Source organism: Colius striatus, chromosome 8, assembly GCF_028858725.1.
Source record: "Colius striatus isolate bColStr4 chromosome 8, bColStr4.1.hap1, whole genome shotgun sequence".
NCBI lineage: Eukaryota > Metazoa > Chordata > Aves > Coliiformes > Coliidae > Colius > Colius striatus.
In genome coordinates this window covers 38,563,023-38,670,498 of record NC_084766.1, presented here as the reverse complement: position 1 = coordinate 38,670,498, position 107,476 = coordinate 38,563,023, and the positions used below count along the sequence as shown (strand labels likewise).

Genomic DNA, 107,476 nt, shown 5'->3' with positions numbered 1-107,476 from the left:
TTGGACATGCTCTCTTTTCCCGAGGAGGTTTATCTGAGACTGCTAATGACCTGCTTCTGCCGGGGGTTGGACTGGATGATCTCTAAAGGTCCCTTCCAGCCCTATCACTCTATGATTCTATAATTCTAGGATCTTGTCTATCAGAACAACTTCTGCAGAGGTCTGACTGCCGCAAGCCTTTCAGATTAATGTTATGCATATAAAAACCCACCTGTGTAGATATGCAGAGTACGTGTACACAAACATATTAATTTACAACTAAATGCATCCTTTAAAAAAGTTGACTTTATAAGAGATTTCCCAGCTAATTAATTCTTCAGGCTAATACTGTGCTTGGTATGTTACAAAAACACACGTCCTTACTATTTACAGGAGCTCAGCAAGAGTCAAATTAGGGGGAAGAACACTTCGGACTTAACGACAGCTGAATCTGCTGTGCCAGGAGAGGTTTGGAAAATGAATGATTAAATGAACCATTATCTAAAAGCAGGCCTGTGGACAAGGCTGCCAGCCTCAGTTCTGTACCGAGTGATGCTGAATGAGTGATTACAAGTCCTGATTGGCTGGGTTTACCTAGGAAAAGCCCTGCTCTGCTGATCAGACACTGGCATGGCGCAAACAGGCACTGCGGAGCATGTGCGGTGCATGAGCCGTGCCTGGGGACCGTCGGGTCACCGAGCAAGGCCTTGGTGGGCAATGTTCACACTCGAGGCTCTGCTGGGAGCATGTCTGTGGCTTGCTTTCTGAGGGAGCAATGTGGGATGGAAGCTGCTGAGGCAGTGAGGGGGAAGCAGGCATGGCACAGAACTGCTGCTGCCCTGCACAAATGTGCAGGATATTTACACGCCGAGAAAGCTCTTTGCTACCTCTCACAGATACAAGAACACTCGTGTGAATTATGCTGTAGATCAGACACCCCTGCAACAAACCAGGGATGTGGGCTTCCTGATGAAGAGAGGAGACAGGAAAGGGCTCTCCCAGGTACTGCCCTTTCTCAACCTGTCCAGGAAGCACGAGAAGTCACTGCTGTAATAAAGCAGATGCTCTACTTAGAAGGAAAATCCCAGCAGGCTTGCTGCCTGTGGTTTTACTGTGGGACTCAGCAAAACAGTAAACAGCAGCCTCTGTACAGAGACCTCTCCCCAAGGAAGGTGCTCTCCCAGATGTGCCGCAGAGCTGCCTGTGCTGACGCTTGCCTTGAGTGATGCCATTACTCCTGCCTGAGGACCTCCAGCTCAGCTCAGCTCATCTTATCTTGACTACAAATTCAGACTGACATTGTCATTTCTATGCAGCTCAGTGTGTAACAAACAACCCCTGAAACATTAAACCAGAAGCACTCTGCAAGGAGACACCTTGTGCTGTTATAGAAATGGACGACTATTAATCAGCCAGAAATCACTCTGTTATAACTGAGCCAAATTCTGCTCTTTGCTGAGATCAAGAAAGCTACAAGAGACTTACAGTGCAGTGAAAATTAGCAGCCCTTGAGTTATTTCCTCTCTGTCTTCCCAGGAATGCCATTTGCTCAACTGGAGTCTTCCTGATGGCTTTAATTTCCCTTACCCCGTTCATCTTAAATAAAGACGTTTGGGGTTGCCCTGCACAGCAAAGGCTTGCCAATTAGTATTCCAAGAGTGTAGCTCATTAGCCTTATCTCCTACCCCTGTGAAGAAAGCCATTTATGAGCCCTTTCAAAATGCATGACTATGTATCTGCAGACAGCTGCTGATAGGATGTTACAGGAGAATTTAAGCTCCAGTAGCTCGTCGTCTCCCCTGCGGATCGCTTCTGTAAAACGTACAGCTGACCTCAGAAACACCCAATCTCTTCTGACAGCCAAAGCACACCGGCGAGAAAGAACTGTGTCACCATGGAATCCAGATACAAAGTCAGTTCAAGGGAAGTAATTGTCCACAAAACACAGAGTTTCCCACGGGCAGATCCAGCAGTGGTGCAGAGAAGTGACCTCCCCTCGGGAGCTGCACAGGCCCCTGTGGGGAAATGCTGCATCCCCGTGGACAGCCCACGTTGTGTCCCCCCTTCCTGCTGCACGGGTGGCCACGGGAGCCTTGGGGACCACGAGGGGCCCCCTGAGAGACTGTGAGAATGGCACAGGCAGCAGCCACCTCCCGTGGGGTGGTGGAAGTGATGGGGCCAGGGACCACAGCGGTGTCACATGTCCCTGGGGTGAGGGAAGTTGAACAGGAAACCTGTAAACAGCAAAAAACTCACAGGGCAAGGGGGAAAATTATCTTCTGAAACCCAATAGCATCATGTCTTGACCAATTCCAACTTCAGGGACAGGTCTCCTCCTGATGGGATGCAGGGTCTTCAGGGTTTGCACCTGAAGCCAGAAAGCCTTTTGTCCAGATACATGGAACATGCCAGAGGGGTTGTGGAGGCTCCTTCCTTGGAGGTGACCCTGCTTCTGCAGGGGGGTTGGACTGGATGATCTCTAAAGGTCCCTTCCAACCCTTACCATTCTGTGATTCTGTGAGTCTAATACTAGGGTGTAACTCCCAACATAAATCTCAGATTTGACTGATGTATGCTCAGGTACATGCTGCTGAATTCCTAAAGTACATGTGCTGGAGAACAAGCTTGTGCACCTAGGACAGATTTTCCCCATGCAAACCCAGGCTTCTGCATGTTCCTTTGTTTGAATAAACAAACATCACACAGTTACAACAAATATTTTTAAGAATTAAACTAAGATCATTGTGAGAAAAGTTAACAATTTGCCTCTTCTACAAATGTAAAAGTTAATATTAAGAAAAAATTCTCTTAGTTCAGCTGACAACTTATCTATTTGGAAATACAGGAGCGGTACCTGTCCCAGGGAGCCTCCAGCAAGACTTAAGATCTCTGCATAAACAACTGCTGACACCAACAGAGCAGCCCTCGGGCTGCGGGTGCTCGCCCTGCAGCAGCAGGGTTTCCAGCTTCCCCGTGCCCACAGCCCCGTCCAGCGGCTGCTCCCCATGGCCAGGGTTCTCTGTCAGACCCCGGCCGGGCTCTCCGCAGTTTGCCCTTGGAGTGAGATCTGAAGGTGGCACGTGGCACACGGAAAGCGTTTTCATAAAGCACTTGGAAGTGCACATTTCCCTCTGCTGGCACCACATACACAGATTCATTCACTCACACTCACAGGAAATGTTGTTAAGCTGGGCAGTCACACAGCCGGGAAATCCATGCCAAGGCCGCCCGCCGCCGCTGCCCTGCGTGGCTCCCGCCCCTGACCCCCCTCAGCACTTCTCCCCTCCTTTCTGCTCCATTTACAGGGTTGTGGTTTTTTAAAGCAGCACAACTGCTTGCTGATCATACACATTTGACAGTGTATCTCATTACCTCCCTAGCAGTTACTTGTTAAGAGTGACCAGTGATGCAAAATCATCTGTGGTTATACCATACTGAAACTCAGTACCTAAAGTACTCAGGTAAATCAGAGACAGGCAAATAAATAAAGGTTACATAAAGACTTTGCTAACTTCATTTTTTTCTCTATGTCCTTATCAGAAGCACTGTAACCTGAGCAAGAGAGACTGACAGGCAGGTAAAGGAAGCTACACAGTACACACAGTAAGGTAACTGAAGGGTTTCCACCCCATCAGTACATCTTACCTGTCAGGAGCTCTGGCTCTTCTGCATTTTCCCTCCTTTGCCTTTTTCTTCCAGCGGATCCATTTTCCTCCCCAGGTCCTGCACCAGCCTCCCGGGCTCAGCCCTGCTGTGCTTGTGCTCCCTTGCTTCAGGGGGATCAAACCTTCTGTTCCCTCTTGCCGCCTCATGGATAACGTGTTTTGTGTTCACTCCTTTCCAGGTTGGATGTCTTTGCTGGGACAACGTTAAGCCTTTTGTCATCACTCAGGGACAGCAAATTATGAACTATTGTGCCATTTTTCTCACTGTGCTGTGGGCTGTGGTCTACTGAAAACTCAAAACCCCTTACATCTTGATTTCCTGGACACAGCTTCATGTTATTCCCCAAAACTGGGCTTGTGGGATATTCAACACCCCTCTGGACACACTCTGTGTGATGCAGGAGTACCTTGGAACCACACACTTCACCTTCATTCACATTTATCTTCTCTTGAGTTACTCCTCAGGAACTCTTCCTAAAATCTTCTTTCCAGGCAGATTTTTAAACCACTGTGAATAATAAATACAAATGTGTGACACATAAAACAGGACACTGTCACTTCTACAGAGAAGCAATTTACCACCTGCTTGGCAGGGAACCAAAACGTATTCAGTTTATCTGAATTAGGATATCGCTCCTTACGTAAAGCTGAGAGCTATTCCAAGCAGCAGAGCCAGGACTTCCACTGAAAGTTAGTTCAAGCAGCAGAGCCAGGACTCCGGGAAGGAGCCTGTGGCTGTAGGAGAGGGAGGGGGGTTTTGGCTTTCTTCTTTGTCAGCTTAGTTCTCGCTTGTCAGAATGCTCAGTCAGAGATTTCACTGGTGCAGAGATCATCTGTGCTGAAATTTCCCTGTATTCCAGTCCAGCCTCAGTCCAAAAGGGTCAGAGAGATTGCACCTTCCCCCCCAGCAGTAAAACAGGAGAGAGAGTTGGGGTTTTTGAAATGGCAATGTCTCTTTTTCTGTCTTGGTGACCAATGCTGTCTTCCTGTTAATAATAGTATAGGCAACTGTAGTTTCCTCAGTAGGCTGAAACAAGAGAAGAGATAAAACCATGGATCAGAGAACAGTGTATATGGGCAAAAATAACATGCATGAAATTCCTCTAGGCGTTGTATTTATGTGCACAAGGATTCGTGTGAAATCCTATTGATGCTGTAGACGAGTAAGGAATGTTCCCCTCAATGCTATCCATGGTATGCTGAGTCTGCCATCTCTGGAAGAACAACCAGATTGGCAATTTAACTCCAGGGGGGGTTTAGGCAGGATCTAGGGACCTATGCTTGCAGAAACACTGTTATAAATGACATCTTTCCCCACAACCATTCTTCTTGTTTAGCCTGAGGGCAGGACAAGCTGGTGCAACGGGCTCAGTGTGGCTGGGAGTGTGCCAGAGACCCCAGCCACCTGGGGAGAAGGGCAGGGGGTTTCCATGGATTTCCAGCGAGAGCCCCAGATGCAGTCCAAGGAATAAGCACAGGCTGGGCCTTTACCCTGGCTTGCTAGCAGCTTCCTTGCTTCTGAGCCTGCTGTGTTTTCTCTTTCCTTGAACTTCCCTCAGAAGAAGGAAATTGACAAGTTTCCTGCCCTCTGGTGCCCGGGTTTCACATTTTATTAAAGGCTTCTGAGATTTCCATTTTCAGGTTACAGGGGGTGCCAGGAGACCTCCCCCAGCAGTGCCAGAGCAGCCTGAGCAGCGAGGAGAAGGCTCTGCTGCTTTACAAGACGAGGGGAGACCAGAGGTGGCTGAGGGCTTACCTTTTGCATGTGGCCTGGAGGACTATGACCAAAGAATGAAAGCTAAAGAGAAAAATAAAAACAAAAATAAAAACTGAAAAGGGGAGGGAAGAGAGGAGAAAATGGAAGAGAAGAAAGAGAACAAGAGTTTACAGTGTGTTTAGCTGAGAAATAAGCTGTGGTTACAGACAGACTGCAACAAAACGCTCGGTCGAAAAGAAATATAAAGTGTGAGGTGTGACCTGAGAGCTCAGCTTGGCTCAGCCACAGCCCCCATGTCCCTCAGACTGATGAGAGTCACCTCCTGCCCCAGCAGAGCCCATCCCAGTCACAGCCCAGGGCTCAGGGAGACCGGGGAGGAAAAAAGATAGCTGAATTCTTCTGGTACCTCAGAAAAACCCCAAACCAACACTGCTAAGGTTTGGGTTTAGTTTCAGGTGAAAGCCCAGCTCAGCCCCTGCTCCTGAGCAAGTTGTCCCATGGCAATTTTATGAGAATAGATGGTTTCAGATGAGTGTAATTTTAGGGTAAAATTCAAGTTATGGCTTGACCGGAGAAAGGTCCATGATGTTAACCACAGTGACACTGAGTGCTGTGGCTGCAGGCGAGGAGAGGAGGGGAGAGGAGAGGAGGGGAGGGGAGGGGAGGAGAGGGGAGGGGAGAGGAGAGGAGAGGAGCCTCCTCATCCTCTGGGGCAGGCAGGTCAGTACAGCTGCACGTGCCAGTGATAGAGATGGGTGAGAGGGAGAACAGATCCCTGTCTCCTTCCCTAGAGCACCCCCCACCTCATCCCTCTGTGTCCAGCAGCTCTCTTGTCACTCCCTGCCCAGGGCAGATGGATCCCCCCATCCCTGCCAGGGCCTCTGTTTCAGACTTTACTGAAGCATAAGAGAAGGAAAGACTGAGTTAACCTGGTAACCTTTCCTTTTCAGAGGGACTAGTGCAAATGCAGAATGGTTTCCTGGAGCCCTCTCACGTTAGCTGGCTGCACTAACAAACACAAACTTTTTATGAGCTTGTTTTCTTAGCCAAGGTGAAAGGAATACATGGTCATGTGCACACACAATGAGTGTTTCAGCTGCATTACCTTACCTTTTCCTCTAACTCTTTTATCTGTCTTTTTTGGCCTTCAATTCTTTCTTCTAGCTCTTTAATTCTCTGTCAGATTTCAAATAAAAGAATATTGATTTATTAACCGAGCAGGTGCAGGTGTCCCCAGAAGATGCATTAGTTTTGGAGATATAAACTGTATGTGCTGTGCTTCTAACAGAAAAAAAGAACCTGGGTTTTAAGCTACAGCTGAGCCCTCCATTACTGTCACAATGTGTGACAACCTCGTGGAAATCGAAATGCCCTCTCTGTAGGATTATCCGAGGCAAATCCGGGTCTGGTGCCAGGACCAGCCCCTTCTGGAGCAGCTCTGTGAGGAGAGGCTGGTGCTCAGCAGTCCGTGCCTCTCCCCCCGCCGCCCAGGAGCAGTGCCCGGCCCCCACCTGCTGTGCGTGCTGGATGAGCTCCATCCTCTCCCGCAGGATCTGGGCGTCCCTCTCCCGCAGCTCACTCATCACCTGCCGCTTCCACTGCTCCACCGCGCTCTTCAGCTTCTCCTTCTCCTCTTCTGAAAGAAGGTCGGAAATTTTGGCTCCAGCTTCTTGCTGCAGGGCATCATAGAGCATGGCTTCTAATTCCAGAATTTGCTAATCAAAAACAACATGAGGCTGTCAGCTTGACCTTGTCTCTGGTCCGATGAGGATTCTGTGAGTGCAAATCCTCCCGCGGTGAGGCCACGGGAGCGGCGGGGGGCTGCGTGCTGAGCTCAGACCAGGGGCAAAATCCTTCAGGCTGTGGGGCTCTGAGCAGCACTGGAACTGGGATGGGCCCTGGGACCAGCCCAGGCTGCCTCCCAGAAAACATACAGGTGTCAACTTCATCTTCCTGGAAATGGGGAAATGGCCCCAGGGTGGGGAGAAAGGCAAAAAGAAAGGAAAGGAAAGGGAGAAGAGGGCAGGAGGGACAAGAAAGGAGAAGGGAAACTGGGAAGGTTCCTAAGACTCATGTTGTGAGTTACAGATACTTTTCAAATGCAGTGCTCAGACTGTCAGTTCACCTTTCCCAGCCAGCCTGTTCGCAGCAGCAGGGGACACGGCAGCACTGGGACATACTCCCGCCAGAAAGGAATGACTCCAACAGGCTTTATGCTCAACAAAACCAGATCTGGCAGCTGGGCTCTGTTCCTGCAAGTCTCAGGCTGCAGAGCCTTTACTTCACTGCATCAGAAAGTGACCCTCCACGTTATGGAGATCTAGAAGTGTGTATGAAATGGACTGGCAATGTTTCTCCAGGGTCACTGAGCCTGGGACCCTCCCTGAGCAGGTGACCTTGCCAGAGCCCAAGATAAATGTTATCCCTGCATGGAAGCCAGAAGCAAGCTGAAATCGTTCCCAGCAAGTCTGATAGAGAGCAAGAGACAAAGCAGCAAATGGTGCCACCTTTGCACACCCTCTCCAAAGCTGGTGGTGTCTTGCAGAGCTCCCTGTGGCTTCAGAAGGGGACTGCTCCAGGCGGGCTGTTAGAAAATGCCACTGATGTCTGCTGTGATAATTAATTCAAAACAGACATTTTTTTCCACCTGAGGCTGCTGGTGGTGTTTTCTTACTGTGTCTTAGCTGAGGTAGGGCAGAAGAACACACGCACTTACTAGAATAAGAACGTCACGGCAGCAGTTACAGACACTGATGACAACTGAAAGCCCTAAATCACGGTATCTTAAGGGGAGATCAGATCAGATCTCAGAAGAAGGTTCTGCTTTCACTTGTAAAATAACACCAATATCCTTGCAACTGTAACACTTTCAGCAAAACGCTGTTATTTGAAACATGGATTTCTGTTGGGCCCTAAACCTCTGTTATCCCTCTCTGATTATATTGGCTTGTGAAGAAAGAAGACCGTGGGGAAATTCATGGTCTCTGGAGCAGCAGCAGAGTCAGGAGTGTCTGTGAGTCAAATGCCCCTCCAAGCAAAACGCCCTGCCAGCAACCACAGGGAGTGAAAACCACGCAACACGCTTAGTGGTTACAGCCGCTAATCTCGTTAGCTACAGTGAGCTGGGGCAAGATTAGCAGCTCCTCATCTTCAAGGGGCACAAAGGAAACATGGAAGTGAAGCAAATTATAGAAATCAAAAGAGCTTTTACCAGTTGGATTTCCAGGCTTTGCCTGGGGACACTCGTGTGGTGCAGCCAAAGAGCACAGGGAGGTGTAAATAACCCTCAGCTACTGCTGCGTGGGCTGTAACACCTGCCTTCTGCTTGTGCCCTCTCGGCAAGCAGCACAGCCAAGGAATAGCTCGTTGTTGAGCCTTTGACAAACTCAGATGCAGCTCAGGGAGAGGAGAGGCTGTCTGTGAGCCACGGGGACGCTGACTATCGCTGGCATCGGGGCTGCAGCCCCAGGCCGAACCGTCCTGCGACACTGACACTGCCAGGACTATCAGGCAATGCCAGGTAATTCTTCCTACTCTGCTGCAAGTTTCCACATGCTCAGATTTATGTATCTGTTTCAGAATTTGCCTGTGACCCAGAGGATCACCTCTCCAGGCTTTATCTTGGAAGAAGAATCCTAGGGGCTCAGCCTGTGGCTGTACAAAACTGGTTCTCAGAACAACTCAAGGCTGCAGGAGAGCAGGAGATAATCTGGCATTAGAGCTGAGACCATAGGTAAGCGGAGCCTCGTGTGGTTTCCAGGGTTTCCACTGTGCATAGATACTGGTTCCAGACATAGCTCAGCATTTGGCAAAGTCAGTCTTGCAAATCAGCCTTACAGGACATAAAATGCACTGAGTAAAAGCTCCCCCAAATGGTCTGAGATACAAATAGATTGTAGGTATCCAAAAAAAGAGGCATAAATACTCATTGCTTCTCAGAAAGTGTAACTGTGCTTAAGATGTAAATGGAATTGAAAGAACGAGAGACATCAATATGCAAATGTGTGCATTTATGTCTTTCATATGTCAAGTATGTATTGGGCTTTTCTCTAAGTGAAGGAAACGAGAGCTGACGATTGAAGAGATGATTGAAATGGGTTAGGATCAGCTAATGATGAACTTGACCTGAAAGCAGTTTCTTTTCAAAGCTACAGAGTCACATAGCATCCCCAGCTGTTTTGGTTACAGAGGCTGTAATGCAAGATCTACAGAAATGTCTTGGCTAAAATCTCTGTTTTAGGAGGAAAAGAGAAGTTACTGAAAACATCATTTTCCTATCAGTCATTTTGCTGAAACCTCTGCTAAATTTAAACTTGTGTTTAGTAAGTTAATCTTCAGGTCCTAACCAAGGACCATCCTAACACAAGGGACTCTGTCCACCAGGGCCTTGTGGTTAGCACAGAGCACACAGCACTTAACAGCCAGCCTACCCAGTCCCTGGGTCACTCCACAAACAGGACTGTGCAAAGCACAGAGCTTTGCTGTAGAGAACAGACAACACGTATTACAGAAGGTCAGTTAATCAAGGTGGTGGAATTCAGTCAAGATTGGCTCTCCTCACCTTGTGAGCTTGGTCCAAGGACTGTTTCCTGAAGTCAAGCTCATCATCCAGGTAGCCCTTTTGCTTGCTGAACAGCTCCTGGGGACACAAGGCAGAGACAGTCAGTGCAAAGGCCATGCCCCAGCCCCTCTCCTGCACCTTCCCTCCCTTGGCCTCTGGCACCTTCTCATTCTCCAGGTCCAGCATCTTCTGCTGCAGCGCAGACTCCGTCACCTCAATCTGCTGGAGCCACTGTGCACACAACAGAGAGTGGGTGTTAGGCCTGGCAGAGGCAGCACAGAGGCAGCACCCCTGTGTGCTCAGCTCTCACTGCCTTAGAGCTGTGGGCACACACGGGGAGTACTGACTGAAATTCACTACATAAAAGACAACAAATTAGCTACATTATTAATGTTTTGCTTTTCTATATATTGGTGATGGAAAAAGCATTATTCCAAAGCCCAGCCATTTACCCTCTCACACCATTTTGCTAATTAAGCTACACTTTAAGCAATGTCTGTTTGTATTGTTTCCTTTACTTTGGCAAAAGCCAGTGTCAGTGCAATTCCACACAGGGAACCAGGGCACTTTGTGGTGCAGCCATCATTTACATCACCCAGGCCTCCAAGTCAGCTATTCTGAGAGGGTCAGATGCTTTCAGGAGATGGGTTTACCGACAAGTGATGCAGTTGTTATTACCTTTTCAGCCAACGTGAGGACTGTCCTTGCTTGTATGACAACTACTTGCTCTTCATTGGTCAGGTTCTGCACCAAAAGCAGAATACAATTACAACAAATCCCAGTGTTTTGTTACTAATTCACCACTTGGGCCATAAATATGAAATTAAATATGTTTGAGGAACAATAAACTAAGGCAAAGAAAATTACTGCTGTGATGTACCACTGTTGTATAAAAACAATGTTAACTGTTCACTCCAAATTCTTATCACACGTACAGTTAATTCCTCTAAAGTGCTCCCATTTACCACGGTGGATCTATATTTACCCAACAGGAAATAAACACAGTTACACAAGACAATATCAAGCTTAGCATGGTGTGCCACTGAAAGAAGAGATGCAGTCTTAAGCCCTGGAGCTCATGCCATGCACAGCAGGTTAGTACACAGCCCTTATCTCATGCAGCCAAGCTGTGCTTTTCAAAAACATTAGTTAAGGTGCTCACTGTTCAATCCCTGTTTTGTGGCTTTTTAAAGAAATGCAAATACTGAAACTCTATTTTGCCTTTCATCCCAAACTTCAGCGTGGACAGGGAAGATGGCTGGGGACAATGGAAGTGCATTGGGGATGGGAGGAGATTTTTCCTGAGGACCCCTGAAAATCGTCACTTCCATAAATAGGATATTTATAAACCCACGTTATGTTACACTGAACATGAAGCCGTCCACAGAGCACATCAACAGGGTTCTTGCCTGGTTTGTGAGCCATTTTCTGACCTGACTCCCTGCCTGTGGAGAAGAGGAAGGCATCAGTGTTCCTCAACCCCTTTCTCTGTGCCTCTCCCCAGTGACCTGAAGGCTGCAGGGGATGTTTTGCACCTCTGACTGTTGCTTCAGCCCTGCTCCCAGAAGTACTCCCAAGCATCTGCCTTGCTCAAAGCGGTATTTAACTCCTGACAGCTCAGGGGGAAGCATCCAGAAGCTGCCAGGGAGGCTTTACAGAAACACAGTGAGAAAGTGCACAGAAAGGATGGAATCACTTGCACAGAGGTGGGACATGGCTTTGCTTTCCCAGGCTCCCTAAGAGCCAGACAGCCACGGGCAGCCATGGGACAGAGGTGGCTGACTCTGTGATGTTAAACACGTGAAAGCAGAAGGAAAACAACTGCTAACAGTTGGCTTCAAGCTATCTGAGGTGAGAACTGGGAACTCCCACTTGTGTCCCTGGAATTTGGCTATTGGATGTAACAGGGAAAGAAATTAAATCAGGAGGAAGGAACATTATAGAGATCATTAATGTAAATCAGCAGGGAACGAAGGGAAACAGAAAACACGTAAAGCTATCACTCTCTCTGTTCCTGTTTGTCTCCAAGGTGGCTGTTTGAGACACTGTCCCAAAGCAGTCTTCCTGGGTCTATCTGGCATTAATAATGCCATTGAAGACAACATTAGCATAGGCATTAGCAGATTAATGAGTATTATCTTTCTACACATCAGTGGGGTCAGTCTTAGCTGGTTGGTGATTAAGCTTATCTGTGTCTTTTTTACATTCTTTGCACACAAGAGATTTTAGGATTCCGTGATATTTCTGCCAGTGTCAATATCATTAATTGCAGCAGTGGTGAAGATTATTACTTGCTTTCATGTGTTTCTGGTCCTCCACCACCTCCTGGCTTGATTTTGTGATGCAGAGCATGTAGAGATCTGAGACTGGGGACAGCAGAGACACCATGACCGACCAGTTTAATCAGAGAGGAGGATGAGAGGTACTTCCAGGCTGCCCTCACAGCCCTGGGAGCGTTTGCTGCTCACTTCCAAACAGCAGAGAGGCACAGGGGAGAGCTGGGGCAGCTCAGTGAGAAGCTGTGAGAATGGGGGGACCTTTCTGCAGACCCTGTGTCAGCAGTGGGGTGTCCCAGAAAGGAGCCCTGCAGTGGACAAGGGCTCTGCAGGGCCCTGGGCTAGAGAGGGGCTCTGCTCTCCTCTGCCCCTCACAGCTGTGGGGGCTCTGTGGCTCTGCTGATGGAGGAGAGTACAGGGAAAACACATACAAGGGCATATATGTCTTCTACATACATAACTGTATGTGTCATTATTCCCTTCCATTTGCTAAAGGAGAAACACTTCCAAATTCCTTATGCCTTGCTGCATCTTTTCATGCTGCTGTTGTAACGTTTTGTGTAACATCCTGGTTACTACCAAAGGCTCCTGGGTTTCAGACAAAGCTAAAACACACAGCTCGTGAGGTGCAAAGGCAAAGCAAATGCACAGTAAGCAAATAAAGAAACCATGTGTGAACAGTGGCCAGAAAAAAACAAGCACCAAAGTGAAAAGTATTCCAAGTCATTGGAAAATGAAAAGCAATATTGTGACAAGAAGATCCTGCACGGCACTCATCGAGAGGCCACGAACGAAACCAGCCAGAAAGGAGCCGGGAAGTGCTCTGCTCGTGGCCCAGTGCTTTGACCACAAGCAGGACAGGCTGTGCAGTAGCAAACCAAGAAGGCTCTGCTAAGCCAACACGAGGACAAATATTTACCAAAGCATGCACAATTTATTAAAGGAACATACACTTACGGCGTTATCCCCTAAAATGTCCAATTTTTTCATCAGCTCTGCTACTACTATGTCCTAACAAGAGAGAAATGGAAAACCTGGAGTCAGAACAGGGTGTCTGATTTTACTTAGGGGAAGGAGACTAGGAAACGAGGGCTCCTTACTGTTACACCTTCAGCCTCGCAGTACACCTGGAGAGGGCTCTTCCCCTCTGTGAAAGGGCCGTGGTGGAAGTTGATGGCAGGCGATCGCCTCTCTCTCTCCTGAAATGACAATTATTGCTGGGTTACCCATGGTGGTGTGTCACAAGTGGCACCTTCCCCGTGGAGAACTTGGGAAATGCAGAGTGAAAAAGGCCCATGGCTTCTGAACACATGGTGGCAAACCCCCACCACCGCAGAGCAGCTTTACTGCAGGTGCAGAGAGCACAGAAGCCATTCCTCCTGCACCCTGTGCCTCTTGTCACTGACAGCCAGGAGCAAGAGCTGTTTCTCTGGCCAGACCACATGCTTTTGAGGTGGTACTGAGGGCAGGCAGGGAAGGCCTCCCCCTCTCCTCGCTGCAAAGCAGGGCAGATGTCTGTATTAACAGCATAAGGATTCTCCCACCGTGCTGCTTCTCTGGCCACCCATCGTGATTACTTATCTAGTATTTTGACTTCATCATGTATTTGAGCAAAACTATACACTTATATCTAGTATAACTTGGATAGCACTTAATCTTTTTTTGTGGCTGATTTGTTAATCTCTCCTTGGAGAATTTAAAAACCAGTTTGCAAGAGCTGACAGGTTCTGTTTATGCAGGTAATGGTGTAGAAAATGACGGCTCAGTGGAGCAACCACAGTGGTCTCTAGGCCACATGATGCTTTTTCTGCAGGTTTAGCAAGAGGTGAAACACAGCACTGATTTTTGGCAATGAAAAGAAGTTCCTTATCCTTTCCCATGCATGATCTGTTATGGCCTTCAGAACAGATGGAGTATAGTAAAATGTGTATCTACATCATGAGCCAATCTTCTGCATCTTACAATTACTTTAGCTCTAAGACTGCCAGAACAACCTCTCAGGAATGCCAGTATTGATCCCTGGGTGCCTGGGGTTTTTCTCTTTATCAATGCTCAGTACCAAACCCTCTGGCCTGGTTCAGGGCATTGTGTCTCTTTCCAGTGAAGGTGGGTGAGTTCTCCGGGCCATGGTGCCCAGGGCAGGTGGGCAGGACCGTGGCTGCAACATGTGCTCACTTCAAGCTCCAAGATCCTGAACTCCAGGAGCTCGTTCTGATCCTTAACGTCCTGGACATCATGTTTTAAACGAGCTTCCTCTGCTTCCATTTGTTTTATCTGCAAAACAAAGCAACACGTTGTCAGTGCTGTTTGCAGCCTCACTGGAGAGATGCCCTGTGCTGAACACACGGAGGCACTGCTGGGGCCAGCGTGAGCCACGGGGGCTGAGCCCAGCCCTGGGGCTGGAGTGAGCAGGGACCTGCAGCACCAGTGTCCAGGGAATGCAGGGCTTTGCCCCAAAGCCACTGTCCTCACACAACCCTGCTCCAGGACGCCCTGTGGGGCAATAGGGAATGCTGGAAAACCACTTTCTGTGGCAGGTTTATAAGGATCTTGTTATTACAGGTGAATTACTTCCAATAGAGTTGTTTGATACAGATTAAAATGTTGCCTTTTCTGCATTCCTCAAGATATACCTTGTTTAAGTAATAGAAATAGAAACATTAAACACCTTCTCTACCAGTTCTTGGTTTCTTCTATACAACGCTTGCTTCTCCTCAATCCACTTCATGTCCTGGAAAAAGAAATGGCCAGTGTTGTAGGTGAAGCTGCCCATGTTTAGCACAATGCAAGTACTTCATTAAATCATGCATGCAGAGAAGAGGCACAGAAAAACACTGCAAATTAAACTGTAGTTCCACTATTTTCCACAATAACTTCCTAAGCTCAACTTTTCCATCTGCTTTTATCAGTCTGTAGTATACTGAAGCAAGAGAAACACCCCAATGATTAAAAGACTCTTCCAGATAAACATTTGGTTTGCATGAGAAGGGATACTTCTGTGTATTTACTATTAGATTTCTACTTCAGTGAGTACCACTTGTGTATTTTTGAACACTGTGCAAAATAAACCTTATTTTGAAACTAACTTCTCAGTTCACTGAATATATAAAACTGACAAAGGACAGGACATAACTTATCAGTCAGGGTAACAGCGACAAGAGGAGCAGCCTGTGGAGCAGCGGGCACGGGCTGCACTCATTACCTGCCCCTGCTCTGCCAGTGCCTTCTCCAGGTCTGCTATCTGAGCCTGAGAGCGGTGCACTTCTGCCTGGAGCTGCTCACGTGTCTGTAGGATACGAGGGAAAAAGAAAGACAATCATGAATCAAGCTTTCCCTAAAAGGCAAAAGCTAACACAGGCAGAGAAAACACTTAAAGCACCAAATACTTTGAAGAGATAGTTTTTGAGTGCTTTGGCAGAGTAAGTTTGCAGCTAAAGCAAACAGCACTAGTCATTTACCATAAAAAATCTGTAAGGGAGGGTAATAATTTTGAGACTTAAGATTAACACAAACAACATCCCATTAGGTAGATAGTGGGACAGCAAAAGATAAATGGCTTCTTACAGCTGGGCATGACAGTCTGCAGTTGGCAGCCTTCCCTGTCCTAGAACAAGGCTTTTGAAAGAGCCAGTGCCACGCAAAGTGTCATTTCTCCATGGCAACGGCTGGAAAGGCGTGTCCCGCCAGTCTGGGCACGCCTGCTTCCTTTACATTTTTGGCCAGTTAAAAAGCCCGGATCAGACCCTACATATGTGACATTACTGTGCTGCTCTTCATGCATGTAGTACCCTCTCTTATGGTCTGGCTGTGCTGTGTGTCATTGTTTCCTACACTTGCAGCTTCATGCTTATTTAATATACTCCACCTCCCACCGGTTTTCTGGAGGATAAATGTAATTATTACCAGCTATTTTAGTCCTTACATCTTGTTTGATACAACATTTTCTTTCCTAAACCCATTTATCTGATACTTATCTTGTTATTTACAGTGCAAATGATCTAATCCATTTGCACTACCTGCACTGCTCTCTTTTTGTCTCACTACGGAAAAAAGTAAATTCAAGTCGCTTCTCACATTGGCCATCTCTCATTTCATCACAATGTTTTTGGCACGTGCAATCCCTGACACTTAGAGCAGGGAGCATGCTTCTGGGAACTATTGTTTGAAGGCAATTGGGGCATTCAGAGAGAGTGAGGTGATCTCTGACTGCCAGACAAGGAGGTCACTGGGAGACAGGGAAGCTGCTAAAGCTGGGTGGCTGAGAGGCAGTGCCAGCAGGCAGCGGTGAACTCAGCAGTTCACTCTTTGAGTTGTTCTGTGGAACAAAACCAGGCTAGTTATATAGCTAGGAAAGCTAGGAAAGCCATCTACTACTGTAGAGATGGAACTCAGCTAGAGGAATCCGGTCATTTGCTGTGTGTCTGCTTCGGGAAGCGGCAGCGGGCGGTGTGTGGCGTGGTGTCCCTGCAGAGGCCATCTCCCAGCACCACCTCACCTTGGCCTACCCTGAGTGTTCCTGGATGACACATCCACACAACAGATACACAGCCAATGCTGGTACATTTCTCCTATTAAGCTTCAAGCTGTCAGCTCGGAACAGGATTTGTCCCATGCATTCACCCTTGCATCCTGTGCAGAGTCCTGTCGGCTCCTCGTAGCACGGAGCCCACTGGAGATACACGGCAGGCTCAGTGCCAGGGGTCTGCAGCCACACAGGTCGTGTGAGGCAGATGGGCACAACAGCACAGCACACTTTGCAATTCAATTAAGGAAAAGAATCTGAGCTAAAAGCCTTTCTAAACATGTTATGAGGAATCATGTAATCTCACAGAATCCAGAAGGCATTAAATACCAGGCATTATGTACTTAAGGCTATCTGCCCTAGATTTTTATAGGGAAAAACACAGCTTAACTTGAAGCATTTCCTTATAAAAACATATCTCTGAATTTTTCTTTAACTGAAGAGAGGTGAAAAGACTAAACCATAGTGATGGTGGTTCTCCAGCCAACCAGTACCTCACAGGTCAATGCCCCAGAGCCCACTTTGGCAGCCAAGCCTGCCTGGGCCCCTTGCCCTGCAGCCCCCCAGCAGTGTGTCAGGGGAGCAGCTGACCCCTGTTCAGCTTGAGAACAACCTCAGCAAGTACAACTGGAAACCCCCATACAATCCCAATCCTTTATTTTCATGTAATATAAGCCATTTAGACCTTAACTTCTCGTTCTGCATCCAATGTTCCTCCAACCTGTTCCTGCAACAGGGCGTACGCTCGCTGCAGCGCCTGGTACTCCATCGTCAGCTGCCGAAACCGCAGCTCGGTCTCCTCCTTGGCCATGCCCTGGGAATGAAAACGAACATGGACTGCAGCAGTTGCTTTTTCTCTTTCTGCAGTGAAAGTGGAAAACACTGTAAGAGTGAATTATGTTTGCTTTCCGAATGCAATTTGGGAAGGACAGCACTAAGGCTCTTGCCTCTGTGCCCTCAGACTGTTTGTCTTTTCGCTTTAAGCATCTCTTGCATACACTGACTTCAAGAAAGTGCAATATAGAAAAGAAAAAGAATCCCTCTCCTTTTGGAAAGATAAAAACTTGGTGTGCATGTAACACACTAACAACTGAACTGCCTTTATTCCTGTACCAGGCCAAGTCATCACATTTAAAGGTGAAAATACAACTTTCTTGAAACAACAAAAGGTTTCCAACCTAGAGAGTAAGCCATGTCTGACAGTCTCACTCCATTATTAAATCAGTAATCACGAGTTAATGCTTGTAGAAATGGTGACATCAACATGAAAAGAGCCCTTCATCTTCTCCACTCTCCTTGCAACACCCAGCACTGAACGCTTTCATGTCAGGTTGCTTGGAATATTTAATTTGACATGCAATGAAATGGTACTGCTGGCTGCATGCATAACTTTGTACTGTCTGAACAGGGGGGAAAAAGTCAATACAGGAATGACAATCAAACAGGCTTATACATACATCCTGATTTCCCGCAGTGCAGCACACACCTGGTAACCAGGGCTGCATCTTTAAGATGGAGACAGGAATCCTTTGTGTTCCCTTCTAACAGATCTCATTACAAGCCACGAAACAGGCAAAATGGCAGATGAGGACTGCAGCCAGCACACCACACAAAAGGCTGCAAGTCACTGCTAGGGGTTTTTGATTTACGACAAGACTCTGGTTACAGCCAGGGACAGGGAATGGTACAGTGATCTGACACACACGAAGGGATTTGTAGGGAACCCCTGCAAAGCACCAGGAATAATCACTGTATTTGTACTACCAGCTACCTCTGTGTACTCTGCATTCAGAGCCTCCAGAAAAGTCATGACCTCAATATACTGGTGAGGAGACAGCCTTTCCTCTGGAGACTGCTGCTTTACGTGACCGCTGACTTCTCCCAGTAACAAACCTTATTGCTTAAGGCTGCACACTGTGCTGAGGTCAAAATGACAACTAGAAGGACCTCAACTAAGCTACATGTGCGCAAACCTGCAGTAAATCTCTGTGTGGATGGGCCTTCACAGTGTTGTCTGACTTCCCTTTAGACTTCCCACCTATAAACCCATTGGAAATCTGATATTCCCAGGGCATGACATTTCCATCTTGGCTGAAACTTGTGAAATTACTTAAGACTTGAGATCCAGAGATATTAACCCAGAGGCACCGTATAAACCTAACGTAAATGCTTAATTTTCTGGCCAGAGGTGACAGGTGAATGATACAACAGAGCAGGAATTCCACTACGAAGTAGCAGCGAGGTTTCCAAGCAAAGCAACACAAATGTTTGTGAGTAATACCTCTTCCAAGTCATCTTCAGGCGTGCAAGGGGTTTGATCCGTCCGGTCAGTTTGGTATGAGATGGAGGAACCGTCTGACTCCAAGGAAGCTTCTTCATCGTAGCCGAAGAAAGTCTCCACCACGGGCTTCTGGCAGAGAGGGGCGTGAGGGCGCAGCCGTGCCGCAGCCCCGCCGGGCTCAGCCTCCGGCACGGGCAGCTGCCGGCTCGCGCTCCACTGCTCTTTGAAAAGCTGGACCAGCTCTTTACACGAGTATACATTAAAAGCTTCCCCCCATGATAGTGCTCTAACAATGGCTAAAACTATCCCAATGGCTGCATTGCTGTATCTGTGATCGGGTATCACAGTGTGTGACCTCAAAGCCCCTGCCTGCTCTTCAGGTGCTTTCCTCCCAACGTCTCCAGCACCCTTGTGACTCCTCTGTGTTCATCTCGCCACGAGGTGGGAGCTGTGCATTGAAATGTGTTTGTTAATCCATTGCCATCACCAAAAGGTTCCTCCTGTGGCTACCACAGCGTCTCCTGAAATGTTAGATCTGCAGTAAAGGTTCTACTTGAAGATCTGCAGTTGATGGGCACAAGAATGTTTTTACAGTTTGAAGAAATCCATTTGTCCACTCAAAGCTCCTTTTTGTTTAAAAGATTGGTGGCAAAGGAAGATTTACTCCTACATGCAGGAAAGCCAAAGACATTTCAAATACAGCTCCGACGTATTTTTAGTTACTGACTTAAAACAAATGGCTAGATTCTTGCCTTTTGATTTAATTTGCAGTAGATAACTTTCAAAGGAGACAAAACCCAACTCTCTTTCAAAGGCCTGGTTACCATTTACAGGGCAAGGGGAGTTAAGGAGTTATCTCACATGGACTGCAGTCTGTTATTTATAGACTCACTAGCTCCAGCACCATCTCAAATTTTTCGCAGGTAGAACACAGCTTGCTCTCAGGTCCCTGACATCACACCTTACGGTGCCATTACAGTGTCACTATTTATATTAACATCCTGCCAATTATTCATTACCGAATGTTTTCTTTTTCCCTGAGCTCCAACCACTGCTTCTCCTAACCAGCAATCTTTGCATGTTACTAAACTCCATAATGAATTATTTACAACCTACACATGTTTCCAGGCAGCGCCATTAAGAGATCATTTTGAGCTGTGCTAATTCATAAAATCTGTCTCATCTTAAACAATCACACACTAGTGAAGTCCCACGGGGCATCTCAGGGGAAAAGCAGAGCGTGCCAATGCTCGCCACGTGCATGGCAAATGCTGCCTGCCTTCCCAGACCTCGTCTGAACATCCCAACACAGTCTATGCATGTCCTCAACCTGTGTGACCCAAATGTAGGACGAGGACCCGCTTGCAGACCCGCAAGGAGAACGTTCCCCCAGTGGCTCTGGGCTCGGAGCACCCCAGGGAGCCAGCACGCCCACCAGCACGGCACAACACAAACCTGGGCTTTTTACCTTAGGGATTCTTGCCATTTTTTTCCTTTGCTTCCTAAACCTTAAGAGCTTATCACGTTCCTGAAAGAACCAGATAGGTATGTTAGCTGCTTTCAGAGAGCTGTTATTTAAATTACCCGTGTCAGTACTAGCAGTCATTGGGCAACCAAAGAAATAGCCATGTCAATGCTGGCCACTGCCTCGGAATGGAACAACCACACTTTCACCAGCCAAACGCTCGTTTCAGCCCAACATCTTCCAAGTTTGCCATATACAAGGAGCAACTGCTCTTTATATTCATTAAAATCAAAACAGCCAAAGAAAGCTGCTTATAACCAATACAACACATTGGCAGCTCGGCTGTCACTCCAGAGCTGCTCTGTGAGCCAGCACGAGCACTGAAGGCCGTGCTACAGCTCTGCTCTGGGAGATGGGCTCTGTCCCGGCATGAGGAGCAAAGGCTGGCTCCTGCCCGTGGCTACTGCTGCTCTCTGGAAGGTGCACGCAGGTCACAGCCCCACTGCACAAGATTCAGAGGCTGAACTCAGCCCTTTCAGTCTCAGCTGACTTCTCTAAGGAGCTGCAGGTTCCCAGTGCCTCTGAAAAAAGGTGTGAGTGTTTACTGCTGTCAGAGGTTGGTTTGTTCCGTGGCAGTTACGACACTCTCACAGAGTCGTGTCAGGTTTTATGGTACTGAAAAGTGTTCTATATTTTGGAAATACAGGCAAACCCCCAGACTGTAGTGAGTAAAGTTCTAAAGAGAACCCTCCTATACCCTTTCACTCAAAAGGCTTTCCCCTCGCACCAGAGCTTTTCTCTCCACTATCACCTCATTTTTCTATGGTGAACAACTTCTGCTGATACAGCCTTTGACAACATCTATGCTGAAAAAAAACACTGAGTTACCTTGCTACCTGAATGGAAACGTAAGTGATGGCAAATACTGTTATACCCTGCATGCTTTTCATGAACAGTGACTTAAAGCATACAAAGATGGGGAGAAGTTAACAATGTCCTTACCATGACACTCTTCACATAGCCAGCAGTCTCCAAAGTCTGACAAAAGATAATAATATCAGTAAGTGCACAGACTTAAAAAGAAACAAAAGAGGCACTTTCATGTGGACTATTATCATTCCAGTATTTTCTTGTTCCAAAGACTGAGAATATGTCAACAAAGCAGCAAAACCTCAAATCCAACATTGCAGAACACCCCCCTTGTAACAGCAATCTTCAGCCCCGATGCTGTCCCCAGCTAAAGGAGCTCTGGCACTTTGTCCTGCAGGTGCAGGGCCAAGCCATCAGCACAGCTACTGAAGTGCTGCAAGGGGTCTGTCCTGCAAGTACCATGTAGGTTGAAAGAATTTTTTCCCAATACTATGCTGTAGAGAACTTAAATTCAACTTGATTACTGCTCATCACAGCAATGGCTGCCATGCTCCACTGAGGCAAGCCATGCCCATTGGCTCACAGAAGCCCAAGGACTCCTTGCTTAGGCTCCCTGTTCTTCTGCTAGAGCCTTAACTGACCTCAGATGAGAGCAGCACTATTATATCTTACCTTGGACAGTTCATCAATGATGTTTTGCTGTTCAATAACTTGTAGTCTCAGGAAATCTACTTCTCTTTCTTCCTGGCTGTGGTCTAGGTCATTTAAAGAGCTTGGTCTCCTTATTGTTCCAGCTCTCTGCCTCTAAAAGAAACCCACAGGGAACAATCAGAAGGCCTTCCCTTTACTCATAGTGGTGCATCTGATCTAATGGCTGCTCTGGCAGCTATCCTGCTTTGCTTTTGCTGAGCTGTTCCAGCTCCTCAGGTGCCTGCTTGAAGCTCAGGGTCAACTGGGGAGGACAGCAGCCATGGGGGGCAGCATATCAAAGGCAGGGGCCAGCAGCAGCTCAGCTGCACGTGCTCCTCAGCTCTGCCAGGAGCTGCATGGCATTCTCCTGCAGGACAAGTGATTCAGAGAGCTGGGACCAGTGTCACTTCTCCCTGGGTTGCTCTCATTCATTTTGATCTGCAGCAGTCTCAGAGCTTCAGCACCCACAGGCACGGCCTCAGCCCTGCTGCATTCAGGCATGGCACAGCCATTTGACACCAGCTATCACCCACGAATAACAGTCAGTTAACACAAGGGAAGAGTGAAAAGTGCAGGAAGAGTGCAGGAAAAGGTCCCAGGCAGTTGAAGCTGAGCAGACAGTGACTGCTCAGCCACCTGATCAAAGTGTGCAGAGCTCATGCACTCTCTTTTCTTCAGAGCTGTTTGTTCTGAAAGCTGAAATAAAACCCTTTAGCTAAAATGTTGTAGCAGCAACCACCCAGTAGTGCACCGCAGAACGTCCCAGCGAGGCCTGGGAAGGGCAAAGTTTCAATGCCCAACTGCCACAGCCCTGTGAGCACTGACTCTCTCTGGGGCACACACACACTTACCATTGCTATATTTTCTTGTGTTACAAACTTCAGTTTATTTTCCATTCGACGTAAGGCATGTGACAATTCTTCATTCTTCCTACTAAGGCGTTTATTTTTGTCCAGAATAGGCTTATACTGACTTTCAGCTTCTCTAAGACGTTTCAACTGAAAGATTAAGAGAGAATTAACACCTCTGGAGCTGTTATTTTTCATCAAATACACCTACATTTTTAACTATCAGGCTGTGAGTATTTTCTCCTACTGCAAAGCAGAATGATCAAGAACTCCTGTTATTTTTGGTTGGGAAGCAGGCTGTTCCTCCTTCATGAGGTGCTCAATCTGTACAACCAGTGACCATATGGGCAATGTATTTATTTTCAAAAACAAATAAATATCATTCCAGCTAATGCCAACTTAAGAACTCACTGCTATATAAGCAAAGCTGAGTGTGCTGTGGCACACCACCAAACACAGGGGGTGGTTTAAGGGGGAGGCAGCTCCTCTGGCAATGATTTCCAAACAGCACAGAGGAACACATCTGGCTCTCGCAGGGGCAAGGCAGGGCTCTGGCAGCCCCCAGGGAGGAGCAGCCACGGCCGTGCTGCACTCACCAGCTCGTTCCTCTCCTCGGAGAGCAGCGCGTTGCGATCCTCCAGCTTCCTGATGATGGCACTCAGCTCGGCGATTTTCAGTTGGAAACGACGGGCGTCTTTTTCATCCAACTGCTGTTCCTAAAACAAAGATCAACTGCAAATAACTGTCCATAAGGCTACATGCAACAACAACATTTTTCCAAGCTCAAACTTTTTCTTATCCCAAATGCAAACATTCCCAAACATGACATGGCAGAGTGTAACCCACGTAGCCTAAGTGACCACTGAAAGCTGCAGGATGGGACCAACGGAAAGTTCAGGGTGAAAATGTAACAAAGTATGCAAATGCAGAAGTATGTGTATGCAAATACAAAGTCATGGATGGTGAACTTGGAAACAGAAAAGATCAAGGTGATGCTTCCAATGTATGCCACTGTTGAACTGAGTGCTTCAGACACATCACCCGCTCTGAGGACTTTGTTAGAAGGAAAGGATATTAAAAATACTGAAGTACAAATGGGGGAAATCCATGCAATTAAACCATTGCATAAGCTCTTCTTCCAAAGCTGTGTCCCTTATTGGGTTCTAAAGGGTCACTCGTAAAGCCAAAGGGGCAGCACTTTATCTGAATGAGAATGCTTACATTATAAATGAGTAGAAACACAGGGAGACGTGTTCTCATTCAGAATTAAAGAAAAGTTACATCTATTTACAAATGTGACAGACTTTTCCCCCTCCTCTAGGACTTGCAAATTAGTGTCTGCAGTGCTGGCAGCACTTCTGGGCAGTCTAGGGTTCCTCATTCAACAGGTGCAGGAGAGGCTTGGGGCAAAGAACAAAATAGACTGCTTTGCTCAGGTGTGAGCATTTACACTTCTACCGAGAAAATTAAGGGTGTTGCAAAAGAAATCTTGATGAGAATCAGCAATGAAGGAAATCTGCACGTGCTGGATATCTGAGGTCAGTTAACAGAGGGTTTTCTCATGTCAACAAATTGAGGCAAAAGCAGGAAAGAGCCACAGTTACATTAAAAAAAGCCATTGTCAAAGAATGACTCAAATTCAGTGTTCTGGATATTCATTGCAGAAAAGAGACAGGAGAGAACAGGTTAGTGAAATTCCCTTTCTGGTGCCCGAAAGCGAGAGCACCGAGCAGCACGAGCAGCCGAGCCAGCGGCGTGTCTCAGGGCACTGCCGGTGCCCAGTGCCTTCCCCCCACATCCCTCTGTAAACTGGCCTCGTCAGCTGCTCACTAAACCCACTGTTAGCAGTCCCAGACGCCAGCACACATACATTACTTGGTGAGAAATGCATTTGCATCGTTTGTTGGCAGAATTGTGTCAAGCTGTCAAAGGAAGGCAGGTGGCAGAAGCATGGTAGAGTGAGGAAAATGAAGAGAAAAGGAACAGAAAAATGTCACCCTGCTAACAAAACCAAACCAAACAAGCCAGAAAACAGAACGACAGAAAAGCAAAAGCTCTCCCATAACCAGGTTTGCATTTAAATCCGAAAGGTTTGGCTAATAAAGGAGAGCAAGGAGTCATGCCGGGGGTCTCCCCTGCAGGGCTATGGGAAAGCTGTTGCTCGAGGGTGCACTCATCAAGATTCTGTCACTTTGTGCCATTTTGTCACTCTGTCTGCTCGTTCCTTTAGGTGAAACCACGTGAAAGTGCTTACGGGGCTTCCCGATTGATCTGAAGCGTCTCCTGCACCACTTGCATAAGGAAGTTCCCGCTTGGGGCTGCTCAGATGCCGATCAGACTCTTTGATCTGGGAAAGTTGTTCATCTAAAGCCTCCTTTTGGAGCTGCAGTCTCTGAGCATGCCCGGCTTGAACCCCTAACTCTCTCTCCAGCACGTAGACTGCTCTGTCTTTAAACTTAATCTCCTCCATCTACAAGGAGAACAGAACACAATCACACAGGCAGGCAGCGGCTCGGCACAACAGAGCATCTTACGGCCCCAAACGGGGCCAGAGGACAGTTGCACAGAGCCAACACCCCTCAACATGGAAAATACAGCAACGCCCTCTCAGAAATAGAACAGCAACAGATATTTGACAGCAAACAGGCGAATGGAATCGCGTGACCCATTCTGGAACGTCGTGCTGCTCCTGGGGGGCACCCAGAAGGAAATCTCTCTTTCGGCAGGAATTTTCTCATGAAAGTGTTTGGGAAATAACCCATGTTCTTTGTATCACTTCAGGATACCTTAACAAAACCCCAAATCTAATATCCACGTCCCAGTTTGGATTAGTGCACACGAACATGTCAATGGTGTTGCAGAATTTTGCCTGGACATCACCCTTTGAAACTGTGGGTTCAAATTCGAAAGGAAGAGCACTAAGAGCTGAGCATCCTTTTAATCCTCAAAACATAGAAGGAATGGGAAATTTAAAATCCTTTTTGCAAGGTCTTCCATGTGAGCAATTTGTTTAATGATCCCCTCTGCATGAAAGGTTTGGCTTATGCATAATAAACATCACGCAAAATCATTGAGTGCTTGAATGGCAAATGCCCAGCTATCCCTTCTAACCAACCTCTTGGTCCCTCCGTGCCTGCGCTGCCCTGAGTGCAGAGCTCTGAGTGCAGAGCTGTGCTCATGGCTCTTGGACTGGGTGTGTTGAATTTGTAGGTGCTGCAGGAATATTTTGTGGACATTTTTCCCCAAATGCTAATGTGGAATTAGAGACTCCCCCTCTCCCTCCCTGGGGATCTGGGCCACATCCACCAGCTCGGCTGCGCCGGCGCTGCAGGACTCTGCACGTGCCACAGCTCATGCCAGGATCAGACCCTGCACTCCGGATAGAGTCAGATGAGGGTGGTCTGTGCACTGCCCGAAAACAAACAGCACTGTGTGCAGCCCAACACCTTCTTCTGTGCCTGCCATGACGTACAGCACTGCAACGGTCTCGGGCTCTTCCTGGCTGGACTGAACACGCGTCCATAACACATTAATAACATCGTATTAATTACACTCACACGCCCCAGGGCTGCCAAGCGTGCTTACAGCTACTGAGTCTTTGGAAAGAAAGAAATCAGATACATGCCTTTAACATGTCTGTTGAACTGGTTTCTGACACTGTGCACACATAAGATTTTTGGCCCAAGTTTTTGAGGCTTTACACGTTTAATTTAAGTGATTGATTTTTAAAACATGGCCTGTTTGAAATAAGCACATTTTGCCTGGTGAGAACTGCTTTGATACTTTCATCTTTCTGTAAACCTGGAAAAAACAACATTGTGAAGTAACAGATGACTCGGAGCACTTTGGTTTCAGTGGCTGCACAAACGGCCCATCCAGGGAAAGATCAAGCGATGGCCATTTACACACACCCAGCAATGGTACTGGGAAACTCCTTCCATCTGGTGTGCTTGGGTGGAGGGGCCGATCTCAGCTTACGGCTGTGAAATACAGCACACAGCAGAGGACACGGCAGGCCTGGGCACAACGTCCCTGCGTCACACGGCGTGGCCGGAGCCCGCCCATCGCCCTCTCGCACAGCCACGTCCGCGGGGCCGGCTCCAGCTGCCGGCGAGGCCACGGCCCCCAGCTGCGCTGCCTGTCGGTAGCCACGGCAAGGCAGAGCCACGCTGCAAGCCCAGAGAGAGCCCGCGTGGTCCCTGGGGGAAGGGACAGCCTTCCCCAAAAGCCAACTCATCGATACCTGCATAGAAACTGTCACTCAGAGTTAAGCAAAATGTATGTTCTTTTAGTAAAATGGAGCAAATCGAATGTACTTTGGCTGCTGTTCTATTAAACAATTCTCATTAAGCCAGCAGTCATTAAGCCAATGGTCATTAATGGTCAAGTTTCATTAAGCCAACTTTGAATGAAACAAAGATGCCGACTGAGGCCCCTCTGCTAAATACCTGATCAGGTAGGAATATAAATGCATGTATAAATAAAAAGGTAACACATCATCAAACGATTGTTTGTCTAAAACAAGCAGAATATTGGGTAGCTGATCCCTATCTGTGTGAAAACACAGACCCGGTGCAACACAGACCCGGTGCAACACAGACCACACTTAAAGTTAGGAGGAACAAAGAGACTGGAGAAAACACAAAACATTTCACAGTATTGCAGTAATGGTTTGTTTTCCAGAAAAACCCCAAACACACACCTCATCAGCAACAAAGGAACCACCAGCATCCACATTGCCTCTCAAACAGGGACATTCACGCTCGCGGAACACACGAGTGACGCTTGCAGCCCGTTATTCAACAGTAATTTGGTAGAAACAGTACAAATTGGAGGAAGCATTTCACTGCAAGAGATTATCTAGCCCACATCTTCCCAGCATCAGTATCGCTAAGGAAACATAAAGACAAGAAACAAGGCGGGACTCACCGGCAGCGGCGCCGGTGTCCAGGCACGGCCCGGGAGGCTGCGGCACACGCGGCCCCATCCTCCCCGTGGGGCTGGCGGCTCCCGTGCTGCGGCGCAGGGGAGGGCGGGGGAAGCAGCACCCAACCACCTGCGAGGACGCGCCGCGCATCGCTGCGGATGGGCTCCCTCCAGCTGCCTCCACGGGGGATGAATATTTATGTGGGAGCGCTAATTAATAACCAGCCCGTGAGCACAGCTGATGCCAATTATGCAAACATTATCCCATGCAAAGTTGAATTTGTTCTTCCCTCCTCTTGCTACCCAGTGCCATGCCCAGCGCCGTCTGACACGCAGCTGGGTTTAAGCCATGTGGGTCTTTTCAAATGCAGTGTTTGCATCACGATTGTAAAACGAACACGAAGGTTCTCTGGCTGGGAGAGTTCTCTGCGTAGCGTTCCAGAGGCCTCTGCAGCTCTGCAAATCCCCAGCCACCGTCAGGAGCACAGCCACGTGCCCCAGACATCGCCTCTGAAGCTCATCCGTGGCGATGAAAGCCGCTCATCCATAGGCAGCAGCTTCGAATGCAAACGAGGAGCCTCTGGCCAGCCGGAGCCCAGACGCGTCTCCCCACAGGCAAGTGTCAGAGCCAGCAATTAGAAGGGGTGAGGAGAGCTGCCCCGAGCCTCAGCCCCGGGGAGCAGAGGGGGCTGGCAGCAGGAGGCCCAGGGAGAAGGAGAGCGGTGTTCCTCCAGCATGCCCACCCCGAGGGTCGCAGTCACGTGCAGCGGCTGCCCCATGTGCAGTCCTGCCCACGCTCGCCTGCCCTCGCCACTCTCCCAGCCTTTCCCTTGCGGCTCTCAAGGAAAGGAATGCAACTGCTCTTTGTCCTGGTGACGTGCCCCTCACCAGCAAGAGCTGGCTAGATCCAGTGAACCGTCTTTTGCCAAGCACTCTACAGGAACAACTGACGCCGGTGTTCTGATCCTGCACGCTTGGATCAACTGCTAGGACCTGTTTCACAGCCAGCTTGGGGCCGGCAGTAGCAGACCTGCAGAGTGCTACTGCTGACTTGTTCATGCTTATAGCTCAAGGCACCTACACACCACTAACACGCTTACAGAGCTAAGTCTGGCTGTCAGACAACGCTGCAGCACTGAATCTGCACTGATTCCCACCACTGTAAAGGGTGGGACCACAGCTGAGACCATGCAGGAGCAAGCTGGGAACTGATCTTTTCTAAGGAAATTCTCTTTCAGAACAGATGAAAACTGCCAAGTTTGGTCACCTCTCATGCTATTGTTACGTCCCGTTACAACAGATACTGCAAGAATAAGCTGCACACCACAGGATGTGTTTTCAGAAGAGCAGAATGCTCCTTGTAGCTCCTGGTGTCGTTCCCACACCCACACTGATGGGGAGACTAGGTTTAGTTGGAATAAATACTGTTGTAAATGAGCTTCAAACCACAAACGGTGAAAGACAAGATACATTTGCAAGAAGGAATTATTCACCTTGAATAATTTGTCTGCCTTTCAGTATAGGATGACTGCTGAGGTACCTTTATGAGACCAAATATGGCAGTTTTTCACCACATAAGCAATAAAAAGGAAACGATAAAGGCTACATCAATCACCAACAGAATTAATAATTGAAAAGTCAGATCCCTACACGTTTCATCTGATGTCATCCTTTAAATCAGACACCTTCACTAATTTACTACCTGCCTAGCAGAAATCTTAGGGAAGCGCCTGTCAACGCAGAGGTTCAGAGCAACACCAAAAAGACTGAACTCTGCTTTGTCTGTGCTGTTCTTCTGTCATAAAGAAGCCATGAAGGTCTCAACATACAGTGGTCTTATGTGAGGCATTACAGTCAGTTATTAAACCTCTTGGAAATCATCATCAACTGAAGATTATCCAAAATTGAATACAAATGCTTTCCAATCTCACTTCTTCAGTTTTTCCAATGTCTTTCAGTCCCCTCGTACACCAGATAGGAGGAAGGGAGGCCACCGTGGCCATTGCTGGCCAGCACTTCTCCTTTCTGGCCGATCTGCATTTCAGTGACATGTCAATGCTCTTTACCACATTGAATTTTAGTCCCCATTGAGCCAAATTCGAGGCCAGTTAATCTCAGAGAATGTCCTGACTGAAGGGCTGCCTCCCCAGGACGTGCACACACTGGCACGAGGTGTGCTCTTATTAGCAGGAGGCCATATGAACGGAATCAAATACACTCCTGGAGCATTTTGAGCTGGTTTAAAATGCACAGATTAATGTTTTTTTGTTTACTAAAATTAGTAATTCTTTAGCAGAGAAGTTGTTGCCATACTTACTTGTTACCATCTGCAAGGGACTTTCATCTTTAGCATTCTTTAAGCTTCCGAGCCAGGAATAGCTTAAGTGGGTTAGTTGTACTGCTCTGGAGAGCATCACGCAGGCTCGGCACAAGCAGCACAAGTCGTACGTGCAAACAGAAAACACGAGGCTGCAATCATTTGAACACACACTTTTGCAAAACACGTCTTTTCCTTTCCTAATGCCCTTCACAGAACTGAAAGACACTCAGCCCTGTGGCATGGGATCAGTCCAAAGCCATCGGAGTAACAGTTGCCCTGGAGCATGAAAAAGAGCTAGAATAAATAGCTACAAGTTGTATTTAGTAAATACTGATCGGGAACTGTTTCTGAAGAGGGATTACACCTTGTTAACTGTCACAATCCACGAGCCTCTGCGTGCCCACAGTGCAAGCCACTAAAATAACCACCTATGGGCATCACCCCTCTCCCGTAACAGCCTGTTCGCTGTGTATGTAGGGTGTGCTGTAAACACGTCCTGGCACAGAAGTTGAAGCTGGGGAGGTTACTTTCCTCCTTGATTAAAACGACTAAATAATGCACTGTGCATGAACTACAGAGCTTTTGAAATCCTGATGTGACTCCACTGCCAGTCTGGGGCTGGGTGCCTGCCACAGGCGGTGCAGGGGGTGCAATCCCACCGCTCTGCTGCACGGACAGACCTGCTCACGCTGCTCTGCGCTTCTCTGTTGCACTGCAACTCCGGTGACTCAATGAACACACTTTATTGATGGCCCCTATCTTACAAAGGGGAAAAAGCACTGGTTTTCAGTAGCAGCCTGTTTTGAGAACTGCCTCAGTTTTGTGGAGAGGACAGCTTTTATCATCCAACACGGCAGGGCACTCCCCTGCAACGTGCCCGGAGCCAACAGCTCCTATTGAAATCAATTATGGTTGAGTCAATGGAGCTGAGAGTACTTAAAGTCATTCAGGAAGCACTCAGGGCTTGGTAAAGTGATGGCATCACCTAATTTAATTAGTACTCTTAGATAATCTGATTCTTTCAAGAAAGAATGTTTAAAAGTTTGATTTTCAAGGGCAATTTGGAAAACGGAACATCAAACCACTCTGCTCCTGATAACTAAGGACATATTTATTTTATAGCTTCTACATTAGAGGCCATTAGCATGGACTTTTTATGTAACACAGCAAGTTTGTTTAGGATGTTCATTAGCCACCCTGTCATGCTGGTGTATTAAATCAATGCATCTAGTAATGCATGTTTAGAGAAGAAAGTACTTACACTGCAGGATATTTGAACAGTATCAACAGATCAGTTGGTTATAAATTATCCTCTTCATAAAAAAAATCTATGAGGGGGGAAAAAGCCTTTAACAGGCTGAAGTCTGAGAGAGTGAGTGGCTAAACAAAGGGTATGTAACCCCTTGCTGACTGACAGTGGCTGTAGGTGCCCCAGGGCCCCGGCAATGCTATGCCACGACTTGGGGCCAATCTGCAACATGACTCTGCATTTAACGTTTTCTTTTTTAGGATTTCTATAACGGTCAAGGGCTACTGACTTAGAAGAGACATGAGTGAGTTTATACTGAGACACTGAATGCTATAAAAAAACGTGGGGAAGACAGAAAGACAGTGACTTCAAATAAATACCGAGACAAGACCCAAAAAAATGCATCATGAGAGTGTGGCTGTTGCATTTGTTCCTGTTTCCTTGGGAAGGCAGCAGCAGCAATGGGATACAGTCCTGCAAGTCAGCCATGTGCTCACAAGACACCCCAGGCATGTGTCTGAGGTGGCAGTACAGAAGAAATCATCCTAAAACCCAGAAAGTACTGGTGGCCTGTCAGGCTCTCATGCAAAGACTTCCCTCTTGGAAGGACCTGCCTCCCACAGGCAGTCCTCTCCTCTTCCAAGCAACATGATCCAATTCAATCCCTGCAAATCGTCCAGACACACTGGAGGAATACTCTGAAGCCATAAGCAAGCAGCTACTGCCTTTGAGACCTGAGACTCAAACGGCTTCTCTAGGTGATTGAAGGCTGATCAGGACACACAAAGACCCAGTGAGGATCAGATGAGCTATGATGGGGGAGGAATCCCATGGTGGGGGGGCACTAAAGGAGAGGCAGCAGCCCTTGTCCTGGGGGAAAGCCACCGAGATGGGTCACGGAGAGAAAACCCCTCCTTAACACCTTGCAGAGTGAAGAGGGTCATTGCCTACAGGGGATAGGGCTCACCATGGGATGCAGAAGAACGAGAATTGTGGGATTGTGTAAAGCTCATTCTGGGATGTTTACAGGCACTATCAAAGGCAGGCAATGGGAGGGACCAAAGTGGATCGGCAAGGGACAAACCGTGGGGAAACAGAGGCACGGGCCAAGGAACATATCTGTTTTGTACAATTCCCTGTACCACCTAGTAACCCAAAGCCTCTTCTTGATACCTGAAATGTAAACAATATTAGCAGGCACTGATGTGGTTTAGAAAAGTTCCTTACAAAACATCCTGATAGTTTTTAAAAAACATTTTGACCTCTCTGCTAGTAAAACAGATTTGAGGCAAGCTCCAGAAATCGGAATGCCTCCCTTATCCATTCATCCGGGCCCAGCACGGGACTTTCTTTTACTGTCAATTACATAAGTGTTAGCAAAAGCATAGATGCAGAGAGCAACACATACCAGTCTACGAATTTCTCTCTCACACTCCCTCTTAATTCTGCTGATTTCCTCTTGATGCAGGTGATAGACACTCCTTATCTCCGCTGCTTTAATTTTGTCGGCCTGGATGACCATGGTTAAAGCCTCTTCCACTTGTTTCTTAGCCCCCTTCAGCTCTGAAATTTCTTGCTGCATTTTTATTTTCTCAACCTCAAACCCTTTCTTGGCCTCCTCCTTCGCCTCTGTGAGCAGCACCGTTTTCACCTTGTCAGGAGCCCCATCACGTACAGCATTGAGAAGGGTCTGCAGTCTCTGGATTTCATTATCTTTGATTTTTATTACTCTAAGTAGTTCAGCTTCGTGTTGTCTCAAAAGTGCTTCTCGAACAGCTTGGAGCTCCTTCATTTTCTCTTCATGAAGTTTGACTTTGAGCTCTGTTACCACCACTGTACTTTTATGCTGTTCGTGTTCTTTGATCTGCTTAACTTCCTGATTTTTCTCTCTTTCCAACTTGCCAACCTATAAGGAAAATCAATAAAGTCTTTTTAATAAACAGAATGATGAATACAAATGATGACATTATCTAAACCTGCCACGGGTCACTTTACAACAGCAGACCTTAACGCTGTAGGTCTGTGCCTTAGAGCGAAAGCACAGTCAGTATTCCCTCATGCAGAACAACATATCTGGCATTTTGTTCATTCTTTATGACCACATCCTTTATTACACCTTCATTTTAAAGAGGTTCCAGATAAAACTGTGAGCTCTGCTGCACAGTCTTTATGCTGTAGACCTACAAGACAGAAATTTCCTCCCTGGAAGCATTTCACATGAAGGAAACACACGTTACAAAGCCCCGGGAAACATTTTCACAGCAAAAAGAATTCTTTTCAATTTACGGCAAATACTTTCCACGCACTGTCACAGCTGTTGCTGGACTCGAGGTCTGGCAGGTAGCCGTGGGGATCCCTTAAGACACAGCCTGTCCTCTGGGCAGCTGTGGCCATGAACTTGATGAGGCACTACAAGGCAGGAGTGACCATACAGCCCTGCCCGGGAGGTTACGTGTGCTCAGACACACCAGAAGAACCAGCAGAGTTGGGTCATCAGTGGTTTTCTGATGTCATGTGTCTTAGGCAAAAATATGACCCGGCCCAGACTTTTAGTGACGTGGTTGCTGCCTAACGGCAGGCACTGCACTACAAGGCATTCCCAGAGCGTATCTGCAGTGGCATCTGTGGTGTTTGCACAGCTGACCCTCTCCTTTGGGCAGATTTATTCAGAGGCAGGGAGTGCACGTCTGTTTGCCTGGTGTTTCTGCTCTGTAACGTTTATCAGCACAGACTGTGCACATACTTAAATGGTAAAGTTAAGGAGTGGATATCGACTACGCTGTACTGAAGTGCTTATTGGGGAAAATGTTCCGGTCAGCTCTGTGCAGGGAAGATGCATTTTTCTTCTTCAGTTGACACAATAAGGTTTCCTTGCTAAGAATATGCCTAGGGCTGCCTCACAAATGAGAACACTGTAGAATCAAACTGTGCAGGTGTAAAGAAAAAGGTTGTGACATTACAGAGGGTTTTGAGAATTCTTCTAAGGAAAAAGCAACTTCTGAAAGTAAGAAAAAGAACCCTGACAAATGTGTAGAAAAGACCTTTCTTTCACTGGGAACCAGCATAAGCAGAAACATCTGCAGACTTATAAAAGGAAACAAAAATGTATCTGTGATTTTGCAAATGATTGAGGATTACAGTCTAGGCAGCAATCTGACTGTAACATCATATTCCATTTTTGTAATTAAATAATAATCCCTGCACAGTCCAGTGCCTTAAAGAACATGAGTTTACACAACATAAATAAGCATAATAAATTTATGCAAGAAGCACAAGATCCAGGTGAACTGACCATCCACACCCAAACACTGCAGGAAGCATATGCTCAGGAACCAGGCTAATCTGTGAGTAACAGGCACTGGAAACAGACTCATGTTTAAGACAATACACGTCTAGGAAGTAGCCAGTGTCTTGTGGAGCAAGCCTGAGTCCTCAGCTTATTTTTCAGCTGGGTATCTGCAGGAGCTGTCACACCACATCCCCAAAAGAACAGGTGAGGAATCCGATGCTGAGCCGCTCCTTTGGCACACTCAGGCACAGGGATCCCAGCTGCACTGTGCAGCTCTCTGTGACCTACTGTGAAGCCCCAAACAATTGCATTTTATGAGATGCTTTTTAAGCAGTGAATTATTCAATACAAATAACTACCTGTATCTGGCCACAGAAGGGTCAAGTGACATCTCAATTCAAAACCATACCATAAACTCAAAAGAAGCCATGATGAGAAGTGTCGGGGGAGGACAGAGAGAAGGAAAACAGGGTCCTCAGTCTTAAAACTCCAAGTGCTGCTTCACAACAAGAGGATTAACAGATGTGCTTCCAATATATGTATATACTCAAAAAACCCTCCCAAAGTTTATCAGTAGAAACTAATTTGGGGTATTAGGGAAAAGCAGATAAATTTTTCATGCCCTCACTGAGAAGTGGCTGAAAGCTCTTAAAGCTGAGACTGAACCTCCATCAGCTGCTGCTCTCTCAAAGGCTCAGGGTGAAACTGTGGCTCCTTAAACTCTTCGGCAACCAGAGGAGGTGGCAGAGCTGAGGCCTGTTCCAGTATATCTGGAAATGGCAAGCAGCCCATCTGAAGGATTTCGAACATCAAATCCAAATGAAATTGGTGTAAATGTGAAAGAGAAGAATCAGCAAAGAGAACTTCTGACTAACACAATATTGGATTCCAAACCCTCAGTGTAGCCATCCTCGTAAACAGGGAAGTATTTACTAGAGACGGTTGTAGTGAGAGAAACTAAGGACGTGGACAGCTTTCAGCCCACCACTATGGTTATGCCATCTGTTTTGAGCAGGTGGGTTATTTTCCAGATCTTTCACTGGCATTTGGCTATGCAATGTTTCAACTTCATTTCTTGCTGGCTGGCAGGAGCAGCCGAGTCCTGTCTGCTCAGGGTCAGGCCATCCCCACTGCTCAGCGCTCCCACCCCACTTCCAGAGGTCACTTGGAAAATAGGTGTTATAAATGCCAGGAGAACAGTTCACAAGTCTGCCACGGAGAGGCTGCCTCTCATTTCCCACAGAAGGCTAGCTCCACAGCTCCAGGGGCACGCACTCCGGTTTATTGCCAAAGCCACGTGCAAGTCAGCTCCGAGAGGGGAACAGCAGTCAGAAACACAGACTGCCTTTACTGCAGTTAGCGCGGGAAGGAAAGCAAAAGACGCACACCTTACTCTTTTCTTGCTGCAGCTCTATCTGGATGTCGGTGAGCTTGGCCCTGAGCTCTTCATTGGCAGCCTGCAAGGCGGCCAGGGCGTCGGGCTTCTCCCCCCGAGCTCGGCCGCTGGCCCCCTTCCTGGACATGGTGAGGCGGCGTGGCAGGGAGGGCAGGCCCGCCCGGAGGCCCTCGCCCAGCGCTCGCTCCGGCCTTCTCGCCCTTGCCTCCGGCCCACTACATTTTCTTGCTTGCCTGGAAGAAGGGAAGTCACTCAGGTGATGCAAGAAGCGGAAACACCAGCAGCAAAGAGAAGGATCAAAGCAACAGAGAACCGGGCGATCCCAAAGACCGCAGTGGGAGGAGGTGTGACAGCCAGCGGCGCCAAGGCTCTGCCTTTCAACCGAGTTCTCAGACGAGACTTGGGCCAACTTCCATCCGAGGACGAGGACAACACGGTTTCATTGTTTTGGAGCAAACAGCAGAACAGATCAGGCATTTTACAACATGTAAACATACAAAAGAATGTAAAATCTGATGAAAAAAAGTGTTGCACTGGAAGACTTTGACTTGCTTAGCTAAAACTAGATCCTGAACAACATTACACACGTTCCTCAGTTCAGAAACTGGGACTCATTTGTAACTGTCACTACATTGCTAGTTTTGAAGACCTGCTTAAGTTACACTATAAAATACACAAAAAAGCTCAAGTTTGGGAGACCATTTCCAGCTTTGTGAATACTAACCTTATCAACGTGGATGGCAATCTTTTTGGTCGATAGCCTTCAATGCATTGATTTATTCATTCTGACTCATGGCCAGAACCACAACAGAGCTGCACTATTCCCTGTCCAGGCACGAGCAGAGAGCTTTAACAGTTCAGGGCAGCTGTAATAATAAAATAACAATTAATAATAATAGTAAAACAACAAGACTAATAATAGTAGTAGTAATAATACAGTGTGGTTTGAATTGCAAGAGTAAAAACTTGCATCCATCGGGGGGAAAAGCGCAGAGGGAGGCAGCTGCCTCGGGGGATACGTAAATGGAATAAGAAGCTGGGAGAAAGCTGAGAGCATTAGTGAGATCAGTGGCTGGAGTTTGTGGGTAACTGGGCAAAGCTGCTGAGAGCCAGGGAAATCAAGTAGGACAGTCACTACAAATGTACACTGAGTCAGAGAAAGAGCAGTGAGACTAAGATGCAGAGAAAAAAAACGGAAAAAGGGGGGAAAGAAAACTCCTGACATTAGTTGCCCAAACGAAGGTAGCACAAACAGTCTTAATTCTGTTGTTTCTCAGTCACGCCTGTCTTTGTAGTTTCTATGAAAAGAAATGTGTTTTCATGGTCAAAAGAAGATCAATAAATGCCATTTTGGAGAGATTTCCTGAAAAGCATATAAACAGGAGCAGATGTTCTTAGCATTTAAAATCCTTGCTTCTGTGTGTAAGAAGGTGCAGTGCATTAGTGATTGTTCTACAACGGCAGTCTCAAAAAATCCTCTTTCATTACAGAAAAAAACGGGGCAGTCTATAGCCACAGGCAGGGAATTCTACCAGCTGTGATAAATGAAGCATTTGTGCATATTACTATTATTTTCTTAGATGATACATGCAGTAGGTGGAGTCAGGATATTTCATGACCCGAGGAAATGAGAATCATAGAATCATTTTGGTAGGAAAAGACATTTAAGCTCATTGAGTCCAACCATTCCCTGAGCCGCTCCCCACCACACTTGTGCTCCAGCCCCTTCCCCAGCTCTGGTGCCTGGCTCTGGCCCAACACTGAACACAGCACTTGAGCTGCAGCCTCATCTCTCAGAGAATGAAAACGCTGCCAAGAATGGGCACAGACCAGAGAGAAGGGAATCCTGTCTCTTTCTCCCACCCAGAGATGCAGTTCAGGTACACTTGACGCAGCCATGGGCTGCAGCAGACGGCGTCGGGAAATAACTGCAGAAGCATTTTGGGCCAGAGCTCCTGACCAAAACGTCTCAAACGTCCAGGTTGCTGTAGAGATTGAAAGGGAAAACCTGAAAGCAGTGGGTTTATTTTCAATAGCTGATGATGCACACACAGGCTTGTCCTGCCAGCCACAGAGGGATTGACAATTTGGAGTCACTGGTCCATTTGGTGTGTGCTGGGTTGTTATTCCTAGGGATAATAATGGGAAATCAGACTGGACAGAGTAAGACAGCTTTCTAGTGACAACCATGAGTGTCTGTGTATGCAGTGGGACAAATCCCATTGTTGGGAACTATGAAAGTAGTTACTTGTAGTATAAAAGTGCCAGTCTTGTGATACAGAGACAGCGGTGTCTGCTGGTGCGTGCCTGTGCATGGAAAAGACATCTCGGTCTGCTGGACAAATGCCAGGCTTGAAAGACGATTCTCCCAAATATCCAGACAAAAAATGTCCACAAAAATACTTCCAAGAGGTAGTTTCTCATGCCAGGGAGGGAATGCAAACTACTGTGGCCAGGTTGCATGGCTCAGGCTGTGCCGTGAGCCCGGGGCCAGTGCCCCCACCCGAGCACAATCCCCCTGAGAGAGGCACGTCCCTGCAGCTGCCAAAGCAGCCCAGAGGACCCTGCTCCAGCCTGCTGGGCAGCACCAGACACAGAAGCTGTTTCTTACAAAAGCAGGTCCCTTGCCTTTGTAGTTCTGCTCCTTTCTTTCTGTTCTGTTTTTTTCTTTTCAATGCGTTCTGTAGAGAGGAGCATCATCCTAGCAAAACACAAAGGTCTGCATAGTTTTGATTCTGGGAGAATATATTATGCATAGGATTCCTGGCATGTTTGATATTGAAAATAGCATTAATAATGCATCATAAGCTGCCTTTAGCAGGGCACATCATTCCTTTTGCCTCCTGACTTGCAATTCAGCCATCAAGGCTAATTGGGAAATATGTTTTCTAGACAGTAGTTTCTGAAATCACCGATTCACTGAACTAAAAAGAAATGGATAAATCCCTACCCAGAGTAACAATATGTTAAGCCAAACAGCAAAACACCATTCTTACAAATACTGAACATTTCAGATGTATGGTACAGCCTTCTGGACACTGTTGTTCTCTACTTTTGACAAATTGCTATAATTATTAGTTCAGACAAACCCTTTGGAGTCTCTAGTGCATCTCAAAATATTATAACAGAAAGCAAATGTGATATTGTCTATGGCTTAGTTCCCACTTCCTTATCCAAGGAAGTTCTCCTCAGGTAATCTCACTTTCTCATTTAGGATTTCACCAGTACAGTATAAAATAATGAGTTTTTCCATGAAAAGGTATTTCATGCTAAGCCAAGGTTCTCTCCCAGTGTAATCACATCACGTGATGGTTTTCTGTTTTGTTTTTCTCCCTATAGACACATTTGTCACAAACAGTATATTGTTCATTCAGTGGCCGTGCAAGAAGAAAATCTGTTGGGGGTTACATGGAAAAATACACAAAGCAGGTAGCTACTCCTGAAAGGGCTGAGATCAAGAAACAAATGTCAAGACATGTGGCCATGTAGATGTGGTTTTGTTGCACATTTCCTGTATACACTCCTTCTGAGAAAGTTTCAGGTTCAGAACAAACCTTGCCATGAAAACTAGCAGAAGACACTGGTATAGGCAAAGCCTGAGTACACAGGCCACTTGTTCAGGATGCAAGAGTTTTGTGTTCTGGGCTCTGTTTTTAACCAACTGCCATGCTCCCTGGGAAACAGCCTTGAAGATTTCCACTCTGAGCACAATTCCCACACACTACCATTTGCTAGTAAACCCATACTGCAAAGTTACTGCACTCCTTTACCAAGGAGTTAGTGGGCTCCTTTCCATTTGACTTTTGGCTGGTTTGGCACAAATCTCAGCTTCTGTAAGAGAATGAAACCAACCAATCATTAAATGTTTCCCAGGCTGAAGAGAGTTCTGAAATTTATCTTTGATGAGACCATAACTGACTTTTACTAAAAATAACAATCACCCCCTCCCCCAACACCCCATACAGTGGTGAGTCCCTGCAGATGGAAGTCTAGTCAAAGTTTCGCTTGGGATTAGATCGATTCCAACAACAGCTTTAACAGACACACATCAAATCCTGGCTGACCTGAATTTTTCCTCAAAGATTAATCCTTCAGCCATGGTTAGGTTTAACTCATTGAGGGGTGGACCATGATTACAGATTCCAAGCAAAGCCCTACACCTTGCAAGGTACCCATTTGCAGTTTACATAGGTTCCTCCATGCAGGCATGTTCCTGTGTGCATGTCTGTACAGTTGCCTCTCCACATCACACACATACACATCTTCATCCCATTCACTGGCTTTTCATCCTAAGCTGTACACAGTTTGCTGTTTGGTTTTGGTTTTGAATGCAAAGCACAGCTGTGTGTCAGTTATGGGACTAGACTGGGGTTTGTAGTAAACCAGAAGAGATTAATGGAATTTCAGTACTGGAGGATGTACTGGCTGCTAAATCTCAACATGTACATTCTAAAGCACACAGCTTGTTTAACTGTTACATCTCTCATGGCTAATTTGCAGAAGGTGAAAGAATTAAAACCAGTGGCTGCTATGTAGGAAGGTAATATTTCTTTCTTTCCTCAGATACTCCACAATACCTCAGGTACAAAAACCCACTGGAGTTATTGCAGTAACATCCCAAGAGCACACCTGGCCAAATTCTCTGTTAAACTGGAGCAACTCAGAATAATTCCAATCCTTTGTGGGGGATTATTAGCAAGGAACGTATTTCAGACTTAATCTCATCAGTTTAATATTGTGTCATTCCATTATCTTGATCACAAACAAACTGTCTGAGTAATGCCATCCATTTTCCCAAGGAATTTATGCCTGTCTAATTAACTACAATCAACTGTAACACAGATGGCATCGTATGATCCAAAAGCACTTTGTGGAATCATTTTAAGCATGTTATTAACATCCCTAAATAACTATTTAATGCCACCTCCCCACCCTCTCCTGCATGAACACACAACACAGCTGGATGTGAGAGGGGAAAAGGCAGTATTCAACCACAGCACTGCTACAGAAGATTTTCAGTTCTCGGATTTATTTAATTTATAAATTAGCTTGAAAATAACAGACTCTGCTGTGGCAACAAAAACACTGCCTTTCAGATTTTAGAATTAAGACTGATTTCCAGAATGACTCATCCTCATTAAATTCAACTGTGAGGAACCGGGCAGTGTGGAAGGACACTGGTGGGAGGAGGAACCTTTCTTTAGGCTGACCGTGGCTATCCAAAAAGGACATTTCTATTTGACAGTCACTTTCATTCCTCAGTAGACGTGTGCCCAGTTCTAAACTGAGGTAAAAATTTACATTTAACAACAGCAAAGAATTATTTGAATGGAAAGTCAATTAACCTCCCAAATTAAATCAGTTGCAAGTTGTCTGATGCCCATCAAGCTCTAATGAAAAGCTGCTACCTTAGCCTGCAAAACCAGGGTCAGGTTATTTCAAAGCTGATTTTTCATCACCAAGTACCCTGGTTCAAATAAACTTTACTTGACCATTGGTAAGACTTCCCTCACTAATATTAGCCCATGTCTGTCCATTTATTTAACAGTGAGTATGCCCCTTGGCCCATAAATTGGTTTAAAAAGAAGGAAAAAATATAATGAAATAACAGACCTGTTGGAGGTTTATTGTGACAATGCTTTAGGGGGACAGGCTGCAGTACTCACCGAAGGCAACAGCACTGGGGACTAACACCATTCCTCTCCCACAAACGTCTGCTTGATGAGGCCAGTCCTGGTGAGGGCTGCAGCTCCAAAATCTCATGAAATCAAGTGCAAGCTCTCCAACATGATCTGAGATGGGAAGATGGTCCCTGGGAAAGACCAAGAGAGCTTTGGGTAAATTCTGGTGAAAGGGAGATCTTTTGCGTTTAGTAACCAAAGAGACGTCGTGCTGCTCTTCACGTTGGGCAAGCTTTTGGCAGGAACATTGCTAGAGAAGATAAAGTCAAGCGAGACATCCAATTTAGGGGTGACAAATGAGTTCAGAAAAGAGAAGAAGTTCAAATATCTCATTACCATCACTTAAGATTAGTGCTCAGTATCACACAATGGGGCTCCTTAACATCTGAAGTGGGCAGCACTAAATGAATGCTTCTTGTGAGAACTAGAGGTAGGGTGGGAAGGTCATAATAAAGGTAACAGTAATTGACAGGGATTGTCACACAAGTAGCTGGAATTATTTTAGGTACATGGATTTCTATCACACAATAACATCGCAGCATGTGGAAGGGAAATAAAACCCAGTTCTGGCAATTATGTGCTCTGGGGGTTATTAACTGAGCTTTGTTTTCCTTCCTGAAGGAAACTAGCAATGCAATGTATCAGAGCTCTGCAGGAATCAGCCAGAGCAGTGCTCTTTAATTACTGGCGCTCATCCATATACTTCCACAAGCTCTCACAAAAAACTGGAAGACAAGATGACTGTGTAAGATTTTGTCTTGAAGGAAGAAGCTGCAGAGACACACAAAGAAGAGGTCTAAGTTATACATAGGTACAAAAGACAAATCAAGAGTGTTACTACTGCCAGTTTTAGTTAAAAGCTGAGGTTTTCACAAGTCAGGTCAGCAGTTCTAAGTTGGGGCAGCACTAACTGCTGCAAGTCACCAGTATTCTCTGGTAGAACTGGGGTTTCCCACTGCCGAGGGGCAGCTACAGCAGGCACAGTTACTGACTGTGAAGTTGTACATATAGCTTGGCTCCCACTGAAAATATTCTTAGGCATAGGACGAGCCAGGCATCACCCTGAAGTCAGGCAGACGTTTGATGTCAGCTAGAAATGCCTCCTGAGCATCCCAGCTATTGGTCAGCAGCCCAGCCAAGCAAGGGTTCTCTCCACAGCACCTCGGTGCCTTACCCATGTGTTCTGGGCAAAGTCTCTCTTACAAATAACTAATGCAGACACTAAGGAAAAAAACCCCACACCTTCACTTAATTGTAACTCTTGCTGAGGAGGTCAGAACTGCCTTATTTAGCTTAAACACTTGGCTGTAAAATAACACTGAAAAGTGTTTCTTTTTAAAGCATCAGAAAAGCTATTGAACTCACCAGCTAGCACCGTTAGGGACAACTGATCAGTGTTTAATATGAGCTGCCACTTATCTAACTAGTTTGTAAGTTTTCTTATATTTCACAATTCACCTAATAATCAGCACATGAGCAGAGTCTTTTCACAGCTAACAAACACTATGAAGAAAAAATAAGCCAAATTACCCACGTCACTGAGACTGCACAAGTTATGCACTAAACAGAAAAGACATTAAGACAAAACACAGAAATATTCAGCAAGCAGAAAGGGATTTAAACAAAAGCAGAAAAAGTGCTGTTGGCTGACTTCATATGAGAGCTCCAACACATCCTTAGAAGGTACCTCTGCAAGGAACAAGGATGCTAGAGAAGACTGATACAGTCAGGAACAGCCATATCCCCTTGCAGCCTCCCCCCAGGCCCGTTGAAACCAGGCTCCTTCCATCTGTTCCGTTGGGCTATGAACGAGGATCTTGTGCCAAGTTCCACTTAAGACTGCAGGAAACTTTCCATCCACTGCACTGACCCAGCCATTAATATCCTCAGAAGTCAAAAATAAGTGCCTAAAAGCCATTTCTCCAGAGCTTCAATATAAAAGCGACAGATTGTCTCTTCAGAAATGGCCCAAGCCCTGGCTGGTGTGAAGCGCTGGCTCTGCCCCGGGCAGGGCACGGCAGGGCAGCACGGCACGGCAGGGCAGCACGGCACGGCAGGGCAGCACGGCACGGCAGGGCAGCACGGCACGGCAGGGCAGCACGGCAGGGCAGGTGGGCAGGGGTCTTGCCCAGGGGACAGGCAGCCCAGCCTGCTGACGGTGCATGGCCAGCTCCTGGGAATGCTTGCTGGCCCTCTTTTGTGCCTCTGCCCATCTTGTGCCAGGGAGAGGGAAAGGGATGAGAGCTAGCTGGGGCAGGATAAATGCTAGAGAAGAGACAAGAAGTTCATATCTGTCCTCAGGGCTGGAAATAGGATGACTGGCCAGAGGCAGTCATCCTGAGGTCCCTGCTCTTTTCCTAAGAACCAGTACTCCTCAGCTGGACACAAGTCAAAGGGGCCTCTCCTTGGCCACTCATCTCCAGGGCAAGTGCAACTGAAGTGCCAGGAAAAAACAGAAGAGCAGTCAAGGAGATTGAGGACAGAGTTGGTTGAATGCTTTGAAGAAAAGCACTATATAAAGTTTTAAGCAAGATACTCAACTCTTATAACACTGAGTGAGATGAGGCTTTTTCCAGATTACCATGGAAAACATCACCACCTTGAAAGAATCTCACACAAGAAAGCAAATTCATGTTTGCCCTGGCCTTACCAACTACAAGTTAACCTCCCTTTGATAATGGCTTTTGTATTTGTGTTGGCATATACAGAGTAACCATCTTTTGGCAAAGAAGCAGTCAGCTTGGAGAGCAGAACTTGGGCAGACTTCTGCAAATCCCAGCCTGACCCATGAACTCAGATGCACAGAGAAAGACCCTATTGACACTTGTGCTATGAAGCAAACTCCCAAGCAAGTACCAGCCAATACTATAAGCCATCATAAGCATTGAAGTACTCTGCATTCACACAGAAGGGAGAAGCACTCTGGTTTTATCTGGTGAGGCACATGTTTACAACTACAAATTTAAAAGACCTATTTTTTAAAAGATTTTAAAACCAAACCAAACAGACAAAGAACCCCAACCCACCCCTGGAAGATGACTGAAAGAAATCCTAAGGGCAAAATGCCCTCTCAGATAACAAACTTTGCAGTTCTTTCTCAAAGGAGAGGCAAAGCTATAAGCAGGAAGGAAAATGCTGAAGGCATGTAGGGAGGAACATGCTGGTGTGATGTGAAATAAACCCTCTTGCCTGTGAGGCTGCTGACTGAGTTGCTGCTGTGCTGAGGATACACAGATGTGGTGATGTACCACCGCTGCTGACCTTGTCAAGGTGATTTCTGTTTGTGGGTGTCTGTGCATTAACCAGATGTACATGGCTGAGAATTTTAAGCTATAATCTGATTTTTTAAAGCTGATTTGATTTGAGATGCTGCATCAACCTTTCTAGTCAAATCACTGGCATGTAGGTATCCATTTCTCTGGTGTTTCACAGACAGGATCAGTAAGGGGGTTTAAGACTTTTTCAGCATAGCAACATCAGTCCCATTCTGAAATCTTTCAGACTGCTTCTGCTTGTGCTCTCTATTGTGTCCCTAAAACTTACTTGCTGGAGTTCATTTCTGCGGCCAGGTGACTCACTCTGAGTGGTGTCTTCTGGCAGCAGTGTCTGCTGATGTCTTACCTTGGGAAGGCTTCCTTCCGTGCAGATGTCTCGCTCTCCTACCCATGCAGATGATTTGGGAAAGTGCTACATGAAAGAACTGGGAAAACACACTCAAACATCCCCATTTACAGATGGGAAACATCTCCAGAGAAGCTCTTTCCTAGCTGTTTGCTTAGTGTGGCATCTGGGTAATCTGGGATTTGAATTCAGGATTTTTCAGTCTTTTAGCCTTCTGCATTTACTCCTTCAGAGAAAGTAGCTTCTCGCATGGGCTGTGCTACACTGATCTTTAGCTAAGAGGATGCATCCATCTGGCTTCTGACTTTCTAGCTGATTGTTGCTCTTAAGAGCAGGAAGCAGCCGGCACAGTGAGCAGGGGCACAGGATTATGCCTGCAATATGCCAGTCGGGCTGCCTGAGAGCACAAGAACTGCTGCCTGCTGGGGTCTGTGTCCCTACCAGGTGCTGGTGTCGTAGCCAGGCAAGTTCTCCAGCAGCAGTAGAGAGGGTGGAGCTACGCGTCTGCAAAGGTCCCAGAGCCTGGAGATCACACCATAAGGTACAGTAATAGCTGGGGCTGCTGTGCTCCAGGGTAACCTCACTTTGTTAAAGTTTTGACAAAAAAAAGTATGTAAGAGCTGTGCAAATACACACAGATCATGAAAGCCTTAAGAGATGTCCGTGCCCAGGCAGCTGTGCTGGTGCTCCTGTGCAGACAGCTGCTTGCCAGCAGGTGAAAGGGTTTCACAGCCCAAAAAGTGAGCTGCATTTGGGCCAGGAGATGTGACCCTGGTGAAATCTTGCCCCTACATGCATAAAGGATGTGAGAATGGAAATCTGAATCTCAGTTTCACTGTGTATACTAAAGGGTTGGACACTTATGTAATTAACTGCTTAAGATTTAGTACCATGATGTGTAAGAAACTCTAGTCACGATGGGGGACAGAAACAGAGACGGAATTACTACAAAGATGGGGATGTTCACAGCTGCGAGCTCCAAGGACCAGAGCTAGAGGTAAGAGCATTTGATATTTGGCTAGTGACCTGCAAAAAAACAAGAGAGTGAGGGGTAGGATAACAAAATCTGCTGATAGTGGAGGATTATTTAGGTCAATCAAGATGAGAGGGGAATATAAAGCAAGATAAAGAAAGGAAAAAAAACCCCAATAACCTCAAACTAGAAAATTAGGTAACTAGGCAACACGAAACTCGGTATGGGAACGTACAAGACAATCTCTATTTAAAAATACAATTTGATGTGCCCTGCACACAGATATTTAGAAGGAAAGATCAAGCATCACTGAGGACATCTGTTGTGTACAGGTAAATAGGACACTAAATTGTAATAGTAAGAGGTGGGAAATAAGATGAAAAGCATGATAATGTGGCAGTAAGAAGTGGTAGGTACTCAGTATCACACTCGTATTCACCCAAAAGAAACAGAACAGGTAAAACTGAGTGATAAAAGAATCAGGATCTGTGACTTTCTTGAAGAGTCGTTAAACAGACAGTTATAAAATGATTGATATTATGTAGGCAAAAAGGAGATTTCATTTACTTTTTCACACTAGTGAAAGAACAAGAAGCCACCCCGCTGGGCTTTGGCAGGAAGCTGGTAACACGATTTTCCCAGTGAAAAGATGAACCTTCCATTTTGTATCACACGCCACAAACCCTGGCAGCAGCTCTACGTCATTCTGCTACTCCTGGGCTCACACCACAAGCCAAATCCAACAGAGGGAAAGTGCTGCTGCTCCGAGCCACAAGGTGCAGGCGGCAGCGACAGAACCCGGCCCCAGCACAGCCCCTGACGGTGTTTGTAAGAGTCCCGGCAGCTCTCCTGGGACTCTCCTTGGGTTCAGTTTCAGTAACTAAGGCAGCAGTGCAACAGGTTTTTCTGCAAGCACCTCCCAGGTATTGTCAAGAGCTGAACCATATTGCTGTGAAACCCGAATACATTGCAAAAATCCTTTGCAAAGGAGGAACCAGAGCATCCCCTGGGCTGGCATGTGGGTAGCAATGGAGCCGTTGCTAAACTCATCAAAACCATCCTGCAGCACAAACTCTCTCCAGTGACCTGCTGCAAACTGTAAAGCAGAACTTGGAAGAGATAACTGCTTTAACTTGCAGGTTCATTTCTCATAGTTAGCTATCATTTCCACACACTTTTGGATGTATAATTAAACTTCCACATTGTTTCACTCCTTTAAACCATTCTCTCTACATAATCACGAGCTGTCCAGAAAACAACTCTAAATGCAAAAGCTCATCAAGGTGCTCCATCTGCAGCCTCCCCCATTCTGTCAATCAGGATTACTGTTTTGCTCCTACTTCTGCTTCTTACCCACCACAACGAAGCACGACCACCCCCTGTTCAGCTCCAGTGTGTGTGGATGGATGATCCCTCTGACCCAAGATGACTCTCAGACTGAGGAGTTTGTGCAGGGTAATGTTCTGCTGTATTACAGTCTACAAATAGGTGTGTGGAGCCCCACAGTATAACCACAGTGCAATGAAGAGGGTGGTGACACTGCCCTCATTTCTGGTAATGCCTCACCTTAGCCACAGCTTGTATTAAGTTTGTGTTACACACAACATGTCTGCATCTGTTTTTAAACTTGTATTCAGTTAAATCACACAACAGAAAACACATCATGTCACATCTTCTCTGCGTTGTCCTGCAGCACAGGAGCATCCCAGCTGCAGTCGGGTTGGATCAGACGCTTTCTGGCTTCCAACTGGCAGCGACATCTCCTCAGAGTTCCCTGTCCAGGCTCAAACAAGTGTCAGCACAGCTTCGAAAAACGTTCCTAATAAAATCTCAAATGTGGGATCTAAGTATGGGCTGGATGTACATCTCACTTCTGGGCCGTGGAGCTCCATGACAGATGGGAGAATGTGACTATGAGCAGTTTACATGTATCTTAAGCCCATCTTCTTTTGACAGGCTGACAGGAACACATTGTGCACCAAATCAGGCTCAGAAGCTTACCTCAACATTGCCCTGAGTCAGGAAAGAACTCAAATATTTACACAGCCATGCAGTAGATGTACCTTATGTCCAAATCAATATCCTTTCCTTGACAACTGTTTGCTACTGCAGTATAATTAAAATCATGATCCTGTTCCTACTGAAATCAGTGACAAATCCCTCCCTCAGTGGGCACAGTTAGATAAATCATGTAACTCCAGCACATTCATCCTCCTCGAGCTCCATGTGCCCTTCCCAAGACACAGTTCTCAGCCGCTCTGGTGGACAGCTTCAGGTTAGCCCCTGCACACCACCCTGCCTTGGCTTTTGCCAAAACTCATCAGCTGCTTTGAAAAAACCCCAACAACAAAAGACTAGGAAAGTCATTTTAGCAGAAAAATATATCCAAAGTCTGTCTTCAGCAGCCTTTCAGAGAAGGTGGTGGTTCCAGTGACCTCCATCCCAGGCCGCAGCACGATGCTCCCATTCGGACTGTCCTGGCACAAACAGCCTTGGACTGATCAACGAGGTGTCTCAGCCCTCCCATTAATGAGACTATTTGACCTTCTGGTTTACTTTTTAAATGTCTGTACTGAAATCCCAGTTTCTTATTTCACCTTGATTTGTGTAAAAGCCAGTGGATCAGAACAGACATCCTGGTAAGGAGCATGCAAGCGAACCCACCTGGGCAAGGGAGGGAAGAGAAGGAGCCTTGGGGCTCCGAGATGAGGGAAGGGGGCCTGGGAGGAGAGAGGGCAGCAGCGTGGCAGAGGACGGTGAGCACAGGCCAGGCAGGAGAGCTGAGTGGTGCACAGGAGATGCGCTGCATCCCGCTGAGACTGATTTCAGGGGCCAGACACAGACCTGGCTAGCAAATGCCAGTGGAGCTGGCAGGATAAAACTGCAGGTTGTGTGGAAGAGTGAGCAGAGGGGCAGGTGTCCATGGTGCAGCAGCTGCAGAAAAGTTTCCCTTTCCAAACACTCGCTCTGGGCCCGGCTGGGCTCCAGCCCTGCTGCCCTTCTGCCTGGCACACACAGAGCCCAGCACATCCCGGGCATCTCCTGTGCTGAAGCACACACAGGACAGCAGCTCCTGCCACAGCATCCTGCCCAGCCCATCAGCAGCTTGAGCTGGGCTGATTACCCCTCTAGCAGCAAAATTACAGCCTCTAAAGGTATTGCTGAGAATACAACCTACTAAAAAGTCTATGGAAAACACACATTCAGTCATAGCATCTAAAGTTTAAAATGTGCTTTTGAAATGCTATTCTTAAAACAAACTTGCAATTTACACGTGGCCACAAATTCAGTGTCCGTGCAGGTACTTGAAATAATGGTCAAAGAGTCGTTTTCTGTCTCGATAATAAATATATCATAACAAATATCTTAGCAGCATTTCAACAAAACCAGAATTACTTTCAAATGTCAAATGCTGCATTTTAATGGTGATCAGTGAATGCTCCTGTGGCCCTGTACTGCCTGCAGCTTCTCTGTTGCAAGGAAATCCAGCTGGCTTTCCTTCAACAACTCCCTCCTCCCTGTATCAACACGTTTGCTGGATTTGACACCCAGATCTGTAGGCCTAAGAAGATGAAAAAGCTTCAGAAAGCAAACAATCCTTGATTGTGCATCTGAACCATGGTATAGAAGCAGTATAAATAAAGCTGTTACAACAAATAAAGCAAATAAACAACAATGCAAAGCCTGGAAAAGTACCAGGCCTTAGCTACAGAGAGATTTATAAACATGGGGAAAGCAGAATAGACACGGGAGACCAAGAGGGGCTGCTAAACAGAGAATCGTTACCTGCTTTACTGCAAGGTGTATGTAGGCAGTGGAGGACGCAATGCACCTGGCTACCCACTGCCTCACCCTTCAACAGAATCTCCTTTTCCGTCACTAAGAAAGCTTTCCAGTCATGCTGTCTACCTCCTTCCTAGCACACACGCCACCCTTCCTCTTCCCCACCCTGGCAGGTACGAGCTCCCTGCCCTGCAGTGCTATAGGAGGCTGCAGGGCTGCAGACAGAGCAAGTCCCTGCAGGGGCTGTGAGGGCCACAGGCAATTCCCGACGCAGGGGTGGACTCTGCTTTCAGAGAGGGAAGCAGCCCAGCGTTTGCCTTAGAAGAGCCATGCAAGCCCAAGCCCTGCAAGATGAGAATGCAACCATGCACTGATACAGACTGGCTCAAGCTGACAATACACTTCGATGAGATTTAAAAACCATTTCAGACAAGAAATGCACTGGGGAAGGATTCCGGACTGCCTCTCCTCACCTTTGCTTCAACTCCGGCAGCGCGGCGTCTCCCGGCTTGTCACGGCTCCAGCTTCCAGGGGGCTGTGACTCAGCAAAGGGAGCAGCTTTTTATTTTTCAGATGGAACTTACCAAACCCTGCCAATATTACGGGGAGGATCTGCTTCCTGGATCTACTTCTCTGCCAGCGTCTCCTGAGATATTTCCACTGAACCCTCCCCATCTGGTTACGTTATGACAACAGGAAACAGTTTCTTTGGAGAAAAATCAAATGCAAGCCTGCCTGGGAATCAGAAAGGAAAAATTCCCAGCCTCTGTCTACACTGTATTTAAAAGAAAAGGTGGCGTCTTATTATTGGCGTCTGAGTTATGCTGCTCCTGTCAGACATCCTTAGATCTGCGAGCATCTGTGATGCAGTGCAGCCCGTGGGAAGCACAGCCTCCTGCTCGAGCAGCCCCTGGGTGGGCTGGCAGAGGTGGGAAGCGCCCCAGGAGCCAGGCAGCTGCCTCCATCCCTGCCCACTGAAAGCATCCCTTCAGCCCTTCCACAGACACACATCAGCTGGAGGGTCCGTGGTCACCGTGTGCCCTGTGGCTGGGCTTGGCGTGAGCCCTGGCACATGCCAGGGAAATGGGATGCACAGGGAAAGGGCTCTTCACCCTAATTGCAGCCCCTGCTCATGGGACAGGCCCTGCAGCCTCCCCCTGCTCTGCACTGCTGAAACCACAGAGAAACTGCACATGGAAATCTCTGTGTGGGATTAGAGGGGGGCTGTGCAGGCTGAGATGGCTCCATCAGGCTGAGCCTAAGGCCCTCGGCAGTGCTGCAGGTACAGGGGGTGCTGCCCAGCTCTGCAACCTGCGGCTCAAGCTGGCAACAAACTCTAACAGCTCTGGAACAAAAAGCTAATCAACATTTTATAATCCTGAGCCTGTTCCAATGTAAAACCCCATGTCTTACAGTATTCTAAGCAGCCTAGCTCATCATCAGGCAACACATGGCAACATGTACTCTGGGAGGATGAACTGCCCCAAGAATGCTGCACATCCACAGCTCCCAGCCAGCTCCAGCACCAGCCAGTCTGAGACAAATCCAATAGCCAGCCAGCTCATAGTTGATTACCTCTCCCTTTGAGGTCCCTGCAAAGAGGATGTTGCTACATGGGATGCACAGGGCTCCCCTGATCCCCATGAACCTGTGGCAGCTGCTGGGCAGAATCTGAGGTACTCCCAGTGCCGCTGTATTGATCCTCATCCAAGATGTCACAGTTCCCCATTACACCAGGAAACACAGAACTGACTGACTTCCCCCTTGCCTCACGCTTATTTTCCTTTTTTTTTTACTAGTTCACTTAAAAAGAAGACAAGAAATAATGTTGTCACTGCCACTCAATCTCTATTTACTAATAACTCACAGAAGCAAGCCCAAGAGAGAAAGCAAAGGCTTCAGGTCCAGCCGCACCCAGCTCTGGGGGTCACTGCCCAGTTTCACGCACGATGCTCAGCACAGGGAGCCTGGGAAGTGCCCATGGAGCCAGGGGAGCACACAGCTCCAGCTCTGCTTCCACTGCTACTGGGGAGCTCTCCCTGTCCCTTTCCACTCCCTGAGACCTGGCCCTTGGGATTTAAAGCCATGAGTAAGCATGACAGTTCAGATGAATGATTAGCCCGTTACTATGGAGAATCAAAGCTGGAAGTTTACTTCCAGAAGTATCTAACCAAGAAGTGCTTGAGAGCCAGCCTGTGAGAATTCAGCAAACCTATCCTTTAATGACACAAAATCTTTCCTTTCATTAGAAACAAGAATGCAGCTGTCATTCACATACAAGGATTTTCTTATTTTTCTTCAGTCAGCTGAACCCAAATCAGACTCTGCAAATCTTGATGGATTTAACAAAGCCCCCGAGGCTACAAAACTTCTGACTATCAGGCTTTTGAGACACAAGGTACTCCAGCAACAGACAGAAACTGGTACAAAAAAAACTAAGTATACAATTTTTACCTCTCTCTGCAGTCACAAATCCGTTCAAATCATTAAAATATCAAAGATCATCAGCCAGAGTTTGGCACGTGTTTAGCAATAAGTGTTAGAACAGATTAAATGAGTAAGGAAACAGAAGAATAACATCTTCATGGCACGCAGGACACCTTGAGGTGAACACTTTAATTAAAAACATGGGAAAAAAATCAATATTAGCGTGAAGCACTATGGAATGACAGTTAAAAATAACCCCCAAGGAGATCTTGCCTGCTCTGCTCATTTGGCTGTCCTCCCCTGCTAAAGGCCTGGCCGGCCAGTGCACCGGCCCTTCCTCAGGGCAGTGAGGCACCTCTCAGAGCCCTCCCACAAGCACAGACTCCTGCCACATTCACCCTCATCACACCCCAGCTACGGTAATGTCTCCGAAAGCGACAGGCAGACAGGCAGGCAGAAAGGCTGTAACATCTCTGTTGCTTCCTGACTGCGTTTTCAAAGTGATTTGGCTCTTGGCTTTTATTTTTTTTCAACAGATGAGCATTTACTGCTGCAGAGCAGTGAATGACATTTACAGTAAGATCTTAGAGGGCCATAGGCAAAAGGCAATATGTGCAGCACATGGCTACTGTGATGAACTTGGCTGACTGAAGAGTTTTATGATGGATTTGCTTCTCAATCGTTTCAGTCAAAATATTAAGATTAAAAAATAGTGATTATGTAAAAAACGAAACTAAAATGCTTCAGAATGGCATTTGAATTTTTAGGACTGATTACACTGAATTAAGCAGTTTAAAAGCCCTCCTTTAGAACGCTTTCTCCCAAGAAGAACACATTTGTGTCTGGGAGGGTGCAAGGGAAAAGGAATTTTCTCAATAAGGAAAAACATTTCTGAGATGTTTCAGCTGGGCTAGCAGTTTTCAGTTACCATAGGCTATCCCTCTATGGAAAATCCAAATCTCAATGGAATCTAGACAAAAATCCAACCTGATGCCAGCAGGTCTGCCAGGCCGACTAGACACCGTGGCTGCCGCCGGCACGGAGCCGCAGCAGCACGGGCACAGTGCTGTGTGCAGGATGCCATCCTCCTGCATGGCAGCAGCTTGCATCTCAGCTGCTCGAGGTTCAGAGCAAATCCATAAAGCACTGAACTCTCTGCAGGCAACTTCCACTTTATTTCTTGTTTTGAAAGAGACACAAAAACCCCAACAGTTGCCTGAACCCCAAGCAGGACAAGGGATGGATATCTTCCTGTTCTAACCTCGTCGGCTCCAGCAAAGCCATCCAAGAGGGCTTTGAGAGGAAAGGCTCTTATTCAGCTGGAAAGAAGGGTGTGATTTTTCCTGCTATTGCCAAAGACAAGGAACCTGTAATATTTGTTCTTCTTTGTCCTTTATCACTTTTGATGACTTAGCAGCAAATGCTAAAAATAAATGTTCATGCTGCATCTTCCCAGCAGATGCGGAACAAAGTTCAAAAAACCCACACCTATATCCCAGAGGTTATATTACAGGTATTACAGAACCCAAATTTAACTGCATGAAGAGGTACTGTAAGCTGCCAAAGGTAGTATTTTGCATACAACTTTGGGTCTATTAGCTCCTTTCAAGTCCTCTTGTCACGAATGAGACAGCAATTAAGAGAGTCGGACATTTCTGAAGAGCAGACTAACATAAACCGCTTACGATTTACTGCACAAAGGCATTTGTGCAAAACAATGACCTAAAGCTGTTAGGAGCTGTAGAAGAAATGAAGCAATATTCTGACCTCCAGGGGCATGTTTGGGCCATTGAGGCTTGCATTTCCTTCCTATTTCTGATGCTTAATACAGATGTTACAGACAAGCAGTAGGCAGCACACGGTCCAAATCCAGAACCCATGTCTCACCTGCATGACTGATGGCCTAAATGTAGATGTAAGAAAACTGATTTTGGCTGTAAATAACATGAAATAATGTCTCAAAAGTTTGAGTCGAAGTGAGTCAAGCTAGTGCTTGGAATCCAAAACTCCATGGAAACTTGAGGAACTGAAGTCTGCATTTCTGTCACTTAAAATAGATGCATCACTATGAAATAAGCATGCATGAAATGCTGTGCAGAGTCACAACCTTGAGCTAGTGAACCAAAGCTACATTTTATCAAAAGTCACTGATAAACCAAAGTTGCCTTTTTAAAAATAGCACCCAAGGTTCTGCATGCTGCTGCCTACTGCTCCTGAAGCGTTCCCCTCGGGGAGCACGTTGTCCATGTGAGGAAACATCTCCATGTACGTGAGGCTGTAATTGACATGCATGTATAGATCCTTCAGGTGAAAGGGTAATTATTACTCTTAACAAGATAAAACATTTCAGGTCCTTCATGTTGATCACCATGGGGAAAAAAACTGTGTACAGTTTGATTTCCCTTTTCCTGGAGGGCTTCTACTGTTAACAGAGCCCCATATATAACTGTGTGTGGGGGTGTCCATATGTGTTCTAGAACTGTTATATCCCTGTGTCACACAATCTGCCTGGAGCCAAGAGTACAGACATGGGGCCTGCCACACAGGGGTTAAAATTATGACAAACAGACATAAGATACTTCCAATGCTCCTCAATCACACCCAGAGTTACTATATACATTCCTAGAAACAGCAGTATTTAAAGAAGTGATAAAGAGATAATGGATGCTAAGGCAAAGATGAGATGAGGTGCTCAGCCTGGGGGCTGGCTGCAGGCAAGAGCAGCCCTTTCACAGCTTCCAGGACAGTCTTCATTAGTAACTGCATTACCTGGTTTCATTTAGTGCTGGTATACAGTAATACCTTCCAACTCTGTTCCAAAGACGCATTTGTTGTTCCCTATCTTTCATTCACGATTGGAAGATTTAAGTGTACATCTATTTCTGTGTAGACATTCCTTCCTGGGAGGTACATCTACTCTTGAGCTGACTAACACTACTTGATACCACTGTTTGTTGATTGACATAGAAATATAAGCAGAAGAAAACTATTCATGCCTGTATAACATTCTTCAGAGTCAAATGCAGTTGCTGAGTGACTTACTTTCAAACGACAGAACTGATATTTTTAGCTGAAGCACCTATTTTTCTTTAGTTTCACATATTTATTTGTGACACTAAGTTAATCAGCAACTTTCCCCCTCATCACATAACTCCAACTGCTCTTACAGTACAAGACATGCAGGAATTTCTGACAGCCTCAGGGGGACAGAAAGCAGTTACTCTGTTGAGAGGGACAGACTGGTTACTGATGCCCAGCCCCTTGGTCTCTCATGATGGGGGCCGGTTTGGATTTTTCAAAAGCACACAGTGCTGGTGTAAGTTGAGTATCCTGTTGAGTATCTCAGCCCTTCAGCCTCTAGCTTTAGCTAGTGGAAGAAATGTCTTACGTCTTCTTCTTCCACATGAACTCTGTACACACAGAAAATGCCCAACTTCTTATCTAGGAAAGGGGATGCATTGTTGCCCACAAAGGTCATTTGCCCTGTCCTGTCATGTGCTGCCTGCTTTGCCTGTCTCAGCCAGTTCAGACGTCCTTACCCACTGCTGCCTTCATGCAGGACAACTTCAGGACTGTATCAAGCATTCCTTCCTTTTCCATTCCTCTTCAAACTCCCTGTGTTTAGAAAGAACCATCTGACAAAACTCCCTCAGACACTCCTACTAGGCTCTGCCTAAAAACAGGTCAGCCTTCTCAGATTGCTGGGCTAATGGGCAGCACAATGAGGGGCACCTGGCAGCAAACAACTGGGTTTTAACTCCTGCTAACCTTGCATGTATCCTAAGGGTAGTAAAACATAATGAGATTTCCCTTCCACTACAAGCCTGCAAACCAGCAAAGCCCAAAGCTTTGGCAGTGACAATTTTGTCTTTACAGATAGCATAACTTGGTGTCAGCAATATGTGGAACGGGAATTTCTGCATGTGCAAATCCAGGAAAGCTTAGGAAAAAAGAGAAAACTAAACCTAAAAACCCCTCTTTGTTTCAAATGTTTGGATTTTTCTCTATCTGTGCTGCTAAACATCGCTACGATCTCAAGAGATAAAAATCAGCCTTTACTATACTTTTTAAAGCTGGACTAGATGGTGTCTAAAGGTCCTTTCCAACTCCTACCATTCTGTGATTCTAATTAGTCTTTCTCAATGCCTAACCCATGGTTATGTTCAACAATGAATGCCAAATGAATTTACAGTCTAAGTTATGGAGCAGAAAAGAAGTAGTCCAGGAGGTAAAAAGACAGAAGCAGAACAGCCCAGTGTCTGACAAGCGCAGTAAGCCTCTCCCTGTTCCCTTTGCAGTCTCTTTGGGCAAACCCCAACAGCATCTGGTACTGCCTTGCAGAAAACAGTGAGAAAAGAGAAGACACAAAAGGTGAAATTGTCAAACCATACAATACTCCTTCAGCAAGCACCATGAATAATAAACCCTTCAGCCCAGCGTGGTAAGCCTGCCTTAGCCCTGCAGGTGCAGAACCTGCAGGCACCCACGGCCGAGAAGGGAAGTCTCCCACGGCTCCCGCAGTGCCTGGCATTAGGGACAAAGTCTTTGGGGCAAAATCAGGTGTTTCTTTACAAAAACAAAGCACATGATGCTTTCTTCAAGAACAATTGGCAAAACAGAGAGCTTATACAGTAACAATTTGTGATCCACCAGTAAAGTGAGTTTTCAAGTAGCCATTCAAAGCACTAGAAATCCCCAAACTGCTTTGATTAGAGAGGCTTGTAACTGCTGCGAGCCTCACCTGAGTGAAAGTGATTAGCACTGACTGTTAAGTCAGGGTATTTTCCATTTACTTATTATTACTACACATCAAGCTAATAAATTTTCCTTTAAGACTCACTTTTACTAGCTTCATGCAAATATTTCCTTTGCCTGTAGCTTCCTCTGACTCCTTCAAATGCAAACCAGCCATATTGAAACTTCCAGTGATCACCACATAAGGCACAGCAGCAAGACCTGACTCACCCTCACTCTCATCCAAGCCAGACACATTCTTACTAAAAACCATGGCTGGAGTTCATTTGTTATGGAGGCAGCTAGAGAAGCAATCCAATACTGAATTAATAAAAGAATTATGTTAGTATAGAATTGGTTGAAATGCAAAATGTAGCAAAAACTTTTGAGGAGGGCCATGGGAATATTAGTGTAAGAGTCCTACTAGAAGTTAGTGCTAATCAGTAAATCTTCAGACACTTCAGGTATTCAGCAAAGTTCTCCCTCTGGGCACTCTGAGTCTCTGGAGTCATCAGGATTCCTGACATTGACTCAGTGGTATCAGAATCAGGCCCCACGTGTGCAATTTCTTTTTTAGGGGAACACCATTGATACAGAGTTTGTTTCAGACTTCCATCCCAGTAAAATACAGTATGTGCCATCTGTCCTTTACCGACAGCACAGGGCAGGGGACACATCCATGGTGCAATGCCTGACAAACCAGAGCAGGCAGCAAAGAGCTGAGAAGTCTTTTTGGTATTGTCAGCTCCAGTTGAGTCAGTTCCATCTACACTGATTTTCAGAGGGTTGAAACAGAGGAATCAGGACTACTCCGACCGATGGCCTGTCTTGCACAGGTAACAGTTTGTGCTGCAATAAATACCAAGCTGCTACCAGTGGAATAAATTCTGGCTGTGAATTGTGACAATCATAGAATTGTGCAATCATAGAATTACAACATGGTTTGGGTTGGAAGGGACCTTAAAGATCATCTCGTCCCAACACTGCTGCCATGGGCAGGGGCAGCTTCCTCTAGACCAGGTGGTCCATCAACATATCCAACATCAGCTGGGCAGCAGCTTTGAAGACCAGATGCAGGTTTCAGTCCTGGGACATGGCCCTCCTTCAAAGCTCAGGCCTGCAGCCAGCCTCACCCAGCAGTCTGGCCTCCCAGCCGGGTTGTGAAACGGCAGCTGAGCCTGGAACCAACAAAGGAGCAAAGGACGACCTAGAAACATCAGTTAATACACCTCCTGCATCTTAAAGTGATTCTTCTTTTTACCCTAGCTCATGGAAAAGAAGATCCTTGTTTGCACATGACCTTGTCAAGGTCAAACCATGTGGAATCGCTTGAAAAAGTGGCACAACAGGATACCTATTGGTCTGAAAGAAAGACAACAATCCACAGCCTGCTGCTTTTGTGTGTGCTTGACGAAACAAATTTTGTCCTCCAGACATTTTCTCAACCTTTTCCAAACTATTTCTCCTCAGACACTGCCTCTGCTTTCATGGAGTACAAAAGGGAGAGTCACGCTGGAGGATATAGGACGCTACATAGATGAAATGTATTGAACCTACATCACCAGTGAATAACAACCCCCCACCACGTGTCCCTGGAAGTAGTGATTTGTGGATTTGCATAGAACTGAAGATTTTTTCTTAAAAATAGATAAGGATGTCATTCTCCATTAGCATCATTTCTACAGAAATTCCTGAGATCTTTGGAGGTTTCATGTCTATTTGACTAGCGAGCACTTTGCTGTCATTGCCAAAGGAAAGGCAGGGAATTGCCTTTCTAGGTTAGATGAGCGGTAGAGTTTGCTTAGTATTTTGCCACCAGTATGAGCCAACACTTGATGCTCTAGGAACAAGTAACCTCCCCTTGTCCTTCACATGCAGATAAATGCTGCTAGCCAGTGTGGGGCAAATAAAGTTAGGGTAACGGGAAGGATTTCATTTGGGAACCTGAACTATTGGCTAACATTTGTCTGCTTTTACCATAACACATATTAGTACAAATGCTGCTATCTGTCCTAGAATTACTCAGGCCTGTCAGAGTCTCACAACCAGAATATTTGGATGGAATAGCTTTGTGTTCAAATCCTACATCTCAGTCACTTGGCTTGTGTAAAAGTTTTAAAACGTTGGTGTTTTTAAAGCTTTTCTATTTAAGCTGAACCTCTGCTGTTGATTATACCTGAGGGGCTGCACTGCAGAATGTGATACATTCAGAAGACGGATGTTTTAAAGGTAAGTGTTTAAGAAAATGATTATTTAAAGACCTTCACTTGATAATATTCATTTGCTGACACTATTTTAACTGTGAGCCATTGGCAATGAAAGGTAATACTTCAGAGATGCAATTTTTTAAGGAAAAAAACCCCACAACTGTGAAGCCAAGTTTTATTCTTCATATAAATTGACAGTGCACTTGGAAACTTTCTGAAACTTCACCAAGTAGGAGGTGTTGACAACTGTCACTTTCAGAGCGTATAATAAGGGAGAGATTTATAGGCACACAGTTCCACACATATATTCAAGATCAGTATTTTTCAAGACAACCAATGGGCCTTAAGCACATTCTTAAAAGTCATCTTAAAAAGGGTGCTATTTTTTCCATCTGGGCCCTAGTGACAAATGTAACTTCCTCTAGCCAAGGAGTTCTCACATGCTCATACCAGTGTCATCTGCCTTTTCATTTACAGAGTTTACAAACCCTAAACTTTCTACTAATCTGCTATTTCCAGGTGAAGAACGAGCCATTACTAGTCAGAAAGCTGACAAGAGCCAATAGAGAACAGACAGAAAGCCCGCTGCAAAAGTGAAGTATTAAGACAGCCCCTAGACCAAACTTTACATCTCTGAGCATATTTTAAGCACTTACCCTGCCCTTAAACATACAGAGAAGAGCAAAAGTGTAGAATTGGCTGTAGGTTACGAATGCTGTACATCAGCTGGGAGCTGGGAGTCTAGACAGACAGCAGGGAATGTCTCCTGCCAGTAAATTGTTATCTTATACTACTATACACATTTCTTTGGAAGTATCACAATGTGAGAAGTAACAGACAAAAGCCAATCTGACTCCAATGTATTTGTTTTCTCTTTTCTGTCTGTGTTTTAAACGGTGTGGTTAGAGGTGCAGAAGCATTAATTGAAAGAAGAAATCCTGAGATAAATGACATTTAAAGCCACCAAGGGCACAAGCAGCTGGGGAAATGTACTTTCCTCTTTTAATCTAACAGGTTAAACAGCACAGAATGAAAGCAATTCTCAAGATAGGCAGCACATGCACTGGAGTTCAGAAGACAGAACATGTCCAAGCCAGGTAGTCACTGAGCACAGAAACCAGATTACTTTGCTACAGTAATTCATCATCACTGTATTACCCTGAAATGCCAACATTTACAGCTGCAGGGGAGATTTATCAACAATTACAGGCCCTGACATTTCAACCCCGTCACATATGATGGGGACTCTCTGCCCAGTACATGGAGCAGGAGGTGCAGCCTGCCTCAGCCTGGAGCGGCAGAGCCGCGCTCTTCGGGGGCTGCTCCAGCCCACGGCAGAGCTGCTGCAGAGCACAGCGATGTTTGTCAGCCACACCACAGAGAAATGAGGGACTGGGGTTGAAATCTTAAACACAGAATGCAAACCAGGACATTACACCGAGCCTTTAGGTAGTACATGATTCATGTGCAACATAGATATATCTAGCACAGGTTATGTACAGATTCAGATATGCATACACACACAGAGGAACTAACCTCACAGGCACGCTCCATCATGATGCACACTGCTTGTCTGCTTTACCTGAGGACAGTACCATTCCTTGTATGCAGTGCACTTCATTTTAAAATCTGTAGGCTGTTCCTAGCAGACAGTTTTAAAAGGATTTACACAATTCATGCTGCAAAAAGCTAAAAAATTAGAATATCCACCCCTGCTGCATAAGATGAAATTTTCCATCTCTATCCTCTGAAGAGTGGAATCGATGAGAAGTGATTCATCAGTCAGCCCAGCAGAGCATTTAGAGGACAGAGAAGAAAAAGGAAAAAAATCAACCATACAGTAAAATCTGCTCACCATGTACACACCCCCAAAGTGAAGACTCAGAGCAGCCTAACTGAGGAGAAGCTAAAGATGAATTTCAGCAGAAGGCTGCAGTTGCTGGGTGATGCACTGTAAATCCTGCTCCCTCCGGGGAGAATGAGCTCATTGCGAGGCTCCAGCAGCCGCCCCTCAGCCATTGCAGTGTCACTGCAGCTTGCAGCTGAGCGCAGGCACGTCATCACACCAGCTCCCTGAGAACGGAGAGCCCTCCCTTCCAGCAATCTAAGGCAAGCGTGCTGTACAAAACCAGCTCACCTCCAACGCAGAGCGGGGTCCCCTTGGACCTGGATGCTGTTAGAAGGACTTGAATTTGCAGCTTAATAATTAAGCCAAAGATTTGCATGCTTGCATCCAGCACAGGCTGAATGTGAACTGAACTCCTCCTGAAAAAGGGCAGGGAAGAGCTGAAGGATACTTAGATTTAAAAATAGCTACTCGCTCCTAGCAGAGGGGATGGAAGCAAGTGATATGGAAATCCCTCCATGTTTAAGTGCCAGGCCAGGCACTGGGGCTCATCTCCTGTAGGGACATCATCACTGAATAGCCCCATGCTCTGAAAGTATGTGGAAATGGTAATAAAAGGCAGGTGTCTTTACAAACTCCTGTAAGGTGTGATTTGAGAATTAAAGCACTGTGGATATGAAAGGCATGTCTCTCACCACTTTCCATAATCTAAAAATGATTCACTTTCAATATTCATATTCACCCCTCTGAAAATTCCCCTTTGCATCAAAACTGAATAACAAATAGGGGTAAAATTAACGTGTCTGGTTACAAGATACTGACAAGAGCCCCCTACTGTGACATTTTCTAGAAGTAAAGAGGATACACAGCCTATTTATTTCTTTTCATATCTTCCTGACAGTGAAGGCTGCGAATGGCAGTGAACAGACATGACAGTGATCTGAGCACATGACTGGAAAGCAGAAACCAACCCTGAAGCATATTCTCAGTTTTAAGACAGGAAGGTATGGAAGTTTTTTCCCTACAAAGTCCCTAAACATGTGGAACTTTCTATTTAAAACCCTGTTTTCCCCCGAGCCCAAAGCCCCCAGTTCTGTGCAACACCTGAATGCAAATGTGTGTGACTTACAACCACATTCCTAGAAACTTGTTCCTATTTTTGTGGTTAACCGTCATTGTATTTATCATTCCCTCTCTCCTTGCTCTGTAGTTTGTGTGCTGACAGAGGTACACGTGGTGGTGCTTTGAGTAAAATGTTAGAACATGGCTACATACTTCACAGAAAGACAAAAACACGATGAAACTTCTAGTATTATGAAGCAGCAAGAACAGAATCTCTTTGGGGTTTTTTTGCTATCAAATTCCTATACTCACATCTTCCCTTTTGGAGGGTGAAACTAGATGATTTTAAGGTCCCTTCACAGAATCGCAGAGTCATTAAGGTCACAAGATTCACAAGAATCACTAAAGTCTTTTTAAGATTGAGTTCAACTGTTCCCCCAGCACCTCCACAGCCACCACTAACCCATGTCCCTCATCCAGAGCTCCAGGGCTTTGGAGTCCCTCCAGGGATGAGGACTCCCCCACGGCCCTGGGCAGCCTGGGACATGGCTGGACAGCTCTTTTGGAGAAGAATGTCAGAGACTGACCTCCCCTTCAGCTACAGCCTCCTGTCAGGGAATTGCAGAGAGTGCTGCTGTCTCCCCTCAGCCTCCTCCAGGCTCAACACCCCCATTCCCCCTGCCCCTCCCCAGCACCCTTGTGCTCCAGCCCCTTCCCTAGCTCCGTGCCCGGCTCTGGCCACGCTGCAGCCCCTCAGTGTCCCTGTGGCAGTGAGTGAGGGGCCCAGCACTGACACAGCCCTGGAGCTGCAGCCCCTCAGTGTCCCTGTGGCAGTGAGTGAGGGGCCCAGCACTGACACAGCCCTGGAGCTGCAGCCTCCCCAGGACTCAGCACAGGAGGACAGTCCCTGCCCTGGTGCTGCATAACACCAGCTTTTACCCACTTGCACTTGAATGTATGTGACAAATCATAGTTAGAACAATACAGGGATTCGTACAAATAATTTGCTCACAGGCACAGGCTCCTCATTTATAGGGAAGGGTTTATGTAAGCCCCGGGCCTGGCTGCTTGTCTTAACCTTCCTGCCTCTTTGGCACCACACTGCAGCCAGTGGGTCTCTGTGGGGATGCAGTGCCAGGCTGCAAGAGACATTGCAGGATCGGTGCCTCAGTTGACAAACCCAGAGCTACTGAATTAGTGTCAAATATGCAAGGGGTGCCCTACCAATGCCAGAAATCTCAGTCTTCAGTTTTGACCAGAACTTGCCACTTCTCCTTGCTCCTTTATCACACCAATACTGTTTCTAGTCAGCTCACATGGCTAGAGTGCAGCAAGGGGGCCACTCCACACGGGGCAGACCACCAAACCACATATAGCCCAGCCGGTTCCCCAGTGTGACCCTCCAGATGTGAGCATTGGCTGTGGCTCTGAAGAGGGCTGTGCAAACAATAGCTTTTGAACTGCTGGATAAATAAAACAATTTTCTGTTTTTAGAGTTGAATTGCAACATTTTGTGGGAGTTTGTAAATAAAACAACTGACATTGAAAGCAGTGTTGTAACTGATATAAAGCAAGAGGCCACTGTTAGTTTACATCAGTCAAAGAATCCCTTTTTGTTTTCCATCTGGCAAGGAGAAAGCCTTCTTCTGGCAGTTTCCATCTACTGAGCTGTACCCACTGCAGGCTTCTCCAAAGCACTCCACTGTGCTGAGCTTTATGGTGCACACCAAAATGCTAACGAACTTTAAAAACCTGAAGTTAATGAGTAAATAAGAGCTGAAAAAATCACTATGCTCCACCTCTCGAATTCACACTAGAAGTGATTTCTTCTCTTTTAGAGTTTGAAAAGCAAACCAATAGAAATCTGTTGTTTGTTTTAAACATTCTGGTTTCTGTCTCTTGCAGCCACCTCAGCACACAGTTTACAACTTACCTGTAACACAGATCAGCAGGTGATTTTGCAGGTAGCATTCTGTGCAGCTATCTACAGAAACTAGGCATGAACATTTCCCTCAGCCCTTTACTCAGAAATTGCTAGAGACAAATGTGACAGGCACCATACAACACGTACAGCAGAGCCCAGGGACTGCAGTTGCTGTGCCAGAGGCAGCTTTTATTTATTTTGCACTCTCAAATGAAACAAAATGAAACCTTCTTGGTCAAGGCAAAAGGTATTGAGCAATGCTTTTTGATAACCAGGGACATTGCTCTGCTGAAGAATATACAGGAGCAATAGATGGCCACATTCACTCCAGATCCTGTCTTACAGGAGAAGCTTTGCACTCTGTCCTCTGGAGTAGGGTTAAAGAAACCTCAGGGCTGCAGCCAGATAAAAGATGTGCTGAGAGCACCCTTTACTTGTCTTTCAGGTAAGTTTTGATCTCCATTTCTAATGTCAAATCTGGTTGTACTAGCATCTTTTAGCAGTGAAGAGAACGATGTGGCTGAGGCCTAGGGGCAGAGTATCCATTTGAATATCTAAAATAAATGACCTTACTTACAGTCAATGAGTCCTGCCTCCTGCCCCTGGCCAGGCTGCAAAGCCAACTGATGATTCTGTAAGGACGGAATGATACTAGTGATCAGATTTTTGTCCCTGGGCCATCAGCAATTGCTACAAGAAACAAGTAACACATAGAAAAGACACAAGCATATGCAAGGAATAAAATTTCAGGGAGCAGAGCTGAGGTGTGGAGGCAGGCTCTGGCTCAGGTTATGACATCCCAGAGGCAGCTCGAGGGGCTCTGAGCCTGTGGCATCATCAGGCTCAGGCTCCCCAGCAGCACGCAATGGCTTATGCCCAACAGTTCGATCAATCTTACCCACTTCTAAGCTCATATAAGCTAATTTAAGGTGGTCTACATAAGACTCTCCCCGTGTAAATCACTTTAGAAATAGGTCTGTTTAAACTGGTATGACAATCATGTGCAGACTGAACACCTAGTTCCTTCTTTAGACGGTGTATTAAATCAGATCATTACATTCACCGTGTCAAGATTGCTTTAGTTTTTAAATCTCACACATGAAGAAGTCAAACTAAGCCAGTGTATATGTTAGGTCTCCTCATGTCAACAGCTCAAACAAGTACAAACAGCTCAGAAATGAGTGTTTCGGAAAGGTTTGGTGGTTAATGATGAACACTATTCCAGGAAAGGCACAGCATAAAAATATACATACTCGTTTGGTCTCCAGAGGTGGTCAGCAAGGTTAATAACTAAGCCATTGCTGGCACTTAAAAAGCAAATGCAAACGGGAAGTGCTGAGGTTTCAGCAGCTCTGGAGGACCTGTGTGCTGCACAGGTGAGCACGAAGGCAGCACCAGGCTGCAGGAGAGGACCAGGAGGCACAGAGGCAAAGTGTCATAGCCTGTGCTGTGCAGAGAGATGTCACCATCTGAAGTGATGGAGGCACATTCGTATCAGATCACAGAATGGTTTGGGTTGGAAGGAACCTTAAAGGTCTCTGGTTCCACCCTACTGCCACGGGCAGGGACAGCTTCCACCAGCCCAGGCTGCTCCCAGCCCCATCCAGCCTGCCCTGGGACACTGCCAGGGATGCAGCAGCCACAGCCTCTCTGGGCAGCCTGTGCCAGGGTCTCCCCACCCTCACAGGGTGCTTCCTTACATCTCATCTCAGTCTCTCCTCTTTCACTCTGAAGCCATTACCCCTTGTCCTGTCATTCCATGCCCTTATAAAAAGTCTCCAACTTTCTTGTCAGCCCCTTTAGAGACTGGAATCTCTCAAATCAGTCCTGAGACTACCCCATGGTTGAATCTATCTTACACTGTATCCATTGTCAAATTAGCATCTATATGAATAAGAAACCAAAGAAACTTCAATCAGTATCATCCATTTTAAAACTAATTTAAGTTTATAATCAGTTTGGGATTACAACAGGTTTTGTGTAATGCCTAAAATAACTGTTCCTCACAACTGTTGCAACCTGCCCCATCTGAACACAAGCTCACACTTAGAACTCAACACAGTGTTGGTGGTGTCTGTCCAGCAAGTGTGGTATCATAGCTATCAAAATACCTGCCTCCTTGAGTGCACCTCCTTGAGGTGGGTCACTGCCTCTGGTTCAGAAGGAACTAATGGATACAGCATTGTTCTGTGGACATGCAAGTATGAAAAAGTGAGCTGACACCTGAAAGAGGATCGCTGCTTAACAAATCAATAAGCTTTTAAAGATTTCATCCAATCCTGTTTCCAAGTTCCCATGATCACAGCAGAGTGCTTTTCTGAAAAAAAAACAACTGAGAATCTTTTACTGTAAGCATGAAAATAAACACATTAATCCATCGCTGATGAAAGGTCCCAGAGCAAAGCTGTCCCCACAGCACTGTGATGGCTACAGGTGTAGAAGAAGATCGACTTGATCCTGTTTTAAATCTGCCTTCAAGCAGAAAAGCCTTCTGGTAAATGGATTTCCTGCAGGGAAGGTCAGTGGGCAGAAAACAGTACAAAAGGATGTGAATGTCAGAGAGGCACTGAGTGGTGGGGACACTGCAGGCCAGGGCGGCAGGAGAAGCACAAAGCTGTCTGCAACGGGCACCTGGCAGAGCCCTGAGGCAGCACTGGCAGCTGCACCAGCAACAGAGGAAGCTGCTTTGAAAATAACGTGATATTTCTGATCCAAAACAGGCGGCAGCACACTGCAAATACACAGCTTCACACAGGACAGGCGTGGGGCACAGGGCTTGTGCCAGAAGACACAATCCTGTCAGGGTTTCCTGTGCTAGTAAGGGAGATGATCAGAGCACATTTCCGCCCGTGATGAGCAGGGTGGCTACTGCTGCCTCCGGGAGAGGAGGGAGCTCTGTAGGGCCTGTTGACTGGGGCATATCCAGTGGCTGTCAGTCTCCCCCACGTTGATTTTTTTTGGTGGGAGAAGACTGAAAGGCAGCAGCAGGATCACTGTTGGTATGATGACTGCTCCCCCCTTCCTGAGGCAGTCAGCCCATGCTTGTACCCATACAGCATTCCTTCAACGCTGCTGCAGTCCCGAGGCACGCAAGTGTGGCATTCAGCTCAAGACAAACACAGTCCTGGAACGACTAACTTGCTCTTCTCTGAGCTCGAGGTTGCCAGAATGTCGTTTACAGTGAGGTGCACCGGGAGGATCGCCGGGCAGCAGAGAGCAGCAGAGAGCTACAGGATGCACTCCAAACTCCGCGCAGCCTCCAGTTTCCAGAGCCTTTCCTGAGCTCATCTATCGAGCCTAGCACACGAGGACATCGTAAATACCTGTAAAGAACTTGCTTCTCGAACAGTTATTATTTAAATGGCATTTTTTTCCCGCCAAGGACAATTTTCCCGCGTTCTTTAGCAGAACAAAATCAATTTTGAATCATACATATCGACCAGAAATTTCTCAGCAGATTTCCCGTGCCCGGGACTAACAGAAGGGGATTCAGGCATCAGCATGCTTGGAGAGGCTGATGTGTGTGCCAGCCCCGCGGCTGCCTGCCCGTGCCCTGGGGCATCCCTCCAGCTGTGCCCAGCGGTGCGCTGCCAGGACAGGCCTCTGCCCCTGCACCCGCCAGCACGGCGCAGGGCTCACGGTCACTCCCGACAGCTGCCCTGGAGATGGGCGCAGGAAGGACACACAAGGTCCTACTCCAAGCTCTCTGTCAGTCCCAGGAGGCCTGACACTGAGATGTGTTAAGCTTTCAGAGAACTGGCCCTGGAAAGGTTCTCATGGGCCGAGCCATCCCTCTGCTTTGTGTGGTAATCCGTGGCCTGGGCTGAGCGCAACGTTTCACTAAACCCTCACCTTATCCTGCTGGGAAGGCTGTGGGTCAACGCTCTTGCTATTGTAGGAACTCCCTGAAAAGGCCCCAGATTTACTTGGGCTCTGTGACTGTCCAACGCGGACGATTTCAGCCTCGGGAAAACGCCTGCATCCTCCAGTTAAGCAGTGACACGACGCATCCTCTGGCTAAACGAACCGGCGCGCGTTTGTGTGTACGAACAGCAGCGGCGCATCGCAGCCGGCCCGCACACGGCTGAACTCGCGTTTCCCTGCCGCCAGCTCGGGCGGCGCCGCAGCCTCAGCCGACCTGACAGCGAGCACCAACCCGTGATTATCTCTTTCCAGGCCCCGTACTCGGGGAGCCGGTGGCTGGTTCAGAGCCAGCGCTCGTGCTTTTGCAACCAGACGCGGGTTCCTCGGCAGACCGAGCAGAGTTTTCTGTTCGCCCCGGGACGAGCGCCGTGTGTCGTGACGGGCTGGGAAAACCAGAGGCTGCCTTCGGCGGTCACCGTGCTCAGCCGCTGCGGCCGGAGCTCAGCGCGACCGGCCCCCGGCTCGGCCCCCCGGCTCGGCCCCCCGCGGCCCCTCGGCTCGGCCCCCCGCGGCCCCTCGGCGCAGCCCCCGGGCTCGGCCCCGCTGCAGCCGCCAGGGCGGCCTGAGGCGGCGCGCGCTGCCCCTGGCCCCGCCCCGCGCCGGCGGCCAATGCGCGCGGGCGCCGCTGACGGCAGCGAGGGCCGCAGCGCCGCCGCGCTCAGTGCGTGTCCTGCCGCGGCCGCAGCAGCTGCGCCGCGGGCATCGGGGCGGCCGCGCCATGTCGCGGCTGGGCGCGCAGGACGAGAACCTGCAGGGTAAGGGCGGGGGCAGGGCCGCCGCGGGGGCTGCGCCGGGCCGGGCGCGCCGGGCCGCCTGCAGGCCGCTGGCCGCCCCCGCGGAGGGCCGTGCCGTCCGTGCCGTGCCGTGCCGCGGGGCTGCCTGTGCCCGCCCGGCCCGGGCGTGCGGCCGGTTTCGCCGCCGTTGCTGTGTGGCCACGCAGCAGCCCGGCAGCAGTCGCCCGTTAAAGCGCCTCGGGGCTCGTGGTGGCGCAGAGACACGGAGGCTTGGGGCCCGGAGCGGGCTGTGCGGCGGGCGCCACACGCGCCCTTGCCCGCAGGAGACGCTCCGTGGGCCGGCGGGAGGTGCCTTTGAGAAAACATTGGGGCTGGGTGCGCGTCGGGTGCGTTTGGCAGCAGGCGGGAGCAGGTTTGTCTGTCAGCTGGCAGATGCGTGTGCGGCTGCGTGCTCAGGCGTGTGCCAGACGCGGCGGTTGCGGCCGGGTCCCAGCGCTCGCAGCCTGCCGGGGAACGTTGCTGTTTGCTTCCAGACCGAAAGCCGGATATTAAGAGATAGAGATTTGCAGAGCGGATTGAGCACGGATCCGGGCAGGGATGCCCGGCTCGATCTGTGCAGTGTGCACGGCCGTAGTCCGCCTGCTCTTTTTTCTGTTTCCAGCTTCATAAAAAGGCTCTTAAAACATAACAGCACTAGCACAGCTTCACTCGCAGGAGTGTCGGCAAGTTGGAGAAATGTGTAAGGCACCTGCACGGTGGTTTATGTGTTAGGATGTTAATCCTGTCCGTGTTTGCTGTGCTGTGTGCGGGGAGATGGCGGTGCGCAGGGTCCTGAGCCGGCTCTGGGAAGCAGTTGTGTTTGGCTGTGGTGCTGATGGTGGTTGACATGTCAGCGTGCCTCAAATAGCACTCATCTTTTTTAGGAGAAAATAGCTTATGTGCACGTACACAAGCTATTGTGGTGCTGCCCACGCAGCTTGGAGTTGCTTTGTCTCTGTAAAGAGAGGAGCAGAAGTTGCGGTGGGTGTACTGGGGAGCAGGGACAGGCACACTGCGAGGCAGCTGGTACCAGCAAGGTAACTGGAGCCAGAGCTCCAGCTGGACACGCTCTTCATTTAAACTTCAAGTGATTGTGGTTGTTCTTTGGTAAGAGCTTGGGCATTCATAGATTTGGGGAGAAAGTCTATGGAAAAGCGTGGCTGGGTATAGACACATACCCAGACATATCCTGCACAGTCACAGGGAGGGAAGGAGATCCCCACAAACAGACCAAGCTCACAAACCAGCTGTGAAGTAACAGAGACTGTCCAGGAAAGGGTTTCTTCAGAACTCAGTAACCCAGCACGTTGCCATTCAAAGGATTCGGTGGTCAGCTGGCTTTCTAGAAAAAAACAGAAGAGATTAATGTTATTAATGCAGATGAAGCAATGTGGCATTCTGCTGTTTTCATTGAGCTTGCCAGCCTTCGTCTCTAACAACTGGAATATCTTTCTTCACTTGATGATTCCAGTCCCTGAAGGGGCTGACAAGAAATCCAGAGAGAGACTGTTTACAAGGGCATGGAGTGACAGGACAAGGGGTAATGGTTTCAGACTCAAATAGGGGAAGATGGAGATGTAAGGAAGCAGCTCTTCCCTGTGAGGGTGGGGAGACCCTGGCACAGGCTGCCCAGAGAGGCTGTGGCTGCTGCATCCCTGGCAGTGTCCAAGGGCAGGTTGGATGGGGTTGGGAGCAGCCTGGGCTGGTGGAAGCTGTCCCTGCCCGTGGCAGTAGGGTGGAACCAGAGACCTTTAAGGTTCCTTCCAACCCAAACCATTCTGTGATTCTGTGATCCGATATGAATGTGCCTCCATCACTTCAGATGGTGACATCTCTCTGCACAGCACAGGCTATGATACTCTTTGCCTCTGTGCCTCCTGGTCCTCTACAGCTGCCCCCTCTTTCTCCTGTAAACCTAGATGCATTGGTGCCCATCCTGTCTATTTCTGCTGTTGTCTTCATCCTTAAACATGTTCCTTAGGTAAATTCCCCTGACACGTAATTCAAACACTATCAGTCTCTTGAGCTGATTTATAAACAAGGCAGCAGACACAGGTCCTTCTGTGCACTGGTGCTGCTGGCCCAGGAGAGTTGTTATTCAGCTCACTCTTAAAAAAACAAAGCACCATGTGACTGTTGGTGTTAAATATACAGCGAGTGGTGCACACGTGATGAGGAGTTGCCACATACCCTCTGCTGAACAGGAACACCCACAAATGCCGTCTGGAAAAGGGCTGAACAAAACAGTTATTGGATTGTTGAGCCTAAAGTATCTTCAATAAATGAATAAGTAAACTTTGGCAGGGAAAGTCCTTGAGGTTATTTTATAGGCTGCCACCTGTGTTGAACAATAAAACTTAAACCTACCCTGAAGTAAGAGCTCCTGAGCTGCAGGAGGAGAGGCCGTGTTCTGAGCAGCTCCTGTCCAGCCCCGCGGGCTGGCCCTGCCTTGGGCTGTTTGCTGGCAGTGCCAGAGCTCCTGCGTGTCAGGCCCCGATGTCACACTGGGGAGGATCCACAGCCTCTGCCTTCTGTGCAGAGCCCCTTGGTTTATTCTGGTCCTGTTGTCAATTATGCCACGCAGGTTCCTGGGTGGAACTCCACTTCAACAGTAACGGGAACGGCGGTGGCAGCAGCGTGTCTTCCACGAGCCAGGAGCAAGTACCAGCCTCCCTTTCCATTCACAATGGTGACATGGAGAAAATCCTCTTGGATGCTCAACATGAATCTGGAAGAAGCAGTTCAAGGGAAAGTTCACATTGTGACAGGTAAACAAGGTGCTTCCCTGTAAGCAAAGTAAAGGTCACTTACACGAAGCTGTTGTTATGCACCAGAGTATAGAAATGCTTCCCTACGTGTATTTACATAGGTGCAGGTAAACACACATCCAGAGAGAGAGGAAAACTCCACGTTTAAAAGATCAGGATTTAAATACTAGAGTAATGCTTGGGTAGAAGCCTGTCTTGAAACGAGAGAAGTTCCAGTTCTCACATCTCCCAAGGACTGGGGTTTTGGTGTATCCTGACCAAGTCAGCAGCGGCCGCTGAACTAATTGGTAGAGAGTTGCCCTACATTTAGTTCACAAAAGAGATTTCTAGGAGCATAGCACAACCGAACAGCTTACATATGATGCAGATTGTCAGTCAGTGTTATTAAGTATTTGACTTTGAGGGACTATAAAGTCTGCAGCTAAAAATCTATTAAAAAAGAGGACCTATGGGGCTCAGAATAGACAGTAGGATGCAGAACTTCCTGGTCTTCTCCTGCTAGTTCGAATTCAAACCAATTCTACTCACCATTTGCTGCCCTCTGTTATTTAGTGGGCAACACGGGGCAGATCATGCAGCCTCACAGGTGACACTGCTGAAAAACAGCCATGAGCCACAGGCGTCTTGGCAGACTGCTAGAAAATCAAAGATTAATTGAACATTATGGCTGGATGATGTCACCCCTTGACAGATTAGTCTCTTAAATTAGTCAGGGCACTGTTGCTCTTTGGGTGGATGGTGCCTGTAAGCTTCATGGACTTGCTTTTACTGGATACCATAAACAATGTCATTAGAAACTTAAATGAGTTTGTTTTTTCCTGTGCTTCTCTCTTTATCAAGCCCTCCTCGTTCCCAGACTCCTCAGGACAGCCACAGAGCTTTGGAAGTAGAGAGTCACAGCAGTGGAGAAAAGAACAGCTTTCAGGTAAAAATCTCATCTTGCTTTGGGGGAAAGAATTTCTTACTGTCATTGGTTGAAAACCACCATTAGGAAACAAGATGAGAGCAGTAATGTAGAAGCTTAAACAGCACTGTTTGCCGAGTCAGGCTGGGTGTGTTTGGGTCAGATTTGCATGGATTTTTTGGTTTTAGTGTGTAACCTGAGATTTAAGTGCCCTCATCTACTATTTAAAATAGCTGTGTTCTCAAATGCCTCTTCCCAGCCTCACATGGCAAAGCCCAACCTTCAGGTCCTACAAGGAAAGGACAGTAATGCAGAAGACAACGGTCCCCAGGCCGCCTGCCTTGGCTGGGGGCTGTGCTCTTGCTGCACAGGGGCAGGCAGTGTTTGAACCAAAGTGACTGTGTTGGCTGTTTGTACAGCATTTCCCCTGTGGGGGCTCAGCTCCACACAGCCCCAAGCAGCACATCCCTGGCAGCAGTATGTGGGAGCTGTTGCCTTTATCTGAAACTGCCTGTATGATCTGCACAGCTCCTGCAGGGGCCTGGCTGAGTGAGTTACCACCTTTAGGTCAGTTAAATCTGTGACTGGAAAGCAATATTTTTACTTCCTATTTCCAGAAACCCCTGCATATGTTTAAAGATCATCATGTAGTCTTTGACAACAAATGATCAGAAGTTAGAAACCCTTGGGAGTTCCAGTTGCTGGGCCAGTTTCATTTCCATTCCTCAGTGTGTATAGCTGCATAGATGGGCTATTTTAGTTCTATGACCAGATACTATTTTTATCTCAGGACCTTGGCTCCATTTAATGCACATGTATTAAGCAAGAAACTATTCTTACTCAGCATTTATGCTGTAATTCACTCAAACAGAGCCACTGTTGGTGTGGGGGTTTTCTGCAGGGATGTGTGCGGGCAGACTGGGGCTCGCTTCATGTTCCTGAGGCTGGCCCAGAAGCCAGGTGGCTTTGAGACTGGAATGAGTTTCCTATGGCCTGGGTTAGCTTCATCAAGGACCTTCAGATCAGAGTACAGCCATCCAGTTTGGAACACAGGCAGGGACTTTCTTCTGTTGAGCTGTGTGACCAGGGAGGTGTTCAGTGCCCAGGGTGAGAGTTAATTAACCGCAGGGCTCTGGTGCCATTGCCAGGGTAGGCTTGAGGCAGGAATGTGGGATGTTGTCTTTCCCATCACATCCCGCTTTGAAGACAGACCTCCCACCTCCCCCATCCTTATCTAGGATTTAAATGCTCCGGAAACCCTCAGTGGGAAGAGCTAGGAGAAAGAAGTGAGCTTCCACGGGCATCTGGCATCTTCCCTGAGCTGTGCTCTGCAGCACTGCCTCTGCCCATCCCAGCACTGTCTGACAATGGCTCTGTCTTCTAGTCTGAAGAGGACTTTCTGGAGCGGAGGAGAGAAGTGGAAAGGCTCCTGAAGAAGAACGCGGACTGGATCTGGGACTGGTCCAGCCGGCCAGAGAACATCCCGCCCAAGTGAGTGCAGCCCGGGGACTCGGGAAGGTTTTACTGCCACGAGGCTGGACGCTGATCTGATTGTGCTGTGACCCTGTTTCCTTCCTCAAAACCAGGGAGTTCCTGTTCAAGCACCCCAGGCGCACAGCTACTCTCAGCATGAGAAACACCAGTGTCATGAAGAAGGGGGGGATATTCTCAGCAGAATTCCTGAAGGTGTTCCTTCCATCTCTGCTGCTTTCTCACTTGCTTGCCATTGGACTGGGGTAAGTGCCCATTAAAACAAGAGAAAGGCAGATTTGTTTGTAACCTATTTTCTGAGGCCTTATTCTGACTCCCTAAAAGATGGGTAATATGCTTTTCTCCATAGGAGGGGGACAGGGAGGAATTTCTGCTTGTGTTGCTGAATGTATCAAGTTTCCCTTTTCTGCTTTTCTCATTAGTTGGGAATTTTTCAAAATACACAAGGGGCAGTGAAATTAGGAGCTATCTGTATGAACTACAGTTACACTTAGGGAAAACTTGGCTCCACAGCAGGTAGGACTTAGAATACTCTCACAAATAATTGCACAGGAAAGGTATTATTGGTGTATTTTAAATTTCCACTCACCTGGGAGGGATGGAAGACACAAAACAGGAGCTGTATTCTTCAGGTGATTTACGAGTTAGATGATCCTTCTTTAAAAGCAGCTGCAGGACACAGGGAAGAGATTAAATGCTTTTCAGTACTTTTGGTACTTAAAAGTACTTTCATGGTATTAACTCCTTCCAAAACTGAGTAACTCTGCAAGACAGAATAACAGCACAATGGATTTTTCCTTTCAAAATGAACAGAGCATCAAGTACTGAGTTTCCTCCTGGTCACTTTAACCCCTACTCCAGATCTGCACCATTGCACTTGGCCATGAGTAACAGGTCACAGCTGCAGAAAGAGCTCAAGTGGCACCAGCAAAGGAGTTAACTATTCAAAGTAATAGTTTCTGTAAGCTACACGAGGTACCTGAGGGCAGCTGTGGGAGCACTCCACGTGGGGAATGGTGACCAGGGAGATGGTGAGCAGTATGTGCAGATGGCAGTAAAGGGAGAGGTTTGCACGTTTCAGAGGTAAATGGAAGAACTTAAGGTAATGATAGGAAAAAGGTCCCAAACCATCTGCCTCTACCACCAGCACCCTGACAGCCCTGGCATGGCTCTGCCCTGAGCTGAGCTGCAACCAGCAAGCATTGTCTGTATTCTGTCCCTCAGGGTGTACATTGGGAGACGCCTGACCACCACAGCCCCCAGCGGCACCTTCTGAGGCGCTGCAGGTGTCGGCAGGGCCCGCCCAGCACACCGTCCCTCCGGCACACCCCGTCCCTCCGCGGCGGCACCAGCCCCACAGCTGACGTGTGGCTCCCTTCGTAGAGCACGTTCCGGGTGCATTCACATCTGTTCTGTCGCTTTGTAGTCAAGTAGCTTTTAAAATGAAAGCAGAACTGTTTTGTTTGAAGCAGCCCAGGCTTTCAGGTTGCTGTGTGATTCATCTTGGGCTGCTGCCGAGCTGCTGCTTTGTGCTTCATAGGTGTGAGTGTTGGTCACTGCTGCCCTCATCGCCACCACAGGGATGAGCACAAAGCAATGGGTGGCCTCATCAACCCTGTGGGAATCCAGAGGAGCTTTCCCCTCTCCTGAGGCACTTTCCTCCTCCTGTGGGTTTTGCTTGGCTCCTTCCCTTCTGTGTGAGGCACTGAGAGATGCTGGGGGAGGGGAGCACAGGAGGGAACCCTGGTCAGTGTTTTCTGGTTCAGAGTGAGATGCACAACAGCCTGGATTAAAAGGTGGACTTTAGTGCCTAATAAAGATCTTCACTTGGAAAGACACATACTGAACTCCCCAATGATTACAAGTTCATTCTGTTCTATCTGTTTGCAGGCTCTTGCTTCTGTCTTTTTACCTGTAAAGTAATACATTTGCATCTCAACATCGGCTTCCTCCTGTAGATCCAAACAAGGGTTGCTTGCTTGCTTGTTTTTACTAATGGAATGCCTTTCTTTCAGTGATTTTACCTTATTTAATGACAGAAAATGGATGTTTGCCAAAATACCATGTTTTATATATTTAAATAAAAAGGTTCCGCGTGGATTCAGAGTTTTGTTGTTCCTTTTTCTCTAGCAGCTGTTGACTGTGGCTGATGAGGCTTTGTCTTCAACACAGCCTCTCAATACTTATGGCATAATAGATTAATACGTAAGAAGCTCCTACAGAAAGTAACTCCAGTGCTTGTTAAACTTGCATAGTGTGGGGCTGTCACCAGGAGTCATGAGGTCACCAAACCTTGTGGAACAGGCACATAGGTCCTTGTGCTTTGCACACTGCATTCTCTCAATCTGTGCTCAGTGTAAAATGACAGTTTAATGTCTGATCCCTTCCTGCCCTCTCCAAACCCCCACCCCAGGGGCAGCAGCAGGCCCTGGGAGGGCTTCACCCTTTGCTTATCCATGCTGTTACCACAGACAGGAGCTGTCTGCTCACAAAGGAACAGCCACAATGACCCTTGGGGGTCTTGTGAAGGGGATTCTGTGACAAACTCCCTCTCAGGGGTGTAGAAACTGTCCTTGATAGGCAATGTTCACCTCGGCCTCCATTCACTGCTCATTGAGGACTCAGAACATAGCACCTCAAAAATCGTACCTCTCCTTCCTAGTGCAGACAACTGCTGCTCGTTGGGTGTTTCCTCAGGAGCAACGGAGGCCTGAGGTCCCTTCCCTGCAGCTCTGTGCTCTGGCCACAGCCAGCCCTGCAGCACTCCCAAGTGGCCCCCAAGCCAAGTGGGGAGCAGGGGAAACATCTGAAACAACAATGATTTTATCCAAGTGACAATTAAATCTGCTTTTAGATAAAAGGAAATGATACAAATGTCATCAGTCATCGAAAACCACTTAAAGTGCTACAGACAAATCCTGTTTTATGTAATAGATTTCATCATAGCCTCTGCCTCCTCACTCATATTCCACTTGACATTTGCTGTAAAACAGATCCAAAACAGCCAGCACTGGAATATTCTGCAGGTAGGGACAGACAGCAATGCTATGGCCATTCACAGAGTGACTGTTTCAAGCAGAAGGACAAACAGCCTCAGGCCAATTACCTCAGCAAGAGAGGAGGAAGTTGTCAAAATACACAGAGCAAGTCTGGGTAAACATTTAAAATTTATTAAACTTTTTGGTCAAAGTAATTGAACAAGTCTGTACAGTCCCGTTGTGTTAGCTCCACTGTGCCCTGCAGGGACGAGCACAGCTCATGCCCCAGTGCCCCCACATCCCACACTGCACACCTTTAAAAGGGTGTCACAACCCTTCTACAGCAGGTTTTAGTTTAAGCTTTATCTTAGACTCCGAAGGTTAGCTGTAGGTACTAACTTACTGTGAACGAGTGTGGCACCAGGGGTGTGAGGTGGGGTAAGGAGAAAGACATTGCGCTCTCGTGCACACAGGTCCCGGTCAGAAACCCTGCGTGGCACAAGGAGCACTGGGCACTGCACGAGGAGCGCCGGGAGCTGCCGTGTGTGGCACGGGGAGCGCCGGGAGCTGCCGTGCAGCCACTCAGGAAGGAGCTGGCTCCCTGCAGGGAGCTGCTGCTGCTGCAGGCACAGGCCATGCGGCAGCACCTGAGCCCCGCCGCGCTGCTGCCACGTGCCGTGACTCGGGGTGGTTTCTCGCCTGGGCGAGGAGCAGGGCCAGGGCTTTTAGGCCTCCTTGGATTAAAAAAAAAAAGGTAGCTAAGGCTTAAACCGCAGTTTGCAAGAGCAGAGTGAGAGCAGCCTCGGGGCCCTGGCCGAGCCCAGGCTGCTGGCGGGAACCCCGGTGCCACACACATAACATCAACTGCATCTTTGTCACAAAGACTAAAAAGGTTAAAAACCGTAATGCACGTAAGGTCTCTAACAGTGAGAGGCATCGGGCGAACCCAGTTTTTCTCTCCAAGCAGGTGTCCCACATCTGGGCTCGTCACCTCCCTTAAGGCCCCGAGCCTGCCCTGCCCTCCGCCGTCCCCTCTGGGCACAGTCAGCCCTTCACCAGCAAACCAGCGCCACTCCAACTGAACAACAACCTCATGGAAACTCCAAACTTACAATCTGAAATACTACACAAAAAGAGTTCTCTATCAGTCTGCCAAAAACCATCATGTTGGGGCTGTTGGCAGATGTGCCCATGGGAATTACTCTGCACAACCTCAGGACATGCAATAGAAAAATAAAAAGACTGAATACATACCTTCAGATTTAAAAACACTTTTTATAGCTTGTTATTTTATTAAGTGGTTTACACCAGAAGGTGTGGTTATAGATACAGTTGGTGAGTAAATATCCATGGAAACCTGCCTACGAACCCAACTCGAGACCTACCGAAGTGCTCCAGGGTACAACACCTAAGCCCAGACACAGGCCAGAGGAGGAATGTTTACAGGCGTCGTTAAGCACAATAAATGTTCTGAAAGGCCCAAATATTACAGCAGAGAGAGCATGAGAGAGAGAAATGATGTTTTAATGACAATTTTTCTTCTTGGGTGTTAAATTTTTGGTCTATAAACTGGAAAGGAAGGCTCGGACTGAAATAAATACAGGTGTTTGGAGTATTGGCCGTATTGAGCACTGTCCACCAGTTCTGCCTCTGGAGGGTCTCTCCCGACCCCACCGCAGGCAGAACTATCTCGTGAACTCAAAAGCCAGGCCAGATCCTCTCCTTTACCTAAAGGGCAGTAAGTGCATCAATGTTCTTCACCGGTAGGACAACAAGGCCTTCTCTTTGACAGATAAACAACTGAGCTTAACTATGCAAGACGATGACTCCGTCCCCAAGTCAGTCACCTTTAGTTAATTTTGTCCTGGAATATATACAAATTATTGGTGGCAGCCACGGCGATGATGTTCTCCATGGGGTGCCACGCTGTATGAAGAATCTTCTTGTTGAAGTCCAGACTGTCGACGCTGATCTCGTCCTTCTTCCTCTTGCCGCCCGTGCAGACCTTGCGTGGCTTTAGGATGGCACGAGGCTTGCTGCTCTCCCTGGACGCCTCCAGGGTGATGTCCCGGCGCGTGTTCCGGTCAAACATCCGGAAGAAGTTGTTGTAAGATCCAGTCATGATAGCACTGTTCAAAAGCAGGGGAAAGGCAAGTCTGAGGGGGTTTTCCAGATACACTGTTCCACCCCTCTTCTCTCTCTTATGCCCCAGGCACTGCCAGGCTGAGCTGATGCCTGCTGACATGACCCGACTCCTCTCCTCTGCTCAGGCCAGTCTGGGCTGCAGCCCTACTACCACAGCCCTGTTCCCCTGGGGCCTGCCTTGTGCCCCCTGCTCCACTGCAAGCTCAGCCCTACACAAAAACATGCAGAGAAGATCCAGTCTGCCAGACACTGGATGCACATTCCTGCTTACACACTTTTGAGAGTGAAACTCAGGAGAGTGAAGCTCTGAAAATATAACTATTTTCAGGGCTTCAACTGTCCAGTCTGGACCCTATAAAACCTTCACAATAATTCACATTATAAGCAAACTGACACACAAAAGTTTATTCCCCTTCCAGAACTGGGAGGCAGAGGATTTAAGAATTAAGTCCTTTTGCAAAAAGAAAACACCCAGCCCATTTGATTTGAAAGTAACTAATTACATCCTTCAAGTTTAGTACAGTTTATGGCTTTCAAGACTGGATGACAAATGCCTAATGCTACGGGCAAAAACAACCCCCAAAGCTCCCCAAGCGCTGAAGCTTACCTATCAGAACCGTTCCAGCAGCACTCAAATTTGTCAAAGATGCAGTCGTTCTCGTACAGGGAACAAAGCTTGCTCCGAAGATACTCGTGAACCTGTCGGGGACATGGAAATTGGAATGAGACACAAAGACAAAGAAGAAAAGGGCAAAGAAGGGATATTTTAAGAGAATGTGACCACCATACTTGATATGTCTCTACAGGCCTGTTTTCCATATTGAGATCCCACACTTTAACAGAAAGGTAGTCTCTTGTCATCATGTAGCGGCCACTGTGGCTGAACTTTACATCAGATATCGACGATATTATTTCTGAAAAAAACGATCTGCTGCTAGGATCTTCAGGCTCTTCAAAAACTGTGGACAGAACACACAATTACTAATGACACCAACACCAAGTTTTACAGCTTCAAACATTTTTGGGTACTTGAAAAACTTAAAAACAATATGCTGGTTTATTTTTAAGGAAATTGCTGTTAAATAAATTTTAGCAATAATCCCCTTTTAAACAATGTTATGCTCTTAGTCCTTCAGATTGCTAGATGCCCATCCCCAGCATCCTCAGCTGGAGCACAGCATCAGCACTCTACAATTCACAGGGCTTAGGCACAGATCAGAGGAAGAAGTTCAGAGCCAAGACACGGGTGCAGTAAACGTTGTGGCTGATCTACACGCCACGTTGAGCATCAGCACCCCCAACACGACCTGTGCGTCTGAGACCTCTGCAGAACATACTTTTCTTTGGCTCCAACCCAAGGTCGTACAACACGACCTACTGAAATGGAATATTAGCACCTATGCTTTGTATGGTTTTAGAAAGCAGATGAATGCATTATTTAGATCAAAGCATCAATCAACCTCTGATGCCAATGCTTCATGGCACAAGCTCCCAGAACTACCTGTTTCATTTTTCAACAGCCCCTTTAGCAGGATGCTACTCAGGCAGTTAAAAACCAAAGTGCTTCCAACTCATTTAATGCAACACTAAGTCAAATAGATGAAGTAGCCTGGCATTCTATGTTTCCCATTGCACAAACACTTCCTTCCACCAAGAAAACCTCAGCTGCACTACAGAGAGCTTACCTGCAAATATCAGCACAGCCTGGGAATGCTGATAAACCACAACTACTACAGCAGCCAGCGAGAGGCCACGTGCAAGGCACAGGCAGTAACCCTGAGGACTCTATGGGAAAGGCCTCTTCACCTACAGAGGTTCAGGTGGCTGGGCAGGCTAAAGGGCACTCGCTACAGATGCAGCCTGCGTTCCTAAGAGTTAATTCTACTCTAGGAGCTGCAAATGGTCACAAAGTAAATGGATTCTGGCAGCATCAGCCCAGTTTCTAATGCACAAAGGTGAATAAACTGCCCTGAACTGGCATTGGATAAGCAGATACCTTTCAGAAGCACCAAGACTGAGTCTGGACAGAAGACAGGTCTCACTGGTGCCAAAAGCACTTGTTCCCATCAGTTTATGATGCATAAATGGGTAAACAGGAGCAGAGTCAGATCGTCAATTGTCTCATGCTACACTTCTGCTTGTTGATGGCCTAGAACAAGACAATTAAAATGTTCCATTCTACAAAGCTACCACCCCTTACCCTGTAGGCTCCTCACCCGCCAGCAGCCCCTGGCACGGGCAGGTACAAGCAGCACACCTACACACTCTGTCTGGCACGGAACAAGGGCAGGAGCCCGACTTACACTTGGAGTGCCTGTCGCAGAGGGCCGAGGAGCGCATGTCGCACAGCCGGATGGTGCCTTTGCTGCTGCTGTACACAAACACGTTGCAGTGATGCGGGTGGAACTCGGCAGCAGTAATCACTTCTGTCAGCTCCTCCATGTTAGCAGGCTTAATATCTACAATATCTGGGAAGGTTTTTGTAAAGACATGTAACACTGCCTGTTCAAAAAGCTTCTAGTGCAGAATTAGTAAAAACCGTTAGAAACACCATGTGGAAACCAGGGCAAGCCCTTACTCTCCACAGTGTGCAACCCACACAAAGTGAGCAACCAAGCAGATTCTCAAGTAAATATTAACTTAAAATAAACCTACATTTTACAAATGAACTTTAACAGATGCTGGAGATAATTTCAGACTCCTCTCAAGCCTCCTTCTTAACGCTTCCCATTGAGCGCTGAACACACTTCATCTGTTTACCTGAAGCTTTAGAAAACTTGTATATGGCTTATTTAGTATTCAGTACTCCTGCAACTTCACCGCAGACTTGATAGCATAGGACATACTATCTGTTCTAGGTACTCAAACTTGCAGAAAGGTTTGAAAGTTATTTCTGTAGTTAATGATATCACCTGATACAGAAAAATTGCAACGTGTTTTCTTTAGGAGAGGCATCACTTAGTTAAGAGACCTTAAATATTTGAAAGAAGTGTCTAGAGTAACACAGGATCTACTTTCCCGGTCTTTCAACTCTCGTTTCAATTGACTGAACTCCACAAATAAAGGATGCTCCCCGAATTCCTCAACTTCTCTTTAGAGATCAAACTGCGGCATTTCTAGCATCAGTTTTCCACTGAAAGAATGCTTGCACTCAAGAATCAGCGAGAGCACCCTAAGGCCTGGTTTTACTGTATTTAACACCCAGCTTTTGAAATCCTGTATTTTAATCCCGAGATTCAAACATCTACTCTAATCAGTACAATTACAGTGAGTCTCTTAAGCATACACAACTTTGACGTGTTCCGGTGTTTACAGAGAAAAAAAAAAGGATACTAAAACTTCTATCTGTGATTTCTAAATGCCATAGGTTAATTCTTAGGTCATCTGCAGAAAGGTATGTTTCATGATCACTATTTACTGAAATAGAGTTTATGTGGTAAGTATGTGCATTTGCAAATATCCTTCTGGGACTTGCTTCTACCATGAGGTCCATGGGTTTCAATATTGGCACCTGAAACATGAAAGAGAACAGTCAGTTTCAGCATAAAACCTATTTCTGATTCAACAGATACAATTACTTGCACACCACAGGCTTCTGTTTTGGTTTAGTGACTAAACACTTCAAATCCACTGAGCAATAAAGTAATAAAGCAGCCTACAAATGCTGACCTGGTGCACCACCAACACTGACTTCTGCAGAAGTTTCCTGTCAAGTACAGCAGCTTTGTCCCTCATCTCATGTATGTTTATAACGGTATTAGAAGACTATGTTAATTTGAGACAAGTGCTTAAAAACAACCCCTGTATCTTTAGAGGGTGCTTGTGAAATCAGTGAGAACAGGTTGCAGGGAAAATTCCTGAGGTGTGACTGGACAGTGTTAGGAACACCTGGGTGCCTTTTTTCAACCTGCTGGTCTTACAGGGTGACACTGTTTGTCAGGGCCAGTGGGTTAAGCTTCCCTCCAGCTCCTCCTCAGTGACCAAAAGTGAATGCCCAAGGACGTTCTGCGCTGTTCCAGTACATTCAGTTCAACTGAACACTAACTTACATCATCCAACCAAGAAAAGTTATGACAGTGTCCAAGATAATCTGTCTTCCTGGAACAAGAATCAAATTAATCCAAGAGCTCTGTAATTGCTTTTGCCGTGTTTGCATCTCACAGTCTGTTGACATCAAACTGTAATGATTAAAATGAATCCAGTCCTTTTTATTAGGCAATTTTCCTATCTCACCACACGGGTGCTCCCAGCCTGGCTCCAGGCCCTTCCTAGCGCTCACGTGAATTAGCAGCAATGGTCCTCAGAAATGCCATGGCCTCTAAGTGAAGGATGCAGCTCTCAAGTGCTGCTTCTCCATAAACAAATAGGGATTACAGCTCTGTAACAAAATATGCAAAACCCATAACAGCCCAAGGTATGTACACTCGACATCTCTAAAGCCAGATCATTTTAGCAAATGGAGGTAACTCTAGGCAAGGTTTTTCCCCCTTCTACCAATTGTTGCGCAGACTTGGTTCATTTCATCATTTCTTCTTGTAAGATGTAGCCCCTGGCAAGGTCTGCAGCTCAGCCCAACTTTTCTGTCCCAGAAAAGTAGCAAATTTAGAAGACTAACTTTTAAGAGAGGTTCTTGCTTCTTGTTGTTTCCTCCATTCAGTATATATGTGGAAGTGTTTAAGGAAGATGCTAACATCCTTCTTCAAGTGATGTAGCCAAATGTTCCAGATGGGTAGTCTACTCCTTCACAAGGGTAAGGCTGTAGAACTCAGAACTTCATTGGTATCTACTTCCAGCCACTGGGCTAAGGCATTGTATCATAACTTATTTCCTTGCCTTTAGGTATTTTCATTAGAATACTGAATCAGACCTTGGCTCCACATGCCAAAAGACACTTTCCAAAGGAAACATGGTTATGTATTAGGCTCATGTATATCTAAAACTTCCCTTCAATATTCAATTTAAGCAAAAGCAAGGCAAAAAACCCTAACAAAACCTCACAACTATATAGTCCCTACAAGCACCTGGGGCACTGGCTTGGAAAGTGGTGAGAGCCTCAGTTCCTGTTTATGGTAACAACAACATAATCTGAGAAGAACCCCAACCCCATAGGACTTCATTTCTTGAGCTCCTGCTTTGAAATGATCCCATGTTTGGAGCATTAATCCTTCCACTATATCCTACATAAGTGGAAAAACGTCAAGACTACTCCAGTATACTTTCAGTTTTCCGAACACTCAGAACTTGCCTCTAACAAAACCCCCTTCTGCCACACAGCACTCAGCTCTCTCTTTACATTTTTTAGTCTTGTTCTTAAAGATTTGAGTTAAATGTATGCAATAGCCAAATTCTTCCTAAATTCACAATGGCACATACTTGAAGCCAAACGGAAGGAAACCACCAGCCACCTTCCCAGAGCGGTGCTGGGGAAGAGGCAAAGGTTAACCTCTCCTCCTGCAGGGCCCCTGCAGCACTCACCCGCTACTGACTGGCCATGGCCAGGAAGTCAGTGTGTTAGGGGGCTCTGAAATTAATGTGTGCCCTGCACTTTTCTTCATGTCACACTGAGACACTAGACTATTTTAAGAACACAGCAGGATGAGTCCATGCTTTCTATGAAGTGAGTACAGAGCAGCGCAGCCCCAGCCAGAGGTATTCCGAAATGCTGTGTTCTCAGGCTTGAGTAACAATACTTTGCTATACTTTATTGCTGTCAGTAGATCACTCTATCACTGTCTGTAGTTTGTATGTACTGAGGTGGGTGAAGGCTGTCTAACAAAGTTTTTAATTTTTGAAACCAATTTACGTTTCAAAATCATTTGAAATATGCAAAAATAGTCCAAGGAAAAAACACCAACAAAAAACTGTTGAGGTGCTAAGAATATAATATTGTAATCATGAAAGTCTGCCTCAAGTTTGCCAGAGGAGCCTTATTTAATACTTACACATATCTATATATCTTTCTATAATGAGGTGCTTCCATTTTTTACGGAAGTTTTTAGTAACCCTGACCAAAACGTCACTTTTAATCTACACATTTCGTTTGACAACTCTGGTAGTACAAAGGCAGAAAAGTACATGCAAAAAGACATTTAAAGTCAAAGAGCAGAAACGTACCCGTAGTGCTGTAATTCTGAAAGGATCCCTAAGTCTTCCATCTTCATCTTTTAAATTATAGCCTTCGGCTCTTTTATCCCTTTCACTTATTTTCCATAACTTAATAGTTTTATCTAAAACCAGAAATTAACAGGCTTGAGAATGAAGTAAATTAAAAATAAAGTTCCCCACAATGCAATCTGGAGGACAGACCTCCCTACCTATACTTGAGGTACTTTGCCTTCCACTACATTGTTTAGTAGAACTGACACCTGAAAAACGAACAGAAAAATACACCAGACACAGACTCTTGGAGGGTGTGGATAGGAAATGCGTGAAAATACCAATGAATGGAGAAGCAAAAATGATGGAATCCATTTCAATTCACATGTAATATTCCAAGGGTGAATAAAATACAAGTTTCTGAACATAAGGCACCATGGCTACCATTCACCAAAATGACCCTTTACAAGGGAAGTTTCATACAGAAATTACCAACATTCACCAGTAAGCTCTGTATGACTATCTGAATTATTTTTAACAAACAAACGCTAAAGGAAAAAAACCAACAAAATCGTGACTAAATTATACCAACTACCTTAGGGAAAATCAAGTTTGTCCCAGGTGCCTGCTAAGACACAGCCAAAGGCAGTGAGAACTCGCTCCATTATCTTGGGGTTCCCTGTCCAAAGGCACGTACCTCCCAGGTCTTACCAGAAGTTCGCCCAAGTGCAGAAAGTAAGTATATGCCAGGAGCGAGATCTTTAGCTAACTGGAAACAAACCTCTCCTCCCCAAATCACTGCACGTCTTTAAAGCATTTGAGATGACACAATTTAATGACTGCTTTAAGTTCAGTAAGACTTCTATCAAAGATAACATTATTTTAAGTCAAAGTCCAATAGAAGTCATTCTCGCTTTTAAAGCTCAGGCTAGCAGGAAAGCCATTTAAGTATAAGGCAAAAAGTGACCCAAACTGTTAGGAATAGTTGTGCTCCTCTGACAATAAGGGTAAGTTTTGCCATGCACAATTCTGCATTTCCACTTACAGTTTACTCCACATCAAAGTAAAACAGAGCCAGTGTTCACACAGACCTCACATCTAATGGCTGCTACCAAATTTCAGGCAGAAATAAAAAACCCCAAGTGCATGAAAGCTTGTCATTTACAACTTGTAACTTTTACGTATTCTAAGGTACACAGTGACAAGGGTATAAATACACTCCTCAAGCGAGTGACTGTTGCCTTTTAAGCAGTTGCTTTTCAAAGCACACGTGATGTCTTGGTGTTGGAAAAGCAAGAAGAGCATTGTAACCACAGTGTTTAAATTTCAAATGGTTTTATTAAAAATTCACCTGAGATTACAAAAAATAGATTTCAAAATTAGGAAGATCAGGTCAAATTCAGCCTTCTGCTACAGTTCAGCATACTAGGGACCTGTTTACACAAAAACCAGAAAGCGGAGCAATGGGGTGTGTAAACTGACAGCACAGTCAGGGTATCCACAGAACAAAGGTCTGTAACTATGCCTGTTCTGCTGCTGCTTCATTACTTTTACATTCATAACTCAGTCATTTACAGAACATTACCATCAAAACATATTTTAGAGAAGACATTAGAACAACCCCAAAACATTCCAGAAAAACCCTCCACAAGTGCATCACAAATGAGATAACATTCAAGTGACATTGAAAGTTATTTGTGCAAAAATTAAGTGTCCTTACCATTTGTAGACAGCAGGAAATGAGCAGCATTCTGTTGTGGTAACCACCTAATTTTATTGATTTTTTCCTCAATTTCTAGACTTTTCAAGTAGTCAAACTCGGGCTCGTGACTCTGAAAGGTACTGTAAACATTATATTCTCCCCTAGAATGAGGACGGCTTTTATTCTGCAAGGAAACATAATATTTCTTGAAGCTGATGTAACTCAGTTCATTGAAAATTGTACTCTCAAACTGATGACTAGAAGTTGTCAGTTAAGAGAGTAAACGTTCTACAACAGATCTGGATTAATTTTACATTTTACCCCATGATACTGTACCTCGTTCAGCATCAATATAATGCACACACTTCCTTTCTAAACATGCATCTGTGTATACAAATGTGTGTGTGTGCTCACAGAACACAGCACATTAAACTACTTTAAGCAGACAGACTGTCTGCAAGGGCTTTCCTGCATTTGCTTGGAAGAGTTTGAGGCCACGCTACTTCTCCCAAGCAGTTTCAACAAAACTGAATCAAAGAAACTACCCATGTCCTAAATCCTAAACCATCAAGTCTACCTTCAGCTGATCTCCCTGTCCTTTTCCAAAACTCATTCTTCTAATTGCCACAATATGGACGTAATACAGGGTTTCCAGAATAGGAAATAAATGTTAAAGGGCACAGGACATGGAACATGGTTTTTATAAAAACATGATTGCAGAAAGTAATTCTACTGAAGGCACAGTAAGATCAGGTGTGAGCATCAGACACAGCTCCTCTCCTACTCATTTTACAGCATGCTGGATGCAGAAAGGGTATTGGGTTTTATCACTAAGCTTTGGCAAACTTTTTATTATAAAAACTCAAAGGCTGCAATTACCATGTTTTCATCTAAGCTGCTCATCATGATGTACTAAAGGCAAATGCACCAACAACATTTTGCCTCATAGAACCAGAAGGCTGCTTTGTATTATCCTCATTTGGTAGACGTGGTAGCAAGGAAGAGAGATCAAAGTCACAAGTATCCACAGATGAGCAGTATCAGATTTGAGTTCACTCGTTACCAGGCTTTTCAAATAAGCTAATGTCAGATAGTGGTTCATGCTTGAAGAATGCTACTTGTAAAGCTGCAGTGCCCAGAGCTTCTGCAAAAACAAACTCCCTAGACCACAATGTGAAACCACTCACTTGCAAATAAGCAGTGAGGAAGAGCCCACTGTACACACCAACTGATGGTACATTACCATGGCCACCATCAATGGCTCTCATCCCTGCAGACGACTGGGCCAGGACAGGGCTGCAAAGGCAACCTTTGCTCTGGCACTTCCACACTTCACTTGGCAACTTTGATAAGCTTATTTCAGCTGTTTTTTTTTTTCCCTCCACCCACTGCAGTGTCTCACAAGTTGAGAGTTTTAGTTGATTCTGAAACTTTACATAGTTTTACTCCCTATTTGTCATTTAACTTAGAATCATAGAATCACAGAATGGTAGGGGTTGGAAGGGACCTTAAGCATTTTGGACAGGATCCTCTCTGCTAACACTGTGCAGTACAGTTACCTGTGTTACCTTCCTGGCCACCCATGCGTTGAGTGAGCTGCTTTGCCTGGCACTATGCAGTGCTCTCACTCTTTACTCACACATTTGGCTGGAGTAATCAAATGCTCAGAACTAAAGCAATGCCATGTGGGTTCAGGGCACAATGTACATTTCAACACACCTTCCTACATTAAAGTGTATGGGAAAATTTATAACTCTCCTCAGCTGTTCTAGTTAACCTGGTCTGAAATCAAACCTGTTTAAAAATACTGGTCATAAGTCTTTCTTAAGGTTACAATACTATAGTTTTACTTGAGATTTTTTGCCTTCACTCCAGAAATTCTGCAGTTTTACACATGACAAGAGAATTGCCCCTTGTGCCCAATTCTTCCTGACAGCTTGCAGGGGCTCCCAAGACAGCAGCTGAATATTTCTGTGTGAGTAGCTGGTTGGTGTTTTACGCTATGAGGAAGTGCCACGAGAGCTGGGTTTTCATTTACCAAACAACTGAGCACTAACAGCTGAAAATCAACCAATAGTAGTTCCACTCTAAACAAGCATCTAAGTCAGAGATCCTGAGCAGGTGGACACTTTTGACCTTGATCTCTCTGTGCCTTAGTTAAGTCTATACAGCAGAGTAAATGACAAATGAGCTCTGAGCTGTCTAGGTGGAGTAGTGTAGTATTTCAGCAGTTCCTTCAGCAGAAGGATTTTCATTTCACTACCTCTCCAAATCCTCATGGTAAAACCAGTGGGGTCACCTTTGGTAAAGTGTTTTATAAATAGCAACACAGCGAGGATAAAATGCAAAATGCTGGACAGCTGTCTGTTAACTGAGCATCATTTGGACCACACAGTGCAAGAAGTGTGATTCTTCAGGAAACCCTCACAGCAACTAAATATTAGTGTACCTCATGCACAAATAAGCAGAGTTAAAATTCCAAGATCCATTTTGGCATTTCTGATGCAGGAGAAGGCTCATAACCAAAGGCTCAAGTGCTCATCAGCTCTTCAAAGGGAAGGATAATCGTGCTTTTTGGTGGAAGGGGAGAGATGAGAACTGCCATGTGGAATTATTGACTTCTTAAAGAACACAATTCCAGATCTCTCCCTGACAAGGCAATTATGACAGCTATTTTTTTCAGCATTTAGTGCTCTTGTCCAATACAATTTCTTTGGATAGAAAAAGCCCAGTGATGTATCTGCATTGATGAATGGATAGAATACCTTACAGCACTATCACACACAGCTGAATAACACTGTGAAGAGCCAGCTGAAAAGCTGTCAAACTGAGGGTAGGAGACTCCCTCTCCTATCCTCCAAACTGAAAATGCTCAGGTGTTTCCAGAGAAATAGCTTTTCCCGCTGGTTTTGACTCTTAAGATCCTAAAATACATCAGATTCTTAATTCTTCAACTTTTACTTGTGTCCTTTTCTACAAATTTTTCTTACATTCTCTTTAGAAGCATTACAATTTGTCTTAGATCAATGTGACCAAGCCTGGAGTTCAGGAGGAAGTCCAAAGGCAATTCTGCAGAACAACACTAAGCATACTAGGTACATGTATAAAGAACTCACTTGCCCTTTACGTAACTGTTTGTTCCAGTAGGTTTTTTTGTTTGTTTGTTAGGTTTTTTTAAGGCAAGGAGTGGAACCACCAACTAACTAACCTACTAAGTTCAGTACAAGGCAGATATTTAGAAATCTGGCTAACTTAGGGTTTGTTGAGAAAATTATCTAAGCATTTAAACCTTACAGCATGAAAAGATGAAGTGAGACTGCAATACAAGAACACTGTAGTAACAGCACTTTTGTTTTTCAAGTCACTGACCTCTTGTTCCCTTTGAAATATAACCACTCTGCCACCTTTGTCTCCTGTTGCAAGAAGATCACCAGAGTAATTAAATTCAACTGTTGAAATAATATCAGCTGTAAACAGAACAGAAATAAAATAGCACTGTAATGTGTAAAGCAAATTAAGATGTTTCCAGACTTGAACATAAAACAAAATTACAACTTATATTAATGCAACAACACAATTTCTGTCAGTACCCAGAACTCAAGCCATGTCTGAAAGCTTAACAACATTTTATTTACAGTCTAAAACATTTCCTTATTTCTGAGTTTAAACTCTGAGGGCCTTCAATCATAGAGAGAACATACTGATTTAAGAATCCACACCACATTTTCTACCTGTTTAAAGCAAATGCTGAAATATATAATGGAAATATGCCTGCACAGAACTTCCCAAAGCAAGAATCATCTCAAAAGCCATGTTACTTTGGAGCAGTACTGCAGCTTGCACTGATCAAAGGGAGGCTGAGGCATACCCACCCCTCCCTGAGCTGAGCATTTGTGTGGTTAGGTCAGGAACCTGAACTGGGCATCCCCGCTCTGCCCAAAGGGGAAAAAAATAAAACAGAAAATTCTTTCAGTTGAGCTTCCTGAACCAACTCTGTACAAAAGCATCAGCATGGACACAACCAACGAGAGGCATGAAGGAGCACAGCTCAAGGAACAGGAGAGCAAAGAAAGAGACTGCAGGACCTCCAGTTGAAACTGACAAGAGTGCCCTTGGGACTGAACCTTGAAAACAACCAGTATTTATTCACCGCTGTACACCACAATTAATCTTTGGAGGTGGCAATAAAGAAGTAATTGCCACTAAACCATCTCTAACCAAGGGGCCAAGAGATAAGGGGCTATAAATGTCTGCCACAGGTTTTAGGCCTACGGTAACAAAACCAAGAAACCACTCAGCATGAAATTGTAAGCAAACATGTATCCCTACTGTCGCTTGCTAAACATGCAAATATTTCATTATAGTATGCAGATATAAAAATAATAAGATCTGAAGTATATGGTATCAATTACTTTCAGAGTTTGCAATTGGAGACCAGATGAAAACTCCTGTATTGATTTTAATGTGCTATCTTTTCAATTCCTTTCAATTACCCTCTGCTCCTATGAAGAAGGTGATTAGGAAGTCTAATCAGTTTTCCAAATATATAATTTATACTTTTATTAACAGATGCCCTTGAAATAGCTTCTTCCCTAGTGCATAAGGATTATTTACCTTTTTTGATTAAAACTATTATTATTAAAAAAAAAAAAATCTTCCTACAGACTCCTCCCAGCCTTCAGTCACGTTACCAACCTGCTTCCACACACTCCTAGTTTTATAGCCACCTTTTCTGAAAAGACCAGGTTGATGGCTAACCCCAAATCCACAACAGACCCAAACACAGAAGAAAACCCACATCCTTGCTGCACTTACTCATGTGGAAAACATCAATCTTTCCTCAGCTGACCTACTTTTAAAAATTAACCAGATTGCTAGTGTCTAACTTAGTCTCCCCAGCTCCTCTTCCTCTCCATTCCCAGGAATCCTCACCCACCATTGTGCCACGCAGCTACAGTGCACACCCCCTCTCAGCTCTGTGCTGATCTGATCTGTCATTGCTGACCCCCTTCCAAGTCATTAGGCAGCCAATTCTTCTGGCTTTCCACTACCAACGCTGCTAGAACAAAGGTGAAAACCCCTGCTTCTCTTTACACCAATTCCACATTTTGTAGCCTATTTCTGGAATGTGGCTGTTTGTCTCCGTAACAGACAATGTAAAAAAGGATTGAAAATACCCTCTCTCCCTCAGCAATCCCTTTCCTCTCCAAATTGCTGAAATCAATTAACAGCACTAAGTAGCTACCTACAGAAAACAGTACCTGAGATAAAAGTTTCACTGGTACCTACATGATCTCTTACTTTAGAAATTGCTTTAGAATTATGAGCTTCTAGTAGCACAACACTGAAAATCTTAAGACATGTTTTCATTTTTTCATCTTTAGATATATTTTAATGTGTATTTTTATACACACATAATAGGTCTATAGAGAAGTACAATGTGTATTCAATCAAAAAATATAAACAGAAAAGCTACATATTTCCACTTACCATAAAGATCCACTTTGTAAAACTGTACTTACACACTGAGCACAGCAATTAACACGTCACCAAAACTCAGTGTTAAGAGGCAAAATGCCCAAGTTTAAACAATGCAATATCTGTCAACTTGCATGTGAATGGGACTGGTTTTCCTCTCTTGGCAAGAAGTTCAGTTATTGACACACTAAACCAGAATATTAATACCTATCCCTCATATACTGTAAGTAAAGGTGACTCAGGAGATGATGGACAAATGGTTAGATAGCTATCAAGAGGCCACTGTAGCTCACCAATTTACCTGTGAGTCCTGTTCAGCCTTCTAACCTCACGCAAGTCAAAAGAACATACATGTTCCCTTGCATGTAATTTTAATCATTTCTTAAATATACCTTCTGTGACAGATAGGAAATAATTTGGCAGCTTCCAACACTGACACACTATTTCACTTTTCCAAAGCTTGTCCCCTTTCCCTGACATAGTGTTTCACACCTTGCCCAGGTGCTCCGACTGGCAAAGAATTACTGTACACACAGAAAGCATGTGTGCTGGTCCATGTAAAGCTTCTTGGTAAATTTGTAATCTTTCTTAATGAAAAACTGAAAGAAGGCCCTTTCATAACAGTCTGTATAATACAGGTATTTGGTAATCACGAAAATGTTTTAAAGCTAACTCTTCTGCCTGCCTGACAATCATGGGGAAAACAAGATGCATGGGAATTGAGAGTCTGCATGAAAAACAGAAATCTCTGTGTATGTGGCAAATACTGCCATTGGGCTTTGATCCTGAGCCACACTAATTATCTTCACAATTAGATGTTTGCTTTATGCCCAATACGTGCCTCAGTTGTGTGAATGTACAAATCATAAGCTGCTACAAATGGCTGCCTGGCTAAGAAGCTTCAGAGTTACAAATGCCAAGTATCGTGACATAAGCAAAGAATTCAGTACTAAAATGAGAAAGCTACTGAACCAGCTGGAGATGTAATCTTAAATAAATTCTATTCCAAGACTGATGACAGTGCTGGAATAAAACAAAAAATCCTACATCTCATTATCACTCAATTATACAGAGGAACAACCCCAGACATCTCAAAAGACACCATGGGAAAGTAGCAAACAGAAACAAACCACCTCAATGAGGTAAGCATTCAGTGAAGTGACTTGATGGGGGAATTTTATGACGTTTTCATACTCCACTCAGACATTAAATAGCTCGACACATGAAGGTTTATCAGTAGCAAAACTAATACTCCACTAGCATGGATCATTTTTACCCTTTGAGACATCAGTAAACATCCTAGCAGAAATAAATGGCTCCTTAACATATGCAATTATTTCAAACTAAGTGAAAAAACATCACTCTTCAATTTAGCTTCTGAAAGGGAAAAAAATATTATTTCTCCCACATACACTATAAAAATATTTACTGAGTTATGTGCTCAAAATACACCGTGCACCATTTTTGTTGTTACAGGCAGGCAAAGTCATCACCATTTGTCTGGCACAGCTATGATTTACTAGCAGTGCTACGTAGTCAAACGTAACCCTGGGTGCATTTAGTTTAAGGACTGCAGAAGCATGCTAAAATGTGGACACTACTCAAATTCTGGGGTTTTAAACAAACAGTATATGCAGAAGAGGGTAATCAACATGCATATGGAGAAGGTCTCGTTTTCCAAATTGACTATCAACCGGAAAAAGTAGCTTTAAAGTCAGCACTGCAGTAGTATGCCACCAGTGTGCCATCATGCTGTATGGGAGCGGGTAACGGGGGGTACAAATAGGACAAAAATAGAGAAGCTTTCTTCAAATATTTTCCAAGTTAAAACACTTGGAATACAATGAATCAATTTTTTAACAGCACAAATGCACATGTTTTTAAATGCACAAACGGGTGAGGACAAACTACCACAATATTTGCTCAGGTACAGCATCCTAAGGTACCCTTGGCACATCTTCAAGACACCTTTGTGATGATGATTTACTGGAAACAGAGAAGTTTGTCCAACTTCCCCTCCATTTTTGTTCCCACATGGCTAGGACTTTCTGCTCTAGAAGTAGCCACCTAAACTCTAATCTTGTAAACTGTGGAGAGCAGCAAGACCTATAGCTTTCCAATATGAGTCTGACAATATTTCTTTCTAGACAGAGAAAAAAAATCCCCAACATTTAACTTTGTTCTTGGAAAGGAGTTCTAACTTAGCTACTGTACACACAGAGCTAGCTGCTTTCAAAGCTAGTCTATTAAAAGGATTGCTGGTAACTAAATTCTGATACAGCAGAATCCCCACATTTAAAAGCACTAAGTACTTCCATGGGTGGCAAACACCCTCCTAACACAGTCAAAGGCTACAAATACCCATCTTTATAATAACGTAGTGGCAACGATTCTCGGTGACTTAGGAGACTGTCCTGTAAGTCTCAATAAATGTTCCAAAATTCAGTATAAGTGTTTCAAGTCTTTTAACCTCCCTATGTCACAAAACTCCAGTCATAATTCTGTTACAGTTCTACAGCCTCCTGGGCCAGTTACACTGGGGGGTGAAGCAGGATGTTTGTTAGGATTTTGAGATGACAGCAATCTTACACCTGAAAACTAATTTAATCCCACAAAGGATTAATACAAGGTGTTTCTAACTGACACCGATATCAGTGTCTGGGTTCTCTGTTTAGGTAATGGAGAATGCAAAGAGATCCAGAGCATCTAAATTAGATGGCTAAAATTAGCTGCTGTGAACTTTTCCTCTCTAAGCTGGCTGCCTGTTGCTAGTTCAGTTAAAATACAAAACCTGAAAAAACATCATTACTTTTAGCTCAGCCAGTAGATTAACGAATTTGCAGCTGTAGTTTGTGCTTAGGACTAACACTAACTAGACACAAGCAGCATCAACTTCCCTTTCATTTTTCTAATCGATTCACAGACTTGTCAAAAGCCCATTCCTCAGACATTTAATGAAGAAGGAAGCCAAGCAGTCTCTCTTTTCAAACATCATCCAGAAAGAGGGCTGCTTAAACTTGTCAGGAATTTTAACTTGTATGTAAGGGACAATGCACCACTTCACATTCAGCACACAGACTGACAAACACCTCCATGTTAGCAAACTTGTTTCCTGCTCCTCCCCTTGAGAAGTATTTTTAATATACAGCATCTTTTCCCATGATCTGTTCTAGAGATCTGAATAATGACCTGCTTTAAGGACTGTGAAACTCGCTGAAGAGGCTCACACTTTGAGAGGCAATGACTGGACGTGAACCAAGGCCAGATGGCTGGCATCAACTGCATGGTAGATTGCCAGTGGAAACCAAACATAGCAAGAACACTTCTGTGCCTGTCATCAAGATCAGAGGTGACGCACCTTTCCCTCTACCACACATTGTTATTCTGCAGTGTTTTATTCTACAGCTGGAGTGTGCTGTGGAGATATTATATGGTTTCCTACGGCTGATGGGAATGAAGCTGAGGGCATAGAAGAGGGTAAGTGCAGGTTATATGCTCCTACATCAATTTTGAGATCAGGAGTGAGCATCTCCCCGTAACCCTGTGCTGAACTTAAGAGATGACTTCAGAAGGAACAGAAATCTCTTTCACAGCAGATGGTGACAAAATAGCACTCCAAGGTAGAACTAGTGAGAAGCAGGGTCAGTCCCTTCGGGGCCCACACAGCGAGAGGTCAGGGACCATTGTTTGAGAGCAACCAAGTGAAGACTGAGTCAAAGAAGGAAAAGAAAAAATAAAAGGAGCAAGTTAAGATTAGCAAAAGATAGAGGCTAACACCTGATAAGCAGTAAGGGGAGGGAATGTTTTTAAGAAATTCAGATTTGAGTCTAACACGTTAGACAGGCAGAGCCTTAGCACTGCACAAGAACAGCCTCCAAACAGCACCAGTGGTATCTCTGCATTAAAAGGCTTCTGAGGTCTGAAGTTTGACACTTTTTCAATTGGGACTGCTGCAGTTCCCACTCCAGGCAACAGCAGAGAGCTGCTGGTAGTCACTCTGCTTTTACTTGGGCCCTGCCCTCATCCTCTTCATGTTCACGGCAGGCAAGCACACTCAGGATCTCAGTTACTGCAGGTTACTGACTTCAGCACTGATTTCCAGTCTTGAGTCTCTTCTTTCTCTCTCCCTTTCACTGATTTACTTCTAGGTGAATGAGGATTATCCAGAACTGCCAGAACAGTCCATGGAAAAGACCAGTGAGCATGGACTTAAGATTGGTATTGCTGTTATTGCTCCTAAAGTATTTCCAAAAATGTTGTTTCTTAACAGCTGACAAAAATCTGATGTCTGTCGCTGAACTGTACTGAAAAGTGAGCTGAATCTTGAAGCTATCAGTAATCACTTCACAATATACATGAAACAGAAGTTACTCAAAATCACACAGTTTTCAGAATTTCATATACTGAATTTTTAGATTTCCACTGTTAGGATTTGTCTGAAGAGTTGACTCGGAAGTAAGACGTATTAGAAGTCAGGAGAATAAACCAAAGGTACTAACTATAGCTTTGTTCAGACCAGATTTCCTCTAGTTTTTTTGCTTAGCAGAGAGCTAAGCACTCTGTCAACTTGAGCCTAACTATTTTTTTATGTCATAACAGCCAAACAACTTGCAAAATTGCTTTAGTTGGCTTAAGTACCTGCTAGAGTTTAACTCAGTTCAAAATAACTCTGCTTTTAAAACTCATTTAGGACATAGATCTGTTTAAGTGAGTCTAAAAGAGGCCATGAAGATGATAAAATGGCTAGAGCACCTCTCCTACAAAGACAGACCAAGAGAGTTGGGGCTGTTCAGCCTGGAGAAGTGAAGGTTCCAAGGGGACCTTACAGTAGCCTCCAGTCTCTAAAGGGGCTGACAAGAAGGCTAGAGAGGGACTTTCCACAAGGGCCTGGAGTGACAAGACAAAGAGTGACTGCTCCAAACTCAAAGAGCAGAGATCCTGATATTGGGAAGAAGTTCTTCCCAATGAGTGTGATGAGGACCTGGGACAGGTTGCCAGAAAAACTGTGGTTGCCCCATCCCTAGAAGCATTCACTTGCAGGTTGGATGAGGCTTGGAACAACCTAGGCTGGTGGAATGTGTTCCTGCCCGTGGCAAGGGGTTGGAACCAGATGATCTTTAAGGTCCCTTTCAATCCATACCATTCTGTGATTCTAATTTAAATCATTGAACAGATGTAAGGTCAACCAAGGGCAGGAACAGGGCACCCAAGCTCTTTCAACACAAGTACAGTGGTTTGGCCAGCACAGTACAGCTCAAGAAGCAGCAGAAGCTGGCTGCAGTCAGTGCTGTTGCTGATAGGCCATGACAAAATACAAACACAAGCACTTCTCTCAGAAAGACTGCCAGCTCCTGTGTGTCCTGGACCCTGTCTGGAGCTAAGCCACTTGGCTTCTGAGGACCAAGCGCACAAGCCATTCTGTTCAGAGGGCTGTAACAAACCAGTAGAAGAAAAGCAACATAAGGTGTCAAACTGTTCCTAAGACTTGTTCCAAAAGCCTGGCTGCCCAGCAAACTCCCTCAAAGCAAATACTTGTTCAGCTGATTTAAGAGTTACCTAAAAGTTTGCATCTCACAAATGACAACTAGTGTAAATCCTTGATTAACTTAAATTTGCATTTGCTTTTCAATGGAACCAGATTGTAATTTGATCCTGGATGTCTTCTGAACTATTTAAAACCAAACCCCGTCTTCACTGTTTTTAAAGTACATGTACCTGTCTGCATGTGTTACTACAAAAAAAGGGTAAAGCCAAAGTTCAGAGAGACAGAAATAAATGTTACCTTCACGCCTGTCAAAGACCGCTGTGCCTTTTCTTACAAGGCACAAGAAATTATGGAGGCTATTTATAACATTCAAAATCCAATCTTGTGTTCTGTGTGCAGATCTATCACCTTAGTATTTTTTTTTTCACCTCTGCAATAGTAATTTCAACAATCTTTCTTCTATTGGAAGTATGTGTAATTCATGTTAGTCTTAGTTTTATTCCAAGTAGCTAATTGTCATGCTTTTCTCTATACTTTTATTAGCAGCAGCTTTCACACCTTGCATTCATTTTTTAAAAAAATAAAGTTTCTTCTGTTATGTTTATTAAGCTTTTCCCTCAAATGTTACAATATTCAACAAATGGCAGAGCAATAGGGCGTGTGTGGGAACCCTATCAAAGATTTCCTGGGTCACTAGGTAATCCAGCCTGCTGTCAGCACAGCCCCCAGTCTGAGGAGGGCCAAATGGAAGTATCTCAGTGTCTTGCACTGTTCACAGATTAACAACAGAGATTGAAAGGTTTGAACTAATTTCTGTATTCCCACAACTCAAAATGTTTTATTTATGCCCCACTTTACAACTCTGCAACTGATACTTCTTACCCAACCTGTTTATCATTCATAACCTAAGTATTCCTGCAGCTCCACATTTTAATCAAAATATCATCCAGTCTTAACAGCCTGCAGAGTCACTTCCACATCAATATACAGTAAGATAGTGCCATTTACTTTCCAGTGGCATGACACCCTTTTATATTTGTTGTTGTCTTGCAGAACTGGAACTCTATAAAGAACATTTATTAAATACTTTGTGCTGAGAAAAATATTTAGGTTAAGAGTGTGTTGTGGAACAAAAGATAAAGACAAGTTCTTGCTCCATGGGCTGCATGAAGACTTGAGATTAAAGTGGTCTAGCTGAAACATTAACACTAGTTTCTCTACCAGGAAGCTAACACATAATGTGTGCAGAGGCCAGAACTGTTTGCAAAATATTATTTCTGACCACATTTAAAACCCAACAAATATTTCCCAACTAAATACTACTTCATCATACACGCCCTGCAGAACACAACACATACAAAGCAGGGAAGACTGAGGAAACTCTCAAAAATCTTTGGTCCCTTCAAGAAATGGTGGCTTTTCAGAGTATTCACAACAGTCCTTTGGGGAGCAGATGTGGTAAACTGAAAAAAGATCAAGACAAAAGAACACTACTACACATCATCATAAACCAGAGGCAAGTGCATCGTGTTTCAGGCATCTGAAGTCCTGCTTAAGGCAAACCACTGTTTTGCAAGGAAAAAAACCACACCCAGAACACAGCTTGAAAGCCCACCTCTACCCCATTCCAGTGGTCAGTGACATCTTCAGGGATAACCAATGTTTAAATGAGATACAACATTTCTGAACAAGGAGAGAATCCAAGACAAGTATTCTAAAAGGCAATGACAACTTTTTATGAAAAAGTTTTGCTTATGTGAAATACCTCAAGTTAACAAGTGCTGCCAAGGAGCCTCTCACAAAAGGGCATCATACCCAGCACTTACATGCAAGACTAGGCTTTATACCCAGCTGCTTCAAAAAAGGTTTCAAATACAACACTTAAAACTGACCAACCTGACCATGCTCCAACAGGACAGCAGTACCTGTTTAATTTAGTGGAGTATCCGTACTCTTAAAGCTGCTTAGGTCTGTAACAAGAAGAGGTATCTAACCAGTGTGAAATTAAAACAGCACTTAGAGAAGAGAGCAGTCCATCACAATCCAAACTTCCTCACTGAATGCTTTGAAAAATCCAGAGGAATCCCACTGCCAACAATGGGGAATTCATCATTTCCACAGACATAGGTTTACTTTCTGACAAGGACCAGGCACTCTTCCCAGTATTGCTCACTCGTCACAAGTCAGTTAGGAAGATTTATAGTGCCCACTCTATTACATCCAAAGGTGGTCACAGAGTATGTGCTGATCATCTGGCCCAAGGCAAATTGGATATACTTTGGATATATCTCTTTAATAAACAGTTTTACATTTTGCTTGCCAAAAAATCCCCCAAATCAGAAGAAACAAACCACTCAAAATCACAGAACTGGCTGGGTCTCAAGTAGCACTACAAAAAAACCCACAAGCACCTGTATTTAGAAAGGTACTTTCTACCAAAAAGAGTAATCCAGGAATAACAAGCTCCCCAGACAATCAGTATGGGTTTTGCAGTCACATGATTTTGCACTAACAACAAAACCACAACATACTTTTAAATTACATTAATTAAAAAAAGCAGCTTGTTGCTATCCTCAGTACCAGTTCTTTGATTCAGTACCTGTTCTATCCTCCAATCCAATCAAACTTTTCTGCTTTAAAAAACTACATAGCTCAAGAGCTGGTATATTTTCCTAATCTTCTTGAAGATTGGGCATATAAACACTGCTCTTCTATCTATTGAAACAGAGCATTGTACCGATTTCAGAGATTACTCACTGTAGAAAGTGAATACACAGAATAGACAGAGAGGGGACAAAGTGATTTTTATATTAATGACCTAGTTAGAGAAGGTCCTGGGCATGGAGACGGCAGTTGCAAATCTAACTATAGCAGTTTGTTATTGCCATGTTAATGTTTTATTAAAGCAAAATTCACGAGAAACAACTATTGACTAGACAACATTTGGAAGTGCAATTCTAGAACACAAGTGACTTCTTGGTGAAGCTGCATGACTACCAGGATTTGTAATTGCAACTCCTGAATGAACTGTCTGTAAGAACACTGATCAAGAAAGTCTCCATTCTGTTGTCGTTTTCAGATTTTCTCCACAGAGCTTATTTTACACAAAACAGGAAAAAAAACCTTACAGAAATAGCAAGTTTACACTATCACTAAAATTTACATGGAGTTCAAAGTGGCTTTATGTAATATTTGCAGCAAGGCTCTTTACAGGCAACAGTTGTCCATTAAATAAGTTTCATGTGTAGTTTGGTAAGAGATGTTTTAAAAAGTAATGAGTAAATATTTCCATAACTGGGGCCAAAAATCCAGCAATATAATTGCATTCTTATTGCACTCTGTTGAATCAAATTCAGGCCATTATTACCAAACAAAATGTAGATATTTTCTTCATTTAATGCAAATTTCAACCAAAAAACTAACAGGGGGAATATCCCACACATGAAAATAAAGTCAGTGAGTCACAAAAACTGTAAGGAGTTCTTGTATTCCTGTAGGAAAATGAAAATCTATTACCAATTCTGCAAACCAGCTACTGAGTTATTACTTATATTAACTGCTCTATGAAGAAAATTAAATTCTTAACCTGTAGTAGCATCACACATAATCTGACATCCTCACTCCAGGAAAAGTGTTGAGCATTATCATCACTATTTCCCCTTCCCACTCCTGCTTGCTTCAAACAGAGGCTTGCCCCTCTCTGAATGAAGAGCTCTGCCTCTGGGATGGGCCTCAGCAGTAATGTAAGCTGCTCTTACAACAGTCCTGTTATGCACTTAAAATTAACTGGGTTTAGGACATACTGGTGTTCCAAAAAGGAGCAGCTTTCCAGCTCTTCACGAGTTCACACTGGGAAGTAAGGTGCTCAGAGAAGGGTATTTTTTTTCGCAACATGAAGATCTGACATTTAGTCACATGGATGATAGATTCTAAGAAAAAAGAGACCACTTCGACACTCATGAAAGCCACTTAAATACATTTCTGTAAGAATTCTGAGAACTTCAGAACAATAGTGCAAGCTACAAAATATATTTAGGGGGCAAAAAGAAAGCAAACAACAACTGTGACCACTAGTTTCTTGAGCAGTTTTCTAGTCTATTCCTGCCATAGCTCTTATTTTAAATGGAATGCCAAACAAGTGGCATAAAAATGAAAACACTGTCAGCATGATTTCCTGGTAGCAGACAGTAAGAAAAAATATTTACTGCATCCACTAAAAAAAATCAAACAACTAAACACCCAACCCCCAATACGACCACACACTGGCACTGCAAGTTATTTCACTTAATACAGTAAAGACAGCCATTTCAATTAAAGCAGTAAAAATCAAGTTAACAGCCAAGAATTCTGTTTCTCACACACAGTTCACATCCACTTTTCTACACAGTATTACCAGCCTGAACAGTTTGACCACAGAGTATTTTTAAAAAGAATCTTCTCAACTCCATCCTGTTTCTACAGAGAAACTCTTTCCAATGAAAACATTTCCTATTTTCTACTCATTCCAAGACACGCTGCACTTCGAAAGTTTCGGAGAACTGTAAAGCTGTGCCCATTTTCGCTACTTCAACATCCCTATTTATAGCTTCCAAATGTTAACGAGAAGGAATAAAACCTCTTCACAGCTGCAGGAGGCCTTTAAATTCTACTTTTTAAATTAAGCACACAAATGACAGACCCGCATGCTCTCTCTGTTGCTCTCTTTGCGTCAAGAGTGAAACTTGACAAGCCTGACAGACTCCATTTGTGTTTCCTCCCCCCTCCACGCTTTATCACTGTCATTACCTTTTCTCCCTAGTGATTATAACTAAAGAATAGGAAGAAGCCACTATGCCTTCCCTATTATGCTCTCCCAAAAAAGCAGCACGTCGAACTAGGAGCCCAGGCACTAGCTTAGTCATTGCAACACCCCCCCCACCCTCCGAGCCTCAGGCACGGTCTGGGCAGATGCTGCAGCTCTGCCGTTCCCAGCCTCACTCCTTCAGCGCGGGCGTGACATCGATGCCGAGGGGAAAAAAAAGGGTGTTGCTGCCGCGGCCCCGGCCGAGCTGGAGCCAGAGGCCGGGAGCCGCCGGGGGCCCGGAGGCTGCTCCACCACGGGCCGCCGAGGCCCGGCCCTCCTCTTACCTTCCGCCACGTCCTCGTCGATAGCCCCCTTCACCTGGGAGAAGCACCACTGGAAGTCGTTGCTGCCGCCACCGCCTCCACCTCCTGCCACCCCTGCGGAGGGAAGAGAGGCCGGTGAATGGAGAGGCGCCCGACGGAGCCCTCGCCGTGCCCAGCGGGGCCCGTTCCTCCGCGCGACCCGGCCCCACCGCCCCGGCCCCGCGTCGCGGCCTGGCCCAGCACCCCGCGGGGCAGCCCCGCTCCCCTCGCTGCCTGCCCGCCGGCGGAGCGCTGCCTCCCGCCGCCCGGGTCCGCGCGGCGCGCCGCGGCCCGGCCTGCCGCCGCGGCTCCCCGGCGCCCTCCGCCCGGCGTGCGACGCGGCCCCGGCCCCGCAGCCGGGCCACGGCCCGCGCGGCCTCACCTGCCATGTCGCACGGTGCCGGTGGGGCGGGGGCGGGCGGCCGCGGGGGGAGGCGCCGGCCGGGAGCGGGTCGCAGCCGCCGCCGCCGCACGGAGCTGCCGCCGCGGGAGGTTTCGGGGTTTCAAAATGGCGCCCATTGCCGGTCGGCCTGATCCGGTGACGTCATCGCCCCGGCTCCCCTCAGGGAGGGGGCGAGCGCGCGCCGCGGCCGGCCCGGGGAGCGGCGGCCTCCGCGGCGGGGGAGGCCCAGAGGGGCCCGGCCCGGCCCGGCCCGGCCCGGCGCCCGCAAGGGGAGAAGGAGCAGGAGGACAGGACGAAGGCGAAGCACAGGACCGCGCCGCGGCGGCGCTGCCCGGCGGGCGGCAGGCAGGCAGGCGGTGAGGGAGCGGGGGTCTTCGCACCCGCCGTTTCAAACGCACCTCTACGTAAAGGAGCCGCGACGGCCGTAGCAGCTTTTTCCTGCGGATGTTTAATTGTGATGCTTCCCAAAATGACGAACACACTTCTTGCTTGTTTGTCCTTTCAGTGAGTGTGGGGCCCGCGGGCTGTTAAAGGGGCACCGCGTACGGCCTGGCCTAGAGCGAGGAGAGGGGAGCCGGCCTGGCCCCGCTTCCCCGGCGGGCAGCAGAAGGCCTGGCCTGGTAGCGGGGTCTTACGGGGGAGTCAGGACTTGTCTGGGAGCAGCTTGAGGACCAGAGGCATGTCAGGGACAGCCCGGTTCAGGTGGGCAGCTCATGGTGTCTGTCCTCTGCCTGGGCTGTTGAAGCCCAGGTGACGATGAAGCTGATGAAGCTGCATGAGGAAGTGCAGATGGGGTCTCCTGCAGAGCACGCAGCCATGTGCACCTGCTGCCACCCAGTATCTAAGCGCCGGTGTGAAGGCACCTGCCTGTCCCCGTGTCTGGCAGGAGTGCTGTGAAGATACATGCACCTATTGTGTAAGCTGTCAATATCACCGATGCTCTGTTAGTTTCACCCTGCTGTTTTATTGGGGTTTTTTTGCTAGATCAGCATCAATACTGGGAAGATGCAGTTTTGGCCATACATCCTAAAGAAATCAAAATTAGTTTTGTGTTTCTCCACATCCGTGTATTTTTGACCTATAAGTTGCTCAGAAGGTGGTATAACATGAACTTTTAAATTCTAGGGAAGCGTTAAGTGCTTAGAAAGGCAACAGGTCTATGTTGTTGTGTCTTAAGTGTTCCTAAAATCACGTTGGCTGTAGGAAACACAAGCAAAGCCGTTGGTGAACAAGAGACTTGGTTAGTTGTGGTCTTGAATACAAGTGACAAAAGAATATCCTCTTCCTTAGGAAGTGAGAATCTTGTTAGTGATAAACATTAAATAAAACTCTCTGCAGCCTCTTGTTGTACCGAAGTTCACCAGTAGATGCCTCAGAATCTTTATCCAGACATAGTCTGACACTTGCCTGAGCTCAGTAGGATTCCTCTTGGAGACAATTTCTGCTCTGGCCTTGCAGCCTCCTTTTAATCCTTTAGATGCAGGAATGCATTTGATTTATTTGATTTCTTGATATGATGTCTGTGTTCATTTATAAATTCATTACCTGATTTGTGTGGTTTACTTCTGATGCCGTGCACTATGTATTTCAGAATTTAAATGAAATTCTTTTCAGCTCAGCCTTTTGGATGTGTACATATATGGAAAGCAGTCTTTTCAGGTAAGTGGGTATTAGGTGTGTTTAGCCTCTGCTTTTCAGAGAGGACTTGCGGAGCAAGCTCAGCACTTAACAAAATTCCTTGCCTGTTGAAAGCTGTCTGTTCTATTTTTTGACTTGCACGTTCAGGCCATGGTGATTTCCCAGCTATACCTATACGTAAAATTAATGTTCTATATGTGTCATAATTTTATGGATACCTGAAACTTCTCTGTTGAAGAATTGAGAGTATTTCACTAACGGAGATCGAAACAGTATTGATTCTATTTTTAAAGGAATTCAGTCTTGAAGTTAGGGTTTCTTTGAAAGGTTTTTTTATTGCTTTGTATTAATGACAGAAGGATTTAAATAAAGAAACAATTAACTGCTCTATGAGTAGAATAGGTACAGCTCAACTGCAGGCTGGGCCTTATGCCTTGAAACCTTATTTTAGCTTGGAGTAAACACTGGCTTTGTTCCGTTACTGAATCAAGAGGGGCGGTTTTATGTCACATGTTGCCCTGAGCCTGCTTGATGAGCCTGAGCTGCTAGTCGTGGGTAAGGTCTCTGACCTGAGCTTCTAGGGATTTTTTAACCAGAAACATCAGTTTTAAAATTAAATAATAAATGAGCAGAAACTCTGTATTCTCAGCAGCTTTCCTGTGTGTGCCCTGTTGCTGTGATGGTGAACTGTTTGTGTAACGGTCAAATTCAATAAATACAACCCTTGGATATACCTGGTGTCCATGTTTTGGATGTCTTCAGCCATCTGGGCAGGCGGGTGAGGAAGGTGGAGGAGAGCCGCTGCTCAGGTTTACAGCTGAAGTCAGTCTATGCAAGCTGCAGCATGGGAAGTCCAGGTTAGATGTGAGGAAATGACCCCTCCCTGGAGGGTGGTCCAGTGCTGGAAGCAGGGGCCTGGAGCAGGGGACACCCCATCCTCCAGAAAGGACTTGGCTCAGCTGAGCAAGGCTGTGAGCATCCTGATACTCTACTGACTAGGAAACTGAAGTTAAAGTAGCTGTTGATTAAGTTAGACTCTTGAGTGCACACATTTGTTCATTTTCTAATGTGTGCAATTTCATGAGCAGGATCTTTTTTAAAGTGATCGTATATTCTTGTGAAAGCTTTTTTATAAAAGGTGAATTTCATGTGCAGAGTACACCTGTTCTCATTGATTGGAGTCAAAGAACAGCTTAGTAAAACAGAGGAACTAGTTAGTTTTTGCAAGCCTTCTCAAGTTTGGAACTCAAATTCAAAAGAATGTGTTGATAGGAAAAGATTCAGCCCCTCCTGCTCTGTTGGGTGTTTTGCAGTTCATAAACCTGTTTACAGTTGTCTAACACTTGTGTGGGACTTTCTTAAAATATTACCCCTCTCCCTGGCTTCTACCTGGAGGTTTGTCCCTCGTATCAGGTTGCTGGGGAAGCTTTCCTGTGCTCAGTTGCCACACGCTGGGAGCCCCGGGGGGGAGAGGCTATTTCACAAGCAGCAGAGTGATGGTGGGTATGAGATTTTGTAGAATTCTCAGAATGAAAGCAATGAGTGTTTGTAGGGGCTGTTTCCAGTTTAATGGTTTAGTGTCAGGAGTTGGCCTTGGAAGGAACCCATGCTTTGCTCTTGCCACACTTAGCAAGAAAAGCTACTGACAGCAATGTTTCCAAATGTTCTCTCAAAATAGTATCTTGCCCGGGCAGCTGCTTCGTGCCCCCTGACATATGCTGTGTGAAATGTTGTTGCCAACTCATCAGCAGTTGTTTCTCATGGTATTTCCCATTATCTGTTTATGATTAAACAAAGCCCCGGTCTCTGTGGGTGATTTGGTATCTCTTTTACTGCTGTTGCCTTGAAAACAAAGCAGTATTAGTATATTTTCAAACTAAGGTAGTGCAAGCCACACGAATAACATTTATCATTCTGTGAAATCCAGCTCATTGACAAATGGAATCAGATTTCACTAACATACATATCACGTGCTAATTGACATGAAAACGTTATTCTTAGGTGAGAAGAGCAACAGATTTTTTTCCCCTCGGAATGTTGGTCAGTTTTCCAAACTTCAGAGAACATCTGTGGTTTAGAAGTTGGTAGGGTACCTTATTAGCCCTGTGTTTGCTTGTCTTGGCTGTGGGTTTTTTTTCACACTGTGTTTGTCAGTATGGTATATAAACATATTCTAGACCTGAGTCCTTGTCCTCAGATGGCCCTTTGTTTAACTGCAGTGGTTTGCTGCCCTT

At 45.9% G+C, this 107,476-nt stretch overlaps 3 protein-coding genes across 22 annotated transcripts; 1 reads left to right on the top strand and 2 right to left on the bottom strand.

The window, feature by feature from the left end:
• Positions 1-5,422: 5,422 nt before the first annotated feature.
• Positions 5,423-36,181, bottom strand: JAKMIP3 (Janus kinase and microtubule interacting protein 3). Of its 18 annotated transcripts, none has more exons than XM_062001024.1 (21): positions 36,047-36,181; positions 32,778-33,275; positions 25,129-25,344; positions 23,471-23,590; positions 22,878-23,024; positions 22,009-22,140; positions 21,469-21,504; positions 20,470-20,529; positions 19,002-19,130; positions 17,406-17,534; positions 15,401-15,484; positions 14,867-14,929; positions 14,374-14,472; positions 13,299-13,397; positions 13,150-13,209; positions 10,601-10,666; positions 10,085-10,225; positions 9,923-10,000; positions 6,873-7,034; positions 6,472-6,537; positions 5,423-5,473 (listed from the first exon to the last, which is right to left on the bottom strand). In XM_062001024.1, the coding sequence occupies exons 1-21, from the start codon at positions 36,179-36,181 to the stop codon at positions 5,423-5,425; spliced, it is 2,571 nt and encodes an 856-aa protein (XP_061857008.1). The 18 variants fall into 18 exon arrangements, with proteins under 18 accessions (XP_061857008.1, XP_061857009.1, XP_061857010.1 ...); XM_062001025.1 differs by having other exon boundaries at positions 6,873-7,076; positions 10,085-10,153; XM_062001026.1 differs by having other exon boundaries at positions 6,873-7,076; positions 10,085-10,153; positions 13,156-13,209.
• A 32,702-nt stretch (positions 36,182-68,883) lies between these two features.
• Positions 68,884-76,272, top strand: BNIP3 (BCL2 interacting protein 3). The gene is made up of 6 exons (XM_062001725.1): positions 68,884-68,991; positions 71,594-71,777; positions 72,618-72,702; positions 74,066-74,172; positions 74,268-74,417; positions 75,397-76,272. Exons 1-6 carry the CDS (start codon positions 68,955-68,957, stop codon positions 75,446-75,448), a joined length of 615 nt encoding a protein of 204 aa, XP_061857709.1. The 5' UTR covers positions 68,884-68,954; the 3' UTR covers positions 75,449-76,272.
• A 1,050-nt stretch (positions 76,273-77,322) lies between these two features.
• Positions 77,323-103,706, bottom strand: PPP2R2D (protein phosphatase 2 regulatory subunit Bdelta). 3 transcript variants are annotated; one of them, XM_062000916.1, is made up of 10 exons: positions 103,584-103,706; positions 103,184-103,276; positions 90,463-90,560; positions 87,112-87,277; positions 85,410-85,522; positions 82,629-82,806; positions 81,599-81,763; positions 80,085-80,254; positions 79,903-79,994; positions 77,323-79,279 (listed from the first exon to the last, which is right to left on the bottom strand). In XM_062000916.1, the coding sequence occupies exons 1-10, from the start codon at positions 103,588-103,590 to the stop codon at positions 79,000-79,002; spliced, it is 1,362 nt and encodes a 453-aa protein (XP_061856900.1). In that variant the 5' UTR covers positions 103,591-103,706; the 3' UTR covers positions 77,323-78,999. The 3 variants fall into 3 exon arrangements, with proteins under 3 accessions (XP_061856900.1, XP_061856902.1, XP_061856901.1); XM_062000918.1 differs by lacking the exons at positions 85,410-85,522; positions 87,112-87,277; positions 90,463-90,560; positions 103,584-103,706 and having other exon boundaries at positions 103,184-103,271; XM_062000917.1 differs by lacking the exons at positions 85,410-85,522; positions 90,463-90,560; positions 103,184-103,276; positions 103,584-103,706 and having other exon boundaries at positions 87,112-87,233.
• Between the last annotated feature and the right edge of the window lie 3,770 nt (positions 103,707-107,476).

What these genes read in the sequence shown, in the direction of transcription:
- JAKMIP3 (XM_062001023.1), bottom strand. Translation starts at nt 36,181, where the DNA reads ATGTCCAGGAAGGGGGCCAGCGGCCGAGCTCGGGGGGAGAAGCCCGAC. An exon ending in TCAGGATCTTGGAGCTTGAA is followed by an intron (nt 13,398 to 14,373) that starts GTGAGCACATGT and finishes TTGTCATTTCAG; the next exon opens with GAGAGAGAGAGGCGATCGCC. An exon ending in TAAAAGAGTTAGAGGAAAAG is followed by an intron (nt 5,474 to 6,471) that starts GTAAGGTAATGC and finishes TCCCCTTTTCAG; the next exon opens with TTTTTATTTTTGTTTTTATT.
- PPP2R2D (XM_062000916.1), bottom strand. An exon ending in CGACGAGGACGTGGCGGAAG is followed by an intron (nt 90,561 to 103,183) that starts GTAAGAGGAGGG and finishes TTCTGTTTACAG; the next exon opens with CTGATATTATTTCAACAGTT. An exon ending in TTTCCTGCTGTCTACAAATG is followed by an intron (nt 85,523 to 87,111) that starts GTAAGGACACTT and finishes TTCTGGTTTTAG; the next exon opens with ATAAAACTATTAAGTTATGG.
- BNIP3 (XM_062001725.1), top strand. Translation starts at nt 68,955, where the DNA reads ATGTCGCGGCTGGGCGCGCAGGACGAGAACCTGCAGG. An exon ending in GAGAAAAGAACAGCTTTCAG is followed by an intron (nt 72,703 to 74,065) that starts GTAAAAATCTCA and finishes TCTGTCTTCTAG; the next exon opens with TCTGAAGAGGACTTTCTGGA. An exon ending in TTGCTTGCCATTGGACTGGG is followed by an intron (nt 74,418 to 75,396) that starts GTAAGTGCCCAT and finishes TCTGTCCCTCAG; the next exon opens with GGTGTACATTGGGAGACGCC.